Source organism: Phalangium opilio, unplaced genomic scaffold (assembly GCF_054372755.1).
Source record: "Phalangium opilio isolate 3A_F unplaced genomic scaffold, DU_Popi_V2 ptg000039l_1, whole genome shotgun sequence".
NCBI lineage: Eukaryota > Metazoa > Arthropoda > Arachnida > Opiliones > Phalangiidae > Phalangium > Phalangium opilio.
In genome coordinates, this window is record NW_028324162.1 from 2197578 (window position 1) to 2340102 (window position 142525).

The 142525-nt window shown below is 44.1% G+C and overlaps 4 protein-coding genes and 4 long non-coding RNA genes across 17 annotated transcripts; 4 read left to right on the top strand and 4 right to left on the bottom strand.

The window, feature by feature from the left end:
• Positions 1-2190: 2190 nt before the first annotated feature.
• LOC149681235 (uncharacterized) lies at positions 2191-3933 on the bottom strand. The gene is made up of 2 exons (XM_089834448.1): positions 2476-3933; positions 2191-2370 (listed from the first exon to the last, which is right to left on the bottom strand). The coding sequence occupies exons 1-2, from the start codon at positions 3685-3687 to the stop codon at positions 2353-2355; spliced, it is 1230 nt and encodes a 409-aa protein (XP_089690574.1). The 5' UTR covers positions 3688-3933; the 3' UTR covers positions 2191-2352.
• A 2350-nt stretch (positions 3934-6283) lies between these two features.
• On the top strand, positions 6284-7612 carry LOC149681236 (uncharacterized). The gene has a single exon (XM_089834488.1). It carries the CDS (start codon positions 6284-6286, stop codon positions 7610-7612), a length of 1329 nt encoding a protein of 442 aa, XP_089690614.1.
• Positions 7613-8328: 716 nt separating this feature from the next.
• Positions 8329-10560, top strand: LOC149681237 (uncharacterized). Of its 3 annotated transcripts, none has more exons than XR_016365571.1 (4): positions 8329-8531; positions 8603-9777; positions 9852-10245; positions 10313-10560. It is a non-coding gene; the product is annotated as an uncharacterized LOC149681237 (long non-coding RNA). The 3 variants fall into 3 exon arrangements; XR_016365572.1 differs by having other exon boundaries at positions 8603-8748; positions 8881-9777; positions 9852-10560; XR_016365570.1 differs by having other exon boundaries at positions 9852-10560.
• A 19491-nt stretch (positions 10561-30051) lies between these two features.
• LOC149681238 (uncharacterized) lies at positions 30052-32631 on the bottom strand. 3 transcript variants are annotated; one of them, XR_016365535.1, is made up of 7 exons: positions 31899-32631; positions 31657-31836; positions 31530-31601; positions 31171-31473; positions 30540-31108; positions 30421-30477; positions 30052-30361 (listed from the first exon to the last, which is right to left on the bottom strand). XR_016365535.1 is itself a non-coding variant. In XM_089834450.1 (5 exons), the coding sequence occupies exons 1-5, from the start codon at positions 31949-31951 to the stop codon at positions 30844-30846; spliced, it is 714 nt and encodes a 237-aa protein (XP_089690576.1). In that variant the 5' UTR covers positions 31952-32631; the 3' UTR covers positions 30052-30843. The 3 variants fall into 3 exon arrangements, 2 of the variants coding, with proteins under 2 accessions (XP_089690576.1, XP_089690575.1); XM_089834450.1 differs by having other exon boundaries at positions 30052-31108; positions 31171-31314; XM_089834449.1 differs by having other exon boundaries at positions 30052-31108.
• Positions 32632-35436: 2805 nt separating this feature from the next.
• LOC149681239 (uncharacterized) lies at positions 35437-36386 on the bottom strand. Its single transcript, XR_016365536.1, has 2 exons — positions 35720-36386; positions 35437-35640 (listed from the first exon to the last, which is right to left on the bottom strand). It is a non-coding gene; the product is annotated as an uncharacterized LOC149681239 (long non-coding RNA).
• A 7-nt stretch (positions 36387-36393) lies between these two features.
• On the bottom strand, positions 36394-38476 carry LOC149681240 (uncharacterized). 4 transcript variants are annotated; one of them, XR_016365538.1, is made up of 4 exons: positions 38275-38474; positions 37029-38203; positions 36561-36954; positions 36394-36493 (listed from the first exon to the last, which is right to left on the bottom strand). It is a non-coding gene; the product is annotated as an uncharacterized LOC149681240 (long non-coding RNA). The 4 variants fall into 4 exon arrangements; XR_016365540.1 differs by lacking the exon at positions 36394-36493 and having other exon boundaries at positions 36503-36954; positions 37029-37925; positions 38058-38203; positions 38275-38476; XR_016365539.1 differs by lacking the exon at positions 36394-36493 and having other exon boundaries at positions 36503-36954; positions 37029-37581; positions 37654-38203; positions 38275-38475.
• A 783-nt stretch (positions 38477-39259) lies between these two features.
• LOC149681241 (uncharacterized) lies at positions 39260-78633 on the top strand. Its single transcript, XM_089834489.1, has 4 exons — positions 39260-39289; positions 39339-40393; positions 40446-40836; positions 78577-78633. The coding sequence occupies exons 1-4, from the start codon at positions 39260-39262 to the stop codon at positions 78631-78633; spliced, it is 1533 nt and encodes a 510-aa protein (XP_089690615.1).
• Positions 78634-81141: 2508 nt separating this feature from the next.
• On the top strand, positions 81142-82463 carry LOC149681242 (uncharacterized). 3 transcript variants are annotated; one of them, XR_016365545.1, is made up of 4 exons: positions 81205-81224; positions 81298-81320; positions 81392-81572; positions 81643-82463. It is a non-coding gene; the product is annotated as an uncharacterized LOC149681242 (long non-coding RNA). The 3 variants fall into 3 exon arrangements; XR_016365543.1 differs by having other exon boundaries at positions 81142-81224; positions 81298-81572; XR_016365544.1 differs by having other exon boundaries at positions 81168-81320.
• Positions 82464-142525: the final 60062 nt, after the last annotated feature.

Here is a 142525-nt window from a genome sequence, read left to right on the forward strand (position 1 = left end):
AGTGGCAGGCGAAGAGGGTGTTGGCGATCCAGTGGCAGGCGAAGAGGGTGTTGGCGATCCAGTGGCAGGCGAAGAGGGTGTTGGCGATCCAGTGGCAGGCGAAGAGGGTGTTGGCGATCCGGGTGTACCTCATATGAGGAGTTCTCTGTAGAGCAGTTCTCGAAATAGCAACCACGATTCCAAAAAAAACAGCGGAGTTTTAAAAACTGTTGTTTTAGAAAAAACGGCTGCTGTTTTGGGAAATAGCAGTTTTTGTGTTGAGTGGATGGCGTAGAGGGTGATGCCGATCCGGTTGCAGGAGGAGAGGGTACTAGCGATCAGGTGGCAGGATAAGAGGATGCTGGCGATCCGGTGGCAGGATAAGAGGGTGCTGGCGATCCGGTGGCAGGATAAGAGGGTGCTGGCGATCCGGTGGCAGGCGAAAAGGGTGCTGGTGATCCGATGGCTGGCGATCCGATGGCTGGCGTAGAGGGTGCTGGCGACCCGATGGCAGGCTAAGAGGGTGATGCCGATCCGATGGTTGGCGTAGAGGGTGATGCCGATCCGGTTGCAGGAGGAGAGGGTACTAGCGATCAGGTGGCAGGATAAGAGGGTGCTGGCGATCAGGTGGCAGGATAAGAGGGTGCTGGCGATCCGGTGGCAGGATAAGAGGGTGCTGGCGATCCGGTGGCAGGCGAAAAGGGTGCTGGCGATCCGATGGCTGGCGTAGAGGGTGCTGGCGATCCGATGGCTGGCGTAGAGGGTGCTGGCGATCCGAGGGCTGGCGTAGAGGGTGCTGGCGATCCGATGGCTGGCGTAGAGGGTGCTGGCGACCCGATGGCAGGCTAAGAGGGTGATGCCGATCCGATGGATGGCGTAGAGGGTGATGCCGATCCGGTTGCAGGAGGAGAGGGTACTAGCGATCAGGTGGCAGGATAGGAGGGTGCTGGCGATCCGGTGGCAGGCGAAAAGGGTGCTGGCGATCCGATGGCTGGCGTAGAGGGTGCTGGCGATCCGATGGCTGGCGTAGAGGGTGGTGGCGACCCGATGGCAGGCTAAGAGGGTGATGCCGATCCGATGGATGGCGTAGAGGGTGATGGCTATCCGGTGGCAGGAGGAGAGGGTACTAGCGATCAGGTGGCAGGATAAGAGGGTGCTGGCGATCAGGTGGCAGGATAAGAGGGTGCTGGCGACCAGGTGGCAGGAAAAGAGGGTGCTGGCGATCAGGTGGCAGGATAAGAGGGTGCTGGCGATCAGGTGGCAGGATAAGAGGGTGCTGGCGATCCGGTGGCAGGCGAAAAGGGTGCTGGCGATCCGATGGCTGGCGTAGAGGGTGCTGGCGATCCGATGGCTGGCGTAGAGGGTGGTGGCGACCCGATGGCAGGCTAAGAGGGTGATGCCGATCCGATGGATGGCGTAGAGGGTGTTGGCGATCCGGTGGCAGGAGGAGAGGGTACTAGCGATCAGGTGGCAGGATAAGAGGGTGCTGGCGATCCGGTGGCAGGATAAGAGGGTGCTGGCGATCCGGTGGCAGGATAAGAGGGTGCTGGCGATCCGATGGCAGGATAAGAGGGTGCTGGCGATCCGATGGCAGGTTATTAGGGTGTTGGCGATCCAGTGGCAGGCGTAGAGGGTGTTGACGATCCAGTGGCAGGCGAAGAGGGTGTTGACGATCCAGTGGCAGGCGAAGAGGGTGTTGGCGTTCCAGTGGCAGGCGAAGAGGGTGTTGGCGATCCAGTGGCAGGCGAAGAGGGTGTTGGCGATCCGGGTTTACCTAATATGAGGAGTTCTCTGTAGAGCAGTTCTCGAAATAGCAACCACGATTCCAAAAAAAAACAGCGGAGTTTTAAAAACTGTTGTTTTAGAAAAAACGGCTTCTGTTTTGGGAAATAGCAGTTTTTGTGTTGAGTGGATGGCGTAGAGGGTGATGCCGATCCGGTTGCAGGAGGAGAGGGTACTAGCGATCAGGTGGCAGGATAAGAGGATGCTGGCGATCCGGTGGCAGGATAAGAGGGTGCTGGCGATCCGGTGGCAGGATAAGAGGGTGCTGGTGATCCGGTGGCAGGCGAAAAGGGTGCTGGCGATCCGATGGCTGGCGTAGAGGGTGCTGGCGATCCGATGGCTGGCGTAGAGGGTGCTGGCGACCCGATGGCAGGCTAAGAGGGTGATGCCGATCCGATGGATGGCGTAGAGGGTGATGCCGATCCAAGGGGGTCTCGATCGGAGCTAGGAATTTTCTATTTTCTGTCTCTCGACGAAAGTTCGTCTGCTTATGATCCGCGTTCTATAGATGTGACGTCATACGTGGAGAATTTTTTAAACGTAAAAGCGGGAATATTGACTTCGCTGTTTTTGGTATTAATATTCTATGAATTATAATTTATTTATTAGCTTATTTAAAAGTATTTTTAAGGAAGACAACCTTTTTTTTCTTATTTAAAGTGTTTTGTGGATTTATTTTAAAAATCAGGTACATTTGAAATTTTAGAAAGGTACATTTGAAACTTTAAAATCAGGTACATTGGAAACACACTTCTCACTGTCTTTAACTTTTTTCTGTAAACGCTTTACTTCTTCATTCAAACTGCGAATAGTAGCGTTTTGACGAGCAATTTCATAGTATTGAAGCTTATTCTTTCGCTCTTTTTTCAAAAGCCGATGTTTAGCATTGTTTAAGTGCTTGGCTAACGTTCTTTTCTCTTTTTCTGAACGTTCAAAGTTTTTCCAGAAAATGTTACTTTTTCTTAATTCTTCTATGGCATCACAATTGCAGTAACACCGAGAACACTTTAAACATTGACCTTCATTAATAGGATCCATTTTCAAGCAACTTGATTTTTCTTTACAAACATTCATATCTTCATTGTAAAGCTTTAATACTTTCTCACTTGAATTATTTTGTAGACTAGAATCGTGTAAATTATCACAGACTTTGATAATTTCAGTATTAACATTGAATAATACGCTATTGGTAGTGTTGTTAGTACTTGACGATTCGGTAGTAATACTAACGTTGATAATGTTGTTACATGACACACTTGAGCCAGAGGAAATAGTAACATTGGACGTATCAATAGCAACATTGGACGTATCAATAGTAACATTGGACGTATCAATAGATACATTGGACGTATCAATAGTAATATTGGGCGTATCAATAGTAATATTGGGCGTATCAATAGTAATATTGGGCGTATCAATAGTAATATTGGGCGTATCAATAGTAAATACGTTGGACGTATCAATAGTAAATACGTTGGAAGTTTCATTAGATAATATACTTGATTTGGAGGAAATCTTGGTAGATTCTAACAGTTCTGAATTTACTAACTCATCAATAAGTTTTCTTCTTTCTCTACATCTGGCTCTAGACTCTCTTGCTTCTGAACTTTTCACACACACAGACTGTTGGTATGGTAACTTCATAGAAGGAACTGCGCTTGAATTTAACCGTCTTTTAGGCTTCGTTCCCATCAGTTCAGCTTTAAAATCTCTTACAAAATGTTCGTCTTTGAAATGTTCCGAGCAAATTCTTGCATAAGTAGTATTAATTTTAGGATTGTAACATTTAGAAATCCATATTCTTCGGATTTTTGAGTCCTTTGGTAATGTAAAGTAACTGATATGATTCTTGTCCACATTTTTAGAAGTTACGGAAAATTTATTATCACACCCAGTTATGGCACACTTTGCTCCAACGTACGGCATGTTAAATATTTTATTTAGGTCATTAAAACAAGTTAAAAAATAGGAACTAATCAAAATTAATTGATTTTATCTAAGCCTTGTCCATAACTTATAGCCTCTACGCTGTATATTTGAGCTATGGTCGTCTGCAGAATCTCCACGTACTACGTCACAGAGAGAGTCAGGGAGAGACCAATCAAATAACGAGAAAAAATCGAAAGAAAACGGCGGGATCGAGGCAACCTTATATAGCGCTTTCTTTACGAACCTTGATGCCGATCCGGTTGCAGGAGGAGAGGGTACTAGCGATCAGGTGGCAGGATAAGAGGGTGCTGGCGATCAGGTGGCAGGATAAGAGGGTGCTGGCGATCCGGTGGCTGGATAAGAGGGTGCTGGCGATCCGGTGGCAGGATAAGAGGGTGCTGGCGATCCGGTGGCAGGATAAGAGGGTGCTGGCGATCCGGTGGCAGGATAAGAGGGTGCTGGCGATCCGGTGGCAGGATAAGAGGGTGCTGGCGATCAGGTGGCAGGATAAGAGGGTGCTGGCGATCCGGTGGCAGGCGAAAAGGGTGCTGGCGATCCGATGGCTGGCGTAGAGGGTGCTGGCGATCCGATGGCTGGCGTAGAGGGTGGTGGCGACCCGATGGCAGGCTAAGAGGGTGATGCCGATCCGATGGATGGCGTAGAGGGTGTTGGCGATCCGGTGGCAGGAGGAGAGGGTACTAGCGATCAGGTGGCAGGATAAGAGGGTGCTGGCGATCCGGTGGCAGGCGAAAAGGGTGCTGGCGATCCGATGGCTGGCTAAGAGGGTGATGCCGATCCGATGGATGGCGTAGAGGGTGTTGGCGATCCGGTGGCAGGAGGAGAAGGTACTGGCGATCAGGTGGCAGGATGAGAAGGTACTGGCGATCAGGTGGCAGGATAAGAGGGTGCTGGCGATCAGGTGGCAGGATAAGAGGGTGCTGGCGATCAGGTGGCAGGATAAGAGGGTGCTGGCGATCAGGTGGCAGGATAAGAGGGTGCTGGCGATCAGGTGGCAGGATAAGAGGGTGCTGGCGATCAGGTGGCAGGATAAGAGGGTGCTGGCGATCCGATGGCAGGCTAAGAAGGTGATGCCGATCCGATGGATGGCGTAGAGGGTGCTGGCGATCCGATGGCTGGCGTAGAGGGTGGTGGCGACCCGATGGCAGGCTTAGAGGGTGATGCCGATCCGATGGATGGCGTAGAGGGTGTTGGCGATCCGGTGGCAGGAGAAGGTACTGGCGATCAGGTGGCAGGATAAGAGGGTGCTGGCGATCAGGTGGCAGGATAAGAGGGTGCTGGCGATCACGTGGCAGGATAAGAGGGTGCTGGCGATCAGGTGGCTGGCGTAGAGGGTGCTGGCGATCCGATGGCTGGCGTAGAGGGTGCTGGCGATCCGATGGCAGGCTAAGAGGGTGATGCCGATCGGATGGATGGCGTAGAGGGTGATGGCGATCCGGTGGCAGGAGGAGAAGGTACTGGCGATCAGGTGGCAGGATAAGAGGGTGCTGGCGATCAGGTGGCAGGATAAGAGGGTGCCTGCGATCAGGTGGCAGGATAAGAGGGTGCTGGCGATCAGGTGGCAGGATAAGAGGGTGCTGGCGATCAGGTGGCAGGATAAGAGGGTGCTGGCGATCAGGTGGCAGGATAAGAGGGTGCTGGCGATCCGATGGCTGGCGTAGAGGGTGCTGGCGATCCGATGGCTGGCGTAGAGGGTGCTGGCGACCCGATGGCAGGCTAAGAGGGTGGTGGCGACCCGATGGCAGGCGTAGAGGGTGTTGGCGATCCGGTGGCAGGAGGAGAGGGTACTAGCGACCAGGTGGCAGGATAAGAGGGTGCTGGCGATCCGGTGGCAGGATAAGAGGGTGCTGGCGATCCGGTGGCAGGATAAGAGGGTGATGGCGATCCGGTGGCAGGATAAGAGGGTGCTGGCGATCCGGTGGCAGGATAAGAGGGTGCTGGCGATCCGATGGCAGGTTATTAGGGTGTTGGCGATCCAGTGGCAGGCGAAGAGGGTGTTGACGATCCAGTGGCAGGCGAAGAGGGTGTTGGCGTTCCAGTGGCAGGCGAAGAGGGTGTTGGCGATCCAGTGGCAGGCGAAGAGGGTGTCGCAACTTGACGTCACGAACTCTAAAAAACTAGATACTATCTTTTTGTAACTTTTTTATAACTTGTATATAACAAACGGTGTAAAACGGCGAAGGTCAGAGTTGCTTGAGCAGTTAACGGATAGAGTTCTTTGATTGTAAATTAATCTCGATTTTATAACGCGCAGTATGAAAAATGGACTGTTAGTTTAATTTTTAATGATCTCAATAAAACTCTGTTATTACTGAAGTTGAGTTTGGTTTGGTTTTCGCGTGTAAGGCTTATTAGTTCGCTACATTTTGGTGCCGAAACCCGGGAGTGAGAACTTTGAGAACGAGAAAATAGTGGACTAGTAATACGAGAGTTCATGAGCCGCCGAATCTGAGGAATTCATCGGAAGAACTATTATACTTGAGGATCTTACATGCCTAACCTACCTATGGAGACCATTAAAAAATCAAGAAAAGTAATTCGCCAGCGAACGACAGTACTATTGAGTAAGATCGAGATGTGTCTGCTAGATGAGAATCCGGACCGAGAAATCTTGGGAGAGTTACTGGAGCAATTAAAAGGCAAGAACATCAGTCTTAACCAGCTAAATACACAAATACAGTCGATGACAGACGAGACAGACATCGAAGCCGAGGTGGATTTAGCGGAGGACTATGCCGAGAAGATCATTGTTTGGACGGCACGAGCAAGAAAGGCCATAACAGCTTCAGCGCTAGAAAGACCATCAGAAGTCATCCTGCACGAGACTCGAACTCAAGAGAGAAATAGCAACAGGACAGCAACCGTAAAACTGCCAACATTAACCATTCCAAAGTACAATGGAGATCGAGCCGAGTGGCAGAATTTCTGGGGTCAATTCGAGGCTTCAATTCACGAGAATCCTACGCTAGCGGCAGTGGATAAATTCACCTACCTGAAATCCTTCCTTGAGGGCCCAGCGTTGTCAGCAATAGGAGGATATACCTTATCAGAAGAAAATTACGAAGCCGCGATAGAGAAGTTGAGCGACCGTTTTGGCAAAAGATCGGATGCAATTAACACACACATGGTGAAGCTCTTACATCTTCAGCCGGTTAAAAGAGCGTCAGATGTAACATCATTAAGACATCTTTATGACACCTGCGAAATTCAAGTGAAGAGTCTAGAGGCTTTGGGAACGTCCGTAAAAACGTATGGCACCTTTCTCTATCCTATCTTAACGCAAGTTTTGCCGCATGAGATTCTACTGGAGTTCAATAGGCGATATGACGATGAAGAGCAGAGCGCGCAAACCTTGCTGGAGTATCTGAAGCGGGAAGTGGAAAGCAGAGAACGAGCCACAGATCTTCGTAAAGACGAGGACGAGAAATATACAGCATTCAATAGCCGATGGACCAGCAACAACGTCAAGAACGAATCCAGCCATTCTAAACATTACCGTAATCTTAGGAACAAGCCTTCTACAACAGCAGTACTCAAAACGGCATTGAGCAAGTCCTGCATGTACTGTGGTGATTTACAACATTCTACGAGAGAATGTCGAGCATTATCGATAGACCAGAAGACGGAACTCATCAAGAGCCAAAATCGATGTTTCGTTTGTCTTGCCCAAGGTCACATGGCGCGTCGCTGTCCATCAGGAGTCAGATGTGGACATTGTCAAAGGAAACACCATGAGTCAATTTGCCGTAAACAGTTTGAAGATCAATCTGAGCCTAAAAGTATCAGTTCAGAGTCGGAAGACAGCTCGCAACCAGAGAAACGTACTATGGCGATGAGTACCATTATGCCACAATGTGAGAGAGACTTATCCCAACGACTACTACTTCAGACAGTGGTCGCATAAGTAGTATAGAGCCGCACTTCCTACCTCCGTAGGTGTAGAATGTAGGTGTAGAGTGTAGGTGTAGAATTTCAAGGTCACCCTCTCGCCACGCCCACTTGGGAAACAGCGCCCCCTGGAAAACTCGCGCGCGCCCCCTGGCGCGCCCCCTCGCGGGAAAACTCCCGCGCGCCCCCTGGCGGCTGCGCCCCCTCGCGGGAAAACTCGCGCGCCCCCTCGCGGGAAAACCCTGCGCGGGAATCTGGCAGTCCTGTCTACAACTGTCTCTGTGACGTCATTGGCGGGAAAATCTACAACTGTATTTGTGACGTCATTGGCGGGAAAACACCGTGCGCCGCCTATTGGGAAACTCCTCCCTTCTACAACTGTATCTGTGACGTCATTTGAAGAATTGTATTTGTGACGTCATTGATAAGAGACGAGAATGGATAGCTTTAAACGTACATGGCCAAGGGTTAATGATAGGCTGGAAGTTGCGCAATCCATTGTAATTTTTAGTTTGACTCAAAATTTTAACCTTTTTTTTCAAGGAGTTTATTTTGATTATGGTATTGTTTTTAATGGTAATTAAAAGTCAGTCTCTTCTACAACTGTGACGTCATAGATAAGAGACGATAAAAACTTTAAACGTACATTGCCAAGGCTTAAATCTTCTACAATTGTAGCTGTGACGTCATTGATAAGAGACGAGAATGGATAGATTTAATACATTGCCAAGGGTTAATGATAGGTCTCTGCTGGATGGTAATTAAAAGGTACACGTAAAAGCGTAATTAATATATAAGAAATTCATCTTAGACGCAATAGTAGAAAGCGTAATTAGTCTCTGAATGTAGAGTTATACTTACAAAAGGAACAAAGATTTGTCAGCCCAAACGGAATCAAATACCAGTACTTAGTTTCAAAATACAATCACAGAAAAGTAAGCGTGTGAAAATACTCTCCTTTCAAATCTATCGCATTCAAAACAATACACATTTAATTTTCTATTAGTATCGTACTAAAACCAACGCTGGAGGCAGAGGTTACCCCGTTTACAGACCAACACCAAATGTCAGGACTCGTCCTAACGTGTCTAAACCTAACCTACCTCCAAGTTATAACGAAGTTATCACTGATTCAAAATAAATCACCGATAGGTTAGTAGTGGTTTGAAAGCAATTACCTATACTAAACCAGACTATTTTGGTAAAGATGTCGTACTTGCAATGGTTTAATAGTAGCAAAATTTCTTCCAACATATAAATGTTTAAGGGATTTGTTTTTTCCAGCTAAATCGGCATCGAAATCTGAAAGGACTCGACTTTAATTTGAGCTGTTAGATTGTCATACCTTTTGAAATAACTAGTTTTTCAGGCATTTTCCTCCTGTCGTATGTTTATATTTATTACCAACGTTCCAATCAAGGTACTAGAACCTATTTTGTTATTCCCTATTGAGGACTGATACGGGTGTAGAGTTATACTTACAAAAGGAACAAAGATTTGACAGCTCAAACGGAATCAAATACCAGTACTTAGTTTCAAAATACAATCACAGAAAAGTAAGCGTGTGTAAATACTCTCCTTTCAAATCATTCGTATTCAAAACAATTCACATCTAATTTTTCTATTAGTATCGTACTAAAGTCAACGTTAGAGGCAGAGGCTACCCCGTTTACAGGCCAACACCAAACGCCAGGACTCGTCCTAACGTGTCTAAACCTAACCTACCTCCAAGTTATAACGTTATTACGTAAGGTGGCGAGAAGAAATTCCACCACAGAATTTGTATTAGTCTTAGACGTCGATATGATGCCCAACTATAACCTCCACGAAATGTTCCTGGAGTATGCCTGAGAAAATAGGCTCTTTCTCGAATCTCGAAAAGATGATAAAACTGTTTACGTTGTACCCGCATTCGAAATGAAAGAAATAGCCCAAATACCCAAGGATAAAACGGACAACGTTTGGAAATGATGGGCGCCCACCTCTTTTACATCGAGCTTTGTTGGAAATGTCAGAAACATATTGACTACGAAGCCTGGTATAGAGAACCAATGACTAATAAGTTAGCTGTCATTTTTGAAGTCTTGTGGAGAGATCCTTGGGAACCTTCTTCTTCAGCAGAAATTCAGCGCCTTATCATGATGAAAGGTTTAGACAATATGACTTTAATTTAAAAGTCAAGTAAGACCAAGATACCACCGTGTGTAGAAAGAAGAAACCATCGATAACTAACCCATTGATTGATATCTTTGTAGGTTTGCGAATTACACGTTGTAAGATACTAATTTTCAGTTTTAAATAACGCTTTTTGTCATCCATTATGGCCTGAAAATGGCCAACTCATTCCATAAAGAAAAGGATACCGATCAAGAAAAGAGCCGTATCTTATTTCGACAGTTCAAAACTGAACTAAAGGAAAAATATCCAGACTCCTCCAGGAGGTGCTACTGATCTCGAAGCTTCCATTTACATGAAAAACAAAGAAGTAATTTATCAGGTTAGTTTTAAAGAGTAAGTAAAAAGAAAATCAAATCTACCTTCCATTGTGTATAAAAACACTGGTCCCGGAAGCTTTGGAACAGATTTTGGCTGTTATGAAAAAACTGTCTCCATTGAGGAACTCTATTTAGATAATATAGGAGTTAAATGGTGTATAGTCGTACAAGTTATTCTTATAATGACGTTATTTAATGTAAAGATTTGTATTTTAAAATAGGGATTTTGCTCATAAACTTGCATTGGTTTTGATAAGTAATCCAAATGTACCTTTTCATACTTTGGACCTATCAAATAACCTAAAAGAAGATAAAGGTAATATATTTACTAACGAAAAAAGAAATATCAAAGACAAATAAATAACAACAATAGCTCTTCATTGTATTTCTTAATGAAATATCTCTTGTCAATTAATTGTAAAGAAAAACAGAAAATAAATGTTACCAATAAACATTGTGGTGAACTTTTTATGAGGATATTATTTCTGCATTTTTCATAATAGCGCTGAACTGCCTATCTGTACGAGGTTGAATTCAGGGTTCGTACAAACCTGGGAAACTGGGAAAACTTTCAAAAATTCAGTGTTTTTTCTTCTTGGCGGTCTAGTGTAAACATGTTTTACTGTGCTTTGGTGTGTTTTATTGTAGTTTTGTTGTGGTATAGTGTAGTTTTAGAGTGTTTTATTGTACTTTTATTGTAGTTTTATTGTACCTTAGTGTATTTTTTTGTGTTTTACTGTGTTTTATTGTAGTTTTTTTGTATTTTATTGTAGTTTTATTGTACTTTTAGTGTATTTTATTGTGTTTTATTGTACCTTAGTGTATTTTATTATGGTATAGTGTAGTTTTAGAGAGTTTTATTGTACTTTTATTGTACTTTTAGTGTGTTTTACTGTGTTTTGATTTGGTTTTATTGCGTTTTACTGTGTTATGGTGTGTTTTTATTGTAGTTTTAGTGTATTTCAGTGTATTTTGTTGTAATTTAAGTTATTTGTCATAAATTCACAAAGTTTCTGTAAGACTCAATATCATATTGAACATAATAATACGTGGAACAAAGTATTTAGTTTATTTAGTTTATTATTAGTTTATTTAGTTTATTATTATTATTAGTTTATTATTATTATTAGTTTATTTAGTTTATTATTATTATTTAGTTTATTATTATTATTAGTTTATTTAGTTCATTATTAGTTTATTATTATTAGTTTATTTAGTTTATTATTATTATTTATATATATTGTGCATTTATAACATTAAAGTAAAACGAAATAAATTTCCTTACCTACATCCCCAATATAACTCCAAAATTATTATGATATTTTTCGTTTGAATCAACTAACCATTCCACGAACATCTGTCACGACAAAACGGAAACAGTAGGTGTACCATTTTTGAAACGCTTTTCACCCAATACCAGTTCAATATAAACCAACTAGTTTTTTCTACCTTTGGCTGCATAGTGATAATTTATCTTGGTTTAGTGTAGTTTTAGAGTGTTCTATTGTGTTTTATTATAGATTTATTGTACCTTAGTGTATTTTATTTACTTTTACTGTATTTTATTGTAGTTTTATTGTAATTTTAGTGTATTCTATTGTGTTTTACTGTGTTTTGTTGTAGTTTTATTGTACCTTAATGTATTTTATTGTGTTTTACTGTATTTTATTGTAGTTTTATTGTAATTTTAGTGTATTCTATTGTGTTTTACTGTGTTTTGTTGTAGTTTTATTGTACCTTAATGTATTTTATTGTAATTTTAGTGTATTTTATTATGGTATAGTTTAGTTTTAGAGTGTTTTATTGTACTTTTAGTGTATTTTATTGTGTTTTACTGTGTTTTATTGTAGTTTTATTGTACTTTTAGTGTATTTTATTATGGTATAGTGTACTTTTAGTGTGTTTTATTGTACTTTTTGTGTATTTTATTGTGTTTTACTGTATTTTATTGTAGTTTTATTGCAATTTTAGTGTATTCTATTGTGTTTTACTGTGTTTTGTTGTAGTTTTATTGTACCTTAATGTATTTTATTATGGTATAGTGTACTTTTAGTGTATTTTATTGTACTTTTATTGTATTTTATTATGGTATAGTGTATTTTATTGTGTTTTACTGTATTTTATTGTAGTTTTATTGTAATTTTAGTGTATTCTATTGTGTTTTACTGTGTTTTGTTGTAGTTTTATTGTACCTTAATGTATTTTATTGTAATTTTAGTGTATTTTATTATGGTATAGTTTAGTTTTAGAGTGTTTTATTGTACTTTTAGTGTATTTTATTGTGTTTTACTGTGTTTTACTGTAGTTTTATTGTACCTTAGTGTAGTTTTAGGTTTTCGTGACACCTTAAGCAATATGGTTTTTGTTGGGGCATGCAAAAACATTTTCAAATTTAAAATAGTCTTTTACAACGTGATTACCGTGACACCAATCGGGAATATTGTGCGGTAATTGTGAGGGGCGCGTCATAACATAATTGTACTGTAGAAATGAAAGTTTATAATGTGCTTTAACTCGAAAACCTCTTGTGCCGAAAGATAGTTTAAAATGTTTGAATCGAGACACTCACCGGTTGCAGCGAGTGATTCTTCCAACAGTTGCTGGTTATAGACTTCGTTCAATAAAATACTATTAAGCTAGCTAGGATCCGAGGCTTCGTTATACCTGAAGGTGAATAATATAGCGCCTATACCGTGTTATATTTTGCTCCGTTATAACTAACAGGTGTTTTTATAAAGCGAAAACAAGGTTGGCGTCAAAGATAATTTGAAATATACGTATAACGAATAGGTTGGTTCTCTATACCTCAAGGTGAATAATATAGCGCCTATACCGTGTTATATTTTGCTCCTTTAACAGTTGCTGGTTATAGACTTCGTTCCATAAAATACTATTAAGCTAGCTAGGATCCGAGGCTTCGTTGTACCTGAAGGTGAATAATATAGCGCCTATACCGTGATAAAAATATATTTTTATCACGGATAACCTTGACGTCATACGTATATTTCAAATTATCTTTGACATCAACCAACCTTGCCTTTGCTTTATAAAAACAACTGTTAGTCATGTCTTTATCGAACATACCTTCTCTGTATACCTTGGCTAAAGTAGCGTCGCGCGAAACTTTTAATATACTATACGAGTATGAACTCGCTTCTCGGCATGATCTTTATTCGGGTTGTTTACCAACTCATATCGCTACTGAACTGGAAGAATCACTCGCTGCAACCGGTGAGTGTCTCGATTCAAACATTTTAAACTATCTTTCGGCACAAGAGGTTTTCGAGTTAAAGCACATTATAAACTTTCATTTCTACAGTACAATTATGTTATGACGCGCCCCTCACAATTACCGCACAATATTCCCGATTGGTGTCACGGTAATCACGTTGTAAAAGACTATTTTAAATTTGAAAATGTTTTTGCATGCCCCAACAAAAACCATATTGCTTAAGGTGTCACGAAAACCTAAAACTACACTAAGGTACAATAAAACTACAGTAAAACACAGTAAAACACAATAAAATACACTAAAAGTACAATAAAACACTCTAAAACTAAACTATACCATAATAAAATACACTAAAATTACAATAAAATACATTAAGGTACAATAAAACTACAACAAAACACAGTAAAACACAATAGAATACACTAAAATTACAATAAAACTACAATAAAATACAGTAAAACACAATAAAATACACAAAAAGTACAATAAAACACACTAAAAGTACACTATACCATAATAAAATACACTAAAAGTACAATAAAACTACAATAAAACACAGTAAAACACAATAAAATACACTAAAAGTACAATAAAACACTCTAAAACTAAACTATACCATAATAAAATACACTAAAATTACAATAAAATACATTAAGGTACAATAAAACTACAACAAAACACAGTAAAACACAATAGAATACACTAAAATTACAATAAAACTACAATAAAATACAGTAAAACACAATAAAATACATTAAGGTACAATAAAACTACAACAAAACACAGTAAAACACAATAGAATACACTAAAATTACAATAAAACTACAATAAAATACAGTAAAAGTAAATAAAATACACTAAGGTACAATAAATCTATAATAAAACACAATAGAACACTCTAAAACTACACTAAACCAAGATAAATTATCACTATGCAGCCAAAGGTAGAAAAAACTAGTTGGTTTATATTGAACTGGTATTGGGTGAAAAGCGTTTCAAAAATGGTACACCTACTGTTTCCGTTTTGTCGTGACAGATGTTCGTGGAATGGTTAGTTGATTCAAACGAAAAATATCATAATAATTTTGGAGTTATATTGGGGATGTAGGTAAGGAAATTTATTTCGTTTTACTTTAATGTTATAAATGCACAATATATATAAATAATAATAATAAACTAAATAAACTAATAATAATAAACTAATAATGAACTAAATAAACTAATAATAATAATAAACTAAATAATAATAATAAACTAAATAAACTAATAATAATAATAAACTAATAATAATAATAAACTAAATAAACTAATAATAAACTAAATAAACTAAATACTTTGTTCCACGTATTATTATGTTCAATATGATATTGAGTCTTACAGAAACTTTGTGAATTTATGACAAATAACTTAAATTACAACAAAATACACTGAAATACACTAAAACTACAATAAAAACACACCATAACACAGTAAAACGCAATAAAACCAAATCAAAACACAGTAAAACACACTAAAAGTACAATAAAAGTACAATAAAACTCTCTAAAACTACACTATACCATAATAAAATACACTAAGGTACAATAAAACACAATAAAATACACTAAAAGTACAATAAAACTACAATAAAATACAAAAAAACTACAATAAAACACAGTAAAACACAAAAAAATACACTAAGGTACAATAAAACTACAATAAAAGTACAATAAAACACTCTAAAACTACACTATACCACAACAAAACTACAATAAAACACACCAAAGCACAGTAAAACATGTTTACACTAGACCGCCAAGAAGAAAAAACACTGAATTTTTGAAAGTTTTCCCAGTTTCCCAGGTTTGTACGAACCCTGAATTCAACCTCGTACAGATAGGCAGTTCAGCGCTATTATGAAAAATGCAGAAATAATATCCTCATAAAAAGTTCACCACAATGTTTATTGGTAACATTTATTTTCTGTTTTTCTTTACAATTAATTGACAAGAGATATTTCATTAAGAAATACAATGAAGAGCTATTGTTGTTATTTATTTGTCTTTGATATTTCTTTTTTCGTTAGTAAATATATTAGTAGTAAGTTACCACACTTTTAGGCATGCAAATTAGCCGAAAATGATCCAAATTTGCATAATTCAGAAATCCCACTTTTAACCATGCCTGAAATGATCAAAATTTGCATATGCGCTCAGAATTTGTATTAGCACACCTGTCAATCAAAAATGTTAATAAAAGCAATTAGTAAATTGATGAATACGTCATTAGCAATAAATAACTCGACAAGTAAACATGGCGATGTTAGCACCCGCTTACGATTCCTTTTACATTACTTTACCTAGTAATGCCTCCATGCAATTATATCCTGAAAATACTAAAACAAGTTATAGAACGGAACTACCTACAACGTATAATTTATCGGATGGAAATTGGGAGGTTGGATTGTCGGAAATAAATATGCCTTCAAAGTGGGACAACATCACTGATTGTTTTGATGAATTTGTCGTTAGATCGGTGGATCTTGATTATGAGTATGAAATTGGGGAAGGGGGTTGTGGTAAATTGGGTAATATAGTTAGGGGACCGAACGACGAACCTACAAGTATTTACCAAAAATTATTCGAAACGTTTAAACAGTCAATAACAACAAAAGCTAGGGATGATATAAATTTTGAACTAATGATGAAAGAGGGAATGACATTTATGCAAATTAAAATTAACGGAGACAAACAAACGGCTATTAAGTTTCCTAAAGAATATGGAAAAGTACTTGGAATAGCGGAATTAGATTGGGATCGATGGATTGTTCGGGAAACATATATAGCTAGTAATCCTTTAGACACTGCACGGGATCAATTAGATACCAGAAATTTGGGTAAATTCCAAGTCAAACAATTTGTTCCAAGGGACCGAAATAGACCCGTTGACGTAAATAAAGATGTTAATAAAGCATCAATCGAAACGAAAGCTTATACGATACCTCACGGTACGTATGAAAGTATAGATACCGTACTCGAAGCAATGAAAATGGTTTTACCCGAATCGAAACGAAAATATTTCGATTTTGTGTATAATAAAACAGGAACAGTAACAATCAAATGCGGGGTTGGAATTGTTAAAGAGAACACCCCATGGCATAAAATTACCGTAAATGAGGCAAAATATATGGATTATTTTTCAATTACATTTCCAAAAGATAATCCCGGATTAGGTTACATGTTGGGATTTGATAAGAGTCAAGTAGACACTCCGTTGAGGAACAATACGGAAAGTAAACATCTCGGAGATATAAATAGAGGTGTACAAACTTTATTCATTTATACGAGTCTCATATACCCCCAGGTAATAGGTGACTCTTGGGGTGGGCTTTTACGTACAATTCCAAGACCTGAAAACAGTCGAGATAATAAACCTCACGTGTTAACATTCAATCCAATTAATTATTATCCAGTACGTACACCCAATTTTAATTTAGTTGAGATAGATATAACGACAGATTCGGGAACGAAAATTCCATTTAAACTCGGAAAAACTGTTACGACTTTACATTTTAGAAGGATCCGTAATCACTAATAATGTCTGTACGGAATAGATATTATAATTATTATTTACAACAATCGGGCAGGCGTTTGTTGGACCAGTATTTCAAAGAGGAAACGGTTTGGGATCTATATTTAAGAGTTTAGTTCGGTTCATAACCCCCATACTCAAACCAGCAGCAAAAGCTGTTGGACGAGAAGCGATAGGTGTCGGAAGTAGATGGTTCGGCGACATATCAACGGGAGCAGATCCTAAAAGCTCTTTCAAAAAGAATATTAAAATTGCGGGGTCTAATTTATTACATAAAGCGGGTGATAAAATAGGGGAAGCGCAATTTGGGAGTGGAAGACGTAAAAGAAGAAGAAGAACCAGTAAGCTAGGAAAGAGAAAAGTGAGAAGAATAAGGAAGAAGACTGATTTTTTAGCTTAAAGAAGTACCCTTAAAAATCAAAGGGGGGTATAAAAGTAGGGAATTTACACGAGTAGTAAATAGTTTACGTTTAAACAGTGACAAATAAAGTTATTCAAAAATGGAAGGAATGATGTCGGAATTAGATTTTTTCGCTAAACCCGTCACTAATTTGAATATTGTGGCCAGTAACGACATACAACTACAAACTGTTAATGCTATAACGGATGGTGGTCCATTGGAATTTTTTATTCCCGGAACTCCCGATAGTTATATAGACACTTCAAAAATTAAACTGTACGTTAAGGCTCAAATATTAGGATTTAACACAACTGATAATAAATGGGTAGAAATCGCGGGCAACGATAAACTCGGACCGGTTAATTTAACCTTATGGAGTTTATTTGATCAAATAGAAGTTATGTTTAACGATACTCAGGTTCAAGTCGTGAATAATTTAGCCCCATATATCGCTTATTTCGAAACAATGTTAAATTATGGGAAAGAAGCTAAAGACACGCAATTGGCATTAGAAATGTTTTACAAAGATACAAAACTAACAAATGCCGATTCACACCATGCCGAGAATAGCGGAATGAAATCTAGAAGAACCAGAACCGGAGCATCTAAAATATTTGAAATGATAGGGAGATTACACGTTGATGTATGTAAGATGAACAAGTTCTTATTGAACAACGTTGATATAAAGTTTAAATTTATTAGATCAGCGGATACTTTTCCAATAATTTATCAACCTGGCGCTGCTGCTGCTGATCCAATTACTAATTATAAAATCGTTATTAAATCAGCTTCTTTATTTGTACGGAAAATAAAACCAAACTCTGAAATTATGCTAGCGCATGCTATGGTTTTGGAAAAAACACCGTGTGTGTATCCCATTAATCAAACTGTAGCAAAGTATTTTAGTATCGAAGCAGGGAACAGTGACACGATTAAAGAAAACCTATTTTTAGGTAGAATTGCTAATCGAATGATTATCGGATTCGTTAAAACATCAGCCTTCAATGGGCGTATATCTCAAAATCCATTTTATTTCGAACACTTAGATTTGAACTTTTTATCAGTTACAGTAGGGAATAAAAATTATCCAGATCAACCTTTCACACCGGATTTTACTCACGATCAATACTGTAGGGAATACGCTTCCTTATTTACGGCTCTAGATATGTATGGGAAAAATAAAGGAAACTACATTAGTCTTTTTGATTATCCTAGAGGTAACACTTTATACGCTGTTGATTTTACTCCGGAAGAGCAGGCTAGTGCCGAGCATTGTTCTTTAGAAAAACACGGTAGTTTAAGGTTGACTATACGTTTTAACAAAGCACTCACGTTTGCGGTAACAGCCATAGTATACGCCGAGTTCGAAAACGAGTTATTAATAACGAGGGATCGTAACGTTTTGTACAAACTAGAGTGAGAGTATGGACGAGTACGTTTATTTACCAACTCGAAAAGATAATAATCTTCTCGTAACAGTTAGAAATAACAAAAGACACGTAACTATCGTCGGTAATTGTTGGGATTTTAAGGAAATTAAAAAGGTGTTGAAAGAAATATAAAATTAAACGTCTTCAACGAATTAGCGTCAAATGATCGCGTGAAAATCATGAAACAACAACAGTACAATCTCTCCGATAAACAAACTATCGAGATAGCCGAAGCTGGTGATGATCTAATTATTTCCATTTCCGATAATGCGAGAACGGAGTATATGGTTACAATTAGTAACAAAGTATATCAAAACTTATGGTTGCTGGTGGATTATATAAACTTGTTTTTCCAAGACGTCTTACCCCGCTTCCACAGTACCCTACCGGAAAATTTTCAAGTTGAAGGTTACGTATCTGGAACCGGAACAAAGTATATCGACATTCGACAATACGTATGCGAAAATTCGAATATTCATCGCTACGATTTACTGTGGATGGCTACGTGTAAAGGATTTTGTTTAAATAAAACCACGTGGAGTCGATTGAAACAAATAAAACCGGAATTGGACCGGCAATTGGAAATAAAAGCCAATACCAAGGAATTATTCAGAACAATGATTTTGCGAGACATTACCGAAAATTTACTGGAAAAGACCAACTGCTGCGGTAATCTAAATTGCCAAGGCGAAATCGAACACCACGTATCCTGCACCTCAAATTCGAATACTGACTTGAATATCCTACAAGCGATATCGATGTTAAATAAGACGAACCTGAAGAATGAGTTTGAAAAACGATTTGGAGAGAAGAACGAAAATTTGGATCAATTATTTCTTATTATTACTGACAATGTAACGGAATTGAAAAGAGATGTTTTTTACAATTACGTTTGATAAATAAAAAGCTTATTCACAGATGGTTTCTTTCTTTATTTCCCAAATACCTTCAAAGATGGTTAGTAAACGAATAGCGCGTAAAATCGAAAATATATATTACGATCCGCAAAATCCCGCGAGTTTAGGATCGGTGAGAAAATTACAAAAAGCTCTACCAAATATATCAAAGGAAGATATCGAACAATGGTTGATTTCCCAACCCGCGTATACGAAACATAAACCCAGAAGAAAAATATATCCTAGAAACCAAACGTACGTCACTAGTATGAATGAGGTTTTCCAATGCGATTTAATCGATCTACCCCAATTGTCCAAATACAATAACAAATATCGTTACATTCTAACCGTCATTGACGTCTTGTCGAGATACGCGTGGGCTTTACCGTTAAAAACGAAGGGGGCGAAAGAAATCATAAAAGCTCTCGGCACAATCTTTAAGCAACGTACACCTTCGAGGTTAAATTCTGACGAAGGAAGCGAATTTAAAAACAAAAAAGTGCAAGCCTATCTTAAAAGTAAGGATATCCATTGGTACGCTAGTTACGGAAATTTAAAATGCGCCATGATAGAAAGATGGAATAGAACATTGAAAACGCGAATGTTTCGATTAATGACGAGAAATAACAATTATAATTACACGAAACATTTACAAAAAATTGTAAATGGATATAACGCCACTGTTCATTCAACAATCGGTATAGCTCCGAAAAACGTAAATATAAATAACGAACATTTAATATGGAAACGATTATACTACAAGAAGAAACGTACAAGCAACAAGCCAAAATTACGAAAGGGTGATTTGGTGAGAATTACGTCCGACAAAGGCGCTTTTGGTAAAGGATACACTGGATATTGGACGAATGAAATTTTTGTCGTGCATAAAGTACTACTACGTACTCCAACTGCTTACATAATAAAAGACGAAAACGACGAAATAATAAAAGGATCATTCTACGAGCCGGAATTACAAAAAGTTGCTAAATGAACACGGAAGAATTAAACCTTTTTTTAAGCACAGATCCTCGAACGAGACCCTACTTCATAGGAGTGTTCCCGAAAGATATTTTACCCGACCCACCAGAACGGAAACCCTATTGTTTCGTGGTCAATTCGGAACCATCCTCAAACGAAGGATTGCATTGGTTAGGAGTCTATATCGATACTAACGATAACGGTTATTTCTTTTGCTCGTACGGTAAAGACCCTAGTTATTACGGTTTTAATCTATCAAGCTACGCTTCCAATTGGTATTACAATAATTGTCAAATACAGCCGAATAGTTCATTTACATGCGGGGGACACGTTATTTTTGTTTTAACAAGTTTGTGTCACGGATTTTCTTTTAATGAAATAATACGAGAATTGTACGACGTGAAAGATAAACCTTACAACGACGTGATTATTATGTTAAATATGTGTATACATTTATTGAATCAAGAGAAAAAATGAAATAAAATATTTTTTATTTTAAAAAAATTGGTACATTTTCATTTAGACCATTTTATCGGTGTTTTGACTTTTCGCAATTTCATACCAGTAAGGAGACGTCTCGGGCGATAAGGATGACCGTCACCATCATCACCATCATCACCCTCCTCCGCCTCCGGTACACCTCTGGTATATCGTCGATGTCTCTTCGTTTTCGGAGTCGACGTGAGTTTAGGTCGTGGGAATGACTTCTTAATCGTCGAGGGCACCCTCGAGGGTGACCTCGGCGTTGACCTTGAGAGGGCCAGGGGGGTCCCTTGAGGTGATTGTTGTTGCGAAGGAGGCTGTTGCAATACTGAAAACGGATTAGGTGTTAGAAATTGCGGTGGTTGAACGGGTTGTTGTTGTTGTTGAACTTGGAAAACTGGTGGAATATTTGCAACGTTGACGTTAGGAGGTTCTATCAGGCTCTTCATAGTCAAATACTTTTGTAAAGTTAATAAATAATGTCGAAGTTTATCCTCCGAAGAGGTGTTTTGTTTTAAAATCCGACTCATTTCACGATCCAACTCTGTCGCTTCTTTTTCAGCTCCCGATAAAACAGCGGATTCGGGTAGTAATACCATTCGTTTCATCTCGCTAATGAAGTGATGGTAGATATCAATGTCGGTACCAAAGCAGCTATTAACCCGGGTAAAAATCCTCCCGCCTGTTTTATAAGAAGTTTCCGTTTGTTTTTAGCCAGACCTCTTTTATTAGCGATTTTTCTTATATATACTCGATGTTTTTTAATATAAATTCTATCCTTTTCGGGTAAAGGAATATTTCCCTTTAACAAATTATAAAACGTGTTGTGAACGGCTTTGATTTGACTTTGCTTGGCTTTTTTCAGTACCTTGGTTAATTTTCCTCCGCCACTTTGACTGGCGCGTACCAATCCACGAAAAAATGGTAAATGTCTGTGTAACGGATGACGTCCTCTCTTTCGAATTTTTCGTTTAAAATTTCTTTTTAATACTTTTTTTAACAAACTCGATTTACGCTTTCTCTTAACCATTCCAACTCCTCGAACGTTCCAACGCGAAATAAAAGACATACGGAAACGATAAATAGTTTTATATACAAATTTTATTTGTCATCACATACAATAATCATATTTCCTTCATGCGGAAAAATATTTGTTCTTAAACGCAAATCATCGTGAATGTTTTGTTTTAAATCGATACACAAGTAAGAATAGGGAGTACCCTTGGTAACAAAATCATACGCTCTAGTTACGAGGTTTTTATTATTCGGAAATATTTGTCTGCTCAAGTAAGTTATTTGAGACCCGTCTCGCGGATTTTTAAAAACAATTATGTACGAAGAGTTAAGACTAATGGTTCGACTCTCTTTACCTTGACCAAAAAGATTTTGAGTTAAAAGAGCGACGGATAAATTTTTATGATGAGAGCCGACGCAAAATATATTAGCGATATGGGAACTATTATAACAAGAGAATGCCAGATCATCTATTATTAGAAAATTATTAATACTTTCATCCCAAAAGGAAGAATCATCCGGGGGGAGTCCTTCCATAAATTCAATGTTTTTAATTTCTTTTTTCGCAATGTCAAATTTCGGTTGATATTCTTTATAACAGTACACTATCCTGTCCGGAGGTGGTTCGATCAAACAATGGGCGTGTTTCAAAAGGTTAAATATCCACGTCGTTTTACCAGCCATAGTACTACCGGCCAGTAAAATTTGCATGGGGGCTTGGAATTTTATTCTACAAGCATCAAACATTTCTCAAAAAGTTTATTAAAATCGTCAATCCGTTTTTGAAATTGGAGTTTGTTTATTTCTCTCCAATTAACGCGATCTTCGTACGGAATAATAAAAACCACGGGGATATCGTCGAAAGTCACTTTTTTTCTTTTAGAGTTGAAATTCCGTGTTGAAAGCATCTATCGACGATTCGAGAATTAAATCGACGAAACTAGACGTAAACGTTTTGATGGATTCGTCAAAATATTCCACGATTTCTTCCTTTAATCTTCTCTTTTCCCCTTCTTCATCAGCCAGACTCACGTTAGTAATATCGAGTCCGAGAATATAATTACAAAATGGAGCTTGTTTTTGATGCACTTCGTGAGGATTAGTCTCATTCGATCCTCCCCAATCGAATAAGTTATGACAGCTGAAACACATGGTTTTTAAGCCGTCGTTTAAGTAAAAGAGACCCGACGCTGCTAGTTCCGCGGGGATAACTCCCAACTCCGACGAATTGGAAGTCCAATGACCATTGAATGATTTTAAACGTAGACTTTCACGATGCATCTTGCTTTAACGAGTATCCAAACGGATATGTTAAAAAATTGTCCGCGATTATTCTCTTATTAAAAGTCACGCCGAAACTTTTTTTCAGATTTCCTAAAAGTAGTTTCGCGCGAGCTTTGTCACGCACAACGTTAAAGGGGATTTCCAAAGTGTAACTAGTTCCCGGAGTGTCTAAAGCCGATTTGATCGAATCAAAGTTAATTATCTGTTCGTTTTTCCTGTTTAACGAAATTCCTTTCATTTTCGTAACGCAATGCCCGGTATTTGTTTTGTAACTGTACGATTTCGGACCCGAAGTAACGAATTCCGATATATACCCATTTGGAACTTCGTCGGTCCAATCACCCATAAATTGTCCGACGGGTGGAAGAAATTCGTCACTTTCTTTGTGAATAAATATAATACTATCCGTATCGCAGTACAAAACCCTTTCTTTTAATTTATTCAGAGTTCGAAATAATTCGATCCGACCGTACGAACTAACGAAACTCCCCAACACTGCCGATCCTTTGTAATATGTCGGGCAAAAATCTTTTTTGAATTTGTAGGTCATTAAACAAACGTCATCGTCGTTAATTGGCCGCATATCCGTTAATTCCAATGTCGGATCCATTATAATTTTAATGAAATCTTGATAATCCTTGACGAAAACCGATTTTGGTTTATCGTTGTTTAAGCAATGTCGACCCCATAACGAGTTTAAAGCTAATTTCGCCAACGCGCGTAGAGCTGAATTGTTTGTTACATCTTCGGGTCTAATCTCGATATCTTCTCGTTCTTTAATTAGTCTTAAATATTCCGTTTTTTCCTCGTCGGTGGTAACGTTGCGAGGCCAGCCAGAGTTTTGGATTTTTAGTTTCAAAAATGTATTAATGTAACTGCCGAAAAAACCAGGATCTTTATCCTTGATATAGGTGTACCTTTCGGGGTAATGGTGAACCTCGAAGATTTCCAATATAACGTAACCGGTTTCGACCGCCATGTATATTTCTGGGGTGGGCCAAATCCCTTCGAAAGCTCGCTCGGAGTCGTTATGCGCGCAGGCTGTTTGTATATCGTTTTCCACGCAAGTACGACACAAAGCGAAAAATAGTTTTTTTCTGGTTCGAATTGGTAATGCCGGTATGTAAGCGTCTTTCGGAGCTAATATTTTACAAGACATTACCCCAAAGTAATGATTCAAATCGAATGAAAAATCTCTCGTAATAATCTCCGGGTGATTTTTAGGATAGTCTCTGTTTTTACATACAAAGGGGTACAAACTACAAACATCGTAATATAGAATTTTTTCGTTTGGTTTGGTTTTATGATACAGCCTGAAGCATTCAGTACGACCACCGTATAATGCCGATCTTGGTCCTATCGGATCTCGAAAGTGTAACGAATCGCAAAACTTTCTTACCTCGATTCTGTTTTTCAACATTTCGTCAAACTCGCAACTCCATATTCTAACATATTCAGCGTTCGGCGCGTTACACATGATATCATCATCTCGATCCAGAGTTCTCTCGTATAAATTTTTAAACGTATCTTGCAATAACGGATTCCATTCGCCTCCTTTCGTATGTTTCGGACATCCGTGAATAAAATCTCCGTCAAATTGAAATATTATTTCGGGTTGAGAAGAATAACCATCTACCGGGTATCGTCCAATCTTTTTTTCCCCTTCCAACGAGAGAACCGATTGAATTTTTATTCCGCGTTCTTTTTCTTCCCACGCCAACCATTTTAAAGCGGATTTGCTTTGATTGTAGTTATTCCTGTAGCCGTTACACGGTACTACTCCGAGCGTAAATTCTTCCAAGTATTTATGAAGGAAAATATTCGTGCAGGCCCCCGCTATGGTTAAAGCGTTCATATTTAAAACATCGAAACCAGTTTCCTTCTCGAACAATTGTCTAAATTTATCCATACCCTGTTGTAAAACCTTAACATCCATGATAGTATAATATTCCAGTTCTTCGCGTAAATTATAGACCGATTGTCTCGATTTCGTCGCGTACCATTCGAGAAAATCTTTATAATCTTTTTCTTTCATATGTTCCGGTTGAAAATACTCTTTCGGCGGTAGTGGACCGACATAATCCAAAGTTTCTTCGGTGTGGAATATGTAAGGGAAAAATTCTTTTCTATTTTCGCCCAAAGAAAACGTCGCGGGGAACGATCTTAATGGTTGCGAGACGAAATTGAAAGAGTCGATAAATTTCATTTTTTGATTTTTCAAAAAAATGGCCAACATTTTGCTTCCGTCAAAAACAATATCCGGTATGATGTTCAATTTTAATAACCCACGAAGAATAAAGAACGAATCGAACCCTTTACTGTTATGAGCTAACAACGTAATATTTTCAAAAACCGGTTTAGTTGCTTTAAGCCGTTTTGTCGCGTGTTGGAAAACCATTTCTTTCGTCCGGAATAAATAATTTAGAAATTTATCGACGCAGTCGAACCCCCGAAATATCTCGTACTCGTAATTGTTCCCTTCATTTTCTTGCATAGCGCTTACGAGTAAGACAGGGACGTGTTCGTTATTTTTAACGATCGATTCGGTATCGAAATAACAATATCTGGTTTTTTCGTACGTTCTCGAAAGAGGCATAACGTAACAACGGTTCCTCTCGTGTACGCGTAAACAGTTTTTACATGGTTTCGAGCAAGAGTGTTTTTCTTTCAGTTCTAGTCCGCATTTTAAACACCTTTTAAAGTTATCGCACGTTCCGTTAGATATATGAAAATTCAAACATTCTTCTCCTTTAAAATAACGATGGCATTTTCGACATTTAACAGGTTTAATTAGTTTATCTTCGTGGAATACATTTAAAGTTCTACATCTACTACATTTAACTCGAGTTTCGCAAAAGTGATTATTCTTTTGATTAGTTCCGTGAAATACTTTTAAACATTTAGAACAATAAGATATACCGCCAAACATTGTATGCAATTCCTTAACTACATGCACGTGATCATTAACTAACAATAGAAAAATTTGTTTTTCCTTGAAAGGTCCGACAAAATATTTTTCTAAATTATCAGCTCTGAATATAATAATTTGATATTCGTTTAAGTAAGTTTGAAAATTTTGAATATCTAATAAATTAACGGTATCCGGAGAAATATTAGCGTTTTTATATAATTGCTCCGCTTTTTCTTTTTGGAGGGGGTGATTACATTTTTTTATCTTTCTAAAATAATTAATTGACTCGTTCGTTGGTTGATACTTTTCATTCGTATTCTTTTCGAATCTCTTATCAGCCAAATAAATTCCTATCACCAAAGCTCTTCCAAAACATAAGTTATCGGTATTGTCAATGTAAATATAATTTGGACTCGTTTTTATAAACGTATCCAAAATTACTATATTTCTATTTTTTAATGATTTTGATCGATGTCCAACGGGTACGTCGCAATGTAAAAAAATAACGTCAAAAACTAAAGAGCTTTGTAAATGGAAATTTCGATTTGATTGCGCAACTTGACTTATAGCTCCTATTACTCTTTCAGCCGTTAATTCATTAATATTCATAAACCTTAAATTTATCGGACTATCCAACTCATCCGAACGAATACAAAATCTAACTCTATTATATCCTTGCTGGTTGCGTAATAATTCAAAGAGTATGGAATTAATTATACTAACAAACGTTTCGTTTACTTCGGTTAATTTAATATGTTCTAAATTTTTAAATTTAATTTTACATTCTACTTGATTACATTTGTATTTTCTTGATTTTTTATCTAATATTTTTTCGCAAGTATAAAATTGTTTAGGATTAGCTTTAACGCTTAAATTTAGCGGTTCTTCATTTTCGGAATCGCTCGAACTACTCATCTTTAAATGAGTAAGTTTATCAAATTGTTTAGAGTTTTATATATTTTTTTTTCGTTTTTCTTCTTTTTCTTTTAAATCGATTTCGACTCTGTGTTGTAACATGTGTGGGCAAGGTGCTAGTTGTACTCTGGTAGGATGATTTTCCGGTCCCGAGTAGTCCCTTTCAATTTCCTCGAAAAAATTACGACCAGCGATGGGAACGTTTCCACACCTCATTCCTGACCGAAAAACAAATCTGCATAACGGTTGTTCGTAGCCATGAACAGCCATTGGATGATTGTCGGCTCTCCATCCAGTCAAGGTGGTAAGGCAAGAAAAACAACGAACGGTTTTAGGACTAATGCAATAAAAACCGCTAGCTGCCATGTCATCCACGCTAATACCTTCGACAGACCATATCTTGAACGTAGATAATCTATTAACTTCGAGTCTCATATCTATCCCATCCACCATGTAATAATTGTCTTCTTTTTTTTATGTTAAATAGTAGTAGTAATTGATATATTGGGTATATAGTATATATAGATACGTTAATAGATATACGAGTAATAGATATTGGGATTCCATATTGATTAATTATTCGTTTTTGTTAAAAAACGAATAATTTTTCGTGATCTTGTCGGGATTATCGATGATATGCTTGGCGATCTTGTTCACGATAGATCGAATTTGTTTACATTCGACGCTATCTTTAGACGCGACAAATCTTAATCTTCTTCCATCGCATTGCCAAATATCTTTATTATCTCTATCTTTTATATCCTCGTACTTGTATATTTGAATATCGAAATAAAAATCGTCATGCGACGCTGGTAATGAAGTCACGTAACTAGCTAAACCTCGTTTAATATCGTATCGAGGGACAATGCCGGTTTTTTCGATAGTATTTTCCTCTTTAACGTTTTTAATTTGCTCAAAAATATCTATCTCCTCTTCATCATCAGATATATTAAGTTTTCGCTTACCGAGTGAAGATGAAGATGCCATAACGAACGTCGAGTGAAGAACGAATGAAATATCCGAAAATCCCGAGAGTTTATATACACCGTCCCCTGCCGCCCCCGGGGGAGGGGGGTGACACACGGCGTCCCCGCGCGCTAGCGCGCGGGGAACGCTTAATTATACGGTTAAAAATATTTTTTTCCCAGTAATAATTACGATAGGAATTCTCGTAGATAATTATAGCCTCTATAAAATTTTTTAAAAGTTGGAATTCTCGTGGATAATTATACGATACCTCTTGGTTATAAAAATATATTTTGAATTCTCGTCGTTAATGATACTTAATGATACCTCTTGGTTATAAAATATATTTTGAATTCTCGTCGTTAATGATACTTAATGATACCTCTTGGTTATAAAATATATTTTGAATTCTCGTCGTTAATGATACTTAATGATACCCTAGGTATATACAATGTAACAAAAATAATTGCTGGCTGTGGGTATACTTTTTAATGATGGGTATACGATTTCAAACACCTGGATACCCCTAGGTTATCAAATATATTTTTTAAAAGTAATTTACCGAGAATTCTAGTCGTTAATTATACTTAATGATACTTTTAGGTTGTAAAATATATTTTTTGTATTACAATGTATCAAAAATAATTGCCTTTTTTATCTGGCTGCGGGTATACTTTTTAATGATATTAGATATACGATTGGAACACCTGAATTCCCCTAGGTTACAAAATATATTTTTTAAATTACATTGTATCAAAAAAATAATTGCTTTTTTATACGATACACCTGGGTGTAATTACCGAGAAGTATTTTTTGCTTCGATTTGGGTGGAGTTTATGTAGAAGGCTAAAAGACGCTTTCCAATACACGTCCTACACAGATGGAAAGCTTTAATTGGTATTTAATGGTTTTATAAAAAACGAAAAAGTGTGGGAATTTAAACAGGGATTTTTCGGGGGAAAGGTGCTCCGATCTTAAAATGGATGATATTTTTTGGAAAAAGGTCGAAGGGTCAAAATTATACTTTCAAAAATCACGTGTGAATTCTCCCAAGGTTTTTATTTTCTCGTAATTATCAGGTATAAGAATTTCTATCGCTTAAGGGTAATATTATGGAATTTTTAAGTGGAGATATTTTACTATAAAAAGACCCCGAGTTTTTGTTAGGAAAGTCAATCGAAAGTAAATGTTTGAAACTGCACTGCTCGTTCCTGAATAAAAATACCCGTGATGTGTTGTGAGTAATACTATTTTTATAAAAATATGGCTATGTTTCGCGATTTGAACTTACACTTAACAAAAAGCGGTGTAACGGTAACTGTTTGTCCGCGGGGAAGAGACGTAGAACCAACAGTTATTGTTGAAAGTGGAAACTTTATTTTAATACCGTATAAAATATGGTACATCTTGAACAAACGTAAATCTGAATTCGCGGCCTGTATGCAGAAATCGTCAATTAAATTTTTACGTTGTCAAAACATCTATATATCTATTACGAATTTGGGTCTTGTCTTTACGTATGACGAAAGCGTTCCAGTAACAATTAAACCCGAAGTATTTGCGCTTATTATGCAAGACCCCATGAACGGGTTTATTTCAACCCATATTAACTTTATTATTAATCAAAGAATTTTCATAAAAAATATGCTACTCACCTTTCGAATTCTTTTGGGTGATTTTGAAAAAAAACTATTGGATGTTAAACGCGAGTATAAAACTACCTTACACGCATTTTGCAGCACGTTAAATTTAACCGATCTGTTAAAATCTTACGAAAATAATTTACGTAATCCTCAAAATATTCAATGTGTTTTAAGCATTCAACAAATGATTTCGTACTGTTTAATTGAATTTTAAAAAATCTTTTAATAACATGTAAAATTAAAATACAACAATAATAAATGGTATATATTTGGAAAAAGTTAATATTTTTTAGAAAAAGAGTTAAACATTTAAAGGATAATCAAAAATTTCCATAAATGCCGTATTAATATCATCGGGATGGCCGCGACAGGGGTAATGAATATTAACCATAAAAACGGGGAAGCAAATACCCACTATCTTATTATAGCGGGGACAGGATAGAGTTCTACAATAGAAAGCCTTTGAAATATTTCTATCGATTTCAGACACCTCTCTTCCTTTACAAACGCAGCACGGTACGAATACGTATGAATGAGTTTCGAAGATTCTAAAATACATAGCTACTTTTACTTAACTATAGTTTTTAATGGTACAAATATCACTTACCCTGCAGATGCCCTTTCTACCGCTAAAGCTGCGGTAATTTCTAACGGTACTTGGGTTCTATAAAAAAACACTCTTAAGAAACTAGAAGCTTAAAAACAACTAGTAAACTTTTAGCTTACAGAGAGTCCATCTCCTGTAACTGCGGCTGAGGATTATCTTCTGGGATACCCATGTTTTTTAAGACTTTCTCGGATGAAGCGTTAAAAGAAAATGATAAAGTTTTCCCCTAGATTTCTACTATTTAAAGAATTATTATAAGGCGTTGTCAAGGATAACAACTTTCCTAGCTTTAATTTTTGATATTCGAGAGGCTCTTGAAAAACATTGGTTACAGTGTTCGTATTTTAGTGGGGATTTTTAATAGAATGTTTAAGCTTCATATAAATGACGAGACATTTTTTCTTAAAAACTTATATATATATTTTATTCATTTATTTGATAGACATAATTAGGAATATTTCTAAGATAGAGAGGTGAAGCGAATCTAGAATTGAGAAGAAGGTCAATAGGCAAGTAATATTCATAGTAGTTGAGACAGATAATTGATTGATAGAGAGGACAGTCTTCGTGGTTGCAGAAGTAGAGCTTGTAGTGCGTAGTTTGAAGTTGATATTGGATTGACAGAGAATAGTTCGTTGGAGAGTAGTTTTTACAGCGAGGACAGGGGGTGATTCGAGAGTACATGTAGCTATAATAAAAAATATATAAGTAAAATCGGTTTTTTAAAACAAAAAAGGTTTTTTAACTTACTTTAGATCAATTTCGTCATCCGTGGCGTGTAGGTCTTCTTGTAGAAAGTAATTGTAGGATTTAGGAAGATGGGCGTTGTTAATGTAGTAAGAGTTAGTGGATGTTTGATAGATATTAACTGGATGGAATTGTCCTTCCATCCAGCTGAGACAAATTAATGTATGGTAGAGAATACAGTTGTGGTTCATGCAGTAAAATAATTTAAAGGATATAGTATTAGTATTTATTATTCCGGAAAAGGTACGAAAATTATATTGGAAGTGGTTACAGGATGAACAGGGAGTAATATAAGAATACATGGCGCTGTAAAAATCTATATTAATTTCGATTAAAATTAACAAAATAGTTTTTTAGCTTACTCTAAATTAATTTCTACATCTTCGGTATCTGAATAAAATGCATTTTCATTCTCGTCATCACTTTCGGATGCGCTATATAAAACAGTATTAGTATATATCTTGCTAGATATAAGACAAAAAAACTTACGTTTCTTCAGATGATTCCGTAGAGACCACATCCGGGTCGTCCGCTTCGGCGAACATATCAAAATTCGCGATTAATTCGTTTATTTCCTCCTCCACTCCATCTGGGATATCATCTTCCTCGAGGATGATGATTGGATCAACTTCCAATTCATCATCGATATCCCAGAGTTGGGGTAGAGCGCTATATATAAAATAGATCCGGTATTAAAAAATAATTTTAACTTGTTAGCTAAAATAACTTACAATTCCTCAGCCGGTTGAACAGCGTTTGAGTCAAAAGATTTTGCTGGACACATTTTTTCTAGTAGTACTCTAGACTTTGAAGATATTTTCAAACTTAAAGTTTTTTTGCGTTATGATGTGAAACTTTGAAATCCGTTCAGTTTATATATGAAATTTTCAAGGTTGTTAGCTTAAGAAGTCTAGTTAGGAATTTGTAATGAGCGTCGAGGTCATCCCTGGTTTTCTTAGAAAAATATTTAACTGTTGGTTTTTTATGTATTAACGACTTTAAAGAAGGGTCCATATTAATGAGCGTCCCTATCGAAAAATATTTATCAGTCGTTTTAAGAAGGGTGCATATTATAAATGTATAATTTTAAAAGAGGCCCTCACAACGTGCGTGTTTCTTATAAGATATTATTACTTTTCAGACTTGAATGAAAAACAATTTTCGGAATTAAATACCACAGGCCAAACTGAGTTACAGAGTGGTCAGGATCTAAACTGTCTTTTTTGTGAAAAAGACGATATTGCTAGTTTCTCATCTATTGGTGGTGAAATTCATTACTGTGTGAATACCGAGTGCGTTAAATTTAAACGGGCTATATACAAACAGTACGGTAAAGTGTTAATTAGCAATATTGAAAACGCTTACGCGATTTTGGACAATAGTTTTTTTTGTATAAACTGTAATCAGTTTTGTTACAAAAACCAACGTCAAGAAAAAGAGTGTTCATATTGGGATAGTGAAGAGGAACCAAATTACTATCTCTGCTCTTTCCGTAAACACAAATGAAGGAAATTTGTTCGTTCAACCTATCAAACATTTTAAAAGTCGATAACGATTGCAAAACTATTGTTCCTCGGTTGGGTACATTATGTTTAATCGAAATTGAAGACAATCGTCAGAAATTTGCGCAAAAGTATAAAATAACCCATACCGTGATTAGAAAACTCGTTTGCGAAGAAATTTTGAAAAACAAGTTTGAGTGTTATGTTGTAGAACTATCTTGGTATTCTTATAGATATGCTTGGACATTTCTAAAACCAATTGATACAGTAAATTGTGGTCAGCACGTACCGACTACTACATGTAAATTAGGTCGGATTCACAAGTACTATAAAAAACAAAACTGGCGTTGTCAACATCGTGAAGAGGCGGCCTACGTTCTGGGATACGTTTGTCACGACAGCGACGCTGTTCAAGCAGTGCTTAACACGGCTATTGTTAAAATCACTTACGAATTCAACTCTACGCTGACGTATAAAAACCCATTTCGTAGGAATTACGCAACATCTAACAGCTTCACCACAAATTTCATGAAGCTGTTATATATAAAAGTTGTAATCAATTCTTTACGGTTCGGCAATTACTCATTATCATCCTTATCAGATAACTTGTCTACATTTAAGAGGAAATTTTATTTGACTCGATACTGTATTTTTATAAACGATGAATTTTGTGACGAAGAAACACTTGATAACGTGTCTGAAGTGATTTTTTCAAAGAATGCCAGCAATAAATCTTACGAAGATTTTCAAAATGCCAATCCATCTTTCCTAGAACTTGAAGGTGAAGATTGGGATTGGTAAGGATTTGCAAGATAGTGAACCATCATTTACCTTTTAGTGAAATAAAAATTCAAAAAATGGATTCCGGGGTTGGAGAATGCATGCATCACATGGTTTTTGGTTCAAGTAACAATATAAATTATCGATTTTCGAGTTACGCGTGTGGCGAAGCTTTTTGTATTAAATCACAAGCTGCGAACGCGATACCTCGGTTAGGTACGTTATGCCTGATCGAAATTGAGGACAATCGTAAAAAGTTTGAAGGAAACAATCTAATATCGAAGTATGCTATTGCTCAACTTGTACACAGTGAAATGTTAAAAAACTTGTGGACCAACAACATTGTTAAAGTATCTCGTAACCGATATGATTTTTGGAGAGATGTAGTCTCGATCGATACCAGGGATTGCGGACGTTACATCTTGACTACGGAGTGTAAACTAGGACGTTTACATAAATACTACCCTCATGAACTTGATCAATGTCAACATTCGAGTCAAGCAGCGTACGTTTTAGGGTATGTGTGTCACGATCAAGCGAGTGTTGAATCGGTATTAAACACAGCAATTATAAAACTTTTGTATGAATTTAACACTCGTTTGATCATAAAGGATAAAAATGGCAATTATGATTACTTCTATTATATTAATGGTGATCCCCGTATTAGTTATACTGTTAATGTGATAAAGTTATTATATATTAACGTAGTTATTGAAGAATTGCATAACTTTAATCATTCGTTAATGGATTTAACTTTCACTTTCGAAAAAATGAAAATAAAATTTAATCTCTTTACAGAATCTAAAAATATTCCAAGAATTTTGAGAGATAAAATCGGTTTAATATATGACCCCACTTTTAAAGTATTTTCAAAAGACGCTATTGATTATGCACGCCTAGAGTTGCAAAAAATAGAACAAAAACTGTTATATTCATTTCCAAGTTTTTGGAATTATTTTCACAGAATTTAACCCCAGAAAGAACGCTGTCAATTATACTTTACAAGATAGTGAACCTTTTGGTGAAATAAAAATTCAAAATGGACGTACCGAACGTTTTTGCTGTTGAATCACGTAAAAATGTAAATCATCGGTTTTCGAGTTACGTGTGTTACAAACCTATTAGTATTAAATCAGAAGGTGCAAACGCGATACCTCGATTAGGTACATTATGTTTGATCGAAATTGAGAACAATCGTATAAAGTTTGAAGGAAACAATCAAATATCAAAGCATGTTATTAATCAACTTGTACGTCGCGAAATGTTTAAAAACTTGTGGACTATCAACACCGTTAAAGTATCTTACTACCGAAGTGTATATTATCGCACACGAAATGATGGTGGTGAATGGGCGGAATTGGCCTCTATCGACACCAGAAATTGTGGACGCTACGTTTTTAGTACGGAATGTAAACTAGGAAGTATACATAAATACGACCCTAATGAACTTGATCAATGTCAAGATTCGAATGCAGCAGCGCACGTTCTAGGATACGTTTGTCACGATCAAGCTAGTGTTGAATCGGTATTAAATACTGCAATTATAAAACTTTTGTATGAATTCAACACTAGTTTGATCATAAAGAACAGACAACACAATGACACCCCCTGGAATATATATATTATTACACCTATTAGTTATACTATTAATTTGTTAAAGTTATTATATATTAACGTAGTTATTGAAGAATTGCATAGATATAGGTATTCTTTAATGTTTTTAACTTTCACTTTCGAAAAATTTAAAAATAAATTTACTCTCATTACAAGATCTCCATATCTTCCAGATATTTTGGAAGATAGAGATAGAGATGGACACCTAATATTAGCGTATGACCCCACTTTTAATGTGTTTTCAAAAGACGCTGTTGATTATTATCATCGTCAAGACTTGGAACAGATGGAAACACGCTTTTTAAATTTATTTCCAAATTTTTGGAATGTTTATCGCAGAATTTAATCGTGATGTAATCAATACAAATAAACATTGTTTTTTAAAAAATTTATTTCATCCTTTGATTTCTTTTTTACACCATTGACACAATCCTTTTTTAAAAATTAATCTTGTTGATTTGTTTTTTACAATATAGACACAATCCTGATCTTATTAAAAATAAATCCGGTAGTATATATGGTAACATTAAAGGGTATAAACCTAATATCGCATAGCTGTCATTCCTTGTCCACAATGCTGTAATTAACCCAATAGGTATAGTTATAGGTAAAAAAACAAGAAATGTACCAACTCTAAAAGAATATGAAATTGCAACCTCAAAACCCCGTAATATACAACATCTATTATTACAATATTCTTCAGTCTTGGGTTTGCTTGTAGTTGAAACGTATTTCTCCGTTGGTGGTACATCTCTACCTATCTCATCGATAGAACAATGTATAGGTATGTTGCATGTCGAAAACCCTTTCACAATTGGGCATTCCGGGGAATATTTCCGATGCTCCTCATTTACTTTATCATTAGCTTTCCAACTATGTAATGTTATATCGCAATAAAAACATTTAACGGCGTCGCCTTTCTTTAAATAATAAAAACCATGTTTCGCAAACTCTGACGGTCTTATATTACTAACGGGGTAATCTTTAAAAGTTTCGAGCCGTAGTTTTTCCCAGTTCATTATAGCTTTACGTTTTGTCCCGAACTAATATAATTTCAAACCCTGTTGCTGATATATCTTACAAATTTTACCTACGTCACAACACCACACGTGACTCTCACGTGACTCGCATTTGATTGACAGGCGTGGGATTCTGAATTATGCAAATTATAATCATTTTCGCTTCATTTGCATGGTTTAAGGTCGGATCTCTGAATTATACAAATTTAGATCCTAATTTGCATAGTCAAAAGTGGGATTTCTGAATTATGCAAATTTGGATCATTTTCGGCTAATTTGCATGCCTAAAAGTGTGGTAACTTACTACTTATATTACCTTTATCTTCTTTTAGGTTATTTGATAGGTCCAAAGTATGAAAAGGTACATTTGGATTACTTATCAAAACCAATGCAAGTTTATGAGCAAAATCCCTGTTTTAAAATACAAATCTTTACATTAAATAACGTCATTATAAGAATAACTTGTACGACTATACACCATTTAACTCCTATATTATCTAAATAGAGTTCCTCAATGGAGACAGTTTTTTCATAACAGCCAAAATCTGTTCCAAAGCTTCCGGGACCAGTGTTTTTATACACAATGGAAGGTAGATTTGATTTTCTTTTTACTTACTCTTTAAAACTAACCTGATAAATTACTTCTTTGTTTTTCATGTAAATGGAAGCTTCGAGATCAGTAGCACCTCCTGGAGGAGTCTGGATATTTTTCCTTTAGTTCAGTTTTGAACTGTCGAAATAAGATACGGCTCTTTTCTTGATCGGTATCCTTTTCTTTATGGAATGAGTTGGCCATTTTCAGGCCATAATGGATGACAAAAAGCGTTATTTAAAACTGAAAATTAGTATCTTACAACGTGTAATTCGCAAACCTACAAAGATATCAATCAATGGGTTAGTTATCGATGGTTTCTTCTTTCTACACACGGTGGTATCTTGGTCTTACTTGACTTTTAAATTAAAGTCATATTGTCTAAACCTTTCATCATGATAAGGCGCTGAATTTCTGCTGAAGAAGAAGGTTCCCAAGGATCTCTCCACAAGACTTCAAAAATGACAGCTAACTTATTAGTCATTGGTTCTCTATACCAGGCTTCGTAGTCAATATGTTTCTGACATTTCCAACAAAGCTCGATGTAAAAGAGGTGGGCGCCCATCATTTCCAAACGTTGTCCGTTTTATCCTTGGGTATTTGGGCTATTTCTTTCATTTCGAATGCGGGTACAACGTAAACAGTTTTATCATCTTTTCGAGATTCGAGAAAGAGCCTATTTTCTCAGGCATACTCCAGGAACATTTCGTGGAGGTTATAGTTGGGCATCATATCGACGTCTAAGACTAATACAAATTCTGTGGTGGAATTTCTTCTCGCCACCTTACGTAATAACGTTATAACTTGGAGGTAGGTTAGGTTTAGACACGTTAGGACGAGTCCTGGCGTTTGGTGTTGGCCTGTAAACGGGGTAGCCTCTGCCTCTAACGTTGACTTTAGTACGATACTAATAGAAAAATTAGATGTGAATTGTTTTGAATACGAATGATTTGAAAGGAGAGTATTTACACACGCTTACTTTTCTGTGATTGTATTTTGAAACTAAGTACTGGTATTTGATTCCGTTTGAGCTGTCAAATCTTTGTTCCTTTTGTAAGTATAACTCTACACCCGTATCAGTCCTCAATAGGGAATAACAAAATAGGTTCTAGTACCTTGATTGGAACGTTGGTAATAAATATAAACATACGACAGGAGGAAAATGCCTGAAAAACTAGTTATTTCAAAAGGTATGACAATCTAACAGCTCAAATTAAAGTCGAGTCCTTTCAGATTTCGATGCCGATTTAGCTGGAAAAAACAAATCCCTTAAACATTTATATGTTGGAAGAAATTTTGCTACTATTAAACCATTGCAAGTACGACATCTTTACCAAAATAGTCTGGTTTAGTATAGGTAATTGCTTTCAAACCACTACTAACCTATCGGTGATTTATTTTGAATCAGTGATAACTTCGTTATAACTTGGAGGTAGGTTAGGTTTAGACACGTTAGGACGAGTCCTGACATTTGGTGTTGGTCTGTAAACGGGGTAACCTCTGCCTCCAGCGTTGGTTTTAGTACGATACTAATAGAAAATTAAATGTGTATTGTTTTGAATGCGATAGATTTGAAAGGAGAGTATTTTCACACGCTTACTTTTCTGTGATTGTATTTTGAAACTAAGTACTGGTATTTGATTCCGTTTGGGCTGACAAATCTTTGTTCCTTTTGTAAGTATAACTCTACATTCAGAGACTAATTACGCTTTCTACTATTGCGTCTAAGATGAATTTCTTATATATTAATTACGCTTTTACGTGTACCTTTTAATTACCATCCAGCAGAGACCTATCATTAACCCTTGGCAATGTATTAAATCTATCCATTCTCGTCTCTTATCAATGACGTCACAGCTACAATTGTAGAAGATTTAAGCCTTGGCAATGTACGTTTAAAGTTTTTATCGTCTCTTATCTATGACGTCACAGTTGTAGAAGAGACTGACTTTTAATTACCATTAAAAACAATACCATAATCAAAGTAAACTCCTTGAAAAAAAAGGTTAAAATTTTGAGTCAAACTAAAAATTACAATGGATTGCGCAACTTCCAGCCTATCATTAACCCTTGGCCATGTACGTTTAAAGCTATCCATTCTCGTCTCTTATCAATGACGTCACAAATACAATTCTTCAAATGACGTCACAGATACAGTTGTAGAAGGGAGGAGTTTCCCAATAGGCGGCGCACGGTGTTTTCCCGCCAATGACGTCACAAATACAGTTGTAGATTTTCCCGCCAATGACGTCACAGAGACAGTTGTAGACAGGACTGCCAGATTCCCGCGCAGGGTTTTCCCGCGAGGGGGCGCGCGAGTTTTCCCGCGAGGGGGCGCGCGCGAGTTTTCCCGCGAGGGGGCGCAGCCGCCAGGGGGCGCGCGGGAGTTTTCCCGCGAGGGGGCGCGCCAGGGGGCGCGCGCGAGTTTTCCAGGGGGCGCTGTTTCCCAAGTGGGCGTGGCGAGAGGGTGACCTTGAAATTCTACACCTACACTCTACACCTACATTCTACACCTACGGAGGTAGGAAGTGCGGCTCTATACTACTCGCATACGCAGAGGGTGAAAACTCCAGAGTACCGGTCAGATGCCTTTTCGACGGAGGCAGCGAAGGAACGTTCATTCAAGGGAATTTGCGACGCCGTCTAAACCTTCCAGACGTAAAGGAAGAAGTTGTTGATGTATTTCCCTTTGGGAAAGAGAAACCTGAACGAGTTACCAGAAAAAGGGTGAAACTGACGTTGAGAAGTACTACAAATCCTGAGGCGTTTGCGGATATTGAAGCCTTAGAAGTACCAATCATTAGCGGAGCGATGGTCACGGTACCTGGGAAAGGAATTCGGAGGTATATGGAAGACAGTAATCTACCCCTGAGCGATATTACCGAGGTCAATGGGATACCAGTTCCGCAAGAGGTCCTGGTATTGATCGGAGTCGACTACTTCTGGGCATTAAATACCGGAGAGAATAAGCGCATGGACGGGTCTTTGGTAGCGGTGAAAAGCATCTTTGGCTGGTCGGTTCATGGGGCACAAAGTATGTCGTCATCTGTTAATTCTATCCAAGTCATGAAAGTCAGCGTTCAAGAGACCGAGATAGCAGCGTCATTAAAAGCCTTTTGGGAGATTGAGTCTCTTGGAATAACAGAGGAATCAGTATCATCGAAGTCTGAAGACGAAGTATTGGTTAACCACGAGAAGACTCTCACTTTCGACGCCGGAAGATATACAGTTCGACTACCATGGAAGAACAGTCAAGATAAAATTGGCAGCAATATGGCCCTATCCAAAAGGAGGCTAGAAGGCTTAGTCAAGAAGCTAAAACAAGATCCTGTCCTCTATATGAGATATCAAGACGCTGTATCTGAGATGTTGGACCAAGGCTTCGCAGAATACGTTCCTGAGCAAAACATAAACCAAAAGGAAGGGCTACACTACTTGCCTCATTTCCCTGTCATCCGAGATGACAAGTCTACCACGAAATTGAGAATAGTACACGACGCCTCGGCACATGAGAAGGGTTTCCCTTCGCTCAACTCTTGCCTGCATGTTGGGCCCAGCCTGGTTCCAGACTTACTAACCATTCTGATCCAGTTTAGACAGTACCGAGTCGCCCTGATGAGTGATGTCGAGAAAGCATTCCTCCAGATATATCTCGACCCTATTGACAGAGATTATGTCCGTTTCCTATGGATAAAGACTATGCCAAAGACAGATGAGCCGTTGGAAATCATCCACTGGAATGACAAGGGTTCTATTTGGGGTCGCCTCCAGTCCGTTCCTATTAGCAGCCACTCTACGATGTCATTTCAAAAAGTATGAACACCAGTATCCTGAAATCAGCGACATGTTGGCGAAACGACTCTACGTCGACGATTTAGTCACGGGGGGAGAGACCGTTGACGAATCCAAGGAAGTATATCGCGTTTCAAGAGAGATATTCAGTCACGCTGGCATGAATCTGAGGAAATGGGTGACCAACTGCCGAGAATTAGCCGATTTATGGACTGAAGATAGTACACCAGTAAAACAACTCGGCAAGGTGTCAAGCTCTAACCTGCTCAAAGTCCTTGGCATGTCCTGGGATCATGAAGAAGACCTACTTACATTCGACATATCCTCATTGCTCGACCTACTGAAAGACAAAGAAGATCCGATGGATGGCGTAGAGGGTGTTGGCGATCCGGTGGCAGGAGGAGAGGGTACTAGCGATCAGGTGGTAGGATAAGAGGGTGCTGGCGATCCGGTGGCAGGATAAGAGGGTGCTGGCGATCCGGTGGCAGGATAAGAGGGTGCTGGCGATCCGGTGGCAGGATAAGCGGGTGCTGGCGATCCGGTGGCAGGCGAAAAGGGTGCTGGCGATCCAATGGCTGGCGTAGAGGGTGCTGGCGATCCGATGGCTGGCGTAGAGGGTGCTGGCGACCCGATGGCAGGCTAAGAGGGTGATGCCGATCCGATGGATGGCGTAGAGGGTGTTGGCGATCCGGTGGCAGGAGGAGAGGGTACTAGCGATCAGGTGGCAGGATAGGAGGGTGCTGGCGATCAGGTGGCAGGATAAGAGGGTGCTGGCGATCAGGTGGCAGGATAAGAGGGTGCTGGCGATCAGGTGGCAGGATAAGAGGGTGCTGGCGATCCGGTGGCAGGCGAAAAGGGTGCTGGCGATCCGATGGCTGGCGTAGAGGGTGCTGGCGATCCGATGGCTGGCGTAGAGGGTGGTGGCGACCCGATGGCAGGCTAAGAGGGTGATGCCGATCCGATGGATGGCGTAGAGGGTGTTGGCGATCCGGTGGCAGGAGGAGAGGGTACTAGCGATCAGGTGGCAGGATAAGAGGGTGCTGGCGATCCGGTGGCAGGATAAGAGGGTGCTGGCGATCCGGTGGCAGGATAAGAGGGTGCTGGCGATCCGGTGGCAGGATAAGAGGGTGCTGGCGATCCGATGGCAGGTTATTAGGGTGTTGGCGATCCAGTGGCAGGCGAAGAGGGTGTTGACGATCCAGTGGCAGGCGAAGAGGGTGTTGGCGTTCCAGTGGCAGGCGAAGAGGGTGTTGGCGATCCAGTGGCAGGCGAAGAGGGTGTTGGCGATCCTGTGGCTGGCGTAGAGGGTGCTGGCGATCCGATGGCTGGCGTAGAGGGTGCTGGCGATCCGATGGCAGGAGGAGAGGGTACTAGCGATAAGGTGGCAGGATAAGAGGGTGATGGCGATCCGGTGGCAGGAGGAGAGGGTACTGGCGATCAGGTGGCAGGATAAGAGGGTGCTGGCGATCAGGTGGCAGGATAAGAGGGTGCTGGCGATCAGGTGGCAGGCGAAAAGGGTGCTGGCGATCCGATGGCTGGCGTAGAGGGTGCTGGCGATCCGTTGGCAGGCTAAGAGGGTGATGCCGATCAGGTGGCTGGCGTAGAGGGTGCTGGCGATCCGATGGCAGGCTAAGAGGGTGATGCAGATCCGATGGATGGCGTAGAGGGTGATGCCGATCCGATGGATGGCGTAGAGGGTGATGGCGATCCGATGGATGGCGTAGAGGGTGATGGCGATTCGATGGATGGCGTAGATGTTGATGGCGATCCGATGGATGGCGTAGAGGGTCTTGGCGATCCGATGGATGGCATAGAGGGTCTTGGCGATCCGGTGGCAGGTTAAGAGGGTGTTGGCGATCCGGTTGCAGGTTAAGAGGGTGTTGGCGATCCGATGGCAGGTTATTAGGGTGTTGGCGATCCAGTGGCAGGCGAAGAGGGTGTTGACGATCCAGTGGCAGGCGAAGAGGGTGTTGGCGTTCCAGTGGCAGGCGAAGAGGGTGTTGGCGATCCAGTGGCAGGCGAAGAGGGTGTTGGCGATCCTGTGGCAGGCGAAGAGGGTGTTGGCGATCCGGGTGTACCTCATATGAGGAGTTCTCTGTAGAGCAGTTCTCGAAATAGCAACCACGATTCCAAAAAAAACAGCGGAGTTTTAAAAACTGTTGTTTTAGAAAAAACGGCTGCTGTTTTGGGAAATAGCAGTTTTTGTGTTGAGTGGATGGCGTAGAGGGTGATGCCGATCCGGTTGCAGGAGGAGAGGGTACTAGCGATCAGGTGGCAGGATAAGAGGATGCTGGCGATCCGGTGGCAGGATAAGAGGGTGCTGGCGATCCGGTGGCAGGATAAGAGGGTGCTGGCGATCACGTGGCAGGATAAGAGGGTGCTGGCGATCAGGTGGCTGGCGTAGAGGGTGCTGGCGATCCGATGGCTGGCGTAGAGGGTGCTGGCGATCCGATGGCAGGAGGAGAGGGTACTAGCGATAAGGTGGCAGGATAAGAGGGTGCTGGCGATCAGGTGGCAGGATAAGAGGGTGCTGGCGATCAGGTGGCAGGCGAAAAGGGTGCTGGCGATCCGATGGCTGGCGTAGAGGGTGCTGGCGATCCGTTGGCAGGCTAAGAGGGTGATGCCGATCAGGTGGCTGGCGTAGAGGGTGCTGGCGATCCGATGGCAGGCTAAGAGGGTGATGCCGATCCGATGGATGGCGTAGAGGGTGATGCCGATCCGATGGATGGCGTAGAGGGTGATGCCGATCCGATGGATGGCGTAGAGGGTGATGGCGATCCGATGGATGGCGTAGAGGGTGATGGCGATTCGATGGATGGCGTAGATGTTGATGGCGATCCGATGGATGGCGTAGAGGGTCTTGGCGATCCGATGGATGGCATAGAGGGTCTTGGCGATCCGGTGGCAGGTTAAGAGGGTGTTGGCGATCCGGTTGCAGGTTAAGAGGGTGTTGGCGATCCGATGGCAGGTTATTAGGGTGTTGGCGATCCAGTGGCAGGCGAAGAGGGTGTTGACGATCCAGTGGCAGGCGAAGAGGGTGTTGGCGTTCCAGTGGCAGGCGAAGAGGGTGTTGGCGATCCAGTGGCAGGCGAAGAGGGTGTTGGCGATCCTGTGGCAGGCGAAGAGGGTGTTGGCGATCCGGGTGTACCTCATATGAGGAGTTCTCTGTAGAGCAGTTCTCGAAATAGCAACCACGATTCCAAAAAAAACAGCGGAGTTTTAAAAACTGTTGTTTTAGAAAAAACGGCTGCTGTTTTGGGAAATAGCAGTTTTTGTGTTGAGTGGATGGCGTAGAGGGTGATGCCGATCCGGTTGCAGGAGGAGAGGGTACTAGCGATCAGGTGGCAGGATAAGAGGATGCTGGCGATCCGGTGGCAGGATAAGAGGGTTCTGGCGATCCGGTGGCAGGATAAGAGGGTGCTGGCGTTCCGGTGGCAGGCGAAAAGGGTGCTGGCGATCCGATGGCTGGCGTAGAGGGTGCTGGCGATCCGATGGCTGGCGTAGAGGGTGCTGGCGACCCGATGGCAGGCTAAGAGGGTGATGGCGATCCGGTGGCAGGAGGAGAAGGTACTGGCGATCAGGTGGCAGGATAAGAGGGTGCTGGCGATCAGGTGGCAGGATAAGAGGGTGATGGCGATCCGGTGGCAGGAGGAGAGGGTACTGGCGATCAGGTGGCAGGATAAGAGGGTGCTGGCGATCAGGTGGCAGGATAAGAGGGTGCTGGCGATCAGGTGGCAGGCGAAAAGGGTGCTGGCGATCCGATGGCTGGCGTAGAGGGTGCTGGCGATCCGTTGGCAGGCTAAGAGGGTGATGCCGATCAGGTGGCTGGCGTAGAGGGTGCTGGCGATCCGATGGCAGGCTAAGAGGGTGATGCCGATCCGATGGATGGCGTAGAGGGTGATGCCGATCCGATGGATGGCGTAGAGGGTGATGGCGATCCGATGGATGGCGTAGAGGGTGATGGCGATTCGATGGATGGCGTAGATGTTGATGGCGATCCGATGGATGGCGTAGAGGGTCTTGGCGATCCGATGGATGGCATAGAGGGTCTTGGCGATCCGGTGGCAGGTTAAGAGGGTGTTGGCGATCCGGTTGCAGGTTAAGAGGGTGTTGGCGATCCGATGGCAGGTTATTAGGGTGTTGGCGATCCAGTGGCAGGCGAAGAGGGTGTTGACGATCCAGTGGCAGGCGAAGAGGGTGTTGGCGTTCCAGTGGCAGGCGAAGAGGGTGTTGGCGATCCAGTGGCAGGCGAAGAGGGTGTTGGCGATCCTGTGGCAGGCGAAGAGGGTGTTGGCGATCCGGGTGTACCTCATATGAGGAGTTCTCTGTAGAGCAGTTCTCGAAATAGCAACCACGATTCCAAAAAAAACAGCGGAGTTTTAAAAACTGTTGTTTTAGAAAAAACGGCTGCTGTTTTGGGAAATAGCAGTTTTTGTGTTGAGTGGATGGCGTAGAGGGTGATGCCGATCCGGTTGCAGGAGGAGAGGGTACTAGCGATCAGGTGGCAGGATAAGAGGATGCTGGCGATCCGGTGGCAGGATAAGAGGGTTCTGGCGATCCGGTGGCAGGATAAGAGGGTGCTGGCGTTCCGGTGGCAGGCGAAAAGGGTGCTGGCGATCCGATGGCTGGCGTAGAGGGTGCTGGCGATCCGATGGCTGGCGTAGAGGGTGCTGGCGACCCGATGGCAGGCTAAGAGGGTGATGGCGATCCGGTGGCAGGAGGAGAAGGTACTGGCGATCAGGTGGCAGGATAAGAGGGTGCTGGCGATCAGGTGGCAGGATAAGAGGGTGCTGGCGATCAGGTGGCAGGATAAGAGGGTGCTGGCGATCAGGTGGCAGGATAAGAGGGTGCTGGCGATCAGGTGGCAGGATAAGAGGGTGCTGGCGATCAGGTGGCAGGATAAGAGGGTGCTGGCGATCCGGTGGCAGGCGAAAAGGGTGCTTGCGATCCAATGGCTGGCGTAGAGGGTGCTGGCGATCCGATGGCTGGCGTAGAGGGTGGTGGCGACCCGATGGCAGGCTAAGAGGGTGATGCCGATCCGATGGATGGCGTAGAGGGTGATGCCGATCCGATGGATGGCGTAGAGGGTGATGGCGATCCGATGGATGGCGTAGAGGGTGATGGCGATTCGATGGATGGCGTAGATGTTGATGGCGATCCGATGGATGGCGTAGAGGGTCTTGGCGATCCGATGGATGGCATAGAGGGTCTTGGCGATCCGGTGGCAGGTTAAGAGGGTGTTGGCGATCCGGTTGCAGGTTAAGAGGGTGTTGGCGATCCGATGGCAGGTTATTAGGGTGTTGGCGATCCAGTGGCAGGCGAAGAGGGTGTTGACGATCCAGTGGCAGGCGAAGAGGGTGTTGGCGTTCCAGTGGCAGGCGAAGAGGGTGTTGGCGATCCAGTGGCAGGATAAGAGTGTGCTGGCGATCCGGTGGCAGGCGAAAAGGGTGCTTGCGATCCAATGGCTGGCGTAGAGGGTGCTGGCGATCCGATGGCTGGCGTAGAGGGTGGTGGCGACCCGATGGCAGGCTAAGAGGGTGATGCCGATCCGATGGATGGCGTAGAGGGTGATGCCGATCCGATGGATGGCGTAGAGGGTGATGGCGATCCGATGGATGGCGTAGAGGGTGATGGCGATTCGATGGATGGCGTAGATGTTGATGGCGATCCGATGGATGGCGTAGAGGGTCTTGGCGATCCGATGGATGGCATAGAGGGTCTTGGCGATCCGGTGGCAGGTTAAGAGGGTGTTGGCGATCCGGTTGCAGGTTAAGAGGGTGTTGGCGATCCGATGGCAGGTTATTAGGGTGTTGGCGATCCAGTGGCAGGCGAAGAGGGTGTTGACGATCCAGTGGCAGGCGAAGAGGGTGTTGGCGTTCCAGTGGCAGGCGAAGAGGGTGTTGGCGATCCAGTGGCAGGCGAAGAGGGTGCTGGCGATCCGATGGCTGGCGTAGAGGGTGCTGGCGACCCGATGGCAGGCTAAGAGGGTGATGGCGATCCGGTGGCAGGAGGAGAAGGTACTGGCGATCAGGTGGCAGGATAAGAGGGTGCTGGCGATCAGGTGGCAGGATAAGAGGGTGCTGGCGATCAGGTGGCAGGATAAGAGGGTGCTGGCGATCAGGTGGCAGGATAAGAGGGTGCTGGCGATCAGGTGGCAGGATAAGAGGGTGCTGGCGATCAGGTGGCAGGATAAGAGGGTGCTGGCGATCCGGTGGCAGGCGAAAAGGGTGCTTGCGATCCAATGGCTGGCGTAGAGGGTGCTGGCGATCCGATGGCTGGCGTAGAGGGTGGTGGCGACCCGATGGCAGGCTAAGAGGGTGATGCCGATCCGATGGATGGCGTAGAGGGTGATGCCGATCCGATGGATGGCGTAGAGGGTGATGGCGATCCGATGGATGGCGTAGAGGGTGATGGCGATTCGATGGATGGCGTAGATGTTGATGGCGATCCGATGGATGGCGTAGAGGGTCTTGGCGATCCGATGGATGGCATAGAGGGTCTTGGCGATCCGGTGGCAGGTTAAGAGGGTGTTGGCGATCCGGTTGCAGGTTAAGAGGGTGTTGGCGATCCGATGGCAGGTTATTAGGGTGTTGGCGATCCAGTGGCAGGCGAAGAGGGTGTTGACGATCCAGTGGCAGGCGAAGAGGGTGTTGGCGTTCCAGTGGCAGGCGAAGAGGGTGTTGGCGATCCAGTGGCAGGATAAGAGGGTGCTGGCGATCCGGTGGCAGGCGAAAAGGGTGCTTGCGATCCAATGGCTGGCGTAGAGGGTGCTGGCGATCCGATGGCTGGCGTAGAGGGTGGTGGCGACCCGATGGCAGGCTAAGAGGGTGATGCCGATCCGATGGATGGCGTAGAGGGTGATGCCGATCCGATGGATGGCGTAGAGGGTGATGGCGATCCGATGGATGGCGTAGAGGGTGATGGCGATTCGATGGATGGCGTAGATGTTGATGGCGATCCGATGGATGGCGTAGAGGGTCTTGGCGATCCGATGGATGGCATAGAGGGTCTTGGCGATCCGGTGGCAGGTTAAGAGGGTGTTGGCGATCCGGTTGCAGGTTAAGAGGGTGTTGGCGATCCGATGGCAGGTTATTAGGGTGTTGGCGATCCAGTGGCAGGCGAAGAGGGTGTTGACGATCCAGTGGCAGGCGAAGAGGGTGTTGGCGTTCCAGTGGCAGGCGAAGAGGGTGTTGGCGATCCAGTGGCAGGCGAAGAGGGTGTTGGCGATCCTGTGGCAGGCGAAGAGGGTGTTGGCGATCCGGGTGTACCTCATATGAGGAGTTCTCTGTAGAGCAGTTCTCGAAATAGCAACCACGATTCCAAAAAAAAACAGCGGAGTTTTAAAAACTGTTGTTTTAGAAAAAACGGCTGCTGTTTTGGGAAATAGCAGTTTTTGTGTTGAGTGGATGGCGTAGAGGGTGATGCCGATCCGGTTGCAGGAGGAGAGGGTACTAGCGATCAGGTGGCAGGATAAGAGGATGCTGGCGATCCGGTGGCAGGATAAGAGGGTTCTGGCGATCCGGTGGCAGGATAAGAGGGTGCTGGCGTTCCGGTGGCAGGCGAAAAGGGTGCTGGCGATCCGATGGCTGGCGTAGAGGGTGCTGGCGATCCGATGGCTGGCGTAGAGGGTGCTGGCGACCCGATGGCAGGCTAAGAGGGTGATGGCGATCCGGTGGCAGGAGGAGAAGGTACTGGCGATCAGGTGGCAGGATAAGAGGGTGCTGGCGATCAGGTGGCAGGATAAGAGGGTGCTGGCGATCAGGTGGCAGGATAAGAGGGTGCTGGCGATCAGGTGGCAGGATAAGAGGGTGCTGGCGATCAGGTGGCAGGATAAGAGGGTGCTGGCGATCCGGTGGCAGGCGAAAAGGGTGCTTGCGATCCAATGGCTGGCGTAGAGGGTGCTGGCGATCCGATGGCTGGCGTAGAGGGTGGTGGCGACCCGATGGCAGGCTAAGAGGGTGATGCCGATCCGATGGATGGCGTAGAGGGTGATGCCGATCCGATGGATGGCGTAGAGGGTGATGGCGATCCGATGGATGGCGTAGAGGGTGATGGCGATTCGATGGATGGCGTAGATGTTGATGGCGATCCGATGGATGGCGTAGAGGGTCTTGGCGATCCGATGGATGGCATAGAGGGTCTTGGCGATCCGGTGGCAGGTTAAGAGGGTGTTGGCGATCCGGTTGCAGGTTAAGAGGGTGTTGGCGATCCGATGGCAGGTTATTAGGGTGTTGGCGATCCAGTGGCAGGCGAAGAGGGTGTTGACGATCCAGTGGCAGGCGAAGAGGGTGTTGGCGTTCCAGTGGCAGGCGAAGAGGGTGTTGGCGATCCAGTGGCAGGCGAAGAGGGTGTTGGCGATCCTGTGGCAGGCGAAGAGGGTGTTGGCGATCCGGGTGTACCTCATATGAGGAGTTCTCTGTAGAGCAGTTCTCGAAATAGCAACCACGATTCCAAAAAAAACAGCGGAGTTTTAAAAACTGTTGTTTTAGAAAAAACGGCTGCTGTTTTGGGAAATAGCAGTTTTTGTGTTGAGTGGATGGCGTAGAGGGTGATGCCGATCCGGTTGCAGGAGGAGAGGGTACTAGCGATCAGGTGGCAGGATAAGAGGATGCTGGCGATCCGGTGGCAGGATAAGAGGGTTCTGGCGATCCGGTGGCAGGATAAGAGGGTGCTGGCGTTCCGGTGGCAGGCGAAAAGGGTGCTGGCGATCCGATGGCTGGCGTAGAGGGTGCTGGCGATCCGATGGCTGGCGTAGAGGGTGCTGGCGACCCGATGGCAGGCTAAGAGGGTGATGGCGATCCGGTGGCAGGAGGAGAAGGTACTGGCGATCAGGTGGCAGGATAAGAGGGTGCTGGCGATCAGGTGGCAGGATAAGAGGGTGCTGGCGATCAGGTGGCAGGATAAGAGGGTGCTGGCGATCAGGTGGCAGGATAAGAGGGTGCTGGCGATCCGGTGGCAGGCGAAAAGGGTGCTTGCGATCCAATGGCTGGCGTAGAGGGTGCTGGCGATCCGATGGCTGGCGTAGAGGGTGGTGGCGACCCGATGGCAGGCTAAGAGGGTGATGCCGATCCGATGGATGGCGTAGAGGGTGATGCCGATCCGATGGATGGCGTAGAGGGTGATGGCGATCCGATGGATGGCGTAGAGGGTGATGGCGATTCGATGGATGGCGTAGATGTTGATGGCGATCCGATGGATGGCGTAGAGGGTCTTGGCGATCCGATGGATGGCATAGAGGGTCTTGGCGATCCGGTGGCAGGTTAAGAGGGTGTTGGCGATCCGGTTGCAGGTTAAGAGGGTGTTGGCGATCCGATGGCAGGTTATTAGGGTGTTGGCGATCCAGTGGCAGGCGAAGAGGGTGTTGACGATCCAGTGGCAGGCGAAGAGGGTGTTGGCGTTCCAGTGGCAGGCGAAGAGGGTGTTGGCGATCCAGTGGCAGGCGAAGAGGGTGTTGGCGATCCTGTGGCAGGCGAAGAGGGTGTTGGCGATCCGGGTGTACCTCATATGAGGAGTTCTCTGTAGAGCAGTTCTCGAAATAGCAACCACGATTCCAAAAAAAAACAGCGGAGTTTTAAAAACTGTTGTTTTAGAAAAAACGGCTGCTGTTTTGGGAAATAGCAGTTTTTGTGTTGAGTGGATGGCGTAGAGGGTGATGCCGATCCGGTTGCAGGAGGAGAGGGTACTAGCGATCAGGTGGCAGGATAAGAGGATGCTGGCGATCCGGTGGCAGGATAAGAGGGTTCTGGCGATCCGGTGGCAGGATAAGAGGGTGCTGGCGTTCCGGTGGCAGGCGAAAAGGGTGCTGGCGATCCGATGGCTGGCGTAGAGGGTGCTGGCGATCCGATGGCTGGCGTAGAGGGTGCTGGCGACCCGATGGCAGGCTAAGAGGGTGATGGCGATCCGGTGGCAGGAGGAGAAGGTACTGGCGATCAGGTGGCAGGATAAGAGGGTGCTGGCGATCAGGTGGCAGGATAAGAGGGTGCTGGCGATCAGGTGGCAGGATAAGAGGGTGCTGGCGATCAGGTGGCAGGATAAGAGGGTGCTGGCGATCAGGTGGCAGGATAAGAGGGTGCTGGCGATCAGGTGGCAGGATAAGAGGGTGCTGGCGATCCGGTGGCAGGCGAAAAGGGTGCTTGCGATCCAATGGCTGGCGTAGAGGGTGCTGGCGATCCGATGGCTGGCGTAGAGGGTGGTGGCGACCCGATGGCAGGCTAAGAGGGTGATGCCGATCCGATGGATGGCGTAGAGGGTGATGCCGATCCGATGGATGGCGTAGAGGGTGATGGCGATCCGATGGATGGCGTAGAGGGTGATGGCGATTCGATGGATGGCGTAGATGTTGATGGCGATCCGATGGATGGCGTAGAGGGTCTTGGCGATCCGATGGATGGCATAGAGGGTCTTGGCGATCCGGTGGCAGGTTAAGAGGGTGTTGGCGATCCGGTTGCAGGTTAAGAGGGTGTTGGCGATCCGATGGCAGGTTATTAGGGTGTTGGCGATCCAGTGGCAGGCGAAGAGGGTGTTGACGATCCAGTGGCAGGCGAAGAGGGTGTTGGCGTTCCAGTGGCAGGCGAAGAGGGTGTTGGCGATCCAGTGGCAGGCGAAGAGGGTGTTGGCGATCCTGTGGCAGGCGAAGAGGGTGTTGGCGATCCGGGTGTACCTCATATGAGGAGTTCTCTGTAGAGCAGTTCTCGAAATAGCAACCACGATTCCAAAAAAAACAGCGGAGTTTTAAAAACTGTTGTTTTAGAAAAAACGGCTGCTGTTTTGGGAAATAGCAGTTTTTGTGTTGAGTGGATGGCGTAGAGGGTGATGCCGATCCGGTTGCAGGAGGAGAGGGTACTAGCGATCAGGTGGCAGGATAAGAGGATGCTGGCGATCCGGTGGCAGGATAAGAGGGTTCTGGCGATCCGGTGGCAGGATAAGAGGGTGCTGGCGTTCCGGTGGCAGGCGAAAAGGGTGCTGGCGATCCGATGGCTGGCGTAGAGGGTGCTGGCGATCCGATGGCTGGCGTAGAGGGTGCTGGCGACCCGATGGCAGGCTAAGAGGGTGATGGCGATCCGGTGGCAGGAGGAGAAGGTACTGGCGATCAGGTGGCAGGATAAGAGGGTGCTGGCGATCAGGTGGCAGGATAAGAGGGTGCTGGCGATCAGGTGGCAGGATAAGAGGGTGCTGGCGATCAGGTGGCAGGATAAGAGGGTGCTGGCGATCAGGTGGCAGGATAAGAGGGTGCTGGCGATCAGGTGGCAGGATAAGAGGGTGCTGGCGATCCGGTGGCAGGCGAAAAGGGTGCTTGCGATCCAATGGCTGGCGTAGAGGGTGCTGGCGACCCGATGGCAGGCTAAGAGGGTGATGCCGATCCGATGGATGGCGTAGAGGGTGATGCCGATCCGATGGATGGCGTAGAGGGTGATGGCGATCCGATGGATGGCGTAGAGGGTGATGGCGATTCGATGGATGGCGTAGATGTTGATGGCGATCCGATGGATGGCGTAGAGGGTCTTGGCGATCCGATGGATGGCATAGAGGGTCTTGGCGATCCGGTGGCAGGTTAAGAGGGTGTTGGCGATCCGGTTGCAGGTTAAGAGGGTGTTGGCGATCCGATGGCAGGTTATTAGGGTGTTGGCGATCCAGTGGCAGGCGAAGAGGGTGTTGACGATCCAGTGGCAGGCGAAGAGGGTGTTGGCGTTCCAGTGGCAGGCGAAGAGGGTGTTGGCGATCCAGTGGCAGGATAAGAGGGTGCTGGCGATCCGGTGGCAGGCGAAAAGGGTGCTTGCGATCCAATGGCTGGCGTAGAGGGTGCTGGCGATCCGATGGCTGGCGTAGAGGGTGGTGGCGACCCGATGGCAGGCTAAGAGGGTGATGCCGATCCGATGGATGGCGTAGAGGGTGATGCCGATCCGATGGATGGCGTAGAGGGTGATGGCGATCCGATGGATGGCGTAGAGGGTGATGGCGATTCGATGGATGGCGTAGATGTTGATGGCGATCCGATGGATGGCGTAGAGGGTCTTGGCGATCCGATGGATGGCATAGAGGGTCTTGGCGATCCGGTGGCAGGTTAAGAGGGTGTTGGCGATCCGGTTGCAGGTTAAGAGGGTGTTGGCGATCCGATGGCAGGTTATTAGGGTGTTGGCGATCCAGTGGCAGGCGAAGAGGGTGTTGACGATCCAGTGGCAGGCGAAGAGGGTGTTGGCGTTCCAGTGGCAGGCGAAGAGGGTGTTGGCGATCCAGTGGCAGGCGAAGAGGGTGTTGGCGATCCTGTGGCAGGCGAAGAGGGTGTTGGCGATCCGGGTGTACCTCATATGAGGAGTTCTCTGTAGAGCAGTTCTCGAAATAGCAACCACGATTCCAAAAAAAACAGCGGAGTTTTAAAAACTGTTGTTTTAGAAAAAACGGCTGCTGTTTTGGGAAATAGCAGTTTTTGTGTTGAGTGGATGGCGTAGAGGGTGATGCCGATCCGGTTGCAGGAGGAGAGGGTACTAGCGATCAGGTGGCAGGATAAGAGGATGCTGGCGATCCGGTGGCAGGATAAGAGGGTTCTGGCGATCCGGTGGCAGGATAAGAGGGTGCTGGCGTTCCGGTGGCAGGCGAAAAGGGTGCTGGCGATCCGATGGCTGGCGTAGAGGGTGCTGGCGATCCGATGGCTGGCGTAGAGGGTGCTGGCGACCCGATGGCAGGCTAAGAGGGTGATGGCGATCCGGTGGCAGGAGGAGAAGGTACTGGCGATCAGGTGGCAGGATAAGAGGGTGCTGGCGATCAGGTGGCAGGATAAGAGGGTGCTGGCGATCAGGTGGCAGGATAAGAGGGTGCTGGCGATCAGGTGGCAGGATAAGAGGGTGCTGGCGATCAGGTGGCAGGATAAGAGGGTGCTGGCGATCAGGTGGCAGGATAAGAGGGTGCTGGCGATCCGGTGGCAGGCGAAAAGGGTGCTTGCGATCCAATGGCTGGCGTAGAGGGTGCTGGCGATCCGATGGCTGGCGTAGAGGGTGGTGGCGACCCGATGGCAGGCTAAGAGGGTGATGCCGATCCGATGGATGGCGTAGAGGGTGATGCCGATCCGATGGATGGCGTAGAGGGTGATGGCGATCCGATGGATGGCGTAGAGGGTGATGGCGATTCGATGGATGGCGTAGATGTTGATGGCGATCCGATGGATGGCGTAGAGGGTCTTGGCGATCCGATGGATGGCATAGAGGGTCTTGGCGATCCGGTGGCAGGTTAAGAGGGTGTTGGCGATCCGGTTGCAGGTTAAGAGGGTGTTGGCGATCCGATGGCAGGTTATTAGGGTGTTGGCGATCCAGTGGCAGGCGAAGAGGGTGTTGACGATCCAGTGGCAGGCGAAGAGGGTGTTGGCGTTCCAGTGGCAGGCGAAGAGGGTGTTGGCGATCCAGTGGCAGGCGAAGAGGGTGTTGGCGATCCTGTGGCAGGCGAAGAGGGTGTTGGCGATCCGGGTGTACCTCATATGAGGAGTTCTCTGTAGAGCAGTTCTCGAAATAGCAACCACGATTCCAAAAAAAACAGCGGAGTTTTATAAACTGTTGTTTTAGAAAAAACGGCTGCTGTTTTGGGAAATAGCAGTTTTTGTGTTGAGTGGATGGCGTAGAGGGTGATGCCGATCCGGTTGCAGGAGGAGAGGGTACTAGCGATCAGGTGGCAGGATAAGAGGATGCTGGCGATCCGGTGGCAGGATAAGAGGGTGATGGCGATCCGGTGGAAGGAGGAGAGGGTACTGGCGATCAGGTGGCAGGATAAGAGGGTGCTGGCGATCAGGTGGCAGGATAAGAGGGTGCTGACGATCAGGTGGCAGGCGAAAAGGGTGCTGGCGATCCGATGGCTGGCGTAGAGGGTGCTGGCGATCCGTTGGCAGGCTAAGAGGGTGATGCCGATCAGGTGGCTGGCGTAGAGGGTGCTGGCGATCCGATGGCAGGCTAAGAGGGTGATGCCGATCCGATGGATGGCGTAGAGGGTGATGCCGATCCGATGGATGGCGTAGAGGGTGATGGCGATCCGAGGGATGGCGTAGAGGGTGATGGCGATTCGATGGATGGCGTAGATGTTGATGGCGATCCGATGGATGGCGTAGAGGGTCTTGGCGATCCGATGTATGGCATAGAGGGTCTTGGCGATCCGGTGGCAGGTTAAGAGGGTGTTGGCGATCCGGTTGCAGGTTAAGAGGGTGTTGGCGATCCGATGGCAGGTTATTAGGGTGTTGGCGATCCAGTGGCAGGCGAAGAGGGTGTTGACGATCCAGTGGCAGGCGAAGAGGGTGTTGGCGTTCCAGTGGCAGGCGAAGAGGGTGTTGGCGATCCAGTGGCAGGCGAAGAGGGTGTTGGCGATCCTGTGGCAGGCGAAGAGGGTGTTGGCGATCCGGGTGTACCTCATGTGAGGAGTTCTCTGTAGAGCAGTTCTCGAAATAGCAACCACGATTCCAAAAAAAACAGCGGAGTTTTAAAAACTGTTGTTTTAGAAAAAACGGCTGCTGTTTTGGGAAATAGCAGTTTTTGTGTTGAGTGGATGGCGTAGAGGGTGATGCCGATCCGGTTGCAGGAGGAGAGGGTACTAGCGATCAGGTGGCAGGATAAGAGGATGCTGGCGATCCGGTGGCAGGATAAGAGGGTTCTGGCGATCCGGTGGCAGGATAAGAGGGTGCTGGCGTTCCGGTGGCAGGCGAAAAGGGTGCTGGCGATCCGATGGCTGGCGTAGAGGGTGCTGGCGATCCGATGGCTGGCGTAGAGGGTGCTGGCGACCCGATGGCAGGCTAAGAGGGTGATGGCGATCCGGTGGCAGGAGGAGAAGGTACTGGCGATCAGGTGGCAGGATAAGAGGGTGCTGGCGATCAGGTGGCAGGATAAGAGGGTGCTGGCGATCAGGTGGCAGGATAAGAGGGTGCTGGCGATCAGGTGGCAGGATAAGAGGGTGCTGGCGATCAGGTGGCAGGATAAGAGGGTGCTGGCGATCAGGTGGCAGGATAAGAGGGTGCTGGCGATCCGGTGGCAGGCGAAAAGGGTGCTTGCGATCCAATGGCTGGCGTAGAGGGTTCTGGCGATCCGATGGCTGGCGTAGAGGGTGGTGGCGACCCGATGGCAGGCTAAGAGGGTGATGCCGATCCGATGGATGGCGTAGAGGGTGATGCCGATCCGATGGATGGCGTAGAGGGTGATGGCGATCCGATGGATGGCGTAGAGGGTGATGGCGATTCGATGGATGGCGTAGATGTTGATGGCGATCCGATGGATGGCGTAGAGGGTCTTGGCGATCCGATGGATGGCATAGAGGGTCTTGGCGATCCGGTGGCAGGTTAAGAGGGTGTTGGCGATCCGGTTGCAGGTTAAGAGGGTGTTGGCGATCCGATGGCAGGTTATTAGGGTGTTGGCGATCCAGTGGCAGGCGAAGAGGGTGTTGACGATCCAGTGGCAGGCGAAGAGGGTGTTGGCGTTCCAGTGGCAGGCGAAGAGGGTGTTGGCGATCCAGTGGCAGGCGAAGAGGGTGTTGGCGATCCTGTGGCAGGCGAAGAGGGTGTTGGCGATCCGGGTGTACCTCATATGAGGAGTTCTCTGTAGAGCAGTTCTCGAAATAGCAACCACGATTCCAAAAAAAACAGCGGAGTTTTAAAAACTGTTGTTTTAGAAAAAACGGCTGCTGTTTTGGGAAATAGCAGCTTTTGTGTTGAGTGGATGGCGTAGAGGGTGATGCCGATCCGGTTGCAGGAGGAGAGGGTACTAGCGATCAGGTGGCAGGATAAGAGGATGCTGGCGATCCGGTGGCAGGATAAGAGGGTGCTGGCGATCCGGTGGCAGGATAAGAGGGTGCTGGCGTTCCGGTGGCAGGCGAAAAGGGTGCTGGCGATCCGATGGCTGGCGTAGAGGGTGCTGGCGATCCGATGGCTGGCGTAGAGGGTGCTGGCGACCCGATGGCAGGCTAAGAGGGTGATGGCGATCCGGTGGCAGGAGGAGAAGGTACTGGCGATCAGGTGGCAGGATAAGAGGGTGCTGGCGATCAGGTGGCAGGATAAGAGGGTGCTGGCGATCAGGTGGCAGGATAAGAGGGTGCTGGCGATCAGGTGGCAGGATAAGAGGGTGCTGGCGATCAGGTGGCAGGATAAGAGGGTGCTGGCGATCCGGTGGCAGGCGAAAAGGGTGCTTGCGATCCAATGGCTGGCGTAGAGGGTGCTGGCGATCCGATGGCTGGCGTAGAGGGTGGTGGCGACCCGATGGCAGGCTAAGAGGGTGATGCCGATCCGATGGATGGCGTAGAGGGTGTTGGCGATCCGGTGGCAGGAGGAGAGGGTACTAGCGATCAGGTGGCAGGATAGGAGGGTGCTGGCGATCAGGTGGCAGGATAAGAGGGTGCTGGCGATCAGGTGGCAGGATAAGAGGGTGCTGGCGATCAGGTGGCAGGATAAGAGGGTGTTGGCGATCCTGTGGCAGGCGAAGAGGGTGTTGGCGATCCGGGTGTACCTCATATGAGGAGTTCTCTGTAGAGCAGTTCTCGAAATAGCAACCACGATTCCAAAAAAAACAGCGGAGTTTTAAAAACTGTTGTTTTAGAAAAAACGGCTGCTGTTTTGGGAAATAGCAGTTTTTGTGTTGAGTGGATGGCGTAGAGGGTGATGCCGATCCGGTTGCAGGAGGAGAGGGTACTAGCGATCAGGTGGCAGGATAAGAGGATGCTGGCGATCCGGTGGCAGGATAAGAGGGTGCTGGCGATCCGGTGGCAGGATAAGAGGGTGCTGGCGTTCCGGTGGCAGGCGAAAAGGGTGCTGGCGATCCGATGGCTGGCGTAGAGGGTGCTGGCGATCCGATGGCTGGCGTAGAGGGTGCTGGCGACCCGATGGCAGGCTAAGAGGGTGATGGCGATCCGGTGGCAGGAGGAGAAGGTACTGGCGACCCGATGGCAGGCTAAGAGGGTGATGCCGATCCGATAGATGGCGTAGAGGGTGTTGGCGATCCGGTGGCAGGAGGAGAGGGTACTAGCGATCAGGTGGCAGGATACGAGGGTGCTGGCGATCAGGTGGCAGGATAAGAGGGTGCTGGCGATCAGGTGGCAGGATAAGAGGGTGCTGGCGATCAGGTGGCAGGATAAGAGGGTGCTGGCGATCAGGTGGCAGGATAAGAGGGTGCTGGCGATCCGGTGGCAGGCGAAAAGGGTGCTGGCGATCCGATGGCTGGCGTAGAGGGTGCTGGCGATCCGATGGCTGGCGTAGAGGGTGCTGGCGATCCGATGGCTGGCGTAGAGGGTGCTGGCGATCCGATGGCTGGCGTAGAGGGTGGTGTAGAGGGTGCTGGCGATCCGATGGCTGGCGTAGAGGGTGCTGGCGACCCGATGGCAGGCTAAGAGGGTGATGGCGATCCGGTGGCAGGAGGAGAAGGTACTGGCGACCCGATGGCAGGCTAAGAGGGTGATGCCGATCCGATGGATGGCGTAGAGGGTGTTGGCGATCCGGTGGCAGGAGGAGAGGGTACTAGCGATCAGGTGGCAGGATACGAGGGTGCTGGCGATCAGGTGGCAGGATAAGAGGGTGCTGGCGATCAGGTGGCAGGATAAGAGGGTGCTGGCGATCAGGTGGCAGGATAAGAGGGTGCTGGCGATCAGGTGGCAGGATAAGAGGGTGCTGGCGATCCGGTGGCAGGCGAAAAGGGTGCTGGCGATCCGATGGCTGGCGTAGAGGGTGCTGGCGATCCGATGGCTGGCGTAGAGGGTGCTGGCGATCCGATGGCTGGCGTAGAGGGTGCTGGCGATCCGATGGCTGGCGTAGAGGGTGGTGGCGACCCGATGGCAGGCTAAGAGGGTGATGCCGATCCGATGGATGGCGTAGAGGGTGTTGGCGATCCGGTGGCAGGAGGAGAGGGTACTAGCGATCAGGTGGCAGGATAAGAGGGTGCTGGCGATCCGGTGGTAGGATAAGAGGGTGCTGGCGATCCGGTGGCAGGATAAGAGGGTGCTGGCGATCCGGTGGCAGGATAAGAGGGTGCTGGCGATCCGATGGCAGGTTATTAGGGTGTTGGCGATCCAGTGGCAGGCGAAGAGGGTGTTGACGATCCAGTGGCAGGCGAAGAGGGTGTTGGCGTTCCAGTGGCAGGCGAAGAGGGTGTTGGCGATCCAGTGGCAGGCGAAGAGGGTAATGCCGATCCGATGGATGGCGTAGAGGGTGATGCCGATCCGATGGATGGCGTAGAGGGTGATGGCGATCCGATGGATGGCGTAGAGGGTGATGGCGATCCGATGGATGGCGTAGAGGGTGATGGCAATCCGATGGATGGCGTAGATGTTGATGGCGATCCGATGGATGGCGTAGAGGGTGATGGCGGTCCGATGGATGGCATAGAGGGTCTTGGCGATCCGGTGGCAGGTTAAGAGGGTGTTGGCGATCCGGTGGCAGGTTAAGAGGGTGTTGGCGATCCGATGGCAGGTTATAAGGGTGTTGGCGATCCAGTGGCAGGAGAAGAGGGTGTTGACGTTCCAGTGGCAGGCGAAGAGGGTGTTGGCGTTCCAGTGGCAGGCGAAGAGGGTGTTGGCGATCCAGTGGCAGGCGAAGAGGGTGTTGGCGATCCAGTGGCAGGCGAAGAGGGTGTTGGCGATCCAGTGGCAGGCGAAGAGGGTGTTGGCGATCCGGGTGTACCTCATATGAGGAGTTCTCTGTAGAGCAGTTCTCGAAATAGCAACCACGATTCCAAAAAAAACAGCGGAGTTTTAAAAACTGTTGTTTTAGAAAAAACGGCTGCTGTTTTGGGAAATAGCAGTTTTTTTGTTGAGTGGATGGCGTAGAGGGTGATGCCGATCCGGTTGCAGGAGGAGAGGGTACTAGCGATCAGGTGGCAGGATAAGAGGATGCTGGCGATCCGGTGGCAGGATAAGAGGGTGCTGGCGATCCGGTGGCAGGATAAGAGGGTGCTGGCGATCCGGTGGCTGGCGAAAAGGGTGATGGCGATCCGATGGCTGGCGTAGAGGGTGCTGGCGATCCGATGGGTGGCGTAGAGGGTGCTGGCGACCCGATGGCAGGCTAAGAGGGTGATGCCGATCCGATGGATGGCGTAGAGGGTGTTGGCGATCCGGTGGCAGGAGGAGAGGGTACTAGCGATCAGGTGGCAGGATAAGAGGGTGCTGGCGATCCAGTGGCAGGATAAGAGGGTGCTGGCGATCCGGTGGCAGGATAAGAGGGTGCTGGCGATCCGGTGGCAGGATAAGAGGGTGCTGGCGATCCGGTGGCAGGCGAAAAGGGTGCTGGCGATCCAATGGCTGGCGTAGAGGGTGCTGGCGATCCGATGGCTGGCGTAGAGGGTGCTGGCGACCCGATGGCAGGCTAAGAGGGTGATGCCGATCCGATGGATGGCGTAGAGGGTGTTGGCGATCCGGTGGCAGGAGGAGAGGGTACTAGCGATCAGGTGGCAGGTTAAGAGGGTGTTGGCGATCCGGTTTCAGGTTAAGAGGGTGTTGGCGATCCGATGGCAGGTTATTAGGGTGTTGGCGATCCAGTGGCAGGCGAAGAGGGTGCTGGCGATCCGGTGGCAGGCGAAAAGGGTGCTGGCGATCCAATGGCTGGCGTAGAGGGTGCTGGCGATCCGATGGCTGGCGTAGAGGGTGCTGGCGACCCGATGGCAGGCTAAGAGGGTGATGCCGATCCGATGGATGGCGTAGAGGGTGTTGGCGATCCAGTGGCAGGAGGAGAAGGTACTGGCGATCAGGTGGCAGGATAAGAGGGTGCTGGCGATCAGGTGGCAGGATAAGAGGGTGCTTGCGATCACGTGGCAGGATAAGAGGGTGCTGGCGATCAGGTGGCTGGCGTAGAGGGTGCTGGCGATCCGATGGCAGGCTAAGAGGGTGATGCCGATCCGATGGATGGCGTAGAGGGTGATGCCGATCCGATGGATGGCGTAGAGGGTGATGGCGATCCGATGGATGGCGTAGAGGGTGATGGCGATTCGATGGATGGCGTAGATGTTGATGGCGATCCGATGGATGGCGTAGAGGGTCTTGGCGATCCGATGGATGGCATAGAGGGTCTTGGCGATCCGGTGGCAGGTTAAGAGGGTGTTGGCGATCCGGTTGCAGGTTAAGAGGGTGTTGGCGATCCGATGGCAGGTTATTAGGGTGTTGGCGATCCAGTGGCAGGCGAAGAGGGTGTTGACGATCCAGTGGCAGGCGAAGAGGGTGTTGGCGTTCCAGTGGCAGGCGAAGAGGGTGTTGGCGATCCAGTGGCAGGCGAAGAGGGTGTTGGCGATCCTGTGGCAGCCGAAGAGGGTGTTGGCGATCCGGGTGTACCTCATATGAGGAGTTCTCTGTAGAGCAGTTCTCGAAATAGCAACCACGATTCCGAAAAAAACAGCGGAGTTTTAAAAACTGTTGTTTTAGAAAAAACGGCTGCTGTTTTGGGAAATAGCAGTTTTTGTGTTGAGTGGATGGCGTAGAGGGTGATGCCGATCCGGTTGCAGGAGGAGAGGGTACTAGCGATCAGGTGGCAGGATAAGAGGATGCTGGCGATCCGGTGGCAGGATAAGAGGGTGCTGGCGATCCGGTGGCAGGATAAGAGGGTGCTGGCGATCCGGTGGCAGGCGAAAAGGGTGCTGGCGATCCGATGGCTGGCGTAGAGGGTGCTGGCGATCCGATGGCTGGCGTAGAGGGTGCTGGCGACCCGATGGCAGCCTAAGAGGGTGATGCCGATCCGATGGATGGCGTAGAGGGTGTTGGCGATCCAGTGGCAGGAGGAGAAGGTACTGGCGATCAGGTGGCAGGATAAGAGGGTGCTGGCGATCAGGTGGCAGGATAAGAGGGTGCTGGCGATCACGTGGCAGGATAAGAGGGTGCTGGCGATCAGGTGGCTGGCGTAGAGGGTGCTGGCGATCCGATGGCAGGCTAAGAGGGTGATGCCGATCCGATGGATGGCGTAGAGGGTGATGCCGATCCGATGGATGGCGTAGAGGGTGATGGCGATCCGATGGATGGCGTAGAGGGTGATGGCGATTCGATGGATGGCGTAGATGTTGATGGCGATCCGATGGATGGCGTAGAGGGTCTTGGCGATCCGATGGATGGCATAGAGGGTCTTGGCGATCCGGTGGCAGGTTAAGAGGGTGTTGGCGATCCGGTTGCAGGTTAAGAGGGTGTTGGCGATCCGATGGCAGGTTATTAGGGTGTTGGCGATCCAGTGGCAGGCGAAGAGGGTGTTGACGATCCAGTGGCAGGCGAAGAGGGTGTTGGCGTTCCAGTGGCAGGCGAAGAGGGTGTTGGCGATCCAGTGGCAGGCGAAGAGGGTGTTGGCGATCCTGTGGCAGGCGAAGAGGGTGTTGGCGATCCGGGTGTACCTCATATGAGGAGTTCTCTGTAGAGCAGTTCTCGAAATAGCAACCACGATTCCAAAAAAAACAGCGGAGTTTTAAAAACTGTTGTTTTAGAAAAAACGGCTGCTGTTTTGGGAAATAGCAGTTTTTGTGTTGAGTGGATGGCGTAGAGGGTGATGCCGATCCGGTTGCAGGAGGAGAGGGTACTAGCGATCAGGTGGCAGGATAAGAGGATGCTGGCGATCCGGTGGCAGGATAAGAGGGTGCTGGCGATCCGGTGGCAGGATAAGAGGGTGCTGGCGATCCGGTGGCAGGCGAAAAGGGTGCTGGCGATCCGATGGCTGGCGTAGAGGGTGCTGGCGATCCGATGGCTGGCGTAGAGGGTGCTGGCGACCCGATGGCAGGCTAAGAGGGTGATGCCGATCCGATGGATGGCGTAGAGGGTGTTGGCGATCCGGTGGCAGGAGGAGAGGGTACTAGCGATCAGGTGGCAGGATAAGAGGGTGCTGGCGATCCGGTGGCAGGATAAGAGGGTGCTGGCGATCCGGTGGCAGGATAAGAGGGTGCTGGCGATCCGGTGGCAGGCGAAAAGGGTGCTGGCGATCCAATGGCTGGCGTAGAGGGTGCTGGCGATCCGATGGCTGGCGTAGAGGGTGCTGGCGACCCGATGGCAGGCTAAGAGGGTGATGCCGATCCGATGGATTTCGTAGAGGGTGTTGGCGATCCGGTGGCAGGAGGAGAGGGTACTAGCGATCAGGTGGCAGGATAAGAGGGTGCTGGCGATCCGGTGGCAGGATAAGAGGGTGCTGGCGATCCGGTGGCAGGATAAGAGGGTGCTGGCAATCCGGTGGCAGGATAAGAGGGTGCTGGCGATCCGGTGGCAGGCGAAAAGGGTGCTGGCGATCCAATGGCTGGCGTAGAGGGTGCTGGCGATCCGATGGCTGGCGTACAGGGTGCTGGCGACCCGATGGCAGGCTAAGAGGGTGATGCCGATCCGATGGATGGCGTAGAGGGTGTTGGCGATCCAGTGGCAGGAGGAGAAGGTACTGGCGATCAGGTGGCAGGATAAGAGGGTGCTGGCGATCAGGTGGCAGGATAAGAGGGTGCTGGCGATCACGTGGCAGGATAAGAGGGTGCTGGCGATCAGGTGGCTGGCGTAGAGGGTGCTGGCGATCCGATGGCTGGCGTAGAGGGTGCTGGCGATCCGATGGCTGGCGTAGAGGGTGCTGGCGATCCGATGGCAGGAGGAGAGGGTACTAGCGATCAGGTGGCAGGATAAGAGGGTGATGGCGATCCGGTGGCAGGAGGAGAGGGTACTGGCGATCAGGTGGCAGGATAAGAGGGTGCTGGCGATCAGGTGGCAGGATAAGAGGGTGCTGGCGATCAGGTGGCAGGATAAGAGGCTGCTGGCGATCAGGTGGCAGGCGAAAAGGGTGCTGGCGATCCGATGGCTGGCGTAGAGGGTGCTGGCGATCCGATGGCAGGCTAAGAGGGTGATGCCGATCCGATGGATGGCGTAGAGGGTGATGCCGATCCGATGGATGGCGTAGAGGGTGATGGCGATCCGATGGATGGCGTAGAGGGTGATGGCGATTCGATGGATGGCGTAGATGTTGATGGCGATCCGATGGATGGCGTAGAGGGTCTTGGCGATCCGATGGATGGCATAGAGGGTCTTGGCGATCCGGTGGCAGGTTAAGAGGGTGTTGGCGATCCGGTTGCAGGTTAAGAGGGTGTTGGCGATCCGATGGCAGGTTATTAGGGTGTTGGCGATCCAGTGGCAGGCGAAGAGGGTGTTGACGATCCAGTGGCAGGCGAAGAGGGTGTTGGCGTTCCAGTGGCAGGCGAAGAGGGTGTTGGCGATCCAGTGGCAGGCGAAGAGGGTGTTGGCGATCCTGTGGCAGGCGAAGAGGGTGTTGGCGATCCTGTGGCAGGCGAAGAGGGTGTTGGCGATCCAATGGCTGGCGTAGAGGGTGCTGGCGATCCGATGGCTGGCGTACAGGGTGCTGGCGACCCGATGGCAGGCTAAGAGGGTGATGCCGATCCGATGGATGGCGTAGAGGGTGTTGGCGATCCAGTGGCAGGAGGAGAAGGTACTGGCGATCAGGTGGCAGGATAAGAGGGTGCTGGCGATCAGGTGGCAGGATAAGAGGGTGCTGGCGATCACGTGGCAGGATAAGAGGGTGCTGGCGATCAGGTGGCTGGCGTAGAGGGTGCTGGCGATCCGATGGCTGGCGTAGAGGGTGCTGGCGATCCGATGGCTGGCGTAGAGGGTGCTGGCGATCCGATGGCAGGAGGAGAGGGTACTAGCGATCAGGTGGCAGGATAAGAGGGTGATGGCGATCCGGTGGCAGGAGGAGAGGGTACTGGCGATCAGGTGGCAGGATAAGAGGGTGCTGGCGATCAGGTGGCAGGATAAGAGGGTGCTGGCGATCAGGTGGCAGGATAAGAGGCTGCTGGCGATCAGGTGGCAGGCGAAAAGGGTGCTGGCGATCCGATGGCTGGCGTAGAGGGTGCTGGCGATCCGATGGCAGGCTAAGAGGGTGATGCCGATCCGATGGATGGCGTAAAGGGTGATGCCGATCCGATGGATGGCGTAGAGGGTGATGGCGATCCGATGGATGGCGTAGAGGGTGATGGCGATTCGATGGATGGCGTAGATGTTGATGGCGATCCGATGGATGGCGTAGAGGGTCTTGGCGATCCGATGGATGGCATAGAGGGTCTTGGCGATCCGGTGGCAGGTTAAGAGGGTGTTGGCGATCCGGTTGCAGGTTAAGAGGGTGTTGGCGATCCGATGGCAGGTTATTAGGGTGTTGGCGATCCAGTGGCAGGCGAAGAGGGTGTTGACGATCCAGTGGCAGGCGAAGAGGGTGTTGGCGTTCCAGTGGCAGGCGAAGAGGGTGTTGGCGATCCAGTGGCAGGCGAAGAGGGTGTTGGCGATCCTGTGGCAGGCGAAGAGGGTGTTGGCGATCCTGTGGCAGGCGAAGAGGGTGTTGGCGATCCGGGTGTACCTCATATGAGGAGTTCTCTGTAGAGCAGTTCTCGAAATAGCAACCACGATTCCAAAAAAAACAGCGAAGTTTTAAAAACTGTTGTTTTAGAAAAAACGGCTGCTGTTTTGGGAAATAGCAGTTTTTGTGTTGAGTGGATGGCGTAGAGGGTGATGCCGATCCGGTTGCAGGAGGAGAGGGTACTAGCGATCAGGTGGCAGGATAAGAGGATGCTGGCGATCCGGTGGCAGGATAAGAGGGTGCTGGCGATCCGGTGGCAGGATAAGAGGGTGCTGGCGATCCGGTGGCAGGCGAAAAGGGTGCTGGCGATCCGATGGCTGGCGTAGAGGGTGCTGGCGATCCGATGGCTGGCGTAGAGGGTGCTGGCGACCCGATGGCAGGCTAAGAGGGTGATGCCGATCCGATGGATGGCGTAGAGGGTGTTGGCGATCCGGTGGCAGGAGGAGAAGGTACTGGCGATCAGGTGGCAGGATAAAAGGGTGCTGGCGATCCGGTGGCAGGATAAGAGGGTGCTGGCGATCCGGTGGCAGGATAAGAGGGTGCTGGCGATCCGGTGGCAGGATAAGAGGGTGCTGGCGATCCGGTGGCAGGCGAAAAGGGTGCTGGCGATCCGATGGCTGGCGTAGAGGGTGCTGGCGATCCGATGGCTGGCGTAGAGGGTGCTGGCGATCCGATGTCAGGCTAAGAGGGTGATGCCGATCCGATGGATGGCGTAGAGGGTGATGGCGATCCGGTGGCAGGAGGAGAGGGTGCTGGCGATCAGGTGGCAGGATAAGAGGGTGCTGGCGATCAGGTGGCAGGATAAGAGGGTGCTGGCGATCAGGTGGCAGGATAAGAGGGTGCTGGCGATCAGGTGGCAGGATAAGAGGGTGCTGGCGATCAGGTGGCAGGCGAAAAGGGTGCTGGCGATCCGATGGCTGGCGTAGAGGGTGCTGGCGATCCGATGGCAGGCTAAGAGGGTAATGCCGATCCGATGGATGGCGTAGAGGGTGATGCCGATCCGATGGATGGCGTAGAGGGTGATGGCGATCCGATGGATGGCGTAGAGGGTGATGGCGATCCGATGGATGGCGTAGAGGGTGATGGCAATCCGATGGATGGCGTAGATGTTGATGGCGATCCGATGGATGGCGTAGAGGGTGATGGCGGTCCGATGGATGGCATAGAGGGTCTTGGCGATCCGGTGGCAGGTTAAGAGGGTGTTGGCGATCCGGTGGCAGGTTAAGAGGGTGTTGGCGATCCGATGGCAGGTTATAAGGGTGTTGGCGATCCAGTGGCAGGAGAAGAGGGTGTTGACGTTCCAGTGGCAGGCGAAGAGGGTGTTGGCGTTCCAGTGGCAGGCGAAGAGGGTGTTGGCGATCCAGTGGCAGGCGAAGAGGGTGTTGGCGATCCAGTGGCAGGCGAAGAGGGTGTTGGCGATCCAGTGGCAGGCGAAGAGGGTGTTGGCGATCCGGGTGTACCTCATATGAGGAGTTCTCTGTAGAGCAGTTCTCGAAATAGCAACCACGATTCCAAAAAAAACAGCGGAGTTTTAAAAACTGTTGTTTTAGAAAAAACGGCTGCTGTTTTGGGAAATAGCAGTTTTTGTGTTGAGTGGATGGCGTAGAGGGTGTTGGCGATCCGGTGGCAGGAGGAGAAGGCACTGGCGATCAGGTGGCAGGATAAGAGGGTGCTGGCGATCAGGTGGCAGGATAAGAGGGTGCTGGCGATCACGTGGCAGGATAAGAGGGTGCTGGCGATCACGTGGCAGGATAAGAGGGTGCTGGCGATCAGGTGGCAGGATAAGAGGGTGCTGGCGATCAGGTGGCAGGATAAGAGGGTGGTGGCGATCAGGTGGCAGGATAAGAGGGTGCTGGCGATCCGGTGGCAGGCGAAAAGGGTGCTGGCGATCCGATGGCTGGCGTAGAGGGTGCTGGCGATCCGATGGCTGGCGTAGAGGGTGATGCCGATCCGATGGATGGCGTAGAGGGTGATGCCGATCCGATGGATGGCGTAGAGGGTGATGGCGATCCGATGGATGGCGTAGAGGGTGATGGTGATTCGATGGATGGCGTAGATGTTGATGGCGATCCGATGGATGGCGTAGAGGGTCTTGGCGATCCGATGGATGGCATAGAGGGTCTTGGCGATCCGGTGGCAGGTTAAGAGGGTGTTGGCGATCCGGTTGCAGGTTAAGAGGGTGTTGGCGATCCGATGGCAGGTTATTAGGGTGTTGGCGATCCAGTGGCAGGCGAAGAGGGTGTTGACGATCCAGTGGCAGGCGAAGAGGGTGTTGGCGTTCCAGTGGCAGGCGAAGAGGGTGTTGGCGATCCAGTGGCAGGCGAAGAGGGTGTTGGCGATCCTGTGGCAGGCGAAGAGGGTGTTGGCGATCCTGTGGCAGGCGAAGAGGGTGTTGGCGATCCGGGTGTACCTCATATGAGGAGTTCTCTGTAGAGCAGTTCTCGAAATAGCAACCACGATTCCAAAAAAAACAGCGGAGTTTTAAAAACTGTTGTTTTAGAAAAAACGGCTGCTGTTTTGGGAAATAGCAGTTTTTGTGTTGAGTGGATGGCGTAGAGGGTGATGCCGATCCGGTTGCAGGAGGAGAGGGTACTAGCGATCAGGTGGCAGGATAAGAGGATGCTGGCGATCCGGTGGCAGGATAAGAGGGTGCTGGCGATCCGGTGGCAGGATAAGAGGGTGCTGGCGATCCGGTGGCAGGCGAAAAGGGTGCTGGCGATCCGATGGCTGGCGTAGAGGGTGCTGGCGATCCGATGGCTGGCGTAGAGGGTGCTGGCGACCCGATGGCAGGCTAAGAGGGTGATGCCGATCCGATGGATGGCGTAGAGGGTGTTGGCGATCCGGTGGCAGGAGGAGAAGGTACTGGCGATCAGGTGGCAGGATAAAAGGGTGCTGGCGATCCGGTGGCAGGATAAGAGGGTGCTGGCGATCCGGTGGCAGGATAAGAGGGTGCTGGCGATCCGGTGGCAGGATAAGAGGGTGCTGGCGATCCGGTGGCAGGCGAAAAGGGTGCTGGCGATCCGATGGCTGGCGTAGAGGGTGCTGGCGATCCGATGGCTGGCGTAGAGGGTGCTGGCGATCCGATGTCAGGCTAAGAGGGTGATGCCGATCCGATGGATGGCGTAGAGGGTGATGGCGATCCGGTGGCAGGAGGAGAGGGTGCTGGCGATCAGGTGGCAGGATAAGAGGGTGCTGGCGATCAGGTGGCAGGATAAGAGGGTGCTGGCGATCAGGTGGCAGGATAAGAGGGTGCTGGCGATCAGGTGGCAGGATAAGAGGGTGCTGGCGATCAGGTGGCAGGCGAAAAGGGTGCTGGCGATCCGATGGCTGGCGTAGAGGGTGCTGGCGATCCGATGGCAGGCTAAGAGGGTAATGCCGATCCGATGGATGGCGTAGAGGGTGATGCCGATCCGATGGATGGCGTAGAGGGTGATGGCGATCCGATGGATGGCGTAGAGGGTGATGGCGATCCGATGGATGGCGTAGAGGGTGATGGCAATCCGATGGATGGCGTAGATGTTGATGGCGATCCGATGGATGGCGTAGAGGGTGATGGCGGTCCGATTGATGGCATAGAGGGTCTTGGCGATCCGGTGGCAGGTTAAGAGGGTGTTGGCGATCCGGTGGCAGGTTAAGAGGGTGTTGGCGATCCGATGGCAGGTTATAAGGGTGTTGGCGATCCAGTGGCAGGAGAAGAGGGTGTTGACGTTCCAGTGGCAGGCGAAGAGGGTGTTGGCGTTCCAGTGGCAGGCGAAGAGGGTGTTGGCGATCCAGTGGCAGGCGAAGAGGGTGTTGGCGATCCAGTGGCAGGCGAAGAGGGTGTTGGCGATCCAGTGGCAGGCGAAGAGGGTGTTGGCGATCCGGGTGTACCTCATATGAGGAGTTCTCTGTAGAGCAGTTCTCGAAATAGCAACCACGATTCCAAAAAAAACAGCGGAGTTTTAAAAACTGTTGTTTTAGAAAAAACGGCTGCTGTTTTGGGAAATAGCAGTTTTTGTGTTGAGTGGATGGCGTAGAGGGTGTTGGCGATCCGGTGGCAGGAGGAGAAGGCACTGGCGATCAGGTGGCAGGATAAGAGGGTGCTGGCGATCAGGTGGCAGGATAAGAGGGTGCTGGCGATCACGTGGCAGGATAAGAGGGTGCTGGCGATCACGTGGCAGGATAAGAGGGTGCTGGCGATCAGGTGGCAGGATAAGAGGGTGCTGGCGATCAGGTGGCAGGATAAGAGGGTGGTGGCGATCAGGTGGCAGGATAAGAGGGTGCTGGCGATCCGGTGGCAGGCGAAAAGGGTGCTGGCGATCCGATGGCTGGCGTAGAGGGTGCTGGCGATCCGATGGCTGGCGTAGAGGGTGCTGGCGACCCGATGGCAGGCTAAGAGGGTGATGCCGATCCGATGGATGGCGTAGAGGGTGTTGGCGATCCGGTGGCAGGAGGAGAGGGTACTAGCGATCAGGTGGCAGGATAAGAGGGTGCTGGCGATCCGGTGGCAGGATAAGAGGGTGCTGGCGATCCGGTGGCAGGATAAGAGGGTGCTGGCGATCCGGTGGCAGGCGAAAAGGGTGCTGGCGATCCGATGGCTGGCGTAGAGGGTGCTGGCGATCCGATGGCTGGCGTAGAGGGTGCTGGCGATCCGATGGCTGGCGTAGAGGGTGCTGGCGACCCGATGGCAGGCTAAGAGGGTGATGCCGATCCGATGGATGGCGTAGAGGGTGTTGGCGATCCGGTGGCAGGAGGAGAAGGTACTGGCGATCAGGTGGCAGGATAAGAGGGTGCTGGCGATCAGGTGGCAGGATAAGAGGGTGCTGGCGATCACGTGGCAGGATAAGAGGGTGCTGGCAATCAGGTGGCAGGATAAGAGGGTGCTGGCGATCAGGTGGCAGGATAAGAGGGTGCTGGCGATCAGGTGGCAGGATAAGAGGGTGCTGGCGATCAGGTGGCAGGATAAGAAGGTGCTGGCGATCCGGTGGCAGGCGAAAAGGGTGCTGGCGATCCGATGGCTGGCGTAGAGGGTGCTGGCGATCCGATGGCTGGCGTAGAGGGTGCTGGCGATCCGATGGCAGGCTAAGAGGGTGATGCTGATCCGATGGATGGCGTAGAGGGTGATGGCGATCCGGTGGCAGGAGGAGAGGGTACTTGCGATCAGGTGGCAGGATAAGAGGGTGCTGGCGATCAGGTGGCAGGATAAGAGGGTGCTGGCGATCAGGTGGCAGGATAAGAGGGTGCTGGCGATCAGGTGGCAGGCGAAAAGGGTGCTGGCGATCCGATGGCTGGCGTAGAGGGTGCTGGCGATGCGATGGCTGGCGTAGAGGGTGCTGGCGATCCGATGGCTGGCGTAGAGGGTGCTGGCGATCCGATGGCAGGCTAAGAGGGTGATGCCGATCCGATGGATGGTGTAGAGGGTGATGTCGATCCGATGGATGTTGTAGAGGGTGCTGGCGATCCGATGGCTGGCGTAGAGGGTGCTGGCGATCCGATGGCAGGCTAAGAGGGTGATGCCGATCCGATGGATGGCGTAGAGGGTGATGGCGATCCGGTGGCAGGAGGAGAGGGTACTGGCGATCAGGTGGCAGGATAAGAGGGTGCTGGCTATCAGGTGGCAGGATAAGAGGGTGCTGGCGATCAGGTGGCAGGATAAGAGGGTGCTGGCGATCAGGTGGCAGGATAAGAGGGTGCTGGCGATCAGGTGGCAGGCGAAAAGGGTGCTAGCGATCCGATGGCTGGCGTAGAGGGTGCTGGCGATCCGATGGCAGGCTAAGAGGGTGATGCCGATCCGATGGATGGTGTAGAGGGTGATGTCGATCCGATGGATGTTGTAGAGGGTGATGGCGATCCGATGGATGGCGTAGAGGGTGATGGCGATCCGATGGATGGCGTAGAGGGTCTTGGCGATCCGGTGGCAGGTTAAGAGGGTGTTGGCGATCCGGTGGCAGGTTATTAGGGTGTTGGCGATCCAGTGGCAGGCGAAGAGGGTGTTGACGATCCAGTGGCAGGCGAAGAGGGTGTTGGCGTTCCAGTGGCAGGCGAAGAGGGTGTTGGCGTTCCAGTGGCAGGCGAAGAGGGTGTTGGCGTTCCAGTGGCAGGCGAAGAGGGTGTTGGCGATCCAGTGGCAGGCGAAGAGGGTGTTGGCGATCCGGGTGTACCTCATATGAGGAGTTCTCTGTAGAGCAGTTCTCGAAATAGCAACCACGATTCCAAAAAAACAGCGGAGTTTTAAAAACTGTTGTTTTAGAAAAAACGACTGCTGTTTTGGGAAATAGCAGTTTTTGTGCTGAGTTCTGAGCATTTTTTAACAATACAGTTGTATTCGTTGATTTTCAAAAACTACCTTTTTCTGTGATTATTTAATTAGTAATGTGACCTGCTGACGGATCGTGTTTATGATTTTTTTAAAAGTACATTTAAATATTGTACTATTCTTCAGGCTGCATCAGTCTACAATAATTAGGAAAAGGCATAATACAACTCGAGAGAGGTTGTTTTATTTCGGAATTAGATATTTGTAAACAGTATTATTTTTGAAAAGGCATATTATAATTCGAGAAAGGTTATTTTATTTCGGAAGAAGATAATTGTAAAAAGTAATGTTTTGGAAAAGGCATATTATAATTCAAGAAGGGTTATTTTATTTCAGAAGTATATAATTGAAAACATTAAGGTTTTTGGAAAAAGTGTAACATTGTTACACCATTTCCAAAATATTACTAACCTAAGTCTAACAAAACGAATCAAAACCTAGCCTAACCTGACCTAATAATATTTTGTTGAAATAATCAACTTTAACCTAACCAAAATATCAACCTAGTTCTTTTTGAGTTCATATAACCCAGCTGGGCAAGGTTACACCATAATAAACAACTTCGTGGCGGGCGAAGAAGATGTTGGCAATGCGGTGGCGGGCGAAGAAGATGTTGGCGATGCGGTGGCGGGCGAAGAAGATGTTGGCGATGCGGTGGCGGACGAAGAAGATGTTGGCGATGCGGTGGCGGGCGAAGAAGATGTTGGCGATGCGGTGGCGGGCGAAGAAGATGTTGGCGATGCGGTGGCGGGCGAAGAAGATGTTGGCGATGCGGTGGCGGGCGAAGAAGATGTTGGCGATGCGGTGGCGGGCGAAGAAGATGTTGGCGATGCGGTGGCGGGCGAAGAAGATGTTGGCGATGCGGTGGCGGGCGAAGAAGATGTTGGCGATGCGGTGGCGGGCGAAGAAGATGTTGGCGATGCGGTGGCGGGCGAAGAAGATGTTGGCGATGCGGTGGCGGGCGAAGAAGATGTTGGCGATGCGGTGGCGGGCGAAATGGGTGCTGGCGATGCGGTGGCGGATGAAATGTGTGCTGGCGAAATGGGTCTGGTGATGCGGTGGGTGGCGAAATGGGTGTTGGCGATCCGGTGGTAGGCAAAATGGGCGCTGGCGATCCGATGGCAGGCGGGGAGAGTGCTGGCGATCCGGTGGTAGGCAAAATGGGCGCTGGCGATCCGGTGGCCGGCGGGGAGAGTGCTGGCGATCCGGTGGCAGGCGGGGAGGGTGCTGGCGATCCTGTGGCTGGCGTAGAGGGTGCTGGCGACCCGATGGCAGGCTAAGAGGGTGATGCCGATCCGATGGATGGCGTAGAGGGTGTTGGCGATCCGGTGGCAGGAGGAGAAGGTACTGGCGATCAGGTGGCAGGATAAGAGGGTGCTGGCGATCAGGTGGCAGGATAAGAGGGTGCTGGCGATCACGTGGCAGGATAAGAAGGTGCTGGCGATCCGGTGGCAGGCGAAAAGGGTGCTGGCGATCCGATGGCTGGCGTAGAGGGTGCTGGCGATCCGATGGCTGGCGTAGAGGGTGCTGGCGATCCGATGGCAGGCTAAGAGGGTGATGCTGATCCGATGGATGGCGTAGAGGGTGATGGCGATCCGGTGGCAGGAGGAGAGGGTACTTGCGATCAGGTGGCAGGATAAGAGGGTGCTGGCGATCAGGTGGCAGGATAAGAGGGTGCTGGCGATCAGGTGGCAGGATAAGAGGGTGCTGGCGATCAGGTGGCAGGCGAAAAGGGTGCTGGCGATCCGATGGCTGGCGTAGAGGGTGCTGGCGATGCGATGGCTGGCGTAGAGGGTGCTGGCGATCCGATGGCTGGCGTAGAGGGTGCTGGCGATCCGATGGCAGGCTAAGAGGGTGATGCCGATCCGATGGATGGTGTAGAGGGTGATGTCGATCCGATGGATGTTGTAGAGGGTGCTGGCGATCCGATGGCTGGCGTAGAGGGTGCTGGCGATCCGATGGCAGGCTAAGAGGGTGATGCCGATCCGATGGATGGCGTAGAGGGTGATGGCGATCCGGTGGCAGGAGGAGAGGGTACTGGCGATCAGGTGGCAGGATAAGAGGGTGCTGGCTATCAGGTGGCAGGATAAGAGGGTGCTGGCGATCAGGTGGCAGGATAAGAGGGTGCTGGCGATCAGGTGGCAGGATAAGAGGGTGCTGGCGATCAGGTGGCAGGCGAAAAGGGTGCTAGCGATCCGATGGCTGGCGTAGAGGGTGCTGGCGATCCGATGGCAGGCTAAGAGGGTGATGCCGATCCGATGGATGGTGTAGAGGGTGATGTCGATCCGATGGATGTTGTAGAGGGTGATGGCGATCCGATGGATGGCGTAGAGGGTGATGGCGATCCGATGGATGGCGTAGAGGGTCTTGGCGATCCGGTGGCAGGTTAAGAGGGTGTTGGCGATCCGGTGGCAGGTTATTAGGGTGTTGGCGATCCAGTGGCAGGCGAAGAGGGTGTTGACGATCCAGTGGCAGGCGAAGAGGGTGTTGGCGTTCCAGTGGCAGGCGAAGAGGGTGTTGGCGTTCCAGTGGCAGGCGAAGAGGGTGTTGGCGTTCCAGTGGCAGGCGAAGAGGGTGTTGGCGATCCAGTGGCAGGCGAAGAGGGTGTTGGCGATCCGGGTGTACCTCATATGAGGAGTTCTCTGTAGAGCAGTTCTCGAAATAGCAACCACGATTCCAAAAAACAGCGGAGTTTTAAAAACTGTTGTTTTAGAAAAAACGACTGCTGTTTTGGGAAATAGCAGTTTTTGTGCTGAGTTCTGAGCATTTTTTAACAATACAGTTGTATTCGTTGATTTTCAAAAACTACCTTTTTCTGTGATTATTTAATTAGTAATGTGACCTGCTGACGGATCGTGTTTATGATTTTTTTAAAAGTACATTTAAATATTGTACTATTCTTCAGGCTGCATCAGTTTACAATAATTAGGAAAAGGCATAATACAACTCGAGAGAGGTTGTTTTATTTCGGAATTAGATATTTGTAAACAGTATTATTTTTGAAAAGGCATATTATAATTCGAGAAAGGTTATTTTATTTCGGAAGAAGATAATTGTAAAAAGTAATGTTTTGGAAAAGGCATATTATAATTCAAAAGGGTTATTTTATTTCAGAAGTATATAATTGAAAACATTAAGGTTTTTGGAAAAAGTGTAACATTGTTACACCATTTCCAAAATATTACTAACCTAAGTCTAACAAAACGAATCAAAACCTAGCCTAACCTGACCTAATAATATTTTGTTGAAATAATCAACTTTAACCTAACCAAAATATCAACCTAGTTCTTTTTGAGTTCATATAACCCAGCTGGGCAAGGTTACACCATAATAAACAACTTCGTGGCGGGCGAAGAAGATGTTGGCAATGCGGTGGCGGGCGAAGAAGATGTTGGCGATGCGGTGGCGGGCGAAGAAGATGTTGGCGATGCGGTGGCGGACGAAGAAGATGTTGGCGATGCGGTGGCGGGCGAAGAAGATGTTGGCGATGCGGTGGCGGGCGAAGAAGATGTTGGCGATGCGGTGGCGGGCGAAGAAGATGTTGGCGATGCGGTGGCGGGCGAAGAAGATGTTGGCGATGCGGTGGCGGGCGAAGAAGATGTTGGCGATGCGGTGGCGGGCGAAGAAGATGTTGGCGATGCGGTGGCGGGCGAAGAAGATGTTGGCGATGCGGTGGCGGGCGAAGAAGATGTTGGCGATGCGGTGGCGGGCGAAATGGGTGCTGGCGATGCGGTGGCGGATGAAATCTGTGCTGGCGAAATGGGTCTGGTGATGCGGTGGGTGGCGAAATGGGTGTTGGCGATCCGGTGGTAGGCAAAATGGGCGCTGGCGATCCGATGGCAGGCGGGGAGAGTGCTGGCGATCCGGTGGTAGGCAAAATGGGCGCTGGCGATCCGGTGGCAGGCGGGGAGAGTGCTGGCGATCCGGTGGCAGGCGGGGAGGGTGCTGGCGATCCGGTGGCAGGAGAAGAGGGTGTTGGCGATCCGGTGGCAGGCTGGGAGGGTGCTGGCGATCCGGTGGCAGGATAAGAGGGTGCTGGCGATCCGGTGGCAGGCGAAAAGGGTGCTAGCGATCCGACGGAAGGAGAAGAGGGTGTTGGCGATCCGGTGGCAGTCGAATTGGGTGTTGGCGATACGGTGGCAGGCGAAGAGGGTGTTGGCGATCCGGTGGCTGGCGTAGAGGGTGTGCCTCATATGAGCAGTTCCCTGTAGAGTAGTTCTCGAAATAGCAACCACGATTCAAAAAAACAGCGGAGTTTTTAAAAACTGCTGTTTTAGAAATAGCGGCTGCTGTTTTGGGAAATAGCAGTGTTTGTGTTGAGTTTTGAGCATTTTTTAACAATACAGTTGTATTCGCTGGTTTCTATAACTACCTTTTTCTGTGATCATTATATAGTAACTAGCCGTTACCCGCGGCGTCGCTCGCGTGTAATAAGAACTTCCATCTAAAATTATATAAAGAATGTGTAGATTTTACTGATGACTAATATTTTTGTAGCACCCTACGAGCGAAGGCACTCGGCACAGTCCGTCAGCCCGTCGGGATATTTTTTATTACTTTTCACGCGGACATTATTCCATAAAGAAGGGTTTTTAAGTTTTTGGCCGTCATTTAAAAAGATGGCAACAAATCGAACCCAAAATGCCATTCAGCCCGTCTATAGGTTAAAGGAAACCATTGTACTAAATATTTGTGAAATCGGTTGAAACGCGCGGACATTATTGCATAGAGAATATTTTCTTACATTTCTGGGCGCCATTTTAAAAGATGGCGAAAAATCGAACCCGAAAGACCATTCAGCCCGTCTATAGGTTAAAGGAAACCATTGTACTAAATATTTGTGAAATCGGTTGAAACGCGCGTACTTAATTGCATAGAGAATATTTTTTACATTTCTGGGCGCCATTTTTTAAGATGGTGGCGGATTGGAAAAATCTTTCTTAGTACGCGCCTACTACTTATGAGTAACGTTCCTGCAAATTTTCAGCCCTTTAGGGCAAGCGGTTTGGGCTGGGCGTTGATTATCAGTCAGTCAGTCAGGACTTTGATTTATATAGATATAGATGTGACCTACTAAAGGATCGTGTTTATGATTTTTTTTAAAAGTACAGACCCCGACAAAAGTTTCTGGACATTTTCATTTGGCTGCCATTTAATTTCTATTTGCACTAGAGCAATAAAATAGGACTTTCTAGATAGATCTGCTTCACGAAATTATTTTGCACAGAAATATTGCACAGTTGCATAATTTGGGTGATAGTAATACCGGAAATGGTAAAGACCCCCGATAATGACATGACGAAATAATGCACCAAATGGGTCGACAATGGGGTCATTGCACGCGTCTTGCCACACAGAATCCAAAACTATTTTCATATTGAAAATCGGTTTAGAAAGTCAAAAGTTATGACCCAAAACGCGACGTCCAAAATGATGAAAAATAAGCCTAACGATTATTTTGTTGTATCAGAATCAACTAAACTCTGTAGTAAAGGAAAAGCGGAGATAAACAAGATGGTCAAACCCTACTAAATGTAATTTCACCCTGAAATTCAGAAATATTAAAAGCGATGACTTAACCACGTGACCAGCAAACCCTCAATAATTGGTTCGTGCCAACGGAAAAGAAAAACGCGCCTCGGGAAAATTCGCAAAAATAGAAATAGCACCCACAACGCAAAATCGCGAAATTCGCCAAAAAAAGAGGAAAGGTTTTTCCTTTTCCGCAAAATAATGCGAAAAACGCATAAAATTCGCCCAGTGAAAACCGGGTGTTACGAAATAAGGGAAGAGACTAACATGGGAATGAATGTTCAGGGCGGTTTGGAAATTGAGAAATGTTTGAATTACAATTAGAGTTTGCATAAATGGTATTCAGTGAATTAAATATAATACACGAGTTTTGTGATAGGTTAAAAGTGAGAGGATTTTCGAGAAGAAAACGTTTCCAGAATTTTGCATGATGGTATTTGGCGCCTGGGAAAATAAATGTTTGATCGATACTATTTGGGTGGCTTTTCGTTTTATTATTAACACATTTAATTTTCTAAGAAGGAATGGAGAACAGGGTTATTTTGGCGCACGTCATAGTCACGACCCCCCCTTCCCCGCGACGGGGGGGGATGAAAGAAGAGGCGAGTCTTATTTTCCTTATAGCGAGTTAGCAACTAAGGCCCATGGGTATTTTTTGCCGTCTCCGTCAGCAGCGTTGGCAAACCATAGTTTAAGTGAGCCATTAAGATAATTTAAACGTTTCATTATGTGTTGAAGGGAGGGGCTCTATACAGGACTTACGAGGTTACCTCCCCCTTTTCGGAGAATTCTTCAGTCAAGGCTACAGAGGCACGTTTACTCACTCTCCATGTCAGCCACTAACAAAGGCACGCCCGGCTGTCACTCGCTATGGCAGCGCCCTAGAGGAAGCTTCTCGTAAATCACGTATACTGGGCTAGGAGTTGGACTTAAGTTTAATTATACATTTGAAACGTCTAGAGAATAAATGTTTCGAATGCGGAGCAACGTGTATTGAAGGTTGTGAACTCTTAAGGAATAGATGTTAGAATGGACTTTAATAGACCAATTCGGAAATTACACACAGATAAAATAACACGCAGGGGCGAGGCTGCCATCGGGGTAAACTGCTTCACGCCAAGAAGCAGGGCTATATTGGGTCCCGTGCTCACGCCATGCAGGAGGCTATTGCCAACTCGCACTGCCTCTAGCGGAGCTTCTTAGAATCACGAGTTTACCCCGATGGCGGGCTTACCCCTTGAGTGTTGGCTTATGCTAAGGAAATTTCAAATTGGTCTATAATAATGTTTGATCGAATTCCAGTGACATAATATCCGAAATAGATGAAAATCGAAAATGAAGAATATAGAAAAAGTGTTACAAATTATGGGGAATGGTTACAAGGGCCCTTCATTTAATACTACGCGTATGTTTATCAATCTCAGGGATTCTAGATGTAAGAGGGATCAGAAACGAGTGGCTCCGGCAGCGGTGTGCCATGCGCAGTTGAGCCGTGTTTCACCAGCTTTGGATTTCTTTTCAATTTGTCCTTGAAAGGGACCACTAGCCTTCGCCTCTACTAGTTAAAAGACCCCTCTGCCCGAGTCAGATGTTTAACTTAGGTTATATGTCCGCTTCCGATACCTCTTACATGTAGAATCCCTGATGTAATTCAAATTATTGAAGTATGTTTACGGTTAAGACTACAATTATTCTTATGACAGAAATATATTTATGTGCTTAAGTTTTCTATACTTTCGAGCTTTATCGGTTTAGTGTTGAATTTGCTTAAATCCTGCACATTTGAAAATTAACAACTACCTCTTTAAACTTTCGTTGCCTTTTTTGCAATGATACCTAAGATTGAATTTTGGAACGTAATATTTGACAAAAATAAAAAGCCCTACGTAATAGTAGAACGGTTGGTATTCGTGAAATTTACAGAAAATGTCTCTTTCGTATTGTGTTTTCAAGAAGGTAGGTTATTATGTTTTTTAACATTGTAACCGTAGGGTATACCAAGAATCGGACCAAATAATCGTAGTACTACTTTACAACTGCAACCTTAATGGTTTGTTTCAAATAGTATTTGAATTTATATATGTGAATTTTAGACAGATTGTGGCGCAGAAATGTGTAAAAACACACAGAAGTAAATCTAATGAAGTTAATATTTACGGTGAAACAATTCAAGATGAATTAAGCATTGTGTATAATCTCCCAAAGTATTTTCCTAAACGTTATCGGAGAGCATATAAAGTTGTAATTTTATTATATGCCTACTTAGGACAATTGTTGTTTTCCCCCAAAGAAAGAAGTAAAGATCATGTGTCAACTCAAAGTTCATAATTTAAGGATCTAGTTTCATTTTATTGGAAATAGTTTTAACATAAATCGAAAATGTGTGGCCGCTGTATTTTCTAAGTATGATGACAGCATTCGAACCAAAACAAAATAATGTTACTTAGCATTGGACATTATAGAAACATAGCTGCATATATTTTATAAATCGGGGTTATTTAACTTGGCATACTTGGAATAAAGAAAAAACAAAAAAATAAATGGGCTTATTGCACAAAACGACGTTTCAATAACGCGACCAATATCCTTGGTTTTCGTAGACCTCTCGAATCCTATTAGGCATCGAGTTGTGGTAGGACTGGAATAACTCCACGTTTAATTTTATATCTCGCCAAGCATTTTGCACAGCTTCCAGTAATTGTTCTGCATTTCTAACGTTGACATGGTCAACGTTTCGGACCATTTCCGCCCAGAGATTTTCTATCGGGTTCATGTCGCACCCTTTTGAAGGCCAGTTCATAACCTTTACGATACATTAACAGAAATAATGTAATGCTATCGTTAATTAAGCTGTGATAGAACATTTAACATCGGTGATAAGACACTTACCCTAAAACCGTGAGTCGCACTAAGCCTCTCCAGCGCTTCTGTGGCCAATCTTGCCGTATGTATTGGAGCGCGGTCGTGCATGAAGGTAAAGTTTCCGTCGGGAAACCTTTCCAATATGCTGGGCAAAGCGTCGTTTTCCAAGAGTTGGACATATCGTTGGGCATTGTTTCGTCCTTCGATATGAACCAAACATCCGGAATTCACCGCCGATAGCCAACCCCAAACGTTTACGGAAAATCGACCACTGCGTTGAACCTCGGTGATGTAGGGCTCTCTGTAGCGCATGCCAACAGGTCTTCTAACCCATATCTTTAAAACGTCAAACATACTTGATTAATGGTGAGCGAGTGTAAAGTAATAAATACTCTAACGATAGGCTTTGTTACTCTATGTCTATCTCCTCATTCAACACACTTCCGAACTAATTAAAATTACCTGGCCATTATGTCCAACGACGAAACTCTTCTCATCCGTAAAGACCACGGTTTCCCACTGCTCCAGTGTCCAATTTAAATGCTCTTGAGCAAATTCGAACCTCGCTTGTCGGTTTGCCGCAGTCAACTTATCTTTTTAAAAAGCGACCCTTCCGTGCAGCCCTTGGCTTGCCAAGGCTCTTCCCACAGTTCTTACACTGGCTTGCAGCTCCAGTTTAGCTCTAACGAGCCTCGCGGTTAAAAAAGGTTGTGCCCTACTCGTCCGACCTATCAGACGGAGGTCTCTGTCCGTTAGGGCCCTTGGTCGTCCGGCTCTCTCCCTATCAGCTCCACCGTTAAATTCATTATTTCTTTGACGATCAATCCATGTAGCCACTGTGGTCGGTGAAACATTTAATTGCCGCGCTATTGCTCTATTGCAAAGACCTTGCTCATGAAGCCGAACTATTTCCAGTCGAATAAAAATTCTGTCAGCCATGTTACTAATTAAACTAATATGACGATACCTTGGTAAAAACATTAGGTTAAGGTTTCTTTTATACTGTAAATTTCAATAGAAAAAATGCTTTTTTTAATTGCAAATAGGACAACAAGGTGTTCTAACTGATAGGGACGTTTTTTACCTGAGAATTACAGCTTCAAATTGGTGTAAGGACACAAAGAACTTTGGCGAGTCATTGCTTTTATATAATTAAGTGTTATTTTTATTCTTAAAAGGTTTTTCAAGTGCTACTATTATTCTTTTTTATTGGGCACGTTTCCGCATATATTTAAATATTTAATATTATCGGGAGAAATGGGTTGGGGAGAACAGGGAATAGGGGAAACTGTTTTGGGTGAATTGCGGAAGAATCAAATTAAATATATGCGGAAACGCGCCCAATAAAAAAGAATAATAGTAGCACTTGAAAAAGGCCAAAATAATTTTATTATGAAAATTTGATGTTTTCAGTGATAAATTAATCTCATTGGTGATAACTGATTAACTGGTACCTGAAAGCATTAGTCACTAACTAGCAATATTAGGTCCCTTATGCTTACGCTCCTCTATATTTATGTTTGTGCTTAGTGGAGATTTTTAAAATGCAACAGTTTCTTAACAATCTTAATTAAAATGAAGACTGAAGGAACAGATATTAATAAAAAATGTCTTCGTGGACAAAGACTTGAAAAAGTAAATGATAAGAAAACAAAATGGAATAACCGAAGTAATAGATATTAAACTTTGTGCAAACTACGCACAAGGGTTCGTTCCCTGGTTTCTCGACTGGTGCCATCAGGCAACGGTTACCGCTACGAAGATACGTTTTTTACTGGTAAAATAAATGATAGATTCAATCACACTATCACTAAACCCTGTCACCAAATCAACCAATATTTTTAATTCAGGTCCTTCCAATCATTTGTACTAGGTAACAATTGAATTATTAATTATTTTGCGCTCATTCTAACGTTACCTAAGAAAACAATAAAGAATGGCCAGATTACCAACGATAAACGCTACAGAGAATATATCTGGTGCATGCGGTCAACGGTAACCACTGCGCAGATCATTTTGTTTGTTTAAATTAGTGGTAAAATAAATGATAGATTAAATCACACGATCACTAAACCCTGCTGACAAACCAGTTTTTTATCCCGGCTCTTGCAATCATTTTTATTAGGTAACAGTTACGTTTTTAATTACTATTTATAACCGCTATAATTTAGAATAAAGGTTTTTGTTTAAATTAGATACATTTTTGATGTGTAAAGTAGATTAATTCAAACTACGCAGAAGGGTTCATTCCCTGGTTTCTAGACAAGGGTTACCGCTACGAAGATACGTTTTTTGCTGGCAAAATAAATGATAGATTCAATCACACTATCACTAATTCCTGTCATCAAATCAATATTTTTAATTCAGCCTCTTCCAAGCGCGAAATTACAAATTAAAGGGATGTACAGTGTGTTAATTAATATAAATTTTGGATAAATATGTAACACACTATCATTAGTAATTTCTGAAGAGAGGAAAAACGGTTGAAATTAATTTTTTTAAATTAAAAAAGCAAATTTGGCTCGGAAAAAACCCAGCGCCAGAAGCCTGTCTTATAAAATTTTCACAAGATGATTCGTTCAAGAATGTCTAGAATTAAGTCGCATAGAAGTAATAAATATTTCACCTAAGTCAGCTGACTTGGCCAGGCAGGGCATAGCCCACTCGATCCATGCTCACGGACGCTACTCTGCATCTTGCGTAGTGTTACGCGTGATCTAGTGGGCTATGGGCAGGGTAAACAAATACGGGGCTGCCAGGCTGTCTCTTACACAATAATGATACAGGGCAAATGACCAGTTTAAAAATAAAACCACGGAACCACTAAGAAAATGCAAGGGTAACCAGAGTCCAGACATTAACTCAAAAAGTTTAATTGTCCAATTCCTAAGTTTAGTAGACGACGTGGTCAAATATTATTATATAGCACGAGCAGCTTGCGTCCATGAGCGCGGATCGAGTGGGCTATGCTTGCAGGAAGAATCTTTGTCTCAGTTACACCAAAGAGAATATAGGGGAGGAGTTGAAGATCCCCTGCTTCACAAGGCTAAATAGGGACTTGGCAATTCGGGCTTAACTCCGCCCCCAGCGCCATTATGGTATGTTTTTTTAACAGAATGAAAGCTATATAAGCCCCTCCTCCTGGTATGTGTTTAAGCACTAGTGGAAGGTAGCCTGACGTTGCATGACGTAGTACTGCCAAGTACCTATTACATTGTTGCCCCTAAATTATACTAGTGGTACGAGGGAGTTTCCGGCTCAGTCGCGCCATCTACGATACCGTTAAATGTCTCAAACGGAAATGCCTCGGTACTGCGAATTGAAGATGCGCGGTAGAAAAGAGCAACAAGATTTTCCCCTCTTTCCACTCCTCCCCTATATTCTCTTTGGTTACAGCTTGTATTGGAAACCCCCATACCTATAGCGTTGCCTGTGTACCCCCACCTACGGCACCCTAGTCCTCCCAGCATCCTCAGCGGTTAGGTAACGTCGTACACTCGTACTGGATGAAATTGTAAAGGGCGCCCCCTCTATCTTAAAATTAGAAGCTAGCTCTCATACAAATAAAATGGCGCTACGCGGCAGCACTTAGCAATCGCCTACCGAAGGGTAGGGGCGTGCGCGAGGTACATTGGGAGAGATGCGGTGCCGTAGGTCGCCCATCATCATTTGCAATCCATCTCAATTCCCTTATCCCTGGTTACACTGCTACAACGAAAACCAAATACCAGCAACATAAGTCCAAGCCAGTCATCTGAAAGACTCAAAACGATGACTCTGATTCTTCTCAATTTGAAATATCAGTAGAAATGTTTCTAGATAATCCTCAGAGTTATTTTAAATATTTTAATGCTCAAAGCCAGGGGTTAAGGAAAGGCCAAAATAAATTTAGTATGGAAATTTGATGTTTTCAGTGATAAATTAATCTCATTGGTGATAACTGATTAACTGGTACCTGAAAGCATTAGTAACTAACTAGCAATATTAGGTCCCTTATGCTTACGCTCCCCTATATTTATGTTTGTGCTTAGTGCAGATTTTAAAAATGCCACAGTTTCTTAACAATCTTAATTAAAATGAAGACTGAAGGAACAGATATTAATAAAAAATGTCTTCGTGGACAAAGACTTGAAAAAGTAAATGATAAGAAAACAATATGGAATGACCGAAGTAACAGATCATAGCCGACTTGTATTAATAAAGGCCTATAGGTGATCCTCGGTTTTTTTTCTGATATTGGCAATGGCCGTCGTGATCTGCCGCCGCTAGATGTCGCCCTTAGGGGGAAAATTTTGTGGCGGGAACTTCAAAACGAATGAAAATGCCAATAGGACAAAGCTTACTTTTTGTCTTGAGGTTGGGTTTTTTTTTGAAATAAAGTAAGGCAGTTTGTTTTAGAAGTAATACATTTACTTGATAACAATATATTTGTCTTTATCTCATTTAAAGTGCGTTTAGTAAAGTATGTTTCCCACTTTTCTATCACAGTACAATGTAATACTTTCAAAATAAGTGTTTTGATTAGTACCTAACATATGAAATTTTTTGAATCACATTACAACTTTGCATATTTTCGGGGGATCATTAGGGTTTGACAAGCTTATCTAACATAATATCACATAAATGAATATATACAGTAGGATTGAAAAAGTTTAGTAACTTATTGCGTTATTGCATACTTTAAAATACCTAAAGTATTTTGGCGAGGTAGAAACATTAAGGGTTCTTTAACAAAGTCAGATACGAATCCTACGATGATTTATAATTTGTAATTTAATATAGTTTTGATTTGTAATTATAATTTTTTATTTGAGGTTCATGTAATTTGGCCAACCCTGTGAATATGTCTATATTTACCAAAACATTACTGGGGTATTTTAGGGCAAGGATGATGGGGGTGGATACGAAATCTGAGGGAAATACGCACCTTAACTGCGGAAAAAATTGGGTCTGGTGGGACGCTGAATATGGGGGAGGAATAGGTACGCTGAAAATGGGGGAAGAATAGGTACGGTGAAAATAGGGGAGGAATAGGTACGCTGAAAATGGAGGAGGAATAGGTACGCTGAAAATGGGGGAGGAATAGGTACGCTGAAAATGGGGGAGGAATAGGTACGCTGAAAATGGGGGAGGAATAGGTACGCTGAAAATGGGGGAGGAATAGGTACTCTGAAAATGGGGGAGGAATAGGTACGCTGAAAATGGGGGAGGAATAGGTACGCTGAAAATGGGGGAGGAATAGGTACGCTGAAAATGGGGAGGAATAGGTACGCTGAAAATGGGGGAGGAATAGGTACGCTGAAAATGGGGAAGGAATAGGTATATATTAATTTATGTGATATTATGTTAGATAATCTTGTCAAACCCCTAATGATCAACTATGCCAAAGATATGTGACGTTGAAGAAACAGTCAAAACGTACAAATAAAAACCCTTACCCCGAAAATATGAAAATTCGTAATGTGATTTAAAAAATTTCATATGTTAGGTACTTATCAAAACACTAATTTTGAAAATATTACATTGTACTGTGATAGGAAAGTAGAAAACATACTTTACTAAACGCACTTTAAATGAGATAAAGACAAATATATTGTTATCAAGTAAATGTATTACTTCTAAAAAAAACTGCCTTACTTTATTCCAAAAAAAAACCCAACCTCAAGACAAAAAGTAAGCTTTCTCCTATTGGCATTTTCATTCGTTTTGAAGTTCCCGCCACAAAATTTTCCCCCTAAGAACGACATCTAGCGGTCGCTAAAAAATCGGTATGCCGCCCCATGGTTATCTTCCTACCTATAGGCCTTTATTAATACAAGTCGGCTATGAACAGATATTAAACTTTTTCTTTAAAGACATGATTATAAAACATCAATTATTTTAAAAAAAATACTTATCTTCGTTTTTTTCACCAAAATTACATTTGCCCAAAAATTTTGTATCATTAAATTTTCCATTCTTTTCAAAATGGTTCGTGTCAAAGATTTACTATTTAACAGAAACATGCGACATCGTTTATATTTACAGCTAGATTTCCAGTGTAGACCATGATAGAAACAGTTCCTCGTTAGTGATATTTAAAAGGATTGCAGCTTTTAATTTGAACTACAATACGTTTTAATTCTGGAAACTAAGCCCAATAGTGAAATAAATACGCAGCCCACCATTTGTCGGTGTCCATTTACGTGTTTCGTGTTATAAGTTTGCTCTACAATGTGTTCCTCATAGCGAGTTGAAGTCATACCAAACTAATTCAATCACAACTTTTAAAACAGTTCTCACGCACTCAATAATATACCAAAGGTTTTTTGTAAATAATGTCTTTTATCCAGATTTTAATGATTCATTTATAAAACATTTTAAATCATCGACCCCAAAAAATGGGACCCAAATTGAATCGTGGTCGTATAAATGCAGGCGCAAAACCAAAGCACCCTAAAGCGACGTTTAAAATGTCAATCATGATGAAAGATAAAATTTCTTCCTTCGGTTGAATTTAGTCGTTTTAAACAACGTTTCGCCTTATAGTTCGAAAAGAGAAACCTTTAAAAATAACCCATATCCATACTCGGATATTTATTCTAATCCTTTTCATTCGAAAACTGTTAATACCACAAAGAATATATAGAATGAATAATCTGTCTTTCGAAAACAATGCAAATGTAATTTTGGTGAAAAAAACGAAGATAAGTATTTTTTTTTTAAATAATTGATGTTTTATAATCATGTCTTTAAAGAAAAAGTTTAATATCTGTTACTTCGGTCATTCCATTTTGTTTTCTTATCATTTACTTTTTCAAGTCTTTGTCCACGAAGACATTTTTTATTAATCCAAAAAGTTGAGTTTATTTGATTTGTTCTTTTAGATTGGGAAAAATAAGGATTTTTTTCTTCCCGAGTAACATATTAAATACTTTTTTTTAGTTATTTATGGAGTTCTCCCGAATATTTATGGAGTTTTCCCGAATAGCGAAAGTGGAAATAGAGAAAACTTTAAGACTGTCATTGAAGCAGCTTTGTCTAAAGATTTGGCGCAATGCACCAGCTAATGTGAAAGACCTTAAAAACGCCTTAATTTCACAAATAAATGAAGAAATGGATGAAGTAGAAAAAAACGTAAAGAGTTAGCAGCATCCTTCGTGTTACTTCCTAGTTTGGTGAAGGAGCATCACGGCCACATTTTTTCAACAAAAACAGCTCAGAAACCAAAATACCCAAGGAACCGGTAATTTTAGGGGGGTTATAAATGGCAAAAAGTTTTACATTGATTCAGAAATGTTTCTCAAAACAGATGATTTTATAATCGCTGTATGTATTTGGTTTTGCTCCTTCTTTGTTTTTAACACCGCGTATCCCGATATTACTGCAAAAACCTTAACTTTAGATGAATCTCTGTTATTAGGGCTTAGCCACACTGTCCATTGCATATTTGTAACTAATGCAATTTCTTCTTTAAATGGCACTAAATTGGAGCCCAATAAATTGAGAAAAAATTGTGAAGAAAAGTAACTCCTTTTCTTATAAAGGAATAAATTTTGCATTTCTTAAATAGTATTTGAAACGTCTAGTAACTATTGAAAATATTAATTATTACAGTTCGTTGCTTTGTTTGCATGCAGGAATATTGTATGAGGAAAACCCGAAGTGTTTGTAACGTGGGTTTGTTAAGCGACATCTAGGCGTAGTTGGTTCACTTATAAAAGAGTATTATCACACAGAAAAGAGTGCAATTACTGGTCCTAAAAAAAGGTGTAATTATTGAACGTAAAAGAGTGCAATTACAGAAGTCAAAAGTGTGTAATAAGTGATTCAAAAAGGGTGTAATCAATGAAGCGAAAGGGTGTAATGAGTGAAGCGAAAGGGTGTAAAGAGTTAACCGAAAGGGTGTAGAGAGTGAAGTGAAAGGGTGCAAAGAGTGAAGCGATAGGGAGCAATGAGTGAAGCGAAAGGGTGTAAAGAGTGAAGCGAAAGGGTGCAAAGAGTGAAGCGATAGGGAGCAATGAGTGAAGCGAAAGGGTGTAAAGAGTGAAGCGAAAGGGTGTAAAGAGTGAACCGAAAGGGTGTAAAGAGTGAAGCGAAAGGGTGTAAAGAGTGAAGCGAAAGGGTGTAAAGAGTGAAGCGAAAGGGTGTAAAGAGTGAACCGAAAGGGTGTAAATAGTGAACCGAAGTGGTGTAAATAGTGAACCAAAAAAGTGGTAATAATGAACCGTAAAAGGTGTTAAAAATGAACCCAAAAGGTGAGGTATTTGTGTCGAACAAAAGTGTAGTTTTTGTTCACGTAAGAACTTACTAAGCGTGTGTTTTAAGCGTAAATATGAACTTGTTTAAATTCCACTTGGTAAAGTAACGTGTATTTGTTAATTCTAGGTGACGCTACACTTTAAAAATTATGGTACCTAAATAGCGTTGTAGTTTTGTAAAATTTATTATGCACTTATTTGTACACCATGACCGGGTGTTGAAATGGTATGAAAATAGTGCGATATATTATTAACACCATTAGCTAAAATAAACGGTTTAAAAAAGGATTCAATAAACATCATTCGATAAAAGGTGCTCAATGCATTAAAATAGCACCGTCAATTATATCATAAAATAATGTGAAAATGGAGTTAATTTTTTAAAAACCATTTGTTTATATAAAAGATGTATAAAAGCCTCCATTCGTTAAAAGGTACGCAAATGATACCTAAATTAAAAAAATAACACCTTTGAGCACCACAATAAAAGGTTTTAAACTTATTTGAAAGTGAAGCTGAATTTTAAATACCACGAAATAAAAGATGTTAAGAAGAAACACTATTTATTAAAGAAATTTAAATAGTGCATCAAACAGAAATGGAGTGAAATAGGACTTGAAATAGGGCAAATAGGGGTTTGAATTGGTGTATATAAAGGCTCGAAATGTGGACTTGAAGTGGGGTAAATAGGGGTTTGAATTGGTGTATATAAAGGCTCAAAAGTTGGGTAAATGTGGACTAGAAGTGGGGTAAACATTGATTTGAAATGGATAAATGGGGGCTTGAAATATGGTAATTAGGGCTTTGAAATGGTGAAAACAGGAACTTTCAAAGGAGTAAATAGAGGTTTGAAACGGTGGTAAATAGGGGCTTGAAATGAGGTAAATAATGACTAGAAATGAGATAAATAGGACCTTAAAAAGGTGTAAATATGGGTTTTTTTACAAATCAAAATTCTTGGTAATTATAGAAATATCAAATATTTAACACCTATTCCCTCAATTTGGTTGAGTAATTTGACATACTTGGTGCAAAATTTCCTACATTTAACGCGATTAAACTTAGAAGTGATATTAGAAGTTTGGCAGATTGTCTTAAAAAGCACTATAAATGTTGCATAAAAGCTTAATTTTGCAATAATATTTGTAAATAGCGTGAATTGAATATCAGGGCTGGCAAAAATCAGGAAAATTTCTGGAAAAGATCACTGGTATGGTTTTTTCTGGTTTAAACAGGATTTTATTGGGTTTTTTTTATAAAAGAAGAAAATTATTCTCTTGTGCATAGATTTGGCACAATTCTTTAACTTTTATTGCGACAGTTCTCTTCTACTAGGCCGTCTGATTGAGAATAATTTTGAATGCATATATCTTAAAATATAATCGAATGTACTACATAATCCCCTGGCAAATGCAACAAAATCCCCCGGAAAATGTCCCCTTCAGAGTAAAAAAGACATATTCCTCTGGAATATGCGACAAAATCCAGACCCCAATGCACGGAATAAAATCGATATGAAGGTTTATAAGGAAAGAAAACATCAAAACATGTTTTATAATAGAATAATAAGCACTCCCATTTTCATCAATAAAACCAAATTATTACAGATGCTACAATTTGCTAGGATTTTACTAATCCAATCAAATTAAGTTTCTGACTAAACTACACCACGGATTGTTCCAAAATTATAGTGAACAAGTTGGGAAACCAAAATAATCCTCTCCGAGTCGAGAGGAGGGCTAACAATTTCAGTAAAAAAATTACTCTTTAAACAGAGGTCAATCAGCCAATGAGAAAAACCGGAAATAAATATTACATATTTGGTGACATATTGCCAAGTGCATTTGTAAACCTTAAAGTGTCAAATCTTTTACTACATAACCACAATAATTCCTTTAAAGGACATCTATCTCTTAATTATGTATTTAACATTCGGCTCACTCTAAACCGTTAAGACCTCCAAAAAGGACACGAAAGAAGGCCAATTTGGTATCTTAATTCATAGAACAAATCGTAACAACACTTATTTAATTAAAGATAAAGTATTAACAACCATGTTGTTTAGTGGAGTCTAAATTTACGTTAACACTATATAACGTGGAATTTGGGGTGGCGTAGCGGTTAGCGCTTTCGCCTCGCAGCAGGAGGATCCCGGGTTCGATCCCGGATTGTGACACCGGGTGAAAATCGTGGAACAAATCCTTCTGCGTAGAGTTTGCAAGTTCTCTCCCCAATTGTTAAAAGGAATTTTCCTCCGCGGTCTAACCCGGTTTCTCCTTTCCATCAAAACTTGCAGAGGTTAACGGTAATAGTTAGTATAGGGCGCTGTGAGTTAGCTGTGGCATAGGGGCTAGCCACCACCCTCCTATGCATTGTAAAAGGATCCACCTGTAAATAAGCCACACGCGTAGTGTGGAAATCCCTTCATAGACAAAAGCTTAGATTATTATTATATAAATGTAGTAAAGCTGAATTAAAAAGTAATTAATTTGAAATATTAATATCAAAAGATGTTCCTGGAATATTGAGATGAGACAGAGCTTTATAGCTACACAACTACTAAAAGAATCGTAATGCCGAAAATTATTTAAAATATTTTCATTTAGAATTCTGCATCATCTACATCCAAACTTTTCGGTGGATCTTGCAACTTTTCAATTGCTTGGAGGAACGCGTCATCCACAGCGCTTATCTTTCTCTTCCTAGGAATTTTCATGCTTTCAGACTTGTTAGTGTTTTTACTTTGCTGGTTTTGTGTCTCAATTATATCTGCAAAGCTAGCGGACGCACCCTCGTCCAAATCTTGGTAGATATCGTCTTAAAGAATATATAGATTAATTAATAGTCCAGACATAATAGTTAAAAGTCATATAAACAACCCATTACCAGTATATTTGAGTATATTATCCTCCTCAATAACAGTTGTGTCAAGTTTGTCTGATGAGGATTTTCCGTAGAATGCTGCTCTATCTTTTGATTTCGTGGATAAGTTTGTAGCTGTTCTATAAATTGTTTTAAGAACTTTAAACTATTTTATTTTATATTCCAAAACCGTTTTCACTAAAAGGTTTTTTCTCGGGGTTGGCAGATTTTTGGTGATGTAAAAAACTACTGAGAAAATTTGGCATTTCGGTTTGAATCAGTACTTGACTAAAATAATTTAAAGTGCCTCAGATAGGAGGAATTTTCTCTAGCCTTTTAGTGAAAACTATCTATCAAAATGTGTTTACTAACGGCCTGTGCTTTATAAAGGGTTTGAGAAACATCATTTTCTTCTCAAAATTATCATATATTTCAGTAGGATCTGCACCACTACCACTTGGCTTTTTCTTGAAAGCCCGAACTGCTTTATCTCGAAGTTGAAGCCAACGTTTCTCACAATCTGAAGCTGCAATTCAAATCAGACTAAATTAGTCCTTTAAGAAATCGAAAGTTTAGGGTCTTTAGGTTGGTTTTGAGTCTAACTTACGAGATGTTCCATTTGCAATTGATTTTGCTACCTTAATCCAATATCTTTGTTTCAATGGTTTATTTTTGTACTTAGGATGGTTTGAGTCAAACAAAATAGGATTTTTTTCACTTCTTCAAGAAGAGCTTCCTCAAAAAGTTCATTTTGATCCTCTATTGTGTTGTATAACTGGCATTGCGCCTCCAACGTTATATCTCTAATTGTAAATTGAACTGAACTGTATTGAACCCAGTCTTGTATTATATAAACGGATCGTCGGCTCTATGCCGATGAGTTGTTATCTCGGACGCGTGCTAATATGCATCAAATTAAACTGACGTTTTAGTAACTTTAAATGTGTTCTTATTAAGTAGTTGATTAAGAAACACAACATGGTGTCAGAAGTTGCTTCGCTTTTTCGCCCGTTCCCTCGTTTATAGTGAGTCGCGTTGTGTTTTTTTTTCCTCGTGCCGAGGCTTACGGTTTACGTCGCGTTTCGCGCGTTTCCCGCTACAGTTTGGTTTCTCTCGCGTGCTTTCCGTCCCCATTATGGCGTCAACAGCGTTTCATGTGTCTACCCCTGAGCCGTTCAACTTTTCCTGTCCCAGTGATTGGCCTAAATAGCTGCGCCGTTTTGAACGTTTTTGCCTTGCATCAGGCCTCAATACTAAGGGAGAAGAAGAACAAGTTAATGCGTTGATCTACCTTATGGGAGAACAAGCCGAGGACATTTTTAATTCTTTTGGCCTCACACCTGCGCACCAAAAAGAGTTTAAGACTGTAAGCGACAAATTCACTAGTCATTTCATCATCCGGCGAAATACCATCTACGATCGAGCAAAATTCAACTCTCGTGCCCAACGAGAAGCAGAAAGTGCCGACGACTTCATTACGCAGTTATATGCCTTGGCCGAGCATTGTCAGTACGGAACCCTGAGGGACGAATTAATCCGGGACCGTATAGTCGTTGGAATTCGAGATAAAGCATTGTCTGAACGCCTTCAAGATGATCCTGCCCTCACTTTGGAGCAAGCCATCCAACGCGTACGCAGCATGGAAGACAGACAACGTGAACAAAGGGATTTGAACAGCTTCAACAGCCTCAATACACTTCCACACGTCGACAGCATCGGAACTTCCAACTACAGGCCTCAAAGGCCTACACGTTTTAACGGAAGACGTCCTGCGTCAGACCTTCAGTATAAGAAACCTTCTCAAGAGTTCCGCTCTAAAAGTACCAATCGCTGCCCTCGTTGCGGAGCCATTCCCGACCATCCACGGGAGAAATGCCCAGCCAAAAATGTACGATGCTTCGAATGTGAGAAAATGGGCCACTACGCACAAGTTTGCCAGAGGCGCAACATAAACCAAGTTGAGAGAATGGAAGAAGCAGATGTCACCCACATTCAGACAGCAGATTGTATGTCCAACGATTTCTTTATCGGATCTATCGCCGATCCGATCCTTCAGGAGACTCAGACCACATCAAGACAACATAGATGGATGATCACTGTCCATATCAACGACCTTCCAGTCAGATTTAAAATCGACACGGGAGCAGATGTCAATGTCATCCCCACCGTCCTATATCATTCTAAATTCAAGAACATCAAGTTACTGGATTCCAAGAAACGCCTCTATGGACCTGGTAAAACTCTCCTAAGAACCGCCGGAAAGATACGAGTGTCCTTCCGTTATGGGTGTACCATCATCCAGGATGACCTTTACGTCGTGCATGATTTGCAAGTCCCGCTCCTCGGTCTCAGGGCTAGCGAGGACCTTTCATTGATCACCATGGTTGGAGACATTGAAACTTCAATTAACACACCATTGGATCCAATAAAGGAGTTCCCAAACCTCTTCAATGGATTGGGCAAAATGAAGACTCCGTACAAGATATCGCTCGTACCAGAGGCCAGGCCTTTCTCACTCACAACACCTCGCAGAGTTCCAATCCCATTGATGGACGCGGTGAAACGCGAGCTAGATCATATGGTTCAGAAAGGTGTGATATCCAAAATTGACAAACCAACTGATTGGTGTGCTCCCATGGTCGTCGTCAAGAAGAAAGAAGAGACATTACTGGCCAAAATGACTGAGGATACAATTACCAAACGCCCGAACCTGAGGATATGCGTTGATTTAAAATAATAATAATCTAGGCTTTGTCTAAGAAGGGATGTCCACACTAAGCCTACCCACCTGAACAAATTCATCAGACGAGAACGGTTCCAACTGCCTTCCGTCGATCATCTACTCGGACAGTTAGCCGGTGCGAAAATATTTTCTAAGCTCGACGCCAATAGCGGTTATTGGCAGGTCCCACTGGAGGAGGAGTCCGCCTTATTAACAACGTTCATCACGCCATTCGGACGGTTCTATTTTAATCGGTTACCATTTGGACTAAGCTCCGCTTCGGAACATTTCCAAAGGCAGATCTGCATTGCCCTGGAAGGCCTCAGAGGGAACGTAAATTTACAAGACGACATACTAGTGTATGGGAGTACACAGGCCGAACATGACGAAAATCTACGAAGAATCTTGTGCCAACTCGATAAAGCTGGTATAACCCTTAATCCGGCCAAATGCGAATTCTCGGTCTCCAAAGTCAAATTTGTTGGGCATATAATCGACACCAACGGCATACACCCCGATGAGGACAAGATTAAGGCTATTATCCACATCAAAACACCACAGGATGTAACAGATCTAAGGAGATTTCTGGGTATGACTAATTACTTGAGCAAGTTTATCCCATCAATGGCAGAGATAGCACGGCCGTTGACGTCTCTACTGAGCACAAAAACCACATGGACCTGGGACGTACCTCAACAGCAAGCGTTTGAAGACATCAAACGAATTCTGTCCCGACATCCCGTTTTGGCAACATATGACCCAAAAAGGAAGACCATCGTTTCCGCCGACGCCTCGTCCTATGGCCTTGGAGCAGTTTTACAGCAAGTACAGGACGATGGACAACTAAGGGTTATAGCCTACGCCTCTAAGACCATGACCCCAACTGAACAACGCTATGCTCAAATCGAGAAAGAGGCCTTGGCGATAACCTGGGCCTGTGCCAGATTCGAAGATTTTATCGTGGGCATTAAGATTCATATTGAAACGGACCACAAGCCGCTCGTTCCTATTATGCAAACTAAATCCTTAGAGGATTTGTCTCCACGGCTCCAACGCATGCGAATCCGTTTAATGCGATATAACTACGAGATATATTACACTCCTGGAAGGGACCTCATTATCGCAGATACATTATCGCGGGGACCAATAAGGGGCGACGAGGGCGGTGACCTGGAAGATGAAATAGAAGCTCACATACAATTAATAACATCGCATGTACCCATCTCGGACGAACGGCTGAGGGACCTCCGAATAGCGCAAAACGAAGACCAGACTTGCAAGACATTAGCGCACTACATAGAACATGGGTGGCCAAAATCCCGTTCGCATGTCCATGACCTCGATAAATACTTTCCCCACCGTCATGATATTTCAATTCACCGAGGCTTGCTACTAAAAGGGTCCCGCCTCATTATTCCATCGTTGCTACGTCAAGACATCCTGGCTAAAATCCACGAAGGACACCAAGGCATCACAAAAAGCAGAGCCAGGGCAAGCACGACGGTATGGTGGCCCGGCCTATCAAAGGACGTAGAAGATAAGGTCAAGCAATGCGCAACATGTACGAGAGAATCCGCCAACCGACATGAACCTTTATGTCCATCAGATTTTCCGGATCGACCTTGGAAAATTCTGGCCACAGATCTTTTCTATTTACATGGAACTTGGTACTTGCTGGTTACTGACATGTATTCCCGTTTCTTCGAGATACGGAAATTGACGAACTTGAGCACCGCCGCCATCATAAATCACATGAAGTCCATTTTCGCAACTCACGGTATCCCGGAAGTCGTTAGAAGCGATAATGGCCCGCAATTTAGCAAGACGCCGACATCAGAATTTCGTCGGTTTGCTGAAGAATATGGATTCACCCACATAACTTCAAGCCCCTGCTATCCTCAGAGTAACGGCTTTGTCGAAGCGGCTGTCAAAGTCGTTAAACAAACACTAAAGAAGAGCGAAGATCCTCATTTAGCTCTGCTCTCGTATCGATCGACACCCCTGGCTAATGGATTTAGTCCCGCCGAACTCCTAATGGGCCGCAAGCTACGATCCACGCTGCCCATATTAGATACGGAACTTCGCCCCAGAATCCCATCTAGTAAGATAGTACGTCAACGTGAAGATCAACGTCGCATCAACCAGAAAAAGGACTACGATCAACGACACAAGACAAGGGACCTCAAACCCCTAAACAAAGGAGACAGCATATGGGTAACTGACGTCAGGCAGCAAGGTGTCATCCAGAGTAAAGCCCCGGAACCCAGATCCTACATCGTCAGGACTCCGAATGGGGAACTACGAAGAAATCGGTTTCATTTACTACCGATACAACCAACGACATTACCGAAAAACCAAGTTCTCAGTTACCCCAGGTTCAGCCCGACAACGCATGCCAATGTGCTCACGCCAATGAGTACTAAAGATACGGAAAATCCTACCTCAATCGCAGAGGAACGGGATTCTCACGATACCCGATCGATGCATCTACAAGAAACGGAAGATGTACGACTGCCGCAGTTGCAAGAGCCGGAAGACCTACCACAAATACGACCACCGCAGTTGCAAGAGCCGGAAGACCTACCACAAATACGACCACCGCAGTTGCAAGAGCCGGAAGACCTACCACAAATACGACCACCGCAGTTGCAAGAGCCGGAAGACCTACCACAAATACGACCACCGCAGTTGCAAGAGCCGGAAGACCTACCACAAATACGACCACCGCAGTTGCAAGAGCCGGAAGACCTACCACAAATACGACCACCGCAGTTGCAAGAGCCGGAAGACGTACAACCACAGAAACTCCCGATACCCGGGCCTGTAACTAAACCACGACGACGTACGACGGCTGGTCCTGTGACGCAACAACAACAACTGCTTATTCCCAAGACGAGGAGTGGCCGAGTTATAAAACAAATTGATAGACTGAATTTATAAATTGTATAACAAAAAAATAAATAACTGTGAAATGTATATTTTAAAAATTTGTAGGAAGGATGTTGTATAACTGGCATTGCGCCTCCAACGTTATATCTCTAATTGTAAATTGAACTGAACTGTATTGAACCCAGTCTTGTATTATATAAACGGATCGTCGGCTCTATGCCGATGAGTTGTTATCTCGGACGCGTGCTAATATGCATCAAATTAATCTGACGTTTTAGTAACTTTAAATGTGTTCTTATTAAGTAGTTAATTAAGAAACACAACATATTGATCCACTTAGGCCTTGGCTACTCACACTTTCTTGACTCTCGACAGTATTTTGGGCATTATTTTCCGGTTTTTCCAATAATTTTACTACCGATTTCACTGGTTTTTTTGTCTTTGCCATTTTTACCAACAAATTTTTGAATTCTTAAATGTTTCTAACCGATAAAAAATTTGACAAAAAAATCGCCGTTCTGGTTAGTGGCGAAAGCTTTTCAAATATTTGGAATAACAGTAACGTTGAGAGCGCCCTCCTCTTTCGGAGAGAAAACGTTAAATTCCTACGTAGTTAGTGGGCGCTCTCTTTCGACGAGTTTACGAAACTGGAACGGTTACGATACGATTACGTAAGGTCTAGTGGACCACTAGCTTTAGGGATCTTATCTTCGTACTCGCTTTACATTAACTTTGATACGCTTATGGTGTTTGATTCAGATGCAAATGCAATCTTCATTACTCGTTCTATATAAACTCTCACTTGTGTCACTTCAAAGAAAGAAGTTTATCTTAAATAATTAAATAAATATAACTGATATTAATTATTTTATTCGTCAGTATTTTACATTAACTATAGATAAATCGATTTAAGAAACTTTATTCCTAAAATAATTTTAAACATAGCTATTGTTAACGTTTCACTTCGAGCGAACACCTATTTCAGAACTTTTATAAATTTAGGGTATATATGGCGATTGATTCACGTTAAGGAATAAAGAAATGCGTAATTCCGTGAACCTTTGGTGGAAGCCCATTATGTTAAAGTAATAGTAATCCTGTATTTAGAGGATCTCGAACTTTTAAGCCCAGAAGAGCTTATTTTTGGAATCATTCAAGATATCCCTATTTTTGAAAAGAAAAATACTCGAGCCGAACGTAAAACTAACGCAGAAATGATGGGTTATCTTAAATATCACCGCAAATTGTTAAAAAGCAGTTCCCTGAGGTCGAATCAGACAATGACCTCAATCCTTACGCGATTATCGCGGCTATTGTAGCGATATCAGAATATAAGCAGAATATTAAAACTGCTTACGCACTCAAAGTCTTCCTGTTATCTAAATAACCTATTGGAATGTTTCTATTACTTGGCGTGCATTTATTATTTCGCCACGTTGAAACACAAAGTCGGGAAAGGGTAAGATTACAATTTTTACGTCTGGGGTAAATTCAACCGGAAATGAAATTCTCCATCGATTTTAGCATTCATTATAGGCTGTATTATGCCTGATTCGTGGTTTGAAACCCAGAAAGATATGCAAATTGCTAGACGGAGTAATGTTGGACAGCAATGCATTGATAAATACGTGTATTTTAACTTGTTGTCTTAGGACTAGGGGTATTGAAGTGAAAGAACAGGGGTGTAAAACTGCCTTCCATCTTGCTTTTTGGCGCCTGCGCTTTAGTATCTTTGTATCTTGAGAGTGCGCGGAGACTGATGGCTTGTACGTGCCGATCCCGAGGGTTGGTAACTTTGGCGAGCCCCTTTTTTACGTTCAAAAGGTCTATTATCCCCCATCCAATCAAATCAATGTATATGTAAAAAGGCTAAGTGGGTGTAGTTATACATGGGGCAAAGCTATAAATCTTGAAAGATAACATGGTAATCTGTTCACATTTATGCCATTGTCTGACGCATCGATACCCTTAGTTACAGAGTCTGAAAATTACCACATAAATATATTAAGAATTTCAATGCATTAAAGATGGGAGAACGCGTCTAATCAGTCAACAGATCCGTATCATAAACCACGAGCTAGCTCTAAATCAAATCGTTAAAATTGTTGCTTATGCCGGAATCGGTAAAACATCGACTTTAGTTGAATACAATAAAAACGTCCGAATTAATTTATTTTAATGATGATTTATAGATAGTAGGGTTAATAAATGCTGCAGTTTTTGCATTGGGAATTGTAGATGCATACAAATCCCGCGTAAAAGAATCCAGACAAACATTGAATTCCTTCTCAATTAAAAAAATTAATGGATAATTATTAATTAATTTTCTTGTGATTATTTAATATTATTATTGTTTTTAATCATTTATAATAATAAATAACAATAAATAACAAATATTGCTACAAAAAATTAATGTTTTTAAATTAAAATTAAAATTGTAATTTATACAATGAATAAAGGTGTTTTTTAATTTTTAATTTATTATTTTAAAGTTTAATTTTTTTTTTCCAGGAATTGTTTGTTACTTTTGGAATGGTTTCAAATATGTATTGAACAATTTAATTTAACCCTCTTCCCTTCCATCTTCTTAAGGCTTTAGTGGTTGCATTCCCTTTAAAGCATTCCTAGCGAGCCTTTTCTTGTACAAACCAATGAAGTTTACTTTGTTCGAAAATTTTGTTCACTTTTGCTGGAAAATTTTGAAATTGAAGTTAGGCCTAGCAATTTTGTCATTATTCCACTTACGGGAAAAAAACCTGAAAAACGCACCAAAATATATGGGGAAATTCATGGGTCTAGTTTCATATCAGAGCTTGGGCCTGGCTGTTCCTTTTCATTAATTTCTTCTTTTTTTTCGCCACTTTTTTAAAAAATAAAACTTCATTACCATTAACTTATAGCAGAAGCTAGATTTAAATCAATAACAGTTGCGCCGAGAAACGTTAGGAATAACCGGGAGAGTGGCGCACTCCGGTAAGCCAAGCTTCTGGGTTTAAGGGCATACGACACATGTCGGCGATCCTACCCTATAGGTGCCGACTGCCCCGTGTCCGCCGGAGGTGACTTGACCCCCAAACCCCTTCCGTCACCTCCCTAGTAAACCTCATTTCCTTCCCTGATTATTCACATACTGAAACCTGAATAATCGCATCCTTGTCGCGGACGTAAGAGCCCAATTCACATTGAAACCCCCTCATAAAAAACGTTAGGAATCCGCGATAAGTTTAAATAAGTATTTAACTCACATTTTTTTTCCGGGAAATCCCCATTTTTTTGCCACTTGTACAAATGTTTCTTTCCTCAGTGCCATTGTTCCGGCGGCCTCCAACGTAAAAACTTATCGTTACCTGGGACACCTGGCATCCTTGGAAACTTATTGTTTCCTCAATTTTTTTGAGGTTTTCCCCCATATTTCTTAATTCTTTCTCCATTTTTGTAAGGAGCGAAGGCACTCGGCGTTGCCCGTCAGCCCGTCGGGACATTTCTTGCTACTTTTCATGCGGACATTATTCCATAAAGAAGGGTTTTAAGTTTTTGGCCTCCATTTAAAAAGATGGCAACAAATCGAACCCGAAAGACCATTCAGCCCGTCTACAGGTTAAAGGAAATTTTTTTCCGGGAAATTCCCCATTTTTTTGCCACTTGTACAAATGTTTCTTTCCTCAGTGCCATTGTTCCGGCGGCCTCCAACGTAAAAATTTATCGTTACCTGGGACACCTGGCATCCTTGGAAACTTATTGTTTCCTCAATTTTTTTGAGGTTTTCCCCCATATTTCTTAATTCTTTCTCCATTTTTGTAAGGAGCGAAGGCACTCGGCGTTGCCCGTCAGCCCGTCGGGACATTTCTTGCTACTTTTCATGCGGACATTATTCCATAAAGAAGGGTTTTAAGTTTTTGGCCGCCATTTAATAAGATGGCAACAAATCGAACCCGAAAGACCATTCAGCCCGTCTACAGGTTAAAGGAAATTTTCTTCCGGGAAATTCCCCATTTTTTGCCACTTGTACAAATGTTTCTTTCCTCAGTGCCATTATTCCGGCGGCCTCCAACGTAAAAATTTATCGTTACCTGACATTATTCCATAAAGAAGGGTTTTAAGTTTTTGGCCGCCATTTAAAAAGATGGCAACAAATCGAACCCGAAAGACCATTCAGCCCGTCTACAGGTTAAAGGAAATTTTTTTTCCGGGAAATTCCCCATTTTTTCCCACTTGTACAAATGTTTCCTTCCTCAGTGCCATTGTTCCGGCGGCCTCCAACGTAAAAATTTATCGTTACCTGGGACACCTGGCATCCTTGGAAGCTTATTGTTTCCTCAATTTTTTTGAGGTTTTCCCCCATATTTCTTGATTCTTTCTCCATTTTTGTAAGGAGCGAAGGCACTCGGCGTTGCCCGTCAGCCCGTCGGGACATTTCTTGCTACTTTTCATGCGGACATTATTCCATAAAGAAGGGTTTAAAGTTTTTGGCCGCCATTTAAAAAGATGGCAACAAATCGAACCCGAAAGACCATTCAGCCCGTCTACAGGTTAAAGGAAATTTTTTTTCCGGGAAATTCCCCATTTTTTGCCACTTGTACAAATGTTTCTTTCCTCAGTGCCATTGTTCCGGCGGCCTCCAACGTAAAAATTTATCGTTACCTGGGACACCTGGCATCCTTGGAAACTTATTGTTTCCTCATTTTTTTTGAGGTTTTCTCCATATTTCTTAATTCTTTCTCCATTTTTGTAAGGAGCGAAAGCACTCGGCGTTGCCCGTCAGCCCGTCGGGACATTTCTTGCTACTTTTCATGCGGACATTATTCCATAAAGAAGGGTTTTAAGTTTTTGGCCGCCATTTAAAAAGATGGCAACAAATCGAACCCGAAAGACCATTCAGCCCGTCTACAGGTTAAAGGAAATTTTTTTTCCGGGAAATTCCCCATTTTTTGCCACTTGTACAAATGTTTCTTTCCTCAGTGCCATTGTTCCGGCGGCCTCCAACGTAAAAATTTATCGTTACCTGGGACACCTGGCATCCTTGGAAACTTATTGTTTCCTCAATTTTTTTGAGGATTTCCCCCATATTTCTTAATTCTTTCTCCATTTTTGTAAGGAGCGAAGGCACTCGGCGTTGCCCGTCAGCCCGTCGGGACATTTCTTGCTTATTTTCATGCGGACATTATTCCATAAAGAAGGGTTTTAAGTTTTTGGCCGCCATTTAAAAAGATGGCAACAAATCGAGCCCGAAAGACCATTCAGCCCGTCTACAGGTTAAAGGAAATTTTTTTTCCGGGAAATTCCCCATTTTTTTGCCACTTGTACAAATGTTTCTTTCCTCAGTGCCATTGTTCCGGCGGCCTCCAACGTAAAAATTTATCGTTACCTGGGACACCTGGCATCCTTGGAAACTTATTGTTTCCTCAATTTTTTTGAGGTTTTCCCCCATATTTCTTAATTCTTTCTCCATTTTTGTAAGGAGCGAAAGCACTCGGCGTTGCCCGTCAGCCCGTCGGGACATTTCTTGCTACTTTTCATGCGGACATTATTCCATAAAGAAGGGTTTTAAGTTTTTGGCCGCCATTTAAAAAGATGGCAACAAATCGAACCCGAAAGACCATTCAGCCCGTCTACACGCTAAAGGAAATTTTCTTCCGGGAAATTCCCCATTTTTTGCCACTTGTACAAATGTTTCTTTCCTCAGTGCCATTATTCCGGCGGCCTCCAACGTAAAAATTTATCGTTACCTGGGACACCTGGCATCCTTGGAAACTTATTGTTTCCTCAATTTTTTTGAGGATTTCCCCCATATTTCTTAATCCTTTCTCCATTTTTGTAAGGAGCGAAGGCACTCGGCGTTGCCCGTCAGCCCGTCGGGATATTTCTTGCTTATTTTCATGCGGACATTATTCCATAAAGAAGGGTTTTAAGTTTTTGGCCGCCATTTAAAAAGATGGCAACAAATCGAACCCGAAAGACCATTCAGCCCGTCTACAGGTTAAAGGAAATTTTTTTTCCGGGAAATTCCCCATTTTTTTGCCACTTGTACAAATGTTTCTTTCCTCAGTGCCATTGTTCCGGCGGCCTCCAACGTAAAAATTTATCGTTACCTGGGACACCTGGCATCCTTGGAAACTTATTGTTTCCTCAATTTTTTTGAGGATTTCCCCCATATTTCTTAATTCTTTCTCCATTTTTGTAAGGAGCGATGGCACTCGGCGTTGCCCGTCAGCCCGTCGGGACATTTCTTGCTTATTTTCATGCGGACATTATTCCATAAAGAAGGGTTTTAAGTTTTTGGCCGCCATTTAAAAAGATGGCAACAAATCGAACCCGAAAGACCATTCAGACCGTCTACAGGTTAAAGGAAATTTTTTTTCCGGGAAATTCCCCATTTTTTTGCCACTTGTACAAATGTTTCTTTCCTCAGTGCCATTGTTCCGGCGGCCTCCAACGTAAAAATTTATCGTTACCTGGGACACCTGGCATCCTTGGAAACTTATTGTTTCCTCAATTTTTTTGAGGATTTCCCCCATATTTCTTAATTCTTTCTCCATTTTTGTAAGGAGCGATGGCACTCGGCGTTGCCCGTCAGCCCGTCGGGACATTTCTTGCTTATTTTCATGCGGACATTATTCCATAAAGAAGGGTTTTAAGTTTTTGGCCGCCATTTAAAAAGATGGCAACAAATCGAACCCGAAAGACCATTCAGACCGTCTACAGGTTAAAGGAAATTTTTTTTCCGGGAAATTCCCCATTTTTTTGCCACTTGTACAAATGTTTCTTTCCTCAGTGCCATTGTTCCGGCGGCCTCCAACGTAAAAATTTATCGTTACCTGGGACACCTGGCATCCTTGGAAACTTATTGTTTCCTCAATTTTTTTGAGGTTTTCCCCCATATTTCTTTCTCCATTTTTGTAAGGAGCGAAGGCACTCGGCGTTGCCCGTCAGCCCGTCGGGACATTTCTTGCTACTTTTCATGCGGACATTATTCCATAAAGAAGGGTTTTAAGTTTTTGGCCGCCATTTAAAAAGATGGCAACAAATCGAACCCGAAAGACCATTCAGCCCGTCTACAGGTTAAAGGAAATTTTTTTTCCGGGAATTTCCCCATTTTTTGCCACTTGTACAAATGTTTCTTTCCTCAGTGCCATTGTTCCGGCGGCCTCCAACGTAAAAATTTATCGTTACCTTTGAAACCTGGCATCCTTGGAAACTTATTGTTTCCTCAATTTTTTTGAGGTTTTTCCCCATATTTCTTAATTCTTTCTCCATTTTTGTAAGGAGCGAAAGCACTCGGCGTTGCCCGTCAGCCCGTCGGGACATTTCTTGCTACTTTTCATGCGGACATTATTCCATAAAGAAGGGTTTTAAGTTTTTGGCCGCCATTTAAAAAGATGGCAACAAATCGAACCCGAAAGACCATTCAGCCCGTCTACAGGTTAAAGGAAATTTTCTTCCGGGAAATTCCCCATTTTTTGCCACTTGTACAAATGTTTCTTTCCTCAGTGCCATTATTCCGGCGGCCTCCAACGTAAAAATTTATCGTTACCTGGGACACCTGGCATCCTTGGAAACTTATTGTTTCCTCAATTTTTTTGAGGATTTCCCCCATATTTCTTAATTCTTTCTCCATTTTTGTAAGGAGCGAAGGCACTCGGCGTTGCCCGTCAGCCCGTCGGGACATTTCTTGCTACTTTTCATGCGGACATTATTCCATAAAGAAGGGTTTTAAGTTTTTGGCCGCCATTTAAAAAGATGGCAACAAATCGAACCCGAAAGACCATTCAGCCCGTCTACAGGTTAAAGGAAATTTTTTTTCCGGGAAATTCCCCATTTTTTTGCCACTTGTACAAATGTTTCTTTCCTCAGTGCCATTGTTCCGGCGGCCTCCAACGTAAAAATTTATCGTTACCTGGGACACCTGGCATCCTTGGAAACTTATTGTTTCCTCAATTTTTTTGAGGATTTCCCCCATATTTCTTAATTCTTTCTCCATTTTTGTAAGGAGCGAAGGCACTCGGCGTTGCCCGTCAGCCCGTCGGGACATTTCTTGCTTATTTTCATGCGGACATTATTCCATAAAGAAGGGTTTTAAGTTTTTGGCCGCCATTTAAAAAGATGGCAACAAATCGAACCCGAAAGACCATTCAGACCGTCTACAGGTTAAAGGAAATTTTTTTTCCGGGAAATTCCCCATTTTTTTGCCACTTGTACAAATGTTTCTTTCCTCAGTGCCATTGTTCCGGCGGCCTCCAACGTAAAAATTTATCGTTACCTGGGACACCTGGCATCCTTGGAAACTTATTGTTTCCTCAATTTTTTTGAGGTTTTCCCCCATATTTCTTTCTCCATTTTTGTAAGGAGCGAAGGCACTCGGCGTTGCCCGTCAGCCCGTCGGGACATTTCTTGCTACTTTTCATGCGGACATTATTCCATAAAGAAGGGTTTTAAGTTTTTGGCCGCCATTTAAAAAGATGGCAACAAATCGAACCCGAAAGACCATTCAGCCCGTCTACAGGTTAAAGGAAATTTTTTTTCCGGGAATTTCCCCATTTTTTTGCCACTTGTACAAATGTTTCTTTCCTCAGTGCCATTGTTCCGGCGGCCTCCAACGTAAAAATTTATCGTTACCTGGGAAACCTGGCATCCTTGGAAACTTATTGTTTCCTCAATTTTTTTGAGGTTTTCCCCCATATTTCTTAATTCTTTCTCCATTTTTGTAAGGAGCGAAAGCACTCGGCGTTGCCCGTCAGCCCGTCGGGACATTTCTTGCTACTTTTCATGCGGACATTATTCCATAAAGAAGGGTTTTAAGTTTTTGGCCGCCATTTTAAAAGATGGCAACAAATCGAACCCGAAAGACCATTCAGCCCGTCTACAGGTTAAAGGAAATTTTCTTCCGGGAAATTCCCCATTTTTTGCCACTTGTACAAATGTTTCTTTCCTCAGTGTCATTATTCCGGCGGCCTCCAACGTAAAAATTTATCGTTACCTGGGACACCTGGCATCCTTGGAAACTTATTGTTTCCTCAATTTTTTTGAGGATTTCCCCCATATTTCTTAATTCTTTCTCCATTTTTGTAAGGAGCGAAGGCACTCGGCGTTGCCCGTCAGCCTGTCGGGACATTTCTTGCTTATTTTGATGCGGACATTATTCGATAAAGAAGGGTTTTAAGTTTTTGGCCGCCATTTAAAAAGATGGCAACAAATCGAACCCGAAAGACCATTCAGCCCGTCTACAGGTTAAAGGAAATTTTTTTTCCGGGAAATTCCCCATTTTTTTCCGGGAAATTCCCCATTTTTTTGCCACTTGTACAAATGTTTCTTTCCTCAGTGCCATTGTTCCGGCGGCCTCCAACGTAAAAATTTATCGTTACCTGGGACACCTGGCATCCTTGGAAACTTATTGTTTCCTCAATTTTTTTGAGGATTTCCCCCATATTTCTTAATTCTTTCTCCATTTTTGTAAGGAGCGAAGGCACTCGGCGTTGCCCGTCAGCCCGTCGGGACATTTCTTGCTTATTTTCATGCGGACATTATTCCATAAAGAAGGGTTTTAAGTTTTTGGCCGCCATTTAAAAAGATGGCAACAAATCGAACCCGAAAGACCATTCAGACCGTCTACAGGTTAAAGGAAATTTTTTTTCCGGGAAATTCCCCATTTTTTTGCCACTTGTACAAATGTTTCTTTCCTCAGTGCCATTGTTCCGGCGGCCTCCAACGTAAAAATTTATCGTTACCTGGGACACCTGGCATCCTTGGGAACTTATTTTTTCCTCAATTTTTTTGAGGTTTTCCCCCATATTTCTTAATTCTTTCTCCATTTTTGTAAGGAGCGAAGGCACTCGGCGTTGCCCGTCAGCCCGTCGGGACATTTCTTGCTACTTTCTATGCGGACATTATTCCATTAAGAAGGGTTTTAAGTTTTTGGCCGTCATTTAAAAAGATGGCAACAAATCGAACCCGAAAGACCATTCAGCCCGTCTACAGGTTAAAGGAAATTTTTTTTCCGGGAAATCCCCCATTTTTGGCCACTTGTACAAATGTTTCTTTCCTCAGTGCCATTGTTCCGGCGGCCTCCAACGTAATAATTTATCGTTACCTGGGACACCTGGCATCCTTGGAAACTTATTGTTTCCTCAATTTTTTTGAGGATTTCCCCCATATTTCTTAATTCTTTCTCCATTTTTGTAAGGAGCGAAGGCACTCGGCGTTGCCCGTCAGCCTGTCGGGACATTTCTTGCTTATTTTCATGCGGACATTATTCCATAAAGAAGGGTTTTAAGTTTTTGGCCGCCATTTAAAAAGATGGCAACAAATCGAACCCGAAAGACCATTCAGACCGTCTACAGGTTAAAGGAAATTTTTTTTCCGGGAAATTCCCCATTTTTTTGCCACTTGTACAAATGTTTCTTTCCTCAGTGCCATTGTTCCGGCGGCCTCCAACGTAAAAATTTATCGTTACCTGGGACACCTGGCATCCTTGGAAACTTATTGTTTCCTCAATTTTTTTGAGGTTTTCCCCCATATTTCTTTCTCCATTTTTGTAAGGAGCGAAGGCACTCGGCGTTGCCCGTCAGCCCGTCGGGACATTTCTTGCTACTTTTCATGCGGACATTATTCCATAAAGAAGGGTTTTAAGTTTTTGGCCGCCATTTAAAAAGATGGCAACAAATCGAACCCGAAAGACCATTCAGCCCGTCTACAGGTTAAAGGAAATTTTTTTTCCGGGAATTTCCCCATTTTTTTGCCACTTGTACAAATGTTTCTTTCCTCAGTGCCATTGTTCCGGCGGCCTCCAACGTAAAAATTTATCGTTACCTGGGAAACCTGGCATCCTTGGAAACTTATTGTTTCCTCAATTTTTTTGAGGTTTTCCCCCATATTTCTTAATTCTTTCTCCATTTTTGTAAGGAGCGAAAGCACTCGGCGTTGCCCGTCAGCCCGTCGGGACATTTCTTGCTACTTTTCATGCGGACATTATTCCATAAAGAAGGGTTTTAAGTTTTTGGCCGCCATTTTAAAAGATGGCAACAAATCGAACCCGAAAGACCATTCAGCCCGTCTACAGGTTAAAGGAAATTTTCTTCCGGGAAATTCCCCATTTTTTGCCACTTGTACAAATGTTTCTTTCCTCAGTGTCATTATTCCGGCGGCCTCCAACGTAAAAATTTATCGTTACCTGGGACACCTGGCATCCTTGGAAACTTATTGTTTCCTCAATTTTTTTGAGGATTTCCCCCATATTTCTTAATTCTTTCTCCATTTTTGTAAGGAGCGAAGGCACTCGGCGTTGCCCGTCAGCCTGTCGGGACATTTCTTGCTTATTTTGATGCGGACATTATTCGATAAAGAAGGGTTTTAAGTTTTTGGCCGCCATTTAAAAAGATGGCAACAAATCGAACCCGAAAGACCATTCAGCCCGTCTACAGGTTAAAGGAAATTTTTTTTCCGGGAAATTCCCCATTTTTTTCCGGGAAATTCCCCATTTTTTTGCCACTTGTACAAATGTTTCTTTCCTCAGTGCCATTGTTCCGGCGGCCTCCAACGTAAAAATTTATCGTTACCTGGGACACCTGGCATCCTTGGAAACTTATTGTTTCCTCAATTTTTTTGAGGATTTCCCCCATATTTCTTAATTCTTTCTCCATTTTTGTAAGGAGCGAAGGCACTCGGCGTTGCCCGTCAGCCCGTCGGGACATTTCTTGCTTATTTTCATGCGGACATTATTCCATAAAGAAGGGTTTTAAGTTTTTGGCCGCCATTTAAAAAGATGGCAACAAATCGAACCCGAAAGACCATTCAGACCGTCTACAGGTTAAAGGAAATTTTTTTTCCGGGAAATTCCCCATTTTTTTGCCACTTGTACAAATGTTTCTTTCCTCAGTGCCATTGTTCCGGCGGCCTCCAACGTAAAAATTTATCGTTACCTGGGACACCTGGCATCCTTGGGAACTTATTTTTTCCTCAATTTTTTTGAGGTTTTCCCCCATATTTCTTAATTCTTTCTCCATTTTTGTAAGGAGCGAAGGCACTCGGCGTTGCCCGTCAGCCCGTCGGGACATTTCTTGCTACTTTCTATGCGGACATTATTCCATTAAGAAGGGTTTTAAGTTTTTGGCCGTCATTTAAAAAGATGGCAACAAATCGAACCCGAAAGACCATTCAGCCCGTCTACAGGTTAAAGGAAATTTTTTTTCCGGGAAATCCCCCATTTTTGGCCACTTGTACAAATGTTTCTTTCCTCAGTGCCATTGTTCCGGCGGCCTCCAACGTAATAATTTATCGTTACCTGGGACACCTGGCATCCTTGGAAACTTATTGTTTCCTCAATTTTTTTGAGGATTTCCCCCATATTTCTTAATTCTTTCTCCATTTTTGTAAGGAGCGAAGGCACTCGGCGTTGCCCGTCAGCCTGTCGGGACATTTCTTGCTTATTTTGATGCGGACATTATTCGATAAAGAAGGGTTTTAAGTTTTTGGCCGCCATTTAAAAAGATGGCAACAAATCGAACCCGAAAGACCATTCAGCCCGTCTACAGGTTAAAGGAATTTTTTTTTCCGGGAATTTCCCCATTTTTTTGCCACTTGTACAAATGTTTCTTTCCTCAGTGCCATTGTTCCGGCGGCCTCCAACGTAAAAATTTATCGTTACCTGGGAAACCTGGCATCCTTGGAAACTTATTGTTTCCTCAATTTTTTTGAGGTTTTCCCCCATATTTCTTAATTCTTTCTCCATTTTTGTAAGGAGCGAAAGCACTCGGCGTTGCCCGTCAGCCCGTCGGGACATTTCTTGCTACTTTTCATGCGAACATTATTCCATAAAGAAGGGTTTTAAGTTTTTGGCCGCCATTTAAAAAGATGGCAACAAATCGAACCCGAAAGACCATTCAGCCCGTCTACAGGTTAAAGGAAATTTTCTTCCGGGAAATTCCCCATTTTTTGCCACTTGTACAAATGTTTCTTTCCTCAGTGCCATTATTCCGGCGGCCTCCAACGTAAAAATTTATCGTTACCTGGGACACCTGGCATCCTTGGAAACTTATTGTTTCCTCAATTTTTTTGAGGATTTCCCCCATATTTCTTAATTCTTTCTCCATTTTTGTAAGGAGCGAAGGCACTCGGCGTTGCCCGTCAGCCCGTCGGGACATTTCTTGCTTATTTTCATGCGGACATTATTCCATAAAGAAGGGTTTTAAGTTTTTGGCCGCCATTTAAAAAGATGGCAACAAATCGAACCCGAAAGACCATTCAGACCGTCTACAGTTTAAAGGAAATTTTTTTTCCGGGAAATTCCCCATTTTTTTGCCACTTGTGCAAATGTTTCTTTCCTCAGTGCCATTGTTCCGGCGGCCTCCAACGTAAAAATTTATCGTTACCTGGGACACCTGGCATCCTTGGAAACTTATTGTTTCCTCAATTTTTTTGAGGTTTTCCCCCATATTTCTTAATTCTTTCTCCATTTTTGTAAGGAGCGAAGGCACTCGGCGTTGCCCGTCAGCCCGTCGGGACATTTCTTGCTACTTTTCATGCGGACATTATTCCATAAAGAAGGGTTTTAAGTTTTTGGCCGCCATTTAAAAAGATGGCAACAAATCGAACCCGAAAGACCATTCAGCCCGTCTACAGGTTAAAGGAAATTTTTTTTCCGGGAATTTCCCCATTTTTTTGCCACTTGTACAAATGTTTCTTTCCTCAGTGCCATTGTTACGGCGGCCTCCAACGTAAAAATTTATCGTTACCTGGGAAACCTGGCATCCTTGGAAACTTATTGTTTCCTCAATTTTTTTGAGGTTTTCCCCCATATTTCTTAATTCTTTCTCCATTTTTGTAAGGAGCGAAAGCACTCGGCGTTGCCCGCCAGCCCGTCGGGACATTTCTTGCTACTTTTCATGCGGACATTATTCCATAAAGAAGGGTTTTAAGTTTTTGGCCGCCATTTAAAAAGATGGCAACAAATCGAACCCGAAAGACCATTCAGCCCGTCTACAGGTTAAAGGAAATTTTCTTCCGGGAAATTCCCCATTTTTTGCCACTTGTACAAATGTTTCTTTCCTCAGTGCCATTATTCCAGCGGCCTCCAACGTAAAAATTTATCGTTACCTGGGACACCTGGCATCCTTGGAAACTTATTGTTTCCTCAATTTTTTTGAGGATTTCCCCCATATTTCTTAATTCTTTCTCCATTTTTGTAAGGAGCGAAGGCACTCGGCGTTGCCCGTCAGCCCGTCGGGACATTTCTTGCTTATTTTGATGCGGACATTATTCGATAAAGAAGGGTTTTAAGTTTTAGCCGCCATTTAAAAAGATGGCAACAAATCGAACCCGAAAGACCATTCAGCCCGTCTACAGGTTAAAGGAAATTTTTTTTCCGGGAATTTCCCCATTTTTTTGCCACTTGTACAAATGTTTCTTTCCTCAGTGCCATTGTTCCGGCGGCCTCCAACGTAAAAATTTATCGTTACCTGGGAAACCTGGCATCCTTGGAAACTTATTGTTTCCTCAATTTTTTTGAGGTTTTCCCCCATATTTCTTAATTCTTTCTCCATTTTTGTAAGGAGCGAAAGCACTCGGCGTTGCCCGTCAGCCCGTCGGGACATTTCTTGCTACTTTTCATGCGGACATTATTCCATAAAGAAGGGTTTTAAGTTTTTGGCCGCCATTTAAAAAGATGGCAACAAATCGAACCCGAAAGACCATTCAGCCCGTCTACAGGTTAAAGGAAATTTTCTTCCGGGAAATTCCCCATTTTTTGCCACTAGTACAAATGTTTCTTTCCTCAGTGCCATTATTCCGGCGGCCTCCAACGTAAAAATTTATCGTTACCTGGGACACCTGGCATCCTTGGAAACTTATTGTTTCCTCAATTTTTTTGAGGATTTCCCCCATATTTCTTAATTCTTTCTCCATTTTTGTAAGGAGCGAAGGCACTCGGCGTTGCCCGTCAGCCCGTCGGGACATTTCTTGCTTATTTTGATGCGGACATTATTCGATAAAGCAGGGTTTTAAGTTTTTGGCCGCCATTTAAAAAGATGGCAACAAATCGAACCCGAAAGACCATTTAGCCCGTCTACAGGTTAAAGGAAATTTTTTTTCCGGGAAATTCCCCATTTTTTTGCCACTTGTACAAATGTTTCTTTCCTCAGTGCCATTGTTCCGGCGGCCTCCAACGTAAAAATTTATCGTTACCTGGGACACCTGGCATCCTTGGAAACTTATTGTTTCCTCAATTTTTTTGAGGTTTTCCCCCATATTTCTTAATTCTTTCTCCATTTTTGTAAGGAGCGAAGGCACTCGGCGTTGCCCGTCAGCCCGTCGGGACATTTCTTGCTACTTTTCATGCGGACATTATTCCATAAAGAAGGGTTTTAAGTTTTTGGCCGCCATTTAAAAAGATGGCAACAAATCGAACCCGAAAGACCATTCAGCCCGTCTACAGGTTAAAGGAAATTTTCTTCCGGGAAATTCCCCATTTTTTGCCACTTGTACAAATGTTTCTTTCCTCAGTGCCATTATTCCGGCGGCCTCCAACGTAAAAATTTATCGTTACCTGACATTATTCCATAAAGAAGTTTTTTAAGTTTTTGGCCGCGATTTAAAAAGATGGCAACAAATCGAACCCGAAAGACCATTCAACCCGTCTACAGGTTAAAGGAAATTTTTTTTCCGGGAAATTCCCCATTTTTTTGCCACTTGTACAAATGTTTCTTTCCTCAGTGCCATTGTTCCGGCGGCCTCCAACGTAAAAATTTATCGTTACCTGGGACACCTGGAATCCTTGGAAACTTATTGTTTCCTATATTTTTTTGAGGTTTTCCCCCATATTTCTTAATTCTTTCTCCATTTTTGTAAGGAGCGAAAGCACTCGGCGTTGCCCGTCAGCTCGTCGGGACATTTCTTGCTACTTGTCATGCGGACATTATTCCATAAAGAAGGGTTTTAAGTTTATGGCCGCCATTTAAAAAGATGGCAACAAATCGAACCCGAAAGACCATTCAGCCCGTCTACAGGTTAAAGGAAATTTTCTTCCGGGAAATTCCCCATTTTTTGCCACTTGTACAAATGTTTCTTTCCTCAGTGCCATTATTCCGGCGGCCTCCAACGTAAAAATTTATCGTTACCTGGGACACCTGGCATCCTTGGAAACTTATTGTTTCCTCAATTTTTTTGAGGATTACCCCCATATTTCTTAATTCTTTCTCCATTTTTGTAAGGAGCGAAGGCACTCGGCGTTGCCCGTCAGCCCGTCGGGACATTTGTTGCTTATTTTCATGCGGACATTATTCCATAAAGAAGGGTTTTAAGTTTTTGGCCGCCATTTAAAAAGATGGCAACAAATCGAACCCGAAAGACCATTCAGCCCGTCTACAGGTTAAAGGAAATTTTTTTTCCGGGAAATTCCCCATTTTTTTGCCACTTGTACAAATGTTTCTTTCCTCAGTGCCATTGTTCCGGCGGCCTCCAACGTAAAAATTTATCGTTACCTGGGACACCTGGCATCCTTGGAAACTTATTGTTTCCTCAATTTTTTTGAGTTTTTCCCCCATATTTCTTAATTCTTTCTCCATTTTTGTAAGGAGCGAAGGCACTCGGCGTTGCCCGTCAGCCCGTCGGGACATTTCTTGCTACTTTTCATGCGGACATTATTCCATAAAGTAGGGTTTAAAGTTTTTGGCCGCCATTTAAAAAGATGGCAACAAATCGAACCCGAAAGACCATTCAGCCCGTCTACAGGTTAAAGGAAATTTTTTTCCCGGGAAATTCCCCATTTTTTTGCCACTTGTACAAATGTTTCTTTCCTCAGTGCCATTGTTCCGGCGGCCTCCAACGTAAAAATTTATCGTTACCTGGGAAACCTGGCATCCTTGGAAACTTATTGTTTCCTCAATTTTTTTTAGGTTTTCCCCCATATTTCTTAATTCTTTCTCCATTTTTGTAAGGAGCGAAAGCACTCGGCGTTGCCCGTCAGCCCGTCGGGACATTTCTTGCTACTTTTCATGCGGACATTATTCCATAAAGAAGGGTTTTAAGTTTTTGGCCGCCATTTAAAAAGATGGCAACAAATCGAACCCGAAAGACCATTCAGCCCGTCTACAGGTTAAAGGAAATTTTCTTCCGGGAAATTCCCCATATTTTGCCACTTGTACAAATGTTTCTTTCCTCAGTGCCATTATTCCGGCGGCCTCCAACGTAAAAATTTATCGTTACCTGGGACACCTGGCATCCTTGGAAACTTATTGTTTCCTCAATTTTTTTGAGGATTTCCCCCATATTTCTTAATTCTTTCTCCATTTTTGTAAGGAGCGAAGGCACTCGGCGTTGCCCGTCAGCCCGTCGGGACATTTCTTGCTTATTTTGATGCGGACATTATTCGATAAAGAAGGGTTTTAAGTTTTTGGCCGCCATTTAAAAAGATGGCAACAAATCGAACCCGAAAGACCATTCAGCCCGTCTACAGGTTAAAGGAAATTTTTTTTCCGGGAATTTCCCCATTTTTTTGCCACTTGTACAAATGTTTCTTTCCTCAGTGCCATTGTTCCGGCGGCCTCCAACGTAAAAATTTATCGTTACCTGGGAAACCTGGCATCCTTGGAAACTTATTGTTTCCTCAATTTTTTTGAGGTTTTCCCCCATATTTCTTAATTCTTTCTCCATTTTTGTAAGGAGCGAAAGCACTCGGCGTTGCCCGTCAGCCCGTCGGGACATTTCTTGCTACTTTTCATGCGGACATTATTCCATAAAGAAGGGTTTTAAGTTTTTGGCCGCCATTTAAAAAGATGGCAACAAATCGAACCCGAAAGACCATTCAGCCCGTCTACAGGTTAAAGGAAATTTTCTTCCGGGAAATTCCCCATTTTTTGCCACTTGTACAAATGTTTCTTTCCTCAGTGCCATTATTCCGGCGGCCTCCAACGTAAAAATTTATCGTTACCTGGGACACCTGGCATCCTTGGAAACTTATTGTTTCCTCAATTTTTTTGAGGATTTCCCCCATATTTCTTAATTCTTTCTCCATTTTTGTAAGGAGCGAAGGCACTCGGCGTTGCCCGTCAGCCCGTCGGGACATTTCTTGCTTATTTTGATGCGGACATTATTCGATAAAGAAGGGTTTTAAGTTTTTGGCCGCCATTTAAAAAGATGGCAACAAATCGAACCCGAAAGACCATTCAGCCCGTCTACAGGTTAAAGGAAATTTTTTTTCCGGGAATTTCCCCATTTTTTTGCCACTTGTACAAATGTTTCTTTCCTCAGTGCCATTGTTCCGGCGGCCTCCAACGTAAAAATTTATCGTTACCTGGGAAACCTGTCATCCTTGGAAACTTATTGTTTCCTCAATTTTTTTGAGGTTTTCCCCCATATTTCTTAATTCTTTCTCCATTTTTGTAAGGAGCGAAAGCACTCGGCGTTGCCCGTCAGCCCGTCGGGACATTTCTTGCTACTTTTCATGCGGACATTATTCCATAAAGAAGGGTTTTAAGTTTTTGGCCGCCATTTAAAAAGATGGCAACAAATCGAACCCGAAAGACCATTCAGCCCGTCTACAGGTTAAAGGAAATTTTCTTCCGGGAAATTCCCCATTTTTTGCCACTTGTACAAATGTTTCTTTCCTCAGTGCCATTATTCCGGCGGCCTCCAACGTAAAAATTTATCGTTACCTGGGACACCTGGCATCCTTGGAAACTTATTGTTTCCTCAATTTTTTTGAGGATTTCCCCCATATTTCTTAATTCTTTCTCCATTTTTGTAAGGAGCGAAGGCACTCGGCGTTGCCCGTCAGCCCGTCGGGACATTTCTTGCTTATTTTGATGCGGACATTATTCGATAAAGCAGGGTTTTAAGTTTTTGGCCGCCATTTAAAAAGATGGCAACAAATCGAACCCGAAAGACCATTTAGCCCGTCTACAGGTTAAAGGAAATTTTTTTCCGGGAAATTCCCCATTTTTTTGCCACTTGTACAAATGTTTCTTTCCTCAGTGCCATTGTTCCGGCGGCCTCCAACGTAAAAATTTATCGTTACCTGGGACACCTGGCATCCTTGGAAACTTATTGTTTCCTCAATTTTTTTGAGGTTTTCCCCCATATTTCTTAATTCTTTCTCCATTTTTGTAAGGAGCGAAGGCACTCGGCGTTGCCCGTCAGCCCGTCGGGACATTTCTTGCTACTTTTCATGCGGACATTATTCCATAAAGAAGGGTTTTAAGTTTTTGGCCGCCATTTAAAAAGATGGCAACAAATCGAACCCGAAAGACCATTCAGCCCGTCTACAGGTTAAAGGAAATTTTCTTCCGGGAAATTCCCCATTTTTTGCCACTTGTACAAATGTTTCTTTCCTCAGTGCCATTATTCCGGCGGCCTCCAACGTAAAAATTTATCGTTACCTGACATTATTCCATAAAGAAGTTTTTTAAGTTTTTGGCCGCGATTTAAAAAGATGGCAACAAATCGAACCCGAAAGACCATTCAGCCCGTCTACAGGTTGAAGGAAATTTTTTTTCCGGGAAATTCCCCATTTTTTTGCCACTTGTACAAATGTTTCTTTCCTCAGTGCCATTGTTCCGGCGGCCTCCAACGTAAAAATTTATCGTTACCTGGGACACCTGGCATCCTTGGAAACTTATTGTTTCCTCAATTTTTTTGAGGTTTTCCCCCATATTTCTTAATTCTTTCTCCATTTTTGTAAGGAGCGAAGGCACTCGGCGTTGCCCGTCAGCCCGTCGGGACATTTGTTGCTTATTTTCATTCGGACATTATTCCATAAAGAAGGGTTTTAAGTTTTTGGCCGCCATTTAAAAAGATGGCAACAAATCGAACCCGAAAGACCATTCAGCCCGTCTACAGGTTAAAGGAAATTTTTTTTCCGGGAAATTCCCCATTTTTTTCCCACTTGTACAAATGTTTCTTTTTCTCAGTGCCATTGTTCCGGCGGCCTCCAACGTAAAAATTTATCGTTACCTGGGACACCTGGCATCCTTGGAAACTTATTGTTTCCTCAATTTTTTTGAGGTTTTCCCCCATATTTCTTAATTCTTACTCCATTTTTGTAAGGTGCGAAAGCACTCGGCGTTGCCCGTCAGCCCGTCGGGACATTTCTTGCTTATTTTCATGCGGACATTATTCCATATAGAAGGGTTTTAAGTTTTTGGCCGCCATTTAAAAAGATGGCAACAAATCGAACCCGAAAGACCATTTAGCCCGTCTACAGGTTAAAGGAAATTTTTTTTCCGGGAAATTCCCCATTTTTTTGCCACTTGTACAAATGTTTCTTTCCTCAGTGCCATTGTTCCGGCTGCCTCCAACGTAAAAATTTATCGTTACCTGGGACACCTGTCATCCTTGGAAACTTATTGTTTCCTCAATTTTTTTGAGGTTTTCCCCCATATTTCTTAATTCTTACTCCATTTTTGTAAGGAGCGAAAGCACTCGGCGTTGCCCGTCAGCCCGTCGGGACATTTCTTGCTACTTTTCATGCGGACATTATTCCATAAAGAAGGGTTTTAAGTTTTTGGCCGCCATTTAAAAAGATGGCAACAAATCGAACCCGAAAGACCATTCAGCCCGTCTACAGGTTAAAGGAAATTTTCTTCCGGGAAATTCCCCATTTTTTGCCACTTGTACAAATGTTTCTTTCCTCAGTGCCATTATTCCGGCGGCCTCCAACGTAAAAATTTATCGTTACCTGGGACACCTGGCATCCTTGGAAACTAATTGTTTCCTCAATTTTTTTGAGGATTTCCCCCATATTTCTTAATTCTTTCTCCATTTTTGTAAGGAGCGAAGGCACTCGGCGTTGCCCGTCAGCCCGTCGGGACATTTCTTGCTTATTTTGATGCGGACATTATTCGATAAAGAAGGGTTTTAAGTTTTTGGCCGCCATTTAAAAAGATGGCAACAAATCGAACCCGAAAGACCATTTAGCCCGTCTACAGGTTAAAGGAATTTTTTTTCCGGGAAATTCCCCATTTTTTTGCCACTTGTACAAATGTTTCTTTCCTCAGTGCCATTGTTCCGGCGGCCTCCAAAGTAAAAATTTATCGTTACCTGGGACACCTGGCATCCTTGGAAACTTATTGTTTCCTCAATTTTTTTGAGGTTTTCCCCCATATTTCTTAATTCTTTCTCCATTTTTGTAAGGAGCGAAGGCACTCGGCGTTGCCCGTCAGCCCGTCGGGACATTTCTTGCTACTTTTCATGCGGACATTATTCCATAAAGAAGGGTTTTAAGTTTTTGGCCGCCATTTAAAAAGATGGCAACAAATCGAACCCGAAAGACCATTCAGCCCGTCTACAGGTTAAAGGAAATTTTCTTCCGGGAAATTCCCCATTTTTTGCCACTTGTACAAATGTTTCTTTCCTCAGTGCCATTATTCCGGCGGCCTCCAACGTAAAAATTTATCGTTACCTGACATTATTCCATAAAGAAGGGTTTTAAGTTTTTGGCCGCCATTTAAAAAGATGGCAACAAATCGAACCCGAAAGACCATTCAGCCCGTCTACTGGTTAAAGGAAATTTTTTTTTTTGGGAAATTCCCCATTTTTTTGCCACTTGTACAAATGTTTCTTTCCTCAGTGCCATTGTTCCGGCGGCCTCCAACGTAAAAATTTATCGTTACCTGGGACACCTGGCATCCTTGGAAACTTATTGTTTCCTCAATTTTTTTGAGGTTTTCCCCCATATTTCTTAATTCTTTCTCCATTTTTGTAAGGAGCGAAGGCACTCGGCGTTGCCCGTCAGCCCGTCGGGACATTTCTTGCTACTTTTCATGCGGACATTATTCCATAAAGAAGGGTTTTAAGTTTTTGGCCGCCATTTAAAAAGATGGCAACAAATCGAACCCGAAAGACCATTCAGCCCGTCTACAGGTTAAAGGAAATTTTCTTCCGGGAAATTCCCCATTTTTTGCCACTTGTACAAATGTTTCTTTCCTCAGTGCCATTATTCCGGCGGCCTCCAACGTAAAAATTTATCGTTACCTGGGACACCTGGCATCCTTGGAAACTTATTGTTTCCTCAATTTTTTTGAGGTTTTCCCCCATATTTCTTAATTCTTTCTCCATTTTTGTAAGGAGCGAAGGCACTCGGCGTTGCCCGTCAGCCCGTCGGGACATTTCTTGCTACTTTTCATGCGGACATTATTCCATAAAGAAGGGTTTTAAGTTTTTGGCCGCCATTTAAAAAGATGGCAACAAATCGAACCCGAAAGACCATTCAGCCCGTCTACAGGTTAAAGGAAATTTTCTTCCGGGAAATTCCCCATTTTTTGCCACTTGTACAAATATTTTTTTCCTCAGTGCCATTATTCTGGCGGCCTCCAACGTAAAAATTTATCGTTACCTGGGACACCTGGCATCCTTGGAAACTTATTGTTTCCTCAATTTTTTTGAGGATTTCCCCCATATTTCTTAATTCTTTCTCCATTTTTGTAAGGAGCGAAGGCACTCGGCGTTGCCCGTCAGCCCGTCGGGACATTTCTTGCTTATTTTCATGCGGACATTATTCCATAAAGAAGGGTTTTAAGTTTTTGGCCGCCATTTAAAAAGATGGCAACAAAACGAACCCGAAAGACCATTCAGCCCGTCTACAGGTTAAAGGAAATTTTTTTTCCGGGAAATTCCCCATTTTTTTGCCACTTGTACAAATGTTTCTTTCCTCAGTGCCATTGTTCCGGCGGCCTCCAACGTAAAAATTTATCGTTACCTGGGACACCTGGCATCCTTGGAAACTTATTGTTTCCTCAATTTTTTTGAGGTTTTCCCCCATATTTCTTAATTCTTTCTCCATTTTTGTAAGGAGCGAAGGCACTCGGCGTTGCCCGTCAGCCCGTCGGGACATTTCTTGCTACTTTTCATGCGGACATTATTCCATAAAGAAGGGTTTTAAGTTTTTGGCCGCCATTTAAAAAGATGGCAACAAATCGAACCCGAAAGACCGTTCAGCCCGTCTACAGGTTAAAGGAAATTTTTTTTCCGGGAAATTCCCCATTTTTTTGCCACTTGTACAAATGTTTCTTTCCTCAGTGCCATTGTTCCGGCGGCCTCCAACGTAAAAATTTATCGTTACCTGGGACACCTGGCATCCTTGGAAACTTATTGTTTCCTCAATTTTTTTGAGGTTTTCCCCCATATTTCTTAATTCTTTCTCCATTTTTGTAAGGAGCGAAGGCACTCGGCGTTGCCCGTCAGCCCGTCGGGACATTTCTTGCTACTTTTCATGCGGACATTATTCCATAAAGAAGGGTTTTAAGTTTTTGGCCGCCATTTAAAAAGATGGCAACAAATCGAACCCGAAAGACCATTCAGCCCGTCTACAGGTTAAAGGAAATTTTCTTCCGGGAAATTCCCCATTTTTTGCCACTTGTACAAATGTTTCTTTCCTCAGTGCCATTATTCCGGCGGCCTCCAACGTAAAAATTTATCGTTACCTGGGACACCTGGCATCCTTGGAAACTTATTGTTTCCTCAATTTTTTTGAGGTTTTCCCCCATATTTCTTAATTCTTTCTCCATTTTTGTAAGGAGCGAAGGCACTCGGCGTTGCCCGTCAGCCCGTCGGGACATTTCTTGCTACTTTTCATGCGGACATTATTCCATAAAGAAGGGTTTTAAGTTTTTGGCCGCCATTTAAAAAGATGGCAACAAATCGAACCCGAAAGACCATTCAGCCCGTCTACAGGTTAAAGGAAATTTTCTTCCGGGAAATTCCCCATTTTTTGCCACTTGTACAAATATTTTTTTCCTCAGTGCCATTATTCTGGCGGCCTCCAACGTAAAAATTTATCGTTACCTGGGACACCTGGCATCCTTGGAAACTTATTGTTTCCTCAATTTTTTTGAGGATTTCCCCCATATTTCTTAATTCTTTCTCCATTTTTGTAAGGAGCGAAGGCACTCGGCGTTGCCCGTCAGCCCGTCGGGACATTTCTTGCTTATTTTCATGCGGACATTATTCCATAAAGAAGGGTTTTAAGTTTTTGGCCGCCATTTAAAAAGATGGCAACAAATCGAACCCGAAAGACCATTCAGCCCGTCTACAGGTTAAAGGAAATTTTCTTCCGGGAAATTCCCCATTTTTTGCCACTTGTACAAATGTTTCTTTCCTCAGTGCCATTATTCCGGCGGCCTCCAACGTAAAAATTTATCGTTACCTGGGACACCTGGCATCCTTGGAAACTTATTGTTTCCTCAATTTTTTTGAGGTTTTCCCCCATATTTCTTAATTCTTTCTCCATTTTTGTAAGGAGCGAAGGCACTCGGCGTTGCCCGTCAGCCCGTCGGGACATTTCTTGCTACTTTTCATGCGGACATTATTCCATAAAGAAGGGTTTTAAGTTTTTGGCCGCCATTTAAAAAGATGGCAACAAATCGAACCCGAAAGACCATTCAGCCCGTCTACAGGTTAAAGGAAATTTTCTTCCGGGAAATTCCCCATTTTTTGCCACTTGTACAAATATTTTTTTCCTCAGTGCCATTATTCTGGCGGCCTCCAACGTAAAAATTTATCGTTACCTGGGACACCTGGCATCCTTGGAAACTTATTGTTTCCTCAATTTTTTTGAGGATTTCCCCCATATTTCTTAATTCTTTCTCCATTTTTGTAAGGAGCGAAGGCACTCGGCGTTGCCCGTCAGCCCGTCGGGACATTTCTTGCTTATTTTCATGCGGACATTATTCCATAAAGAAGGGTTTTAAGTTTTTGGCCGCCATTTAAAAAGATGGCAACAAAACGAACCCGAAAGACCATTCAGCCCGTCTACAGGTTAAAGGAAATTTTTTTTCCGGGAAATTCCCCATTTTTTTGCCTCTTGTACAAATGTTTCTTTCCTCAGTGCCATTGTTCCGGCGGCCTCCAACGTAAAAATTTATCGTTACCTGGGACACCTGGCATCCTTGGAAACTTATTGTTTCCTCAATTTTTTTGAGGTTTTCCCCCATATTTCTTAATTCTTTCTCCATTTTTGTAAGGAGCGAAGGCACTCGGCGTTGCCCGTCAGCCCGTCGGGACATTTCTTGCTTATTTTCATGCGGACATTATTCCATAAAGAAGGGTTTTAAGTTTTTGGCCGCCATTTAAAAAGATGGCAACAAAACGAACCCGAAAGACCATTCAGCCCGTCTACAGGTTAAAGGAAATTTTTTTTCCGGGAAATTCCCCATTTTTTTGCCTCTTGTACAAATGTTTCTTTCCTCAGTGCCATTGTTCCGGCGGCCTCCAACGTAAAAATTTATCGTTACCTGGGACACCTGGCATCCTTGGAAACTTATTGTTTCCTCAATTTTTTTGAGGTTTTCCCCCATATTTCTTAATTCTTTCTCCATTTTTGTAAGGAGCGAAGGCACTCGGCGTTGCCCGTCAGCCCGTCGGGACATTTCTTGCTACTTTTCATGCGGACATTATTCCATAAAGAAGGGTTTTAAGTTTTTGGCCGCCATTTAAAAAGATGGCAACAAAACGAACCCGAAAGACCATTCAGCCCGTCTACAGGTTAAAGGAAATTTTTTTTCCGGGAAATTCCCCATTTTTTTGCCACTTGTACAAATGTTTCTTTCCTCAGTGCCATTGTTCCGGCGGCCTCCAACGTAAAAATTTATCGTTACCTGGGACACCTGGCATCCTTGGAAACTTATTGTTTCCTCAATTTTTTTGAGGTTTTCCCCCATATTTCTTAATTCTTTCTCCATTTTTGTAAGGAGCGAAGGCACTCGGCGTTGCCCGTCAGCCCGTCGGGACATTTCTTGCTACTTTTCATGCGGACATTATTCCATAAAGAAGGGTTTTAAGTTTTTGGCCGCCATTTAAAAAGATGGCAACAAATCGAACCCGAAAGACCATTCAGCCCGTCTACAGGTTAAAGGAAATTTTCTTCCGGGAAATTCCCCATTTTTTGCCACTTGTACAAATATTTTTTTCCTCAGTGCCATTATTCTGGCGGCCTCCAACGTAAAAATTTATCGTTACCTGGGACACCTGGCATCCTTGGAAACTTATTGTTTCCTCAATTTTTTTGAGGATTTCCCCCATATTTTTGTTAATTCTTTCTCCATTTTTGTAAGGAGCGAAGGCACTCGGCGTTGCCCGTCAGCCCGTCGGGACATTTCTTGCTACTTTTCATGCGGACATTATTCCATAAAGAAGGGTTTTAAGTTTTTGGCCGCCATTTAAAAAGATGGCAACAAATCGAACCCGAAAGACCGTTCAGCCCGTCTACAGGTTAAAGGAAATTTTTTTTCCGGGAAATTCCCCATTTTTTTGCCACTTGTACAAATGTTTCTTTCCTCAGTGCCATTGTTCCGGCGGCCTCCAACGTAAAAATTTATCGTTACCTGGGACACCTGGCATCCTTGGAAACTTATTGTTTCCTCAATTTTTTTTGAGGTTTTCCCCCATATTTCTTAATTCTTTCTCCATTTTTGTAAGGAGCGAAGGCACTCGGCGTTGCCCGTCAGCCCGTCGGGACATTTCTTGCTACTTTTCATGCGGACATTATTCCATAAAGAAGGGTTTTAAGTTTTTGGCCGCCATTTAAAAAGATGGCAACAAATCGAACCCGAAAGACCGTTCAGCCCGTCTACAGGTTAAAGGAAATTTTTTTTCCGGGAAATTCCCCATTTTTTTGCCACTTGTACAAATGTTTCTTTCCTCAGTGCCATTGTTCCGGCGGCCTCCAACGTAAAAATTTATCGTTACCTGGGACACCTGGCATCCTTGGAAACTTATTGTTTCCTCAATTTTTTTGAGGTTTTCCCCCATATTTCTTAATTCTTTCTCCATTTTTGTAAGGAGCGAAGGCACTCGGCGTTGCCCGTCAGCCCGTCGGGACATTTCTTGCTACTTTTCATGCGGACATTATTCCATAAAGAAGGGTTTTAAGTTTTTGGCCGCCATTTAAAAAGATGGCAACAAATCGAACCCGAAAGACCATTCAGCCCGTCTACAGGTTAAAGGAAATTTTTTTTCCGGGAAATTCCCCATTTTTTTGCCACTTGTACAAATGTTTCTTTCCTCAGTGCCATTGTTCCGGCGGCCTCCAACGTAAAAATTTATCGTTACCTGGGACACCTGGCATCCTTGGAAACTTATTGTTTCCTCAATTTTTTTGAGGTTTTCCCCCATATTTCTTAATTCTTTCTCCATTTTTGTAAGGAGCGAAGGCACTCGGCGTTGCCCGTCAGCCCGTCGGGACATTTCTTGCTTATTTTCATGCGGACATTATTCCATAAAGAAGGGTTTTAAGTTTTTGGCCGCCATTTAAAAAGATGGCAACAAAACGAACCCGAAAGACCATTCAGCCCGTCTACAGGTTAAAGGAAATTTTTTTTCCGGGAAATTCCCCATTTTTTTGCCACTTGTACAAATGTTTCTTTCCTCAGTGCCATTGTTCCGGCGGCCTCCAACATAAAAATTTATCGTTACCTGGGACACCTGGCATCCTTGGAAACTTATTGTTTCCTCAATTTTTTTGAGGTTTTCCCCCATATTTCTTAATTCTTTCTCCATTTTTGTAAGGAGCGAAGGCACTCGGCGTTGCCCGTCAGCCCGTCGGGACATTTCTTGCTTATTTTCATGCGGACATTATTCCATAAAGAAGGGTTTTAAGTTTTTGGCCGCCATTTAAAAAGATGGCAACAAAACGAACCCGAAAGACCATTCAGCCCGTCTACAGGTTAAAGGAAATTTTTTTTCCGGGAAATTCCCCATTTTTTTGCCACTTGTACAAATGTTTCTTTCCTCAGTGCCATTGTTCCGGCGGCCTCCAACGTAAAAATTTATCGTTACCTGGGACACCTGGCATCCTTGGAAACTTATTGTTTCCTCAATTTTTTTGAGGTTTTCCCCCATATTTCTTAATTCTTTCTCCATTTTTGTAAGGAGCGAAGGCACTCGGCGTTGCCCGTCAGCCCGTCGGGACATTTCTTGCTTATTTTCATGCGGACATTATTCCATAAAGAAGGGTTTTAAGTTTTTGGCCGCCATTTAAAAAGATGGCAACAAAACGAACCCGAAAGACCATTCAGCCCGTCTACAGGTTAAAGGAAATTTTTTTTCCGGGAAATTCCCCATTTTTTTGCCACTTGTACAAATGTTTCTTTCCTCAGTGCCATTGTTCCGGCGGCCTCCAACATAAAAATTTATCGTTACCTGGGACACCTGGCATCCTTGGAAACTTATTGTTTCCTCAATTTTTTTGAGGTTTTCCCCCATATTTCTTAATTCTTTCTCCATTTTTGTAAGGAGCGAAGGCACTCGGCGTTGCCCGTCAGCCCGTCGGGACATTTCTTGCTACTTTTCATGCGGACATTATTCCATAAAGAAGGGTTTTAAGTTTTTGGCCGCCATTTAAAAAGATGGCAACAAATCGAACCCGAAAGACCATTCAGCCCGTCTACAGGTTAAAGGAAATTTTTTTTCCGGGAAATTCCCCATTTTTTTGCCACTTGTACAAATGTTTCTTTCCTCAGTGCCATTGTTCCGGCGGCCTCCAACGTAAAAATTTATCGTTACCTGGGACACCTGGCATCCTTGGAAACTTATTGTTTCCTCAATTTTTTTGAGGTTTTCCCCCATATTTCTTAATTCTTTCTCCATTTTTGTAAGGAGCGAAGGCACTCGGCGTTGCCCGTCAGCCCGTCGGGACATTTCTTGCTTATTTTCATGCGGACATTATTCCATAAAGAAGGGTTTTAAGTTTTTGGCCGCCATTTAAAAAGATGGCAACAAAACGAACCCGAAAGACCATTCAGCCCGTCTACAGGTTAAAGGAAATTTTTTTTCCGGGAAATTCCCCATTTTTTTGCCACTTGTACAAATGTTTCTTTCCTCAGTGCCATTGTTCCGGCGGCCTCCAACGTAAAAATTTATCGTTACCTGGGACACCTGGCATCCTTGGAAACTTATTGTTTCCTCAATTTTTTTGAGGTTTTCCCCCATATTTCTTAATTCTTTCTCCATTTTTGTAAGGAGCGAAGGCACTCGGCGTTGCCCGTCAGCCCGTCGGGACATTTCTTGCTACTTTTCATGCGGACATTATTCCATAAAGAAGGGTTTTAAGTTTTTGGCCGCCATTTAAAAAGATGGCAACAAATCGAACCCGAAAGACCATTCAGCCCGTCTACAGGTTAAAGGAAATTTTTTTTACGGGAAATTCCCCATTTTTTTGCCACTTGTACAAATGTTTCTTTCCTCAGTGCCATTGGTCCGGCGGCCTCCAACGTAAAAATTTATCGTTACCTGGGACACCTGGCATCCTTGGAAACTTATTGTTTCCTCAATTTTTTTGAGGTTTTCCCCCATATTTCTTAATTCTTTCTCCATTTTTGTAAGGAGCGAAGGCACTCGGCGTTGCCCGTCAGCCCGTCGGGACATTTCTTGCTTATTTTCATGCGGACATTATTCCATAAAGAAGGGTTTTAAGTTTTTGGCCGCCATTTAAAAAGATGGCAACAAAACGAACCCGAAAGACCATTCAGCCCGTCTACAGGTTAAAGGAAATTTTTTTTCCGGGAAATTCCCCATTTTTTTGCCACTTGTACAAATGTTTCTTTCCTCAGTGCCATTGTTCCGGCGGCCTCCAACGTAAAAATTTATCGTTACCTGGGACACCTGGCATCCTTGGAAACTTATTGTTTCCTCAATTTTTTTGAGGTTTTCCCCCATATTTCTTAATTCTTTCTCCATTTTTGTAAGGAGCGAAGGCACTCGGCGTTGCCCGTCAGCCCGTCGGGACATTTCTTGCTACTTTTCATGCGGACATTATTCCATAAAGAAGGGTTTTAAGTTTTTGGCCGCCATTTAAAAAGATGGCAACAAATCGAACCCGAAAGACCATTCAGCCCGTCTACAGGTTAAAGGAAATTTTTTTTACGGGAAATTCCCCATTTTTTTGCCACTTGTACAAATGTTTCTTTCCTCAGTGCCATTGTTCCGGCGGCCTCCAACGTAAAAATTTATCGTTACCTGGGACACCTGGCATCCTTGGAAACTTATTGTTTCCTCAATTTTTTTGAGGTTTTCCCCCATATTTCTTAATTCTTTCTCCATTTTTGTAAGGAGCGAAGGCACTCGGCGTTGCCCGTCAGCCCGTCGGGACATTTCTTGCTACTTTTCATGCGGAAATTATTCCATAAAGAAGGGTTTTAAGTTTTTGGCCGCCATTTAAAAAGATGGCAACAAATCGAACCCGAAAGACCATTCAGCCCGTCTACAGGTTAAAGGAAATTTTCTTCCGGGAAATTCCCCATTTTTTTGCCACTTGTACAAATGTTTCTTTCCTCAGTGCCATTGTTCCGGCGGCCTCCAACGTAAAAATTTATCGTTACCTGGGACACCTGGCATCCTTGGAAACTTATTGTTTCCTCAATTTTTTTGAGGATTTCCCCCATATTTCTTAATTCTTTCTCCATTTTTGTAAGGAGCGAAGGCACTCGGCGTTGCCCGTCAGCCCGTCGGGACATTTCTTGCTTATTTTCATGCGGACATTATTCCATAAAGAAGGGTTTTAAGTTTTTGGCCGCCATTTAAAAAGATGGCAACAAATCGAACCCGAAAGACCATTCAGCCCGTCTACAGGTTAAAGGAAATTTTTTTTCCGGGAAATTCCCCATTTTTTTGCCACTTGTACAAATGTTTCTTTCCTCAGTGCCATTGTTCCGGCGGCCTCCAACGTAAAAATTTATCGTTACCTGGGACACCTGGCATCCTTGGAAACTTATTGTTTCCTCAATTTTTTGAGGTTTTCCCCCATATTTCTTAATTCTTTCTCCATTTTTGTAAGGAGCGAAGGCACTCGGCGTTGCCCGTCAGCCCGTCGGGACATTTCTTGCTACTTTTCATGCGGACATTATTCCATAAAGAAGGGTTTTAAGTTTTTGGCCGCCATTTAAAAAGATGGCAACAAATCGAACCCGAAAGACCATTCAGCCCGTCTACAGGTTAAAGGAAATTTTTTTTACGGGAAATTCCCCATTTTTTTGCCACTTGTACAAATGTTTCTTTCCTCAGTGCCATTGGTCCGGCGGCCTCCAACGTAAAAATTTATCGTTACCTGGGACACCTGGCATCCTTGGAAACTTATTGTTTCCTCAATTTTTTTGAGGTTTTCCCCCATATTTCTTAATTCTTTCTCCATTTTTGTAAGGAGCGAAGGCACTCGGCGTTGCCCGTCAGCCCGTCGGGACATTTCTTGCTTATTTTCATGCGGACATTATTCCATAAAGAAGGGTTTTAAGTTTTTGGCCGCCATTTAAAAAGATGGCAACAAAACGAACCCGAAAGACCATTCAGCCCGTCTACAGGTTAAAGGAAATTTTTTTTCCGGGAAATTCCCCATTTTTTTGCCACTTGTACAAATGTTTCTTTCCTCAGTGCCATTGTTCCGGCGGCCTCCAACGTAAAAATTTATCGTTACCTGGGACACCTGGCATCCTTGGAAACTTATTGTTTCCTCAATTTTTTTGAGGTTTTCCCCCATATTTCTTAATTCTTTCTCCATTTTTGTAAGGAGCGAAGGCACTCGGCGTTGCCCGTCAGCCCGTCGGGACATTTCTTGCTACTTTTCATGCGGACATTATTCCATAAAGAAGGGTTTTAAGTTTTTGGCCGCCATTTAAAAAGATGGCAACAAATCGAACCCGAAAGACCATTCAGCCCGTCTACAGGTTAAAGGAAATTTTTTTTTACGGGAAATTCCCCATTTTTTTGCCACTTGTACAAATGTTTCTTTCCTCAGTGCCATTGTTCCGGCGGCCTCCAACGTAAAAATTTATCGTTACCTGGGACACCTGGCATCCTTGGAAACTTATTGTTTCCTCAATTTTTTTGAGGTTTTCCCCCATATTTCTTAATTCTTTCTCCATTTTTGTAAGGAGCGAAGGCACTCGGCGTTGCCCGTCAGCACGTCGGGACATTTCTTGCTACTTTTCATGCGGACATTATTCCATAAAGAAGGGTTTTAAGTTTTTGGCCGCCATTTAAAAAGATGGCAACAAATCGAACCCGAAAGACCATTCAGCCCGTCTACAGGTTAAAGGAAATTTTTTTTCCGGGAAATTCCCCATTTTTTTGCCACTTGTACAAATGTTTCTTTCCTCAGTGCCATTGTTCCGGCGGCCTCCAACGTAAAAATTTATCGTTACCTGGGACACCTGGCATCCTTGGAAACTTATTGTTTCCTCAATTTTTTTGAGGTTTTCCCCCATATTTCTTAATTCTTTCTCCATTTTTGTAAGGAGCGAAGGCACTCGGCGTTGCCCGTCAGCCCGTCGGGACATTTCTTGCTACTTTTCATGCGGAAATTATTCCATAAAGAAGGGTTTTAAGTTTTTGGCCGCCATTTAAAAAGATGGCAACAAATCGAACCCGAAAGACCATTCAGCCCGTCTACAGGTTAAAGGAAATTTTCTTCCGGGAAATTCCCCATTTTTTTGCCACTTGTACAAATGTTTCTTTCCTCAGTGCCATTGTTCCGGCGGCCTCCAACGTAAAAATTTATCGTTACCTGGGACACCTGGCATCCTTGGAAACTTATTGTTTCCTCAATTTTTTTGAGGATTTCCCCCATATTTCTTAATTCTTTCTCCATTTTTGTAAGGAGCGAAGACACTCGGCGTTGCCCGTCAGCCCGTCGGGACATTTCTTGCTTATTTTCATGCGGACATTATTCCATAAAGAAGGGTTTTAAGTTTTTGGCCGCCATTTAAAAAGATGGCAACAAATCGAACCCGAAAGACCATTCAGCCCGTCTACAGGTTAAAGGAAATTTTTTTTCCGGGAAATTCCCCATTTTTTTGCCACTTGTACAAATGTTTCTTTCCTCAGTGCCATTGTTCCGGCGGCCTCCAACGTAAAAATTTATCGTTACCTGGGACACCTGGCATCCTTGGAAACTTATTGTTTCCTCAATTTTTTGAGGTTCTCCCCCATATTTCTTAATTCTTTCTCCATTTTTGTAAGGAGCGAAGGCACTCGGCGTTGCCCGTCAGCCCGTCGGGACATTTCTTGCTACTTTTCATGCGGACATTATTCCATAAAGAAGGGTTTTAAGTTTTTGGCCGCCATTTAAAAAGATGGCAACAAATCGAACCCGAAAGACCATTGAGCCCGTCTACAGGTTAAAGGAAATTTTATTCCGGGAAATTCCCCATTTTTTGCCACTTGTACAAATGTTTCTTTCCTCAGTGCCATTATTCCGGCAGCCTCCAACGTAAAAATTTATCGTTACCTGGGACACCTGGCATCCTTGGAAACTTATTGTTTCCTCAATTTTTTTGAGGTTTTCCCCCATATTTCTTAATTCTTTCTCCATTTTTGTAAGGAGCGAAGGCACTCGGCGTTGCCCGTCAGCCCGTCGGGACATTTCTTGCTACTTTTCATGCGGAAATTATTCGTTAAAGAAGGGTTTTAAGTTTTTGGCCGCCATTTAAAAAGATGGCAACAAATCGAACCCGAAAGACCATTCAGCCCGTCTACAGGTTAAAGGAAATTTTCTTCCGGGAAATTCCCCATTTTTTGCCACTTGTACAAATGTTTCTTTCCTCAGTGCCATTGTTCCGGCGGCCTCCAACGTAAAAATTTATCGTTACCTGGGACACCTGGCATCCTTGGAAACTTATTGTTTCCTCAATTTTTTTGAGGTTTTCCCCCATATTTCTTAATTCTTTCTCCATTTTTGTAAGGAGCGAAGGCACTCGGCGTTGCCCGTCAGCCCGTCGGGACATTTCTTGCTACTTTTCATGCGGACATTATTCCATAAAGAAGGGTTTTAAGTTTTTGGCCGCCATTTAAAAAGATGGCAACAAATCGAACCCGAAAGACCATTCAGCCCGTCTACAGGTTAAAGGAAATTTTTTTTCCGGGAAATTCCCCATTTTTTTGCCACTTGTACAAATGTTTCTTTCCTCAGTGCCATTGTTCCGGCGGCCTCCAACGTAAAAATTTATCGTTACCTGGGACACCTGGCATCCTTGGAAACTTATTGTTTCCTCAATTTTTTGAGGTTTTCCCCCATATTTCTTAATTCTTTCTCCATTTTTGTAAGGAGCGAAGGCACTCGGCGTTGCCCGTCAGCCCGTCGGGACATTTCTTGCTACTTTTCATGCGGACATTATTCCATAAAGAAGGGTTTTAAGTTTTTGGCCGCCATTTAAAAAGATGGCAACAAATCGAACCCGAAAGACCATTGAGCCCGTCTACAGGTTAAAGGAAATTTTATTCCGGGAAATTCCCCATTTTTTGCCACTTGTACAAATGTTTCTTTCCTCAGTGCCATTATTCCGGCAGCCTCCAACGTAAAAATTTATCGTTACCTGGGACACCTGGCATCCTTGGAAACTTATTGTTTCCTCAATTTTTTTGAGGTTTTCCCCCATATTTCTTAATTCTTTCTCCATTTTTGTAAGGAGCGAAGGCACTCGGCGTTGCCCGTCAGCCCGTCGGGACATTTCTTGCTACTTTTCATGCGGAAATTATTCGTTAAAGAAGGGTTTTAAGTTTTTGGCCGCCATTTAAAAAGATGGCAACAAATCGAACCCGAAAGACCATTCAGCCCGTCTACAGGTTAAAGGAAATTTTCTTCCGGGAAATTCCCCATTTTTTTGCCACTTGTACAAATGTTTCTTTCCTCAGTGCCATTGTTCCGGCGGCCTCCAACGTAAAAATTTATCGTTACCTGGGACACCTGGCATCCTTGGAAACTTATTGTTTCCTCAATTTTTTTGAGGTTTTCCCCCATATTTCTTAATTCTTTCTCCATTTTTGTAAGGAGCGAAGGCACTCGGCGTTGCCCGTCAGCCCGTCGGGACATTTCTTGCTACTTTTCATGCGGACATTATTCCATAAAGAAGGGTTTTAAGTTTTTGGCCGCCATTTAAAAAGATGGCAACAAATCGAACCCGAAAGACCATTCAGCCCGTCTACAGGTTAAAGGAAATTTTCTTCCGGCAAATTCCCCATTTTTTTGCCACTTGTACAAATGTTTCTTTCCTCAGTGCCATTGTTCCGGCGGCCTCCAACGTAAAAATTTATCGTTACCTGGGACACCTGGCATCCTTGGAAACTTATTGTTTCCTCAATTTTTTTGAGGTTTTCCCCCATATTTCTTAATTCTTTCTCCATTTTTGTAAGGAGCGAAGGCACTCGGCGTTGCCCGTCAGCCCGTCGGGACATTTCTTGCTACTTTTCATGCGGAAATTATTCCATAAAGAAGGGTTTTAAGTTTTTGGCCGCCATTTAAAAAGATGGCAACAAATCGAACCCGAAAGACCATTCAGCCCGTCTACAGGTTAAAGGAAATTTTCTTCCGGGAAATTCCCCATTTTTTTGCCACTTGTACAAATGTTTCTTTCCTCAGTGCCATTGTTCCGGCGGCCTCCAACGCAAAAATTTATCGTTACCTGGGACACCTGGCATCCTTGGAAACTTATTGTTTCCTCAATTTTTTTGAGAATTTCCCCCATATTTCTTAATTCTTTCTCCATTTTTGTAAGGAGCGAAGGCACTCGGCGTTGCCCGTCAGCCCGTCGGGACATTTCTTGCTTATTTTCATGCGGACATTATTCCATAGAGAAGGGTTTTAAGTTTTTGGCCGCCATTTAAAAAGATGGCAACAAATCGAACCCGAAAGACCATTCAGCCCGTCTACAGGTTAAAGGAAATTTTTTTTCCGGGAAATTCCCCATTTTTTGCCACTTGTACAAATGTTTCTTTCCTCAGTGCCATTGTTCCGGCGGCCTCCAACGTAAAAATTTATCGTTACCTGGGACACCTGGCATCCTTGGAAACTTATTGTTTCCTCAATTTTTTTGAGGTTTTCCCCCATATTTCTTAATTCTTTCTCCATTTTTGTAAGGAGCGAAGGCACTCGGCGTTGCCCGTCAGCCCGTCGGGACATTTGTTGCTTATTTTCATGCGGACATTATTCCATAAAGAAGGGTTTTAAGTTTTTGGCCGCCATTTAAAAAGATGGCAACAAATCGAACCCGAAAGACCATTCAGCCCGTCTACAGGTTAAAGGAAATTTTCTTCCGGGAAATTCCCCATTTTTTGCCACTTGTACAAATGTTTCTTTCCTCAGTGCCATTATTCCGGCGGCCTGCAACGTAAAAATTTATCGTTACCTGGGACACCTGGCATCCTTGGAAACTAATTGTTTCCTCAATTTTTTTGAGGATTTCCCCCATATTTCTTAATTCTTTCTCCATTTTTGTAAGGAGCGAAGGCACTCGGCGTTGCCCGTCAGCCCGTCGGGACATTTCTTGCTTATTTTGATGCGGACATTATTCGATAAAGAAGGGTTTTAAGTTTTTGGCCGCCATTTAAAAAGATGGCAACAAATCGAACCCGAAAGACCATTTAGCCCGTCTACAGGTTAAAGGAATTTTTTTTTCCGGGAAATTCCCCATTTTTTTGCCACTTGTACAAATGTTTCTTTCCTCAGTGCCATTGTTCCGGCGGCCTCCAACGTAAAAATTTATCGTTACCTGGGACACCTGGCATCCTTGGAAACTTATTGTTTCCTCAATTTTTTTGAGGTTTTCCCCCATATTTCTTAATTCTTTCTCCATTTTTGTAAGGAGCGAAGGCACTCGGCGTTGCCCGTCAGCCCGTCGGGACATTTCTTGCTACTTTTCATGCGGACATTATTCCATAAAGAAGGGTTTTAAGTTTTTGGCCGCCATTTAAAAAGATGGCAACAAATCGAACCCGAACGACCATTCAGCCCGTCTACAGGTTAAAGGAAATTTTCTTCCGGGAAATTCCCCATTTTTTGCCACTTGTACAAATGTTTCTTTCCTCAGTGCCATTATTCCGGCGGCCTCCAACGTAAAAATTTATCGTTACCTGACATTATTCCATAAAGAAGGGTTTTAAGTTTTTGGCCGCCATTTAAAAAGATGGCAACAAATCGAACCCGAAAGACCATTCAGCCCGTCTACTGGTTAAAGGAAATTTTTTTTTTGGGAAATTCCCCATTTTTTTGCCACTTGTACAAATGTTTCTTTCCTCAGTGCCATTGTTCCGGCGGCCTCCAACGTAAAAATTTATCGTTACCTGGGACACCTGGCATCCTTGGAAACTTATTGTTTCCTCAATTTTTTTGAGGTTTTCCCCCATATTTCTTAATTCTTTCTCCATTTTTGTAAGGAGCGAAGGCACTCGGCGTTGCCCGTCAGCCCGTCGGGACATTTGTTGCTTATTTTCATGCGGACATTATTCCATAAAGAAGGGTTTTAAGTTTTTGGCCGCCATTTAAAAAGATGGCAACAAATCGAACCCGAAAGACCATTCAGCCCGTCTACAGGTTAAAGGAAATTTTCTTCCGGGAAATTCCCCATTTTTTGCCACTTGTACAAATGTTTCTTTCCTCAGTGCCATTATTCCGGCGGCCTGCAACGTAAAAATTTATCGTTACCTGGGACACCTGGCATCCTTGGAAACTAATTGTTTCCTCAATTTTTTTGAGGATTTCCCCCATATTTCTTAATTCTTTCTCCATTTTTGTAAGGAGCGAAGGCACTCGGCGTTGCCCGTCAGCCCGTCGGGACATTTCTTGCTTATTTTGATGCGGACATTATTCGATAAAGAAGGGTTTTAAGTTTTTGGCCGCCATTTAAAAAGATGGCAACAAATCGAACCCGAAAGACCATTTAGCCCGTCTACAGGTTAAAGGAATTTTTTTTTCCGGGAAATTCCCCATTTTTTTGCCACTTGTACAAATGTTTCTTTCCTCAGTGCCATTGTTCCGGCGGCCTCCAACGTAAAAATTTATCGTTACCTGGGACACCTGGCATCCTTGGAAACTTATTGTTTCCTCAATTTTTTTGAGGTTTTCCCCCATATTTCTTAATTCTTTCTCCATTTTTGTAAGGAGCGAAGGCACTCGGCGTTGCCCGTCAGCCCGTCGGGACATTTCTTGCTACTTTTCATGCGGACATTATTCCATAAAGAAGGGTTTTAAGTTTTTGGCCGCCATTTAAAAAGATGGCAACAAATCGAACCCGAACGACCATTCAGCCCGTCTACAGGTTAAAGGAAATTTTCTTCCGGGAAATTCCCCATTTTTTGCCACTTGTACAAATGTTTGTTTCCTCAGTGCCATTATTCCGGCGGCCTCCAACGTAAAAATTTATCGTTACCTGACATTATTCCATAAAGAAGGGTTTTAAGTTTTTGGCCGCCATTTAAAAAGATGGCAACAAATCGAACCCGAAAGACCATTCAGCCCGTCTACTGGTTAAAGGAAATTTTTTTTTTGGGAAATTCCCCATTTTTTTGCCACTTGTACAAATGTTTCTTTCCTCAGTGCCATTGTTCCGGCGGCCTCCAACGTAAAAATTTATCGTTACCTGGGACACCTGGCATCCTTGGAAACTTATTGTTTCCTCAATTTTTTTGAGGTTTTCCCCCATATTTCTTAATTCTTTCTCCATTTTTGTAAGGAGCGAAGGCACTCGGCGTTGCCCGTCAGCCCGTCGGGACATTTCTTGCTACTTTTCATGCGGACATTATTCCATAAAGAAGGGTTTTAAGTTTTTGGCCGCCATTTAAAAAGATGGCAACAAATCGAACCCGAAAGACCATTCAGCCCGTCTACAGGTTAAAGGAAATTTTCTTCCGGGAAATTCCCCATTTTTTGCCACTTGTACAAATGTTTCTTTCCTCAGTGCCATTATTCCGGCGGCCTCCAACGTAAAAATTTATCGTTACCTGGGACACCTGGCATCCTTGGAAACTTATTGTTTCCTCAATTTTTTTGAGGTTTTCCCCCATATTTCTTAATTCTTTCTCCATTTTTGTAAGGAGCGAAGGCACTCGGCGTTGCCCGTCAGCCCGTCGGGACATTTCTTGCTACTTTTCATGCGGACATTATTCCATAAAGAAGGGTTTTAAGTTTTTGGCCGCCATTTAAAAAGATGGCAACAAATCGAACCCGAAAGACCATTCAGCCCGTCTACAGGTTAAAGGAAATTTTCTTCCGGGAAATTCCCCATTTTTTGCCACTTGTACAAATATTTTTTTCCTCAGTGCCATTATTCTGGCGGCCTCCAACGTAAAAATTTATCGTTACCTGGGACACCTGGCATCCTTGGAAACTTATTGTTTCCTCAATTTTTTTGAGGATTTCCCCCATATTTCTTAATTCTTTCTCCATTTTTGTAAGGAGCGAAGGCACTCGGCGTTGCCCGTCAGCCCGTCGGGACATTTCTTGCTTATTTTCATGCGGACATTATTCCATAAAGAAGGGTTTTAAGTTTTTGGCCGCCATTTAAAAAGATGGCAACAAAACGAACCCGAAAGACCATTCAGCCCGTCTACAGGTTAAAGGAAATTTTTTTTCCGGGAAATTCCCCATTTTTTTGCCACTTGTACAAATGTTTCTTTCCTCAGTGCCATTGTTCCGGCGGCCTCCAACGTAAAAATTTATCGTTACCTGGGACACCTGGCATCCTTGGAAACTTATTGTTTCCTCAATTTTTTTGAGGTTTTCCCCCATATTTCTTAATTCTTTCTCCATTTTTGTAAGGAGCGAAGGCACTCGGCGTTGCCCGTCAGCCCGTCGGGACATTTCTTGCTACTTTTCATGCGGACATTATTCCATAAAGAAGGGTTTTAAGTTTTTGGCCGCCATTTAAAAAGATGGCAACAAATCGAACCCGAAAGACCATTCAGCCCGTCTACAGGTTAAAGGAAATTTTCTTCCGGGAAATTCCCCATTTTTTGCCACTTGTACAAATATTTTTTTCCTCAGTGCCATTATTCTGGCGGCCTCCAACGTAAAAATTTATCGTTACCTGGGACACCTGGCATCCTTGGAAACTTATTGTTTCCTCAATTTTTTTGAGGATTTCCCCCATATTTCTTAATTCTTTCTCCATTTTTGTAAGGAGCGAAGGCACTCGGCGTTGCCCGTCAGCCCGTCGGGACATTTCTTGCTTATTTTCATGCGGACATTATTCCATAAAGAAGGGTTTTAAGTTTTTGGCCGCCATTTAAAAAGATGGCAACAAAACGAACCCGAAAGACCATTCAGCCCGTCTACAGGTTAAAGGAAATTTTTTTTCCGGGAAATTCCCCATTTTTTTGCCACTTGTACAAATGTTTCTTTCCTCAGTGCCATTGTTCCGGCGGCCTCCAACGTAAAAATTTATCGTTACCTGGGACACCTGGCATCCTTGGAAACTTATTGTTTCCTCAATTTTTTGAGGTTTTCCCCCATATTTCTTAATTCTTTCTCCATTTTTGTAAGGAGCGAAGGCACTCGGCGTTGCCCGTCAGCCCGTCGGGACATTTCTTGCTACTTTTCATGCGGACATTATTCCATAAAGAAGGGTTTTAAGTTTTTGGCCGCCATTTAAAAAGATGGCAACAAATCGAACCCGAAAGACCATTCAGCCCGTCTACAGGTTAAAGGAAATTTTTTTTCCGGGAAATTCCCCATTTTTTTGCCACTTGTACAAATGTTTCTTTCCTCAGTGCCATTGTTCCGGCGGCCTCCAACGTAAAAATTTATCGTTACCTGGGACACCTGGCATCCTTGGAAACTTATTGTTTCCTCAATTTTTTTGAGGTTTTCCCCCATATTTCTTAATTCTTTCTCCATTTTTGTAAGGAGCGAAGGCACTCGGCGTTGCCCGTCAGCCCGTCGGGACATTTCTTGCTACTTTTCATGCGGACATTATTCCATAAAGAAGGGTTTTAAGTTTTTGGCCGCCATTTAAAAAGATGGCAACAAATCGAACCCGAAAGACCATTCAGCCCGTCTACAGGTTAAAGGAAATTTTTTTTCCGGGAAATTCCCCATTTTTTTGCCACTTGTACAAATGTTTCTTTCCTCAGTGCCATTGTTCCGGCGGCCTCCAACGTAAAAATTTATCGTTACCTGGGACACCTGGCATCCTTGGAAACTTATTGTTTCCTCAATTTTTTTGAGGTTTTCCCCCATATTTCTTAATTCTTTCTCCATTTTTGTAAGGAGCGAAGGCACTCGGCGTTGCCCGTCAGCCCGTCGGGACATTTCTTGCTTATTTTCATGCGGACATTATTCCATAAAGAAGGGTTTTAAGTTTTTGGCCGCCATTTAAAAAGATGGCAACAAAACGAACCCGAAAGACCATTCAGCCCGTCTACAGGTTAAAGGAAATTTTTTTTCCGGGAAATTCCCCATTTTTTTGCCACTTGTACAAATGTTTCTTTCCTCAGTGCCATTGTTCCGGCGGCCTCCAACGTAAAAATTTATCGTTACCTGGGACACCTGGCATCCTTGGAAACTTATTGTTTCCTCAATTTTTTTGAGGTTTTCCCCCATATTTCTCAATTCTTTCTCCATTTTTGTAAGGAGCGAAGGCACTCGGCGTTGCCCGTCAGCCCGTCGGGACATTTCTTGCTTATTTTCATGCGGACATTATTCCATAAAGAAGGGTTTTAAGTTTTTGGCCGCCATTTAAAAAGATGGCAACAAAACGAACCCGAAAGACCATTCAGCCCGTCTACAGGTTAAAGGAAATTTTTTTTCCGGGAAATTCCCCATTTTTTTGCCACTTGTACAAATGTTTCTTTCCTCAGTGCCATTGTTCCGGCGGCCTCCAACGTAAAAATTTATCGTTACCTGGGACACCTGGCATCCTTGGAAACTTATTGTTTCCTCAATTTTTTTGAGGTTTTCCCCCATATTTCTTAATTCTTTCTCCATTTTTGTAAGGAGCGAAGGCACTCGGCGTTGCCCGTCAGCCCGTCGGGACATTTCTTGCTACTTTTCATGCGGACATTATTCCATAAAGAAGGGTTTTAAGTTTTTGGCCGCCATTTAAAAAGATGGCAACAAATCGAACCCGAAAGACCATTCAGCCCGTCTACAGGTTAAAGGAAATTTTTTTTCCGGGAAATTCCCCATTTTTTTGCCACTTGTACAAATGTTTCTTTCCTCAGTGCCATTGTTCCGGCGGCCTCCAACGTAAAAATTTATCGTTACCTGGGACACCTGGCATCCTTGGAAACTTATTGTTTCCTCAATTTTTTTGAGGTTTTCCCCCATATTTCTTAATTCTTTCTCCATTTTTGTAAGGAGCGAAGGCACTCGGCGTTGCCCGTCAGCCCGTCGGGACATTTCTTGCTACTTTTCATGCGGACATTATTCCATAAAGAAGGGTTTTAAGTTTTTGGCCGCCATTTAAAAAGATGGCAACAAATCGAACCCGAAAGACCATTCAGCCCGTCTACAGGTTAAAGGAAATTTTCTTCCGGGAAATTCCCCATTTTTTGCCACTTGTACAAATGTTTCTTTCCTCAGTGCCATTATTCCGGCGGCCTCCAACGTAAAAATTTATCGTTACCTGGGACACCTGGCATCCTTGGAAACTTATTGTTTCCTCAATTTTTTTGAGGTTTTCCCCCATATTTCTTAATTCTTTCTCCATTTTTGTAAGGAGCGAAGGCACTCGGCGTTGCCCGTCAGCCCGTCGGGACATTTCTTGCTACTTTTCATGCGGACATTATTCCATAAAGAAGGGTTTTAAGTTTTTGGCCGCCATTTAAAAAGATGGCAACAAATCGAACCCGAAAGACCATTCAGCCCGTCTACAGGTTAAAGGAAATTTTTTTTCCGGGAAATTCCCCATTTTTTTGCCACTTGTACAAATGTTTCTTTCCTCAGTGCCATTGTTCCGGCGGCCTCCAACGTAAAAATTTATCGTTACCTGGGACACCTGGCATCCTTGGAAACTTATTGTTTCCTCAATTTTTTTGAGGTTTTCCCCCATATTTCTTAATTCTTTCTCCATTTTTGTAAGGAGCGAAGGCACTCGGCGTTGCCCGTCAGCCCGTCGGGACATTTCTTGCTACTTTTCATGCGGACATTATTCCATAAAGAAGGGTTTTAAGTTTTTGGCCGCCATTTAAAAAGATGGCAACAAATCGAACCCGAAAGACCATTCAGCCCGTCTACAGGTTAAAGGAAATTTTTTTTCCGGGAAATTCCCCATTTTTTTGCCACTTGTACAAATGTTTCTTTCCTCAGTGCCATTGTTCCGGCGGCCTCCAACGTAAAAATTTATCGTTACCTGGGACACCTGGCATCCTTGGAAACTTATTGTTTCCTCAATTTTTTTGAGGTTTTCCCCCATATTTCTTAATACTTTCTCCATTTTTGTAAGGAGCGAAGGCACTCGGCGTTGCCCGTCAGCCCGTCGGGACATTTCTTGCTTATTTTCATGCGGACATTATTCCATAAAGAAGGGTTTTAAGTTTTTGGCCGCCATTTAAAAAGATGGCAACAAAACGAACCCGAAAGACCATTCAGCCCGTCTACAGGTTAAAGGAAATTTTTTTCCCGGGAAATTCCCCATTTTTTTGCCACTTGTACAAATGTTTCTTTCCTCAGTGCCATTGTTCCGGCGGCCTCCAACGTAAAAATTTATCGTTACCTGGGACACCTGGCATCCTTGGAAACTTATTGTTTCCTCAATTTTTTTGAGGTTTTCCCCCATATTTCTCAATTCTTTCTCCATTTTTGTAAGGAGCGAAGGCACTCGGCGTTGCCCGTCAGCCCGTCGGGACATTTCTTGCTTATTTTCATGCGGACATTATTCCATAAAGAAGGGTTTTAAGTTTTTGGCCGCCATTTAAAAAGATGGCAACAAAACGAACCCGAAAGACCATTCAGCCCGTCTACAGGTTAAAGGAAATTTTTTTTCCGGGAAATTCCCCATTTTTTTGCCACTTGTACAAATGTTTCTTTCCTCAGTGCCATTGTTCCGGCGGCCTCCAACGTAAAAATTTATCGTTACCTGGGACACCTGGCATCCTTGGAAACTTATTGTTTCCTCAATTTTTTTGAGGTTTTCCCCCATATTTCTTAATTCTTTCTCCATTTTTGTAAGGAGCGAAGGCACTCGGCGTTGCCCGTCAGCCCGTCGGGACATTTCTTGCTACTTTTCATGCGGACATTATTCCATAAAGAAGGGTTTTAAGTTTTTGGCCGCCATTTAAAAAGATGGCAACAAATCGAACCCGAAAGACCATTCAGCCCGTCTACAGGTTAAAGGAAATTTTTTTTCCGGGAAATTCCCCATTTTTTTGCCACTTGTACAAATGTTTCTTTCCTCAGTGCCATTGTTCCGGCGGCCTCCAACGTAAAAATTTATCGTTACCTGGGACACCTGGCATCCTTGGAAACTTATTGTTTCCTCAATTTTTTTGAGGTTTTCCCCCATATTTCTTAATTCTTTCTCCATTTTTGTAAGGAGCGAAGGCACTCGGCGTTGCCCGTCAGCCCGTCGGGACATTTCTTGCTACTTTTCATGCGGACATTATTCCATAAAGAAGGGTTTTAAGTTTTTGGCCGCCATTTAAAAAGATGGCAACAAATCGAACCCGAAAGACCATTCAGCCCGTCTACAGGTTAAAGGAAATTTTTTTTCCGGGAAATTCCCCATTTTTTTGCCACTTGTACAAATGTTTCTTTCCTCAGTGCCATTGTTCCGGCGGCCTCCAACGTAAAAATTTATCGTTACCTGGGACACCTGGCATCCTTGGAAACTTATTGTTTCCTCAATTTTTTTGAGGTTTTCCCCCATATTTCTTAATTCTTTCTCCATTTTTGTAAGGAGCGAAGGCACTCGGCGTTGCCCGTCAGCCCGTCGGGACATTTCTTGCTACTTTTCATGCGGAAATTATTCCATAAAGAAGGGTTTTAAGTTTTTGGCCGCCATTTAAAAAGATGGCAACAAATCGAACCCGAAAGACCATTCAGCCCGTCTACAGGTTAAAGGAAATTTTCTTCCGGGAAATTCCCCATTTTTTTGCCACTTGTACAAATGTTTCTTTCCTCAGTGCCATTGTTCCGGCGGCCTCCAACGTAAAAATTTATCGTTACCTGGGACACCTGGCATCCTTGGAAACTTATTGTTTCCTCAATTTTTTTGAGGTTTTCCCCCATATTTCTTAATTCTTTCTCCATTTTTGTAAGGAGCGAAGGCACTCGGCGTTGCCCGTCAGCCCGTCGGGACATTTCTTGCTTATTTTCATGCGGACATTATTCCATAAAGAAGGGTTTTAAGTTTTTGGCCGCCATTTAAAAAGATGGCAACAAATCGAACCCGAAAGACCATTCAGCCCGTCTACAGGTTAAAGGAAATTTTTTTTCCGGGAAATTCCCCATTTTTTTGCCACTTGTACAAATGTTTCTTTCCTCAGTGCCATTGTTCCGGCGGCCTCCAACGTAAAAATTTATCGTTACCTGGGACACCTGGCATCCTTGGAAACTTATTGTTTCCTCAATTTTTTTGAGGTTTTCCCCCATATTTCTTAATTCTTTCTCCATTTTTGTAAGGAGCGAAGGCACTCGGCGTTGCCCGTCAGCCCGTCGGGACATTTCTTGCTTATTTTCATGCGGACATTATTCCATAAAGAAGGGTTTTAAGTTTTTGGCCGCCATTTAAAAAGATGGCAACAAATCGAACCCGAAAGACCATTCAGCCCGTCTACAGGTTAAAGGAAATTTTTTTTCCGGGAAATTCCCCATTTTTGTGCCACTTGTACAAATGTTTCTTTCCTCAGTGCCATTGTTCCGGCGGCCTCCAACGTAAAAATTTATCGTTACCTGGGACACCTGGCATCCTTGGAAACTTATTGTTTCCTCAATTTTTTTGAGGTTTTCCCCCATATTTCTTAATTCTTTCTCCATTTTTGTAAGGAGCGAAGGCACTCGGCGTTGCCCGTCAGCCCGTCGGGACATTTCTTGCTACTTTTCATGCGGACATTATTCCATAAAGAAGGGTTTTAAGTTTTTGGCCGCCATTTAAAAAGATGGCAACAAATCGAACCCGAAAGACCATTGAGCCCGTCTACAGGTTAAAGGAAATTTTATTCCGGGAAATTCCCCATTTTTTGCCACTTGTACAAATGTTTCTTTCCTCAGTGCCATTATTCCGGCAGCCTCCAACGTAAAAATTTATCGTTACCTGGGACACCTGGCATCCTTGGAAACTTATTGTTTCCTCAATTTTTTTGAGGTTTTCCCCCATATTTCTTAATTCTTTCTCCATTTTTGTAAGGAGCGAAGGCACTCGGCGTTGCCCGTCAGCCCGTCGGGACATTTCTTGCTACTTTTCATGCGGACATTATTCCATAAAGAAGGGTTTTAAGTTTTTGGCCGCCATTTAAAAAGATGGCAACAAATCGAACCCGAAAGACCATTCAGCCCGTCTACAGGTTAAAGGAAATTTTTTTTCCGGGAAATTCCCCATTTTTTTGCCACTTGTACAAATGTTTCTTTCCTCAGTGCCATTGTTCCGGCGGCCTCCAACGTAAAAATTTATCGTTACCTGGGACACCTGGCATCCTTGGAAACTTATTGTTTCCTCAATTTTTTTGAGGTTTTCCCCCATATTTCTTAATTCT

Bases quoted from the DNA above. Each gene is read 5' to 3' on its own strand.
- LOC149681235 (XM_089834448.1), bottom strand. From the start codon at position 3,687: ATGCCGTACGTTGGAGCAAAGTGTGCCATAACTGGGTGTGATAATAAA.
- LOC149681236 (XM_089834488.1), top strand. From the start codon at position 6,284: ATGTGTCTGCTAGATGAGAATCCGGACCGAGAAATCTTGGGAGAGTTA.
- LOC149681238 (XM_089834449.1), bottom strand. From the start codon at position 31,951: ATGTGTCCAGCAAAATCTTTTGACTCAAACGCTGTTCAACCGGCTGAG. The intron at 31,837-31,898 runs GTAAGTTATTTT...TTTTATATATAG, and splicing joins GTTCAACCGGCTGAGGAATT to CGCTCTACCCCAACTCTGGG. The intron at 31,602-31,656 runs GTAAGTTTTTTT...TGTTTTATATAG, and splicing joins ACGGAATCATCTGAAGAAAC to CGCATCCGAAAGTGATGACG.
- LOC149681241 (XM_089834489.1), top strand. From the start codon at position 39,260: ATGCCTTTTCGACGGAGGCAGCGAAGGAAC. The intron at 39,290-39,338 runs GTTCATTCAAGG...CCAGACGTAAAG, and splicing joins GACGGAGGCAGCGAAGGAAC to GAAGAAGTTGTTGATGTATT. The intron at 40,837-78,576 runs GTAGAGGGTGTT...TTGTAACCGTAG, and splicing joins AAGAAGATCCGATGGATGGC to GGTATACCAAGAATCGGACC.